Here is a 144,179-nt window from a genome sequence, read left to right as displayed (position 1 = left end):
CGACAGCAAAGTAATATTGAGTTTTCCAAGTGACAGACGAAATTTCGATTCTTACAAAAACGTTATTGGTATCAACATTCACACACAGTTGAAACTTTCCTAAATAATTATACAGATACAGAGAGAGGAGGAGCCTTAGACCTAGGCCTTACCTCAACCTCAGGACGAATCAAACCTTCTCTTCTAGGTTCACGCTCAACTTTAGTTTCACGCTCTGTACGTGATGTGTACCGATTTACTCAGAATATCCTTATCTTTCACCACATATTATGGTTATATTTACTCATGTCTACACATTCGAACAAATATTATTCCACACTTTGTATTCGACAGCGTTTGTAAACAAAATATAATACAATTCCAGCTGACCCAGACAACACAACAATAACAACAGAAAACATACATTTTCAGTCTAGCCAACACTTTAAAAATGTTTACGAAGAGTAACTATTCATAAGTGCATAAGTGCCATTCCAGGAGTAAATTTCGATCTCAGATTTCTGTGCAGACGTGTTTTTAAAAAAACTATTACACGTTCAATAAAAGGTTAAATACACATGCATGTCATATCATTACACTCGCAATTAAACCCACTATAAAAAATGTATAATTTGTTGACGAAAATGGGTGTATATCTCCCCTTAAAGAAAGCATGGAAATATACATATATACTATATTGTTTCTAGATTGTATATGTAGAGTACGCAAGGGTAGTATTACAAATTTATTTAAAAGTCAATATTGTATTCAAAGCCTTATAGCATTGAAAGTGGGGTTCAATTTAAAGTTTATCATGCTTTTATGTGTTTTACACTGATTTATGTCTTGATTGAATCATGCGTGATGGAAACCCTCGTGTTTTGTATTCTACGCTCTGCACTAGTACTCCTCATCTTTGGAGACGTTTTATTTATTTACTCAGTGGTCTTTTCGTGTCTCTTGCATTAGTATGTTTCTCTGTTTTTCAGAATACAGTATTTTCTATCATTTTCCTAATAACTATGAAAACTTCTTAAAACACCCATGTTTTAATAATATAACATAATATATTCAAAACCTTACTCCTCGAAGGGTTCGTTGCAAAGAACATAAATTCTATCTGTTTCGAGTACACTTTCAAATTTAGGATTTACCTATTAAATTACATTTTATTGTCGCAACGACACTTATAATCTAATTGTAACTCTAGGCTCAGTTCATGTTTTCGTGAAATTTCTCATGAAACACCTTTCATAAAAAATATTAACTTAAATAATTTAATATTACTCCAAATGACTTAAATTGTTAAATCCAAAATATTTTAGTTATATTGACTGTACGAAATATTAATATTAATAATCAGACCGGCTCTTAAATTGTAACGTGTTATTATATACGTGAACTTTGTACGCACACTTGTGGCTGTTCAATAATTTCATAAGTAGATAAAAACTGCACTGCCAGTCATTATTAATATCACAAGTAAGCAGAGTGTTGCGGTGAACCTCTTTGATATGGCCAGGGATTACTGCGACCGAAGACTGTCATTCATTAGCCTGATGGATCGGGAATACAACTTCTCGCGTATATGGAAATGGTAAGTACTGAAATTAAATCTTTTAGTTCCGTAAAAATAATTATGTATTATAATTTTCGGATATAAGTTATATGAAATAGGACTTTACTGTGCGTAAGATCGATGAAGAGAGGGTATTACCTCAAATTGGTTCCAAAATCAGGGCAAATTTTAGATTATGAGTAACTTTAAAAGTATTATGGCACTAATTTTTACATTTTACGTGAATAAAGAAGTTCAGTTTCTTAATCGTTCAATTGCTTCATTCTTCTATGTCTTTATATTGATCTGCTGCATCCTAGAACTAAGTGGAATTTTTTCATGTAAATTGAAAACTCATTTTAACCGCTGAAGCAATATTCATGCATACCCATAAATTCGATGTTTGTTTCAGAATCTTTAAAATGCTCTATTAAAAAAACTTCCTATAGGTTTAGAAAACGACCAAATTTAACACATCTCAGTACACTACGAGTGCACTTCTTTCGATGGTTTACGGCCATTCTTGAAATATTAGAAGATATAAAAAATGTGTAAAAATAACTACTATATATTAAGTAAGTTTCAATTTAAAGTCTCTTGGTTGAAATGGATCTTCACAGCCAGGCTGAAATATATAAAAATTGGGTAATTGTTAATAATAATGTATGCATTGTAAACGGGAAAATTTAGAAATATGAATTAGAATTACCTAAATTATGTAAATCTTCTAAAAAGAGTTATAACTCTGTAAACTTGTTTTAACAACTGAAATTTTTTGTTTTGAAACTTTCAATTAACTTGTCATTACAATTAATCTTGATTTGCTAATGAACTTATTGAAGACATTTGTAAGTATTATCTATTCTCAAAATACTTTGGAACCTCGGAATCGTTTTACAATGAGTTTTTATTTTTGCTATAACTAATGATCATTTCCCTATCTTTTTATGAAGAATGTAATATTAAATTCTTAATATTTTGAGTTCCGCCATTCTTAAAATAGAGATTGTATCATTTTCTCAGTGTGGAGTCATAGTAGAAAAGAAATTAAATTAAACTGCGGGATTATAATTATAAAAAACTTCAAACTAAATAAGATGGAAAAATATTGTAAAAGAAAACTCTATGTTTATTTAAACTTTTTAATATCTGTTTGTTTGTGTTTAGCCTGTACCTAAGTACAGGTACTTATATACCACGTTAGTGTTTCAAATAAACAGTTATGGTGGGATCAATGAATCTAATCTACATTATCCAAATAACAACCGGAACGTTGGCGAGGTGAACTATCTATTCCAGAACTACATCGTTAGCAACCGTGAGGTCCCTAGTAATTAGACCATCAATTTATATGGCTCTTGGGTAGATTTCACGCCATTAATGGCTAGGCTATAAAGATGACAGATAAGTTAGGATAAAATTTACATTTCCGCTTAAACATTAAGGTTATTAGAATTGTTTTAATGCATTTCCAACTTCACCGTCCTTATTCAGGGTTCTTACCATTGAAGATTAAATTTGACACAATTGTCTGAGAAATGTAAAATGCCTCAATACTAAAAATAGAGGTTGACATCACCAATGATTTGACCAACACCCTCCTAGAATGGAAACAACTATTGATACACAGTTATATAGCAGAAATTTGATCAGGCGCATGTTTATTATACAGGGTGTCCCGTAACTGTCTGGACAAAGGTTACTACGTTACTGATCAGGTTAAGGCAAACATATTTCACTATACAAAAATTGAATTACTATGCATAATCTTCCATCTGTATGTGTATTTTATGAAAAAAATAATAAATTAAACTATTCCAAATTTGGCTCACGATGACAAGACCATTTACTAAAAGAATATCAGGAAATTATCTTTAGTATTTTCAAAATGGCGGCCATTAAAACTTTTAATCTTTGAATATATTAACAACCAGTAATACTTTTTCTCAAGATTACAAGAAAAACAGTTTTTAGAAAATGTTATCACGAATCTAATGAAACCAAAATTATTGAAATCAAATAATAAATAGCTGATTTAGGGCCACATCTTGTTACAGTAAAACTGCACTTGTTATTATAAACATTTGAGCCAAATCTGATATAGTTTGGTTTAGAAATTTTGAAGATATTTTTTAAACACAGACACACAGGCAAACTTATGGGAAATTGAGAATCGGAGACCCATGTTCACATGGTGAAATATGTTTCCCTTGACCTGAGCAATAACGTGGTATACCTTTGTCCATAGAGTTACGGGACACCCTGTATATGAGTAAATTCATATAAAATGGTGAACTTATATTTTCTCACAAAAGCTATACTTTGCGATAGCACCTCTAACATGTTTTCTAATGTGAATGCTTTTGTAAAAAATGAAATTTGCTTATAATTTATTTTTTATCTGAAATTTGCATATTTATTCATTTAATTTTCTTTTAATGATGAGATAATACTAGACCAAAAGCTATGTGTAAGATGACGCAAACCTTGAATCATAGTAATTCTACAATTCTAAATCTTATAACATTCTAATCGTTATTCTAGTTTACTTAGGAAATAGAAAATAGAATTGTAGCATTATGCCGTATAAAATTTAGTTCAAATGTAATATCCTTATATACCATTAAAATACTGTCAGCTGTTTTCATAGCATGGCTAATTAAGGAGATGATCCATACTGTAAATTATATCTCTTACACAGCATATATCGTAAATAATTCTCAGGTTGGTAATGTTATTACTACTAGTTATATAGTAATTGAGTTATAATCCAAAAAACTATCACTTTCAACTTCCTACTTTATTGTTTCAAAGTTGTTCTTAGGTAAATAATGAGTTTAAATAAAAGCTTATTTGCCACTTCGAATGTGAAGCGCATTGGCTGTATTTACCTTTCACAGACACTTAATGAAAAACAATAAACTACGTTTGTAAGAGCACATGATAAATGGTTAAGACAGATCTCCATTCTCGTAAAGCGAGTTTAATCTTGTGCGATCTCACCCATCTTCCAGAGCTTATGTCAGCAATTAATCAAACAAGGTTTTGTGTTTCAGGTATTACTCTCTTGCCTTTTATGTGAGCAAATTTAAAAAGAAGGGTAATATAAACCTGTTTTAGACTTCGTTTTACCAGGTTAACATACATAATTTTGATTGAAATAGGTTGGAGCGAATATACTTGTATTCGTAATCTTAAATATTACGATTACAAAAAAAATTAGTTTTTGTATTTTTAAAAATGTGTTTCTAAATTATGACAGCCATTACATAGATAAAAATCGCAGTAAAAACTAAGTTTTGGCCTAATTTTTCCAATAACTCTTATAACTTATATATCATACAATACTTTTATATCGACTTTCAACAATTAAATCTAAATCCTCTGTGGATCAACATAAATGCTATTACACCTGGCAATACCTCAAAAACCGTTACCGGTATATCATAAAAAATCCAAATTCTGTAAAGTGTATGATCTTATTTATATTTTAATAATCTCTCATGGAATGAATCTGTTTATTAAAATATTATTGTTTAATGTTGAATTCCTATTTAATTGTTAAAAAATATGGTATTTTCCACGCAAACTTTCAACCAACACTATATCTCAAAAAACACTACAGGGTGCGTTTTATTTTCTTTATTTTTTTAATAACCGTATGATATATAATTTTACGAAGTTCCGTGTACCCAAATTATTTCATGTTCATTTAATCGATTCAGTAATCTTGTCATTTTAAGGATAAGCTTGCAGTGTGTAACTCATCAATGCAGCAGTGACGGTTAATTTATTGTTGATTTCCTCCACCAAACTTCCCTTAACCACATATTTTACAGGTTTTCTATAACTTTAGTAAGTTCTTACAAACCTCATATCCTTCTACCAACATTGACTACTCAAATCGTTCGAAGCCGATAGCCTTCACCTTACATTAATTATTTAAATGGCCTTACACATGGCGGTTAACAATTCCGTCAGTCCATTTATTCTGTTATTACACTTTAAAGTCATGGCGTACATTACCAATAAGTAGGCAAGTAACTCCTTCTTTATTTGGGAACCGCTGTTCAAAATAATTACCCACACTTATATTATGGAAATATGATTCATCACATTATGATGAATCTACACAGATAAATTGATTCTTTTCTTACTAAAGTTATATTATGTGATAGAACGTGCCATCCAACTCTATTTAAATCTCAATTTAGTAAGGTTTCCTTTATTCCTGGGATCTGAATAATAATTGATGTTATGTTTAAGAGAACGGAAAATCTTAAATCGTAGATATTCTAAAATTATATAAGTTGAAATCGTAATTTTCATTTTTTCATAAAATCTATATTAATAAAGTTTAACTTTTGGCTCATACATTTTTTGGTGGTAACAATAAAACTGAAAGAAATGCTGAGCCTATACCACAAATTTAGTCCCACTGCTGACATACCAAAGACTGCTAGGATCCGGTTAAGGGGCCATAAACATTTGGATGAGGCACAATGGGGCGAGGTGGTGATCTTTGGAGACAATTATTTTTGCAGATGTCTCGCCCGTTAGATACCCCAAATTTGTTGCAATTAGTACAAGAACATAGTATGCATTCAATTTTCTAAGGCCCTCTGCAATGCTTACGGATTGACAGATTATTTACGATGATTAATTATGGGGGTTGCGATATCCACAATAAGAAGGGATGGTGGACACAAATCAAAAAAATAAGCCTTTCTCTGTTACAGCCCTTCCAGGCAAAGTATATAAGGGAAGAGGCTCAATAAAATCCTAAAATAACTTTCTTATGTTACTCCTTTATGTTTATTGCCCCTGCGTTCAAGATTTTAAATTAGATTTAAGTGAATATAAGAAACTCAGGCACGTTTTCGTGCAAGGTTAAGGAATCTGCTGTCATGATATTGTCAGCGGTAGTGGCCCATTCAATGTTAAATTGGCTCCTTCAATGTTAAATTGGCTCCTTCAATGTTAAATTGCCTTACCAATAAGGCAATTTAAAAATGTTTGCTAACACTCACACAAATCCCATATAGTGACATGCACAATCAATGAACTCGATGAAGCCTACGAGGAAATTAAACTCCATGGAAAGTCTATAGGTCACTTCTTCCGAGATATCGACTGGCATACGTATGAAATAATTCCAGTTCCTTGACTCATTAGGCTTCGCTAAAACTTACCCAATAAAGAACTTTATTTTTAACTGCTAATTATAATTAGTTGCCAAATACTCTTGATACATAACATCTTCAAATGTATAATTCTGTTGATATTACTGGAAGAGAGAACTGTGAAATCTTCACTTATCGTCTTAAATTAAAGTCTATTTTAAACCTCCAATATATTTTCATAGTACCTTATATAAAACATGTTTTCTATATAACCACTAAAATAAACCTTATAGGTTTTGAAAATTTATGAAATAAAAATATGTATTGAGTGTTATCTTAGCTACATATCTCAGCCTATTGTGTTGCCACGTTTAAACCTCGACATGTAGGACACGCTGTTGAGCTACGCTTTTAAATTTCAGAGAATAAGTAATCAAGATCAATATAGAAATCAAAATTTTCTAAGTACTGCAATGAATAAGTTTTCTTTTTCTTTAGATGTATATAAACTTCTAATATATATATAAATATATTTCTGACTTGAAGTTATTAATAATTCTTTTTTGTATTGAAATGTTATCTTTTAATTAACGACATTAAGCTTTAAGAGTATAGATACTCGTGTTGCTTCCCAATCAAAAAATGACAGTCTCATTTTTATTTTAGTGGCCCATCCTTCACGTATCTCCAGGTGTAAGATAGCGGAAATGATAAGAAGAGAAAAGGTAGAAAAGACGAGGTTAACTCTGCTAAAGGAACATCTTGTTCTTTCATTCTCTGTGATGTAAGACTGGCAACAATCGCTCGGCAGCCTTTGTTAACTTGCTTATCCTATTTACACGCTTTTAAAGAAACCGAATAACATTAAATACAACTTTGATTCGAGCAAAACTATACTCATATCCACATGTTTGAAATGTGTCAACATCATATATTTATTTAATTATGTTACTTTAAGAAAATGTGTATATAATATACAAGTACTATTTTCACCTGAACGCCATAAAGTGAATTTGAAAAATGTTTATTGTATCTCTTGTCATACTTAACGGTAATATTTTGTATCGCATCTTCAATATTTTTCCTCTTAAATCTTCCTCTTCATTTTTAGAATCTACACAATGCTTTGTACATTGTACTATCTTTGCGGAAAGAACACTTATTGTTAGAATACTGTATTGTTATTAACAACAAATAAATTGTATTTATTTTTAATTTCTATTTATTTTTGTTAAGATTATTTTTATTTCTATGTATTCATACATAGAAATTGCAGTTAATTTACAATAGTGTTTTATATAACTGGTGCATTTCGACATGAGCTCCAAAACACCAAATGTCCTTCATACTTCAATCCCAATTATTCTAAAGTCAATCATTAGATCAGATCATTTTCCAATATTCCCTCATCTCAGAGATGCTTGGTATGCTATTTAAAATAATTGTATTCAGCAAGAAATTGCATTAAAAGGCACGGGTAACGACTAGCCAATGTTATAAAGTGTGAATTGCTAGTGCTTAATTTCTGTGTGGTGTCCATGTGGTGCTTGGCTGTAGAAAAGCAAAGTATTTATGCACGATCACCTCAATAGTGATAATACTAAAAATTTAAAAATATGAATATGTACCAGATATTAGAAAGAACGCATTAATGACGAGTTTCTGACATTCTACTGGGAGACCACCCAATGAGAAGACTGACTCCAGTGCTGGAGATGGGTTGAAATGGGAAGAGGATGACTGCAGACGGTGGTCGTCTCAGTAAAGCATGCATCTTAAACTTTTTAAATTAAAAACTTATGATTCCTATTCAATTTTGTTTACGAAAATTATTTAACAGAATATTGAATAACTCTTCTCTTCTATTCTCTTCTATTAGACATTAATACTTCGCTATTGAAATTAATTCTACTGCAAATTTTTTAAAGTACATATATATCTTCTATTTGATAGATAACAATAAAGATGTTTTAAAATACGCTTTGCAAATCTGTTGGAAATTTGCACAAATATTGCACAACACATTAATGCATATGCTTTTAATGACATATTTACTTTTTTAAATTTTGTTTGTCTCCTAAGTAAATGTAATAAATTTCATCTACTGGCGTTTAAATTTGTAAATCTCGATGAAATAAAGAAACTGGTGAGTAAAATATATTTTCCTCATCCAGTCTTGTAGAAACTTGTCGACAAAGTTTAGTAGAAACGTGTACGAGAAGTTAGTGTATTTGTACTGTAAAATATCAAAACGAAACTTAAAATTTATTTTGTATTCTTTGAGATAAAATAACTTATCTCATATTATATACATGATACTGAATAATATAATCAAATATTTCAGTTTTTATTGTATTTTTAATGAGAAGTTCAACTCCAGTTGGAATATTAAACATTTGTTGGCTATAACATTAATATACTCCATACAAAATCTTGAAAGCATTTAATGATGGTAAAGGTAAAATCAATTAGAATTTTTACCTTTTAAACCATATTTCCTTTCTAAATATGTTATATCTGTTAAATCTGGCTACAGAAGAGCTGTATTATCTGGTTATCAAAGTGTCCGACAAAATATTGATTTGGCTTCCTTTTAGTAATAATGTAATATTGTTAAGAAATATGTAGTTCTCAACTGCGATTATTTTATAAAGGATCAATTTGAAACAACAATTATATCTATGAAAATCAACTGTAATTTTAAAATGTAAGCTATTTTGATAATACAAGATATGATTAAACAATTTCTTTTATTTTAAAAGTACCAGAAGCTACGCGATGAATAATTAGTATAACAGTTTTTTACGTTATATAACATCATTCATACATTTTCTAATGTTTATAAATAATTTTGAATATTTTACGTCATATTAACCTTGCAGTTACGTTTGTAGCAGTACTGTTGTGCACCATTCGGTGCATAAACACGTGCCTACAGACTTTTAAGAAAGAAGGGTTATAGTGCTATAATTTATTTTAATAATTTGCAGAGTTAACTCTAAAAGTACAAAAATAGTAAGTCCAAAGTTGTAAAATGTACAAGACATATTTTCCATTTCATTGTTGTATTTTATATTAATGTTATATGACCTCATACCTTCTGAATAAACATGTAATAAGCATAAAGATGAAATATTAGATTACTAAGCCGAAAAGCTCCTTAAATCCCGAGTCAACAAGATCCATAAAAAGTTTACAAGCAATATAAACTTACAAACTTCAGTGAAAGAGATAACAAGTTGGATAAAGAAGTTGACAAATTGGTTTGAAAACTTAACTTTTGGCTTATTATTGAGGCAGTAGTTTTAAAAGAAACAGTTGTGTAATAAAATTTTCAATATCTACTTTAAAAATTTAAACTTTATTCAGTCATTGAATGAATTAGTGATGTAAATTTGGTCTTCCGATGCATATATTTTTCGCGTTTTTATTAGATTATGGTTCTTAAGTCAAGTTCTTAAAGTTATTTTCAATAATGAATTCGTCTAATAACGTTATAATTTCTAATAACGAGGTTATAACGTTGAATTCGGTACCAGCTAATATTGTAGATTTAAAACTGTTAAAAAAGCGTCATGACGCGTCAATGCAAATTTGGACAAAGAATGTAAAGCGACTTTTTGTAAATCTTAAGTAATGTATAATAGCCAGTCATTCTCATACATTTTCTTACATTTTTACAATTTTAAATGTCTAAAGATAAAATTCTATATCCTGATGGGTAAGCATTGCGGGACATTGTATTAAATAAAGAGCTGTTTTAACGCTCTTAGGTTAGGTGAGTTTCCTATGTAGATAACTGGTAAAAGTTAGAAAGCTTGGACTTCTAAATTCATTAGAAGCATGTCCGACATTCGGGAGAGGTCATGGATTTATTAACAGCAATTGTTATCCCTCCACAGTGCAAAGTTCAAAATATTTATCGTTTTTATCGTTTTGTTATTTTTTGATAAAAATCATTAATTATAATATAAAAATACTTTGGCAAGTTTATGAATTTTAAACTTACTTTGATTTAATAAAATAATGCTGCCTGGTCAAAACGTTGGAATTCATCACGGTTGTAGAGGTTATTTGTCCGGAACTACGTTTTACGGAATTACGAGTTACGTGTCCGGATACCATATGTATCGAGGGATACATCTACCAACACAATGCTGCTTTGAATTACTAAATTATTAGGTCGCTCCTATCAGATGTACACTGGCATCGAACCGGAACTAGACTAATCCCGGAAGTGAGGCTTAAACCATATGGCAGTGCAATTTAGTAATTATTTCACCGGTGTGCCGATATTTCTTGTAAGAACGTAACTATTATTTAATATAGCTAGTATTTAACTTTAATAACAATTAAACACAAATAAGCTCTCTCAGGTTATCTGTGTTTAATTGTTATTGAAGTTTTATATATATATATATATATATATATATATATATATATATATGGTATATAATTTTCTCATGTAAAAATGAAGTTTAATGTAAAATTTCAAGATCATAGGTAAATTTGGGATATCAAGTGGAACATACAGAACTTTAGTTTATCTAGCTAGCCTTTTCACACATACTCAGCCATTCAACAAAATAACAGAAACATATTTGGTGGATTAAGCTAGATAAAAAATTTTCCAATATAATGGGTTGAAATAATTTAATAATATATAGCACATTTAATAAATTATATATATATATATATATATATATATATATATATATATATATAGCATCCGATATAATCGTTTTCCCAAGTTTTAAACGATCTAAACATGTGCGCGTTAATTTATTTGAAAGACATATCTGTATACAAAGAAGATAAGCGAGTGTAGATGAAGAAGGTCTATTGTACTTCACCTGATTGTACATTGCAACCATCCATTAGTGTCAGATACACTCACTCCTGACAAAACTCCGAACAAATAAATGTCACATCCTGACGTCTCAAACTATCATTGATTATATTTGAGCAGATATAACTGGAAACAATGCTACGGTAAGTGCCAGAAACTCATGACTATCAGGAAGCCTTGCAATCTGTGAGCAGTAAACTAATCTGCTATTGAAGAAAGCTTTGTTTCAGACGCGTTAATTACTATTCAATATACAATAAACATAAGCCATTGTAAAGACGACGCCTATAATACTAAAAAATATTTAAAACGGACAAGAAAGTTAGAAATAATTTGAACAAGATATTATTTATTAATTTAAACAAACTCTCCAATAATATAAAGATTTTATTTTTGTGAGGCCTTTCGTACTCAATGAGTACATCTTCGAACTCACACAACTGAGTTGTGTGATATTCAGTTGTGTGAGTCCGAAGATGTACTCACTGAGTACGAAAGGCCTCACAAAAATAAAATCTTTATATTATTGGAGAGTTTGTTTAAATTAATAGATAATTTCCAATAAGACAAGAGCTTCAAGAATGTAAAGATATTATTGTCATCCTCATTTTGGTTGTAGAATTAAGGCAAATAAAACAATATTAAACAGGGTTAATACATGCCTAAATTGAGGTTAGCTTGTTCAACACTGCTACTCAGAAGTAGCCTCATACTTCTTACTACTTGATCGCTAGTTATTACTAATAGTATATTATTATAAAGAATACACTTTACTAGAAAAACTTCAATAAATTATTTAAGCTATATTTTTAAAAAACAGTTTTCATTGATCTTTTTAATCATAAATAAGGACGTAACATTTTCATAATTATAAATGTGTGCATTAAAATATATAAAAATTAGTAATTTTTACAATTCCAACAAGATAAACCTAAACTGAAAGGAATGAGTAAGAAAAACTATGAAAGAAATTGATATACATTTCACATAGCCTGTGTGTTATTTCGAGGACAACCACAATAGTTCATTTCCTCCGTTCGAGTCACTAATAAACGCTCTCTGTTCATTCTCTCAATCATTGTTCTTTTCGCTGAAGAGCGAATAGATTCTACAGAATATAATTACTCATAATGAGAATATTCTTATTATTCTGCATACATAGTACGTTCTATATTCCTAACAAAAAGTTGTGGGCGATAGTACACATTTTATTTCCTCGAACTGTCACTGAGATACTAGTAACAAAGTATAAAACACAAATATTGGATGTTCTTCTTTATTTTTGTTACAAATTGAGTTAAATATAATTATTAAACTAAAGTAAGGGAATGTGTGCTACTTAGGAGTAAAAGTTCAATAAATATAATCTGACAGCTTTTCTTGGTTGAGGAATCGTCGAATTCGAGAGGTGGGATTATAGTTGATCACATCGCCCATCTACAAGAATGCACACTTAGAAATTAGACCTAATTCTAGTAATTTTAACTTTAAAAAGTATTATGTCAAGTGAATTAATAACACAAATATTGAGAAAGAGTTATAAGTATTTTTTTTTTTTTTTTTTTTTTTTTTTTTTTTTTTTTTTTTTTTTTTAAGAAACTTCCGTCTAAAAGAATATGTCAATAGATTTCATATAAATCAAACATTTCTTCAATAAATCCTCAACAAAATATTCAACTTACTACCCATGTTCAATAAATCTCTTTGCCAAAGATTAAGATTCTTGTGTTTGGACTAGAACTTTTAAAGGATCTGTGAACCGTTGTTTAATAAAAATTTGTCTGTTTCAAAGACCAAATTCGTGTAATTTTTAACATAGTGGTTTATCTTTAGTTTCACTTAATTATGAGGAATTTAAAATAATACTTTTGCCTTCGCAATCTCCCATAGCTAGTGATGATCCATCCTGAAAGGCCGGACTATTTAAAATTACACGGAAAAATTCCCCCAACCCATTTCCACATCCTTACATTTTCATCCACACCCAGTCGTCAGTACCTTACGTAGGAGACTGGAATGCATATCAAGTGTTCGCATTAATGATGATCGATTAAATATATACATAAAGTTTTCAAATACCGTTTTAAACACTTGGGAAATAATTACAGAATAGAATAGCCTTCTCGCTCAAATACAAGGTAGTAACACGCCACATGTGTTTAATAGGCTTCGTTGAGACTGCATGAAAAATTTAAAGTCATTCCATACGTGAAATGATCTGCGGATAGACCCCACAGACATACAATCGTAGGGGAAAGAGATTTTCAAATCGCCCGGCAAACAAAAGAGATTGTGTCAGCTTATTGAGTGATAAGCTTCTACAACGCATAGCCGAACTCCATGATTAGACGTGCACCACTAGGATTCTTCATTCAAGATCCGTTGTTTCTTTGCCGTCTCGTCACATCAAAGCTTGACAGTCCAGATTTGCTTCAGAAGATCAAAACTTCAGGGTTCCACGCAGTGCCAGACCTCGTGGTTTCTTTGCCAAAACAGCCGCTACCATAAACTACTTCAGAAGTTTACCATATGGAGAAATCAAATTTCTTTAAACAAATTTAAGTCTAAATAAGTAAATTTCTCATATGAATCTTCCATACAAAATCTTCCTCACTTGAGAAAAATACTTTCAAATGTTTTCATCAAATTGGTTTCATATCAATGTCATACCAAATAATACCTTTCCACACACCGAGTCACTATAAAATGATGTTGCATGTGTTGGGATAGTTAGTCTACATATTTTAATATGTCACATGTTTGAGTGTCATATAAGTTTATAAATTTATTTGCTATACTATTTTTCGTTGGCATCATAATTATCAATAAGAAAAAGTAAAAATATAAGTTACGCTCATCTAAATCCCATGGAGTGACACGTACATAATCGAACTTAGTGTTTCTCATCATATAGAAATGAAGCTTCACGCACAGATTTATGTCTGTATGTCAGTTCGTTTTCATGATATTTGCGGATACAGACTGATAGACAAACGGACAGAAATTATTTTTTCTAGTCCCTCTAGTGATGGGTTTCGCCAACAAGTTACTCGAATATAGACTTACAAGACGGCTAAACAGATAACAGACAGAGAGACAGACAAACGTAAATTAAATATTTTTAACCCCAAATGTGGATCACTTCGCTAAAGCTCAGCCTATAAAGTTTTTAATAATAACAATATATACAAATAAATCATAGGAGTACGCTCAATGGTACGGTAACATGTTGTAACACATTACAAACAATAAATCTACAAAACCACATAATGCGCTGTGTGTGTTTTCCGTAAGCTGATTATAAAATGATAATTGTAATGACTTAACTGTTACTTAACGTACAAAATGTATTATTATCGTATGTATTGCCATTATCTTCATTCTACGATATTTACAATTTAACCTGCATTGTATAATTAATACTAAAAATTTAATTTTCATTTCGTTTAATTTCGTCCTTAAAATATATTCAGTTCTACTTTAGGGTGAACTAGGGCGCAAAACTATGATTTTGTACTACAAAAATACACCTGGGTAACTAAAAAAAAATACAAACGAGCAAACTTTGTTATGCCAGCGATCGAATGTGTCCATCGAAATGTCTCGTAGCATCACTGAAATAATTCACGTGTATTTGAAAAGTCATAAATTTTACGTTATGACTGGAGATGTAGCTAACATCTAAGTAAAGCAACATCTTATAAGAGGATCGTAGCACATTAGTGACGTATGTTTGCTCTTTTTGTGTTTGCCCAACTCTCGGGGATTCTGGAAACAACTTCCTTTCAAGTGGTACAACAAGGATAAAAGGAGTGAGCAGCAGATTTTCTCAGAACTGAGTAACTCTGATTGAACTGTATCTTGTTAAGGGTGTGACCCATGTTCTCGTCATTATTAATTTTACAATACCATAAAGACTTTATTCTCGAAAGTTCTGATAACAGGAATTTAATCGACGCCATTCAGTATGCATAAAGATCAGTAAAGTTGCTTAATTTTTTTCTTTTAGTTAAACCTATCAGAAGTTATGTTATTACAAGAGTTTCTTTATTTAAAGTTTTATGGTGATTTTATGAATCTAAAATTATTATTTAATATTTTCATTTGATTTCAATCGAAAGCTCTTATACATTCTAGATCTTAGCTTTTGTGAATTTGAAACATACACCGTCTATGAAGCTCTGCCCCACGGGATTCCAAATTTCCAATACTCATTTTGCGAGAATATTTTTGTTCGGTATAAACCAATTGATTACTACAACACACGTGTTAATCAGACACTTGTTCTTATCCCATCAACCAACTTAATATCAACCGATTGGCTGTAAAATTCAATAACCAATTTAAATCATCTTATTCTATATGATGGCCACTCTTATATTATTTAAATCAATACAAGGGGCTTATAATGACGCTTAATACAGAAAATGGAATTTTTAATAATAAACTATACGATTATACCAACAAATAACCTACCTCAATGTTCCATTGTTTTTTAAATATTTCATACTTCAATCAACATGTGCCCAAAATTTAAAGGCAACAAAATCCTTAACTGAAATGAAATAACATATATATATATATATATATATATATATATATATATATATATATATATACAGTATATATATATATATATATATATATATATATATATATATATATACACACACACACACACATATATATATATATATCGAATTAGTGAATTTATGTTCCACAAAAATCTATAAATTAATGACATTTATAATGAATTTAATAATTAATTGGTTAATTTAACAAAAGTATAAAAAAAATTACATAATTTATTGAGAGTCTAATATAAGACTAGAGAGAAGTCCTGGGATAATGAAACATTCCAGCGTAGCTAAGTATTATGTTTAATATTTTTTATCCTAAAACCTGTGTAGTGTATTTCATAGTACAATACAGATTTACAAATTGAAAATAGTCAAATCAACGTTTCAGTTTTTATTACACTCAAGTGCGCGCACACACACACACACACACACACACACACACACACACACACACACACACACACACACACACACACACACACACACACACACACACACACACACACACACACACACACACACACACACACACACACACACATGTTTATATTTATACAAGCTAAATGATTTGTTTGCTATATAATTAACAAAATATAACCAATAGTTAGAAATCTTCGTTAATTTTGTAACTACATAACATTATGGCTTCTGATCCAACAAAATTTCTAAAATACTTAAACTATACTTACATATTAAAGACAAAGGGATCACCCTTTCCTTTGCAACAAAAATTGCAATGAAAATACTCTTTAGTTTAGCCGTGTCATAAGAAAAAAAGTTTATAATAAGTGTAGAAATTGTATTTACACTCAAACATCAAGTATTAACTTGATGTTTGATTATCATTACTGATTATGATATGATTATTATATTATGATTATCATTACTAAAGAAATTATTCTTTAGTAATGTTATTGACAAAACTGAAAATTATTTAATCTGTGTCATTACATTTTTAAGAATGAATTAAATTTTACGAAACTTGAAAGCCCGTGTTTGTTAAAAGCGAATACCTTTTGTGGTCGTTGCTGGATCGATCGTGTCGTCAATAAACCTAGGAACAACACCTCACTAAATATTCAGCCCCAGAGATTAGTGGCGTGTAATATACAACCGATTATGTACGCTACTCCGCAGCCGCTCTACACCATCGCTCCTGGTTAATTCTCAGCTTTATCGACCCTTCCCCCAAGGAGACTGTGCTAGAACCCGTGGAACCGTTTCGGTATTTTATGTTTATTGTATATGGTTTTGTTCTAACTTTCTAATAATTTCAGGATGTTTACAAACTTGTTATATTTTTAGTCACTTCCATCCAAAAATGTTTGTTAAAACTCATTAAGTAACCCCTAAGCTTTTAAAACATTAACCACAGTAATTCACCATTCCAAACTTAATTATTCTTCGCCACTAGTATGAGAAACAAAGTTAATCCAATATCTCAATGAAACGCCCTATCTACGAGTATAATTTATGACAAACTAATAAAACTTTGTAATACAAACAATACAATTGGATATATTACCAGGGAAATCTCAAAGGCCAGTTAAGTCTACAAATGGAAACAAAGATTTATTTCATAGGTAATGGTATTGGCGTGTAAGGCAGGATGAGTATACATGTTTTACGTGGAAAGGAAATGTGCTTTCGTGTTTCCAAAAGATAACACTAAAGCTGAGAAGAAAGTGCGTACGTACTGTCAGTTATCTCCTCTTATTGTCATGACTTGAGTCAACGCCTCTACGATAACTCTGTATTCATCCATAATATCACATATTATAAGATTTCGCCAAGGATTTGACGAAAAACTATCAAAATAAGATGCTGCTGCTAATTTATGAATAAATCCCTTTCCTGTGCCCATGGTCCCTTTTGCTTTACCTTTACACGTACATATAGTAACTGGGAACAATTTATAATAAAATTAAAAACTGAAATACAAATTAATAGGACATTTTGGAAACTCACTTCTCTTTCTAGCTTACAGGAGGTGAAATATCTAGATGTTTAATAATTACATACAAGCTCTATATAGCTGAATAAATACTTTCAAAATTCTGTTGATAAATTATCTGTTCATGTTCTTGATATTTAAGAATTAAGAATGAATCAGAAAGCTTAAAGAGCATATTAAAGAGCTTCGTAACTTATAGACAAGTCTTTAAAATTTACTGATCATACAAACACAGAAACTGTGAAAGAAAATACCACTCGGCGTGTCTCTCGCATACACGTTGTCACTTAGGTGCTGAAGTGTAACAAAAACTTTATGAGGCTTTGCTCAAGCATTAATGATAAATGTCATTAAACTGCCTTCAAAGATAAATATAAACTACTAAACCACGAAATTTCTCAAAACTTACCTTATTGGTGTTCATTACAGCAACTAAATTCCACAATTCGGAATGATTTCCTTTTGAATATTCATTTAATATGGTAATTATAAGTTTGGTGAAATAAATTGAAGTTGTTAATACTATAAATTTATATTATTTTATTAATTAAGAATAAAATATGGGAAATTCCTCAATTATTGCTGTATTTTAAAATGTATCTAAGAATCGGGCTATTTTAATACTAAAATGTTGTGTTAGTAATATCTTCAATATATTTTAATAAACTGTCTCATTTATGGTTCATTAGATGAAAACTCGATATAAATTATAAAATAAAAATGTATTTTAAGATGGTAGAATTTAATTTTTTGTAATGGATATAATAGTTAAATTTTAATATATTATTACCAAAATTCTGGAGACCTACATATAAGTGCTCAAACTGTCAGTAAACCTTACATAAGAATATAAATACAAGTAAAGTATAGTCAACGCGACTTAAACACTAAACTACAAACACAAAATATTTTGTAATTCTTAAAAAAGTTGTTCCTATAGTATGAAATATTTTGATAAATTATAAGGAATATAACCTATTTACAATGTGTATGGATATACGAGATAACTTCAAAACTATAATCGTTTAACATTGAAAAATCCAACCGAAGTAAAAATTGTTTCACAAATTAATACAAACAGCAGCCATACTGAAACTTTTAATTGAATTTAGATGGCTTGCAAACTCGTTCCGAGTAATACAAATACAATCCTGCGTGATTTGTTTGAAATCAGTTAGAAATACAGGAGTTGTGTTCGTCCGTATTGTTATCTTACTGTGTACGTCTCAAATATGTGTACAGACTGGGACCCTTATCTTGAAACATTAAAAGACATCGACAACAATTCAAATACACGTTTTTTGCGCGGTCTGAGAATTGGAAAATTCTTAAGATTTATTCTACAATTCTTAGCAGCTAAGATGTAACTGTTTCTTTGAAAGTTTAAACACCCGCCATTTAAAAACCTTAGAAGTTAACAAAAAATATTAGGAATGAAAGTTGTTTTAAACTGCCTACGTTTAAAAATACGTTCCAATGCTTTATGTTGTACAGTAGCCGAGATGAAAACTTTGCACGGATACGAAGGGCTACCACCTTAAAAGTTTATATTGCATGATTTTATATTCAAGGCACATTTCCATTTCAAGTTTTGCTTCCGTCGCAATATTACGGTTGTTATCGTGTATTGCTGTTGTTTTATTTTATACATCTTTAATCTTTATACGTTCGTTGTCCTGAAGGTTTTCAAACAGGATGATTGAGGTCATGATTGGGGGATAAACGAAAATCACATTAACTCTGAAAATCCAAGTACGAGGGTAGCTGCAATAGGTAGGTTCCCACTAAATATAAATAAAATTAAAACGTTCTAATGAGGTTGATTCAAATTAAACAAAAGTGTATATTTTAATTACAATGAGATTATTCTGTATGTTTGATACATTACATGGGTGACAACTGTTGCACAAGAATTGTTATAGAAGTCAAATTAGTACTGTTAAGTAGCGTTTATAAATTAATGTTTTGAGTTATTTGTATATTTTGCGATTTATACAGCGACTACGCACATAAAACTTGTAAACCCCATTTCCTAAGTCAGGTAGATGATAATAATATTTTTTCTAAAAACATTAAATATTTATCTGCATCATCAATGCAAAAACCTAGATCTTGTAGTATTCAAACCTATTTGTTATGCAACGCGAGATAGGCTGCACACATTGCGTTAATACTTCTGAGCTATATCTTAAGATCTACAACGACAGGAAGGCCTTTCTACATTTAGTAGGAGGCCTACACCCCACCCTCGTCGGCAATGGTAACGAACATGTCGAAAATCTCATCCAAAATTCAGAAAAGCGGTCGAGGGTGTACTTTTGGATAAGAACTGCAATTTTTAGTAAAACCATTATGGGAGGGGGTTGTGGAAAAAGTTGCAAACGCCTTCGTGGTTATCCAGGAGGGGATTCTTCTTTTGCCGTTTGAACATGTGTGTGTGTGTGTGTGTGGGGGGGGGCGCGCGCGCAAACACACATATACATGTATTGTAAGGTGGCGCTGAACAAGCTCGCCACCTTAGATAGATTACTCCCGTGTGTCTGCTTCATCCTTCCTGAGTATGATGTACAGCTGATACTACCTAACGAATAATCAGCCGATATAATTCACTAAATCCGACGCTTTGGGCGCAGTAAAGGCGCGGCAAGAGCACCCTATGAATCAATTCTGGAACTCGAAATCTATCTGTTCACAGGGATTGTCCAAATAAAAATGCCTGCAGAAAAGATTGTAGGATGTAAAGACCATCACTAAGAACAAACTACGACAAAATGGTTGATTTAACAGGGCGGGTGTGTACGGGTGGGCACCGTCTGATTTACTGAGAGTTTGAAAAACAGATATCGGCCGTAACAAGGAAGGGTCAAGCATGTATGTGCATTATTTATGTCAAACTAGACGGAATGTATACAGATATCTAGACTGTAAGTCATCTCGAGCTCACATTACGTGATCAAATTCCATGCACTTAAAGAGGGAAATGTTTTGCCCATTCTTTCCCATTATGCATGATTGTGTATGGCTGGCGGGAATGATGATGATAACAAGATATGGTAGATCGATCAAGTAAATTTAAACGGTAGATCGATCAAAATTAAAGTTAAATGTGAATGGAACCAGAGTATAAGACTATGAAGCAGTTAAGTTATACCTTGCCTATCCAGTTCTTAACAGCTTATAGTAATTTACTAAGTTGGAAAGGTCCAGGAGGACTATGTTTTGGATCGGATCACGATCTTAATATACATTAATATTCTTACTTAGACCACGATGAATCAAACCATGCCTTCTTTGGCATGTTGTAGAAAGAAAGAAAATAAAGCGCCTAACCCGTACATTTTAAACATTTGTAAACATTGTATGTAGAGCACGTTATGCATTGTAAAGGTGTGTGTTAACAAACTCTTGAAATAACGTTTAAAGCATTCCAGAGAAGAACTCACAATTCTGGGACTGGATTGTTTTTAGTTGGTAAAATACTTACTAGCAGTTTTGTGAGAATTTGAATTAAGTAGGTTAACAAAGTCCATAGTTAACAAAGTCCAGTGATCTATTAAATTTCTACTTAAAGTTTTTTTACTTGACTGTCACTAATTACCTCCACTATGGCATTAACTTTCTCGTCATACTTCGTACATTCTTCATTCTACAGTCCTCAGCCTTCCCGGGATTGTCCCTGGCATATGAAATTCCTTAAACTCCTCCTATACTGTATATAAATTCCCTTGTTCTCTATTTTGATCCACACTCTTTCCCAATTTTCTATCAATGAAGGTTTTAGCACCTTGTGCTTTGTTTATCACCGATTGCGAAATCAGGTCCTGCATTGATTCATTCTCGACTCACATTGGGTTGTACAAGGAACATTGGTTGAATAAAAATATTCCTTAAAAATATAAAGAGAAAGTGATTATTTTGGCAGCTTCTCCGTAAAGTGACAGGTCCAGTTTGCATTAATTAAAATTCTTTGCTCCATGCCAGACGCAATTTGTTCCCATTATTTGACAGGTGTGCCGCTTCGGTGAGCACGAAAATGAGAAAATACCTTCGATTACATCATTTATATTCAACTATGCAAATATGCTTCTTGTTTGTCCAATAACCAGAAGATTAAATTTAGATATTTTTGTTTCGAAAGGAATGCTCTACTGGTTTTTAGAATGACATAATAATAAAACCTTTTGGAATAAAATGTATCTTTCGGTTCAACACAGTATTTTAGATAAAAAACACTAATATAAAATTATTTTGATAAGTCGTACTAGGCTACTTGACATGATAAATTCTTCTTAATTCCTTCATCGCAAATGGAAAACAAGCTAGCGCATCATTCAAATGATGAACCACACATTAATTTATTAGAAGTACAAGGATTTAGAATAGTCCAAAATAGAGAAAATTTATTTGAAGATAACTCAGCTGGTTTCATTTAGTTAAGCTTCCAGTCCAAAAACTTCTCCAGCTTTCAGCACGGCAGTGTCCCACATGCCTCTGGATGCTGGCTGTGACTCCTGAAACATATCATTTAGTTAATCTACGTCAAAGAATTCCTCAGTTTTAAGCACGGCAGTGTCTCACATGCCTCTGGATGCTGGCTGTAACTCCTGAAACATATCATTTAGTTAATCTACAAGTCAAAGAACTCCTCAGTTTTAAGCACGGCAGTGTATCACATGCCTCTGGATGCTGGCTGTGACTCCTGAAACATATCATTTAGTTAATCTACAAGTCAAAGAACTCCTCAGTTTTAAGCACGGCAGTGTATCACATGCCTCTGGATGCTGGCTGTGACTCCTGAAACATATCATTTAGTTAATCTACAGGTCAAAGAACTCCTCAGTTTTAAGCACGGCAGTGTATCACATGCCTCTGGATGCTGGCTGTGACTCCTGAAACATATCATTTAGTTAAGCTTCCAGTTCAAAAAACTTCTCCAGCTTTCAGCACTGCAGTGTCCCACATGCCTCTGGATGCTGGCTGTGACTCCTGAAACAAATCATTTAGTTACTCTACAAGTCAAAGAACTCCTCAGTTTTAAGCACGGCAGTGTATCACATGCCTCTGGATGCTGGCTGTGACTCCTGAAACATATCATTTAGTTAATCTACAAGTCAAAGAACTCCTCAGTTTGAAGCACGGCAGTGTATCACATGCCTCTGGATGCTGGCTGTGACTCCTGAAACATATCATTTAGTTAAGCTTCCAGTTCAAAAACTTCTCCAGCTTTCAGCACTGCAGTGTCCCACATGCCTCTGGATGCTGGCTGTGACTCCTGAAACAAATCATTTAGTTACTCTACAAGGTCAAAGAACTCCTCAGTTTTAAGCACGGCAGTGTATCACATGCCTCTGGATGCTGGCTGTGACTCCTGAAACATATCATTTAGTTAATCTACAAGTCAAAGAACTCCTCAGTTTTAAGCACGGCAGTGTATCACATGCCTCTGGATGCTGGCTGTGACTCCTGAAACATATCATTTAGTTAAGCTTCCAGTTCAAAAACTTCTCCAGCTTTCAGCACTGCAGTGTCCCACATGCCTCTGGATGCTGGCTGTGACTCCTGAAACAAATCATTTAGTTACTCTACAAGTCAAAGAACTCCTCAGTTTTAAGCACGGCAGTGTCTCACATGCCTTTGGATGCTGACTCATGAAACATTTAATTTTGTGTATGTTCCAATCTAAAATCTTCCCTAATTTTCAGTACGACGGTGTCCCCATGCAGAGGCTAGTAAGATTGCTTCTAGAGAGATAGTAGTTATGACTCCTGAAACATCACGCATTATGTTTTGATTGTAATGTTGTTTAACAAACTAAATTATGTATATAGTATATAAAACAGAGCAATAAAATTATCGGGTTGCCTGAATAATAAAACATTTATTTATAGCATTCAGCAGAGTAAATAAAAAGCATAGAAACGTCGAGTCCAGCTTAAAAACATTTAATTTCTTAAATTAGGATAGTACACATATAAAATTAACATACTGTATCGTACATTATCGCACTTCAAGAGATGGAATTTAGAGCACTTTATTGACTATTTAAAGTTCTGAGGTTTTCGTAATAAATTATGTATAAGTTTAAAGCTTTTAACCTTTGATGTCATATTTTCACATTAAGTATGTCGTTTGTAAGCAATAAATCTTACTTTTGTGACACAAATGGAGTCTCCAAATAAGAAATTTATAAACCTTTTCTTCTTTTTGGGAGCGCTTCTTAAGTGAGAATATTATGAGATTTACCATAGGGTACTTTTACATGATGTTTGGCTTTGAACACCATAAACATGAATGTCCAATATGTCTCAATATTAAGTTATGCTCAATTAAGTTGTGCTTTTTTCGTTGTTATGTTTTTGCTTTGTTTAAATTCTATATTCTCTGTTTTTATACATACATACATATGTGTAAGTAAAACTGATTTCCACAACGCTTTTGGCTGCTAATAATTTATTAATGTTGTGTTGCCATTAACTAATTGATATCAAAATAAATCGAAAAGTTAATTAGAAACTTGTTGTCAAGTCACGTTTGTTATGTAATATCCAGACAGACAGAATGTTATAGTAAAACTGAATTAATATAGTAAAACTTAACACTTGAAATACAATATTTGATTGCCATCTTCCAACATTTACGTTGATATTAAACTTATCTAGCCTAAATGTAAAAATGTATAATAGGTATTTACTTAATATTTCAAACCAGTAATTAAAATCCTAATTAATCAACAAACATGTATCGCAATTTAAGGTAACCCACCAGTTATATTTATATACTGGTAGAAATTCTAATGTACCGTAACAGTGAATTTAACATTATTCGCTTCTTATGCAGCAGCCGCATTGATGTTTATATAGGATGTGTTGTTAAAAATATTTGTATCTTTATCCATAAAATGACTAAAAGTTATATAAATATGGAGTTTGTAGCAAAAGTCCAACCCCTTGGGAGAAAATTTAAAGTTGAGCACTGTTCAATCCTCCCATCTCCACCCTACAACAAAATTAAAAAGCAAAGTACCCCGTGTAACGTATGGAATTGGATAGCTCGTGTTTTAGATGTTAGGAAGTCTTAATACGCGTTAATCAATACAACTGTTGTTTTACAAAAAGTTTCTCTTTTCATCGTCTTTAATTTGATACGTCATATGTGTTACTATGTTATTTCAATCGTTTTAGGTTTGGGGTTGGGAGAAAAGGGTGCTGAAAAGGGGATACTTTAACTTTTAAGGTAAACAATTTCAAGATAAAACTCCTGCATAATTCGATTTGATGTATAAACGAATTAGCGATGTTTACGTGTTCAGGAATGTAACAGTTCTCTTCCTATCATTACTTAGTATTACTGTATGTAGTAACAGGGACAAGTACAGAATACAAGAACATATCCGATGTGGAACACCTACTAGTAGCATACTAATATTCCTCAATGAATGTTCAATCCTCTCTCTGTTATCAGTTCAATAGCATTGTATACACAAGTGACCTAAGATAAGGACTCCCGTAACCGTGAACGGCACTCAGAGGACTGGCAAAAATTACAATTTTCTGGTTAACTGTTTTTCCCTAAAACAATCAAACTATAAACAAGTAATGAATTATTATTATAAAACTGCATTTCATCAGGCATTTTTTATGTAATGTGTATTATTCCTACTTTATTAAAACTCGTATAAAATATTAGTACTGTTTTCGAGGACTGTTATACCGGACTGTTAACTGTTATACCGGGCGTCCCAAAAGTCTTTATCCTCCACTTTTAAACGACTGTTTAAACTGGGACTGTTAACTGTTATATCGGGCGTCCCAAAAGTCTTTATCCCCCACTTTTAAACGACTGTTTAAACTGGGACTGTTAACTGTTATACCGGGCGTCCCAAAAGTCTTCATCCTCCACTTTTAAACGACTGTTTAAACTGGGACTGTTAACTGTTATACCGGGCGTCCCAAAAGTCTTTATCCCCCACTTTTAAACGACTGATAGTTTTCAAATATCATTTTGGAATATGTAGTAATATATCCCGACAACAGCAACGATTTAGGTTGATTTTAAAGCTACTTACCAAAACTGGGGAGTAAACGGCACTGCAAATAAATAAAGGGGGTGACCCATTAAGTGACACTTCACATAAAAGGGTATTGATTAGATAGCCAAAGTCACTATTCAGAACACGTCAATTGTAGATTTTGCATGGAGTCTACTTAGATATCTTTAATTTTTTTATTCTTCTTTTATCAAGACCTTCAAATTGAGTTCCTACAATAAGGTTACATTAACAGCTTGATTACTCTAAAAACATTATAGTAAACATGATGTAACTGTAACCATAGGGATATCTTGGTAACTCATAAGGAAGCTCTTAAACTATAGACTCACGCCTGTGGCATTTTAATCAGTTCTATTATTTTTTTCAGAATAAACTGTCCAAACCCACTTGAAAATTTGTATTACCCTCCTCGGAAATCGAAACGGTGGTTTCTCGATTAAACAGTCACGGTTTGGTTTTGTTTTGCCCCGTTCAGACCGTTTATAAGAGGTCTTATCTCTGATGGGTCATATCAAAGACGATTCCTCAGACCCTTAATGTGTCATCTCGTATAGATTGTTTTCATTGGACTCTACTCCCACCTCAATTAGAGGAAATTAACTTTAAAAATCACCTAAATCCTCCCCAGTGAATGTTATTGCTTATCTCCAAATAATATTTTTACATTATTTTTTAAACTTAAAGTGGGGGTGGGACTTTGGAACAACCAGTATGTACATAATCCTACCCACAAATAATTAAATTTGTGGTGTAGTTATTGTGAAATCAATAATCAAAATTAATGACACAATAATTTTTAATATGAACTCAACATTAATTTAAAAGTTTTAACGTACTTAACCCCGTTTCAAGTACAAAATACTACATATGAACTTCGGTTGGATCAAAGAATTTAGTTCAGCAGTGACAATACAATGTAACAGTCTCTCTGTGGCAATACAGATAAGCGACACACAATTTCTCTTGAGAAATCATCACACGTTGTGTAAACCTTTAGTGAGGCAATAAAGTATAAATTATCTTAACTACCGTTATGTAAAAATATAATTGAGTTTAAGTTTGTTATAGTCAAACTTGCTACTTTCTACAGTGTCTTCAGGAGCCAAGGATTTAAAATGATAAAAGGTATATTAAAAATTAAGATATTTAATGTTTAGTTTCTAGTTCATTGTATTTTGTTATTAAATTTACTTGATTTGTTCTAAAAGCTGTAAGGGACGGATTGTTTCTTTTGTCTAAACTCTATAGTATAAAATCACACAAAGCTAACGTGTTCAAAGATCATTGATCTCGTATATAGGAAATATTTGTACACATATTGTATATAATTAAAGTTTGTCAATAAAATTCAAACGAGGGACATAATACTCGTAGATGGGTACTTTTTTCGTCTTCATACTCACTGAATTTAATAACAAATTTCTATTGCGTTTTCTTGTTCTTTTGCAGTACAAGTACAATACTAAAACCATGTGCAATAAAATCTACTGGTTTTCTTAAGCTATGTAATATATCATTACAGTAATGTAATATACCATAAAAAATGTTATATATCAAAGTCATGAGTATAGTGATATGGTAAGAATGAAATTCAGACGGCTCCGTCATTGCTGTGTGTCATATTTTTTATGTTTATTTTAACAAAAAGAGTCAAACATTAATTTAGTACTAGTATTTAATAAATTTTTACTGTCACTTAAATTTTTGGTACTAGTATTAGAAACTTCCACCACTTAAAAAAGTGGTGTTTTTCTAAAACAAAAACAGTTTTTCTAAACTGTTAGAATCACTGCTTAGGAACTTCGATTTGTAAAATAATCAGTTTTTGGCCCTAAAAGTTTAAGTTCAGTTCGTATAAGTTTAAGTTATATAAGGTAATAAAGCTATATATAATGGACCGTAAATTCCATACTGTAATAATCTCCCTCATTACCCATTCAATCGTCCATCCATGCGGAGGTCAAAAATATCTGCATAAAATTCCACCGTCCGTATATACGGACGTTCATAAAAGATGGTTTAATTCAAAATAGAAAAACATAATTAAATTATTACTTATGTTACACCAAAATGATCACCAAGTATCATGTTTTCTAATACAATTGTGTTTTTTACTATCTATAGTATATTACCGGTGGTATGGACCGCATAATCAATAAGACGTAGTAACTTGTTACGTTTCTCTATGCTAGTCAGCTGTGACCGACCCACAGCGCAGTTTGTTGCTAAGTTCTTTAGCTGTGTTACTATGATTGTTCTTGATTTGCAGTGTAAATTCTTTACAAGTTTAGTATGTTTCAATATTTTTCTAGTGTAATGTCTTTATAAATTTATTATGTATTTATTTTTTCTACACAATTGTGTTTTTTACATACTTTTAGGTCTTAAAGGAAATGTGGTTTTTTTAATACAGTAACGTGAAAAAGGTTGTTTATTTTAAATCATTTTGTGTAATTAACTTATGAAAATTAGTGAAATTGGTTACTATTAAATTTACTTTCATACACAGTGGTTGGACTAGTGATATCTATTTTTTGTAATATCTTTTTTTCTGCACCTTTCAATAAGTCAAATCACAATTTTTATAAAACACAATTTTTAGATAAGTAATTTATATTATTATAAAAATGTATTGCATGTATACATACTTATACACTTATTGTACTGTAAATTTCATGCCAAATAATAAAATGTATTAAATTTGATTTAATAATAAGAGAAAAAGATATTTGAGTAAAACTGTCCCCAAAATTGCAAATTAATGCTGGGAGCTTTGCCAGATACTTTTAAAAATATCTGGAAAGGAAAGGAAAGGGAATTAACCTATAAACAGCCAGTTTTAAGGGAGGGTTACACATACTTAGCAGACGTTTTTACATGGTTAATTTGTTTTAAATGCCTTATAAAAGAAAAAGATGTATATACATTGAAATAATCTAACATTGCACACCTGTTTTAAAGCAGAATTTTATCTTTGTTCGAACGGTTTATTTTGTCTTACGGAAACCTGCACTTTAAAGTTTTAATCACTAGGTCACCCAATTTAAAATGTATTAACCCTTCCACCTACCATACTCAAGGAGATCAATTTGATGATATTTTAAAAGTTTCAACCATTAAAACGTTGAAGGTACGGGGTGTTTGTTGGATATTCCAATAGTTGAAGTATCTGTAATACTCGGTAAAATAAATACTCCGCTCTTTTCATTACAAAGGTCATTTAGAACTCCACTCGAATAAATTATGAACGGAAGTTTCATTTATATAAAAATATAACTTATTTTCTTCCTTCTCGGGTGTACCATTCATACACCTTTTGAAATAGTATAAAGTAACCAACCTGATATTTCGTCTAGTGATTTAGTAGTAGTGAGCAAACTGTACCGCGAAAATCCACTTGGTTGTATCATTTATCTCCAACTTGAATTATTTAAAAGATTGTTTAATTTGATTTTATATGCACTGAGAAAGTATGAAATCAGACAAACAAAACTCATGTAACTTAACTTGTTATTCTCAAGGAGGAGATTTCCAAGAAACTTTCCGAGTTCTATCAATGTCGTCGTCCGCATTCAATATATGTTTGCTCGGTTTGAATTGACAACATAGATCTGAAAGGATTTCTTAGAAATTATTATTAACTAATAAAATAATTCATAACACAGCTGCTCTGATATTCCTTTTTAAAGTTGTGATGAGTTTTGTTTAATCTAAAGTTTACAGAAATATGAAATCCTACCACCTGCGTAAATTCTCTCTACAGTTTAATTAACTTTTAAATTATTTCACTTTCATTTTTTAATAAACCTCGCCACTTTATTGAAATTCCTATTTGACTTCTTATTAAAAGAAATGCGTATCAGGAAGAGAGATAAAATTATATTAAAATTATCAGGTACAAACATTTAAATAACGTACTGTACTTGTGTTAATAAAAACAAGTACAAAAATACAAGATCTGTTGTAAACTTAATTCTTAAGCTTACGCGGCTGATGTCATGACTATACCTACGTTTTCTTATTCACACTGTGTCGAAATATTGAGAGTATACTGAATTAAAATGTTTGAATTTAGTACAAAACCATACCTGAATTAGCCAAATTACAATTGGTTCGGTTTAAAGTTTTCTCAGCATTAAGAGCATGTCACAAGATTTTTTTCAGCATTTTCGACGCAGTATAAACCTGAAAACTTTGATAGTAGAATTTCGTTGTGTTTTATTTGTTGCCTCTTATTGAATCATGTTACCTTTTTCTGGTCCTCCTTTTCCTTTTCCCCGATGATGCCCATCCTTTTGGCGAGCTCTTCCGTTTCCTCGCTGTCACCCCACAGCCCTTCGTCAACAGTGAACTTGACAACTCCGACGAAGAGACCTAGCTTAGACAAGAACCACAGTGCCTTGATGATCCTCTTGCCCATGGTGACCGTCGGGCTGGGAGGTGGGCAGGCGCAGGGTGGAGGCGGGCAGACAGGGTTGGGAGCACGGCACGGACCCATGGTGGGAACCCGAGGATGAACACCAGTGGGGCTGATCGTGGTCGCCTGAGTCATCTCCGTAGACTTGAGCAGCAAGAAAGGGTGATCGGCTGTTTTAGGAAGTAGATTACTTCCTGTAACTGCACCGGAGTTGTTGAATGTGGAATTTAGCAAAGGTAGCCTTTTGCATATGACTTGTTTGGAAGCCATTTTGAGTCATGCCAATGGAATTAACGTGTGGTTTTGAAAACAAAAAGGAAACAGATAGAATATGTTGCTATGAAACGCCTATATTTTCATTGTTCATATAAACCGTACTAAATAATAATATGTAGAACTAAATTATTAATAATAATGTTAACCTAAATATTAATAGCTTAGGGGTCTAAAACCATAGATTTTTAAAATATTAAAAATTAAAATATGTAATCAGCATATGTAATTTACAAGAAGTTGTTTACTGTATAATTCAATTTTTGTTTATAAATTTAAAGTTGCTTACAAGGTATGTAAATTACAATCGTAAATTCTTTTCGTACTTTATAAATTTATTAAATTCTAGTATACTTCCATTCTAAAACGGTATGAAAAGCAGGAGATTAATGTAAGAATATGATATTGATATCAGTTAATAAAGCACTTTTCTAGTATTGTTTTGAATACGCAGGTACTTTATAATCGTGTTTCAAATAAATAAATAACTTACTAGAACCCAAATTATCATTTTCATTTTTCATCGGTAGTAATATCAGTTTTTATTTCAATACCTTACCTCATTCTCACATTATACTCATCAGACGAACATTGGCATCAAACAAACTCTTAATTGTAATTACTACAAAACAACATGAGAGAGTTAATATTATTGTACATATTATGCTTTGAAAGACGTTATCGTCCAACCATTTTTTAGACTTCCAAACCATGAAAATGGGGTATTCAAGTTATGGTTGGAATGAAATATACAGTTAATACAGTTCTGGTCACAGCCCCCCAAGGAGTTACAGACAGTTGTAGTAGAATTCGGGGGAATCTTACAAGTATAATCAGAACCCAAAGAAAAACTGTCGAAGAAAAGATATGAACAAAACATTTCCCTTTATATACAAAAGATGATTGAAATGTATGATGTTTGTTAATATAAAGAATTAATTTCCTTAATAAAATGTTATTAAAAAGAAATTATTTTCTAAAAATATATCACTCATAAATATACTACATAAGGGTCAGAGAGACATTGTCCTATATTCTTACATGTGTGTGGTGTGAGGTTGTTCAGCCCTGTTTTTCTGATTTTGTGAGATGGTTTATGTTTATTCTAACCACTCTATACTCTCAGATATATGCTTGGTTCTTTTTACGTATAACTTTTTCTGTTGTTACCTTTGTCTTTGGTGAGATCATCACCATATATTGATTAGTTTATAATTTTTGTACACTTTTAACCTTAAGGTTGTTTTACACGTGAAGAAGTATAAGTAATACGTTTTAATAATTGACACGTAGTATTTTTTGTTACATATAAAAATAGAAAATGTCCGAAAATTTGTAATCCTTTTAAGCCTTCCATTCGTCAATAATACATTAATAATAATCCAACAAATTATGTTTTATTTTGTGGCTTTCAATTGCTTATTTGGATTTATAACTGTGCTCAGCGATGCGAGTCCGTTTCTCAAGATGAATGGAATGGGCGTAGTAGTTATCTCGTGATCGGTTGAAGTTACCATCAATCGATCTGTGAGCATACGTTCTTTAACACGCGCTACCAATTTTTCGATAATCTAATTCTATGGCTGATCTTTCTGTAATTTGATGTTTTGAGTGGTTACTGTAACGTTTCATAGATTCATGAACTCGAGCTTACTGATCATGACTTACGATTTCCACTTTAAATGATTGAATAGTATCGTGCCAGATTTAAAATTATAGTAATCTTTGTTTTCAGTAGTAATGCTGCTAATATAGCAAATACTTTCATTTCGTCTTTTCATTTGTACACGGGCTTCATCTTAAAATCATACAGTACAAAAACTGTTTAATACATTGGTATTCAAACCTGCTTTTCTGCCTGACTGCTAATGCTTAAGAGGTACAATGACTAGTCCTTTTTAATTTCAAACCTGTATAAACGATTTCCTGCGTTTCGAACAAAACTATATATATATATATATATATATATATATATATATAATAAATTATTTAGTAGTATAAACGCTTTAGTAGTAAAACGCGTTTTCTTTCTTACACGCACCATACAGAACTTGGTGGTTGATAAGAAAATATATTATGTTGATAAGATACAAATTACGTCCAACTCTTAATAATAATATACTACAGTATTACTATACATAATTATAGAAGTAAACATAAACTCTTAGGAAAGGAAAATAGCTGCAGCTTGGTAAGGGTTGGTGTTGTGTAAACATACACTTCAGGATATTGCGTGAGAGCTGTAGGGAGTTTACTTTGCTTCCAGGTCCGTTGCCAGAGTAACTGTTGACTTCTTAAACATGGGTTTTAACATTTACACGAATGTAATTTGTGCACCTCCTGAGAGGTAATAATATAAAGTGCATTTTCTTATTTACATTCATTTCCAAAAATACTATTATAAGCTTTAAACTTCTATTCACCTCTTCATATACAATAATTAATAAATAAAAACATTGTAAACCAAAATTCCGCTTCTGCTTCCTAGATCCCCATTTTGTAATTGCAACTCAAAATTTTAAATCTAAACCCCACACCAAGTGGCTCCTCCATTTAGAGATTTAATGACTGAGGGTAATGACCAGTAACAGTTATAGGTCTGTCTTATTTCATTAAACGGTCATTTGTAATTATTTAACTCTTGTTAACAAGCCATAACATTTGTGTATTCGGTTTCTAAAAAATTACACTTTTAAATTAAATTTATGATACCGAGTGCTGAAAACTATTTATCATAATAGGGAATACAAATTTCAAAATGTCTTATTTTTAAGAGAAAACATTTTGGAGAAAACTTATTTTTTAATATAGATTTAAGCTCTTAAAATCAACATTTCAATTTTTTATTCTCATCTTTTATTGGATAGATATACAGAAAAGTACATTAAGCTTTACTTCTTTACGGCCATAATCTGTGCCAAAGTTCTGTAAGTATTTATACAAACGACAATGTTCTCCTCAATCTAAATTTGTCATATTATTACGTACAGCTTCGACAACTGAAAAAAATAGTAGTATTGAATCTGACAATCTACAGTTTTGACTAATTTTTACTGCAATTAAATGTAATATAAAAGTCAGTATGTCTTTATACATTTATGTGCAAAATAACAATTATAGTATTGTTAAATAATATTGAATGCTAATTTTTTTGTAAATATTTTCTCTTTTTATAAGTATGTAATCAAATTTTATTTTCAGACAGCTGTCTAATTCTGAATATTTTACTTTCTTGAAATAAAACTACAGTGAAGTACCCTTTTGCTTCCAAAGTTACATTAAAAATTGCTAGATAGAGTATAAATTTATTGTTTTTAACTAACATGCAGCCAATTACACCATTAAAATATTAATATGGGTTATCCATTTTTTTAACTCTCACCGTATAAATAAGAAACTGATATTCCTGGTTGATATAAGTTCCCATGACAATAAACAGAGTGAAACGTTGTTTTGCGGTTGGAAGTTTATCTTGATCGAGAAAATAGAATCGTAACTTATTATGTGGCAGTCGGCTATGTCCTGGGAAATTCTTGTCCGGTTTCATAGAGATTTATAAATCAACATAAAACTTAATTATTTTTCATTGCTCAGGAATATGTATTCTCATTGCCTCATTAGATGCAATTGAATACAGTGAGAATACCTAGACAATCTGAATACCTTTAATATATGAATGTTATTTCAGATATAAAAAGTTCCACACAAAAACTGAAGCGAAATAAGAGTGACTAATAGTTTGCAACTTTAACCGATGGTTAAAACGAGGGCTCTAGTATTTTGTATGTCTGATGAAGGGTTATGTTTCATAAAATATCATGTTGCCATATTACTAATGATTGCATCTTAAGATTTTACTTCAAGTAATTTTCTCGGGAAAATTATAACAGGAAATTTGTATTTAAATTCTCAAAACTTTTAAAATTCATTACACGATAACATTGATGTGCTAGTAAGAAATAAAATAAAAGAGACTTCGATTTTTTGCTGGAGCCTACTAACTATGCAATTTCGAATTTGCAGGGTAGACTGCTCTCGTTTGGTTCCTTCACAAATTAGTTGATGAACCCGATTTTTCAAGGTATGTTCTCTTTACTGACAAAGCGTCATTTACCCGAGATGGCATATTTAATAGCCGAAACAGCCATTTATGGGCTGAAGAGAACCCTCATGAAATTGTGCAACGTAAGTTTCAGCACAAATTTTCTGTCAATATCTGGGCTGGAATAGTAGACGGATATTTGATTGGGCCACACATTATACCAAAGAGACTGAACGGACCTACTTATGAAGTTTTTTTGAGGGAAATCTTACCTGAGCTGTTGGAACATGTTCCTATTGAAACTAGACAAAGAATGTGGTTCCAACACGATGGAGCACCGGTCCATACACTGTTAAACTTTTCCCTGATTGCTAGACAACATTTGAATGAAGTGTATGGAGATCGTTGGATTGGACGTGGAGGTCCCGTCCCTTGGCCTCCACGGTCACCTGACCTCACACCCATTGATTTTTACTTGTGGGGACACATGAAGCAATTAGTGTATACCACTCCCATACAGAATGAAATGGATCTAGTAGCTAGAGTTGTTGAGGCTGCTGCAGTTATTCAAGACAGTAATCCTTTTGAAGGGGTGAGAGAATCGTGCTTACGACGCTTCAGAATCTGCAACGAGTTACAAGGACGCCACTTTGAGCAACGATTATGAAAGTTTTACAGTAATGTAATCATTGATTTCTTAATAAAAAATATCATGTTCAATAAAATTTTCAAACACATTGAATTAATTACGCTGTTTCACACAATTGCCATGTAAGAAAACCCTATACCCAACCATAACGTAGCCCTATTAACATTTTTTTTTAGATTTAAAAACCAGGATTCACAATTGGTTAAAAACTTTTTTAAATTTACCTTAAAACAAATTAAAAAAATAAATATTAAATTTCAGGTTATAATATTGTTCACTATTTTAATAAAGAACCTTAAAAAGTGTATTCGTAAAAATCCACTACATTGTTGTATGTACTTGCCATGCATGGATTTAACCTGTTTTTACGTTTGGTGCTGTAACTCAGTTATTTGTTATTCAATCTTTTTGAAACAAAAATTGATGAATTGGTAATAAAATATGCTAAAAAAAGTTATCCTGGTGAATTTGTTGTCAAAGTAGCCGTTTCAAAGCTAATACAATTTGAACATTTTGAATGGCCGCCATTTTGAAATGCAATGAGATATTTGTTTTATTTTTTCACTGAAAAGGACCAACACTAGGTAAACATAAATGTTAGGTTTGAATTCTGTATCTTAAGTGGTTTTTGAGTAGTAATTTTTTTCCCAAAAACACATACAGACAGACAGACGCTAAACGAAGTGAAATAGGGCACCTGTTATATTGCATTATTTGTTAGTTTTGGCCTGCTGAACAATGTGACAAAGTTTGTTCGAATGGTTGCTGGACACCCTGTATATTTGTACTGTCAAGGTGTCCACTTTAATCTGGGGCAAGGCTGATTTAGAAACCAAAGTAAAAAAATAAAAATCATATTCTGAAACAGAACAAAATTAAAATAAAACGAACTAAATTTGCAGGAGTAGCACGTAATAAGTCACAGAATGTGACAGCCATTATGAAGCAGTTACTAAATTATAACGCTTTTGTTCTTACGTGTTCAGCATTCTCCAGAGTAAATGCGCAAATATTTTTCCTTTATTGTTAAATTTGACGTTTCCTTATTTGAACGTACCACACATCTCTCCTTTTAACACAGACTATTCTCAGAATGCACTGTAAGTTATACCTTTGTCAACACCTTTAACCTTTATTTAATATATGTCTGACACATTTGTACTTAAGTTGTGTCTTCTTAAATTATGCTTCTACTAGATAAGATATACTATAAATAAATCACTTTTTCAGTCGTGTAGGAAAAATAATATCAACTGGAAAACGTGTAAAAAAATTCAATTTTTAAACTTGTATCGCGCAGTACCTATTCTTGATTTTATTGTCTTAAAAGCGTTGTTTTGTAGAAACTTTATTAAAATCTGCTCCCAATAGTGGCGCAATATATTTTTTCCTCCTTCCTCTTATATTAAAAAAAACTAAATCGAAAACAATTCGGCATCTTTTCTTGGCAGGGACAAATTGCAGTTATTTTGGGACTGTAGTTTGAAAAAGTTGTTTTAGCTTTTTGCAAATGTATAATATTTTAAAGTATAAGCCTATACTTCATCACGATACTGTAATAACACAACTAATGAAATAATTTTAGCTAATAATGTTGATCAGTTGCTACAAACTTCTTAATTTAAACTCAACAAAATATATTTAGTAACGTTTTATACTTGATTAAAAAATATAAATCGTACCGCATTAAAACTCACAGGGTTACACTTTTCCATTAGGAGGAAAATAGCAATCATCCTTAAAGTTTCGTCATACTTTAACTGTCTGGTGCAGTGGACTGTCTGTTATCCAATAAAAAAGAATTCTATTGTTAAATAATCACACTATTGATATTCCCGATTGATATCAGTTCCGGTGACAATAAACAGTGTGAAACGTTGTTTTGCGGTTGTAAGTTTATCTTGATCGAAAAATAGAAGCGTAACTTATGTTTTGGCAGTCGGCTATGTCCTGGGACATTCTTATCGGCTTGAAAGAGATTTATAACCAGGTGACATACCAGAAAAACAAGACAGGAACGAATATGTTTGTTTGTCTGTAACTCAGTTGAGATATTTATGTTCAAATCGTTTGTTTCATAAAAAAACTTGCAAACTTGTAAAAAAGACTTACATAAGCCAGATATTCTATTGTGTGCTTCATGAGTTTAGTTCCATCGTCCATCGATATGGGTTTTTTGGCTTCTAGAGGGTACAAAATATACAAAAATAAATATTATAATTTTCATATTATGTTATAAACAAATATAATATATTTTAGTCACAATATAAGTGTCGATTTGATTTTCATACACTATCGCTATAACACAACTAATGTTATAATTTTAGCTAATAAGAAAAGGCCTAGCTTGATTTTTTTTATAACAGTTACAAAAAAACTACGCTTAGACATAAAAATTCCACAAAACAACATAGAACAGCATAAAAAAGTATATCTTAAAAATAGTAAACAACTAGAAACAAATCAAAGGATTTTAAGTATATTCACACAACCAGAGCATCTAAACATGTTTTCCTCTCTACTGATACAAGGATAGATCAAATACATTCACAGAAAACCCCTATTTTTATTGCAAGAAAAAATTAACTGATTCGAAGGCAAAGTAAGTAGAAAAGGACAGGACTGGTAAGATGGGCGGTGGTGTCCACATAACTAGCCACCGTTTAAATCCTCACTTGTGGATTAAGGGGATAGACCATCTAGCCACACACAAACCCTGCTGTTACGGTTTCCATACTATTTTATTTATAGAACTTGATGTGGATCCACAAGAAATCCGCAATCAAGTCGATCCTATTCTACGATGAAAGCTATGTATGACATCAAAACCATTTTTCATCTTAGTTACAACATTGTACTTCTGAGACAACAGATCCAGCGCAAGCAAATTACTCTCTTCCCGACTACTAATAACACTTAATTTTGTTCATCTTAGTTTCAACATTGCACTTCTGAGACAGAGATCCAGCTCAAGCAGATTGCCAGCGCAAGCAGACTACTCTTTTCCTGTGTTTTGATAATACTTAATTGTGTTCGTCATAGTTTCGAACGATCTCTATCATGCAACAGTCACAAGAACTCGGATGAAACAATATACCGTGATTCGTATAAGCGTGATGGAATTTTATTCTAGTGCCATTAGTTCAGTGGCGATTTTGAATCCAATATTGTAAGACAAAATATATTCAATAGCAACAGTCTCCTATAGTGACCGACTGTAGTGAACATGGAATGAAGTCTTTCTCTGATCGCCATTCATTGTAAACGTACCATCCAAAGTAAGTAAGTCAGAAATCGAACATGATCTCGACCGAGACTTCCAAGGGATGCAGAGTTCGCCATTGTAGCCTTTGAGGCAGTGAAATTCGGACTTTCTTAGTTTAAAACCGTCTATTTAAAGTACGATAAGTGTTCTTCTCCCACAGAAAGTCAGTAGTAGCTGATTCGTATTCATACACTTTGGAGCATTCTGATCCCAACAAACCCGCCCATAGAAACGAAACATTGCTGGAAAGACCGTGGAGAATGATTTCTAGGAGGTGTCGTCTTACCTTCTTACTGATACGTCCTCACCAATACCCTTTCAAAGTGGTAACTTTTCAGATCGAGGCCAGAGCTAAGACACGACAACCAGCCAGTTTGTCTAGGCGATTCCTGTCCTTAGTATATAAAAACTGGGACTCATGTCCCTTGCCTTTGGTTACATCAAACACACAGACGATTATAATGTTCTTTTTTTTATTGAGATTCTTCTCAATAACAGTTCATTGTTTCTTTCTCCCATAAAACCAAAACAAATACAAACCTGAGATATGCAAGATCCGATTTAATTGGATGATCATTTCTGAGCTATTAATACCTTATTGCTTGAAATCAACGAATACCAATTGGGTCTCATCTAATTCAGTAATTACTGTTCTCCCATATTCATTCTTTAAGTAATTGATAGTCTGCTTACTGATCGAACAAAATGATTCATCGTCATCCATAATAATAGTTTATCAAGAAGGAACCCACAACCAACGTCGTAAGTTTCAGACTTTTTTCTTCATCCATATAAGCATGAAAAGCTTCTTAGTGTTTGGTTAACTTCTGTTATCCCTCTTTACTGAAAAAAGTAATGCGTAATGAGAACATTTCATAAACATGCATCGTCTCCAGCAGTGCAGAAGTAGGCCAATCTGCGTCAAACTTTTTTGTTCTACAAAGTTACTGAAAGAGAAACTATAGATGGCTCACGTAAACAGTTGCATATTAACCCAACTACTACACTGCTCATCAACGTAATATATCCTGTAGTAATGGGAGTTGTCATTTACCACCTAAAATCTTAAATACGGTAGTTTTGAATACGGTAGTATTTTTTATTTAACTTTAAAGATCAGAACATGGACAACTTTACTGTTTTTAAATAGGAATCAGTCGGTGTACTTAATAATACAGTTTTTCGCTCTTTCAATTGGGTCGTTTGCGCCCTTTCGCTAAGGTTTCGTCGTTAGTAGCTATTTTTTAAATCTTAAAATTTACCAAACAACAACAATGATAAAAAATTATGATCTCACACTACGTACTGGTCTATAAAAATTATATATTGTATAGAAATGAAATGTTATTAGTAGTAGACAGAAACAAATATATAGCAATCTGATCCAGGGTAAGGGCAAAGAAACTTGTAAAACAACTAAAATAAATTAACTATACAAACATAAGTTGTCTAAAAATAAACATTATCTGGAATCATTTTTTCATTGAAATACGTAATAGAATATTTTGATTATTAAATTCTGCTTCTATTTTCAAACTTTCTAAATCACCATATTCCGCGGAAGCTAACAACAAAACAATGACAGCTCCACTTCAGTAACAGTAACAAAGTTCATTTTGAGTTGTTGACATTGTCAGTTTAGTTCAGTAATCAATCAGTAAAGTTTAATGCTTACAAAGTTAATGACAGTAACCGAGAGGTGTAAAAGTGTAGCTGTATTAACTATTTTGTACAGTAACCATACTAGTATGTGGGGTTATATAGTTATAATTATTTAGATACCTTAAGGTAAATAAAAAATAACCCATTTGAGATATATCTACATAAGTTTTTGTCATGATTGAAATAATAAATATTGATCTTTGATTAGCTTTAACTCAATTTAATAATAAACCAAATTTCCAATACTGTACCACAGCTACTTATGCACAACAATTAGCTGGTTCACGAAAACTGTTTACTATTTAGCGGATAATATTTAATCTCAATTCACAATCAACTCTAACTTGAAACTTTTCTGTCATACATTTTTTTGTAATAGTTTATGCAAACATTTACAAAATGCTACATCATTTCTTTAGTTCCGAAGTTTGACAGTCTATTTTAGAAGACTATTAACGTGAATTCTAGCCCGAATAACCACACATTTAACAACACCGTTGGTATAATAATAATATATAGGCCTAAAGAAATGTATCGTTCTGGAAAAATGTTTAATACAATGTAATTTTTTTGAATTTAACAAAAACATAAGTTTGTAATAATCAGTCGTATAGATTATTTTTTCCATACTATGTTAGAATAAATATATAGCATTTGAACAAATTCTCAACTTTATAGTGTTAACGATTACTTACAAAAACAGTATAATGTAAACGTAAAACTATTTTATGACGTTTATTGAAACAAAAACTGTTCATTTATTTAGGGTGTTCCACTATTTTCTAAATTTTGACAGCCTATTCTGAAATAACCCTGTGCCCAATTCATGAAAGTTAGAAATTTAAATTTCTAACAAAATAGTTCTATAATCGAAAATAGAAATCTAGAAAATGGTTGTATAAAAATAATAAACAAGTATAAAACAATTATGATATATCAAAGTAGTCATATGAAGTATAACTTTGTGTATATTAGCTCATATTACAAATTTAACTCTTTGTTTGAAAAGTGGTTAACATGTATATCTAACGCATGGTGCTATGGAATGTCGTATTTTACTATATCACCCCTAAGTTAGTGACATGAAAGTAAAATAGGCTGTTAGTTAATGTTTTACTTCCATGCGCTTTTCTAATACATAAATTATAAATCTATTCTACAGTAAAGACAAAGATCTCTTTTGAGTATATAAAAGCTTGCGATAATTGACTAGCAAGGATGCCTGTTCAGGCTGATTCATTATGTCGACATAATCAGGTTCAGTTAACTTTGATAATTGTATCTGTATTTAGCAATTATAAATCTATTCTACAGTAAAGATCTCTGTTGATTATATAAAAGTTTACGATAATTGACAAGTAAGGATTCCCATTTAGGCTGTTTTATTCTGTCGATATCATCAGGTTCAGTTAACTTTGATAATTGTATCTGTATTTAGCAATTATAAATCTATTCTACAGTAAAGACAAAGATCTCTGTTTATTATATAAAAGTTTACGATAATTGACAAGCAAGGATTCCCATTTAGGCTGTTCCATTCTGTCGATATCATCAGGTTCAGTTAACTTTGATCCTTGCAAAGTTATAACAATGGCCGAGGAAGGTACGCTTTTGTTCAGTTTAATTCAACGTCAGAAGAACAAAACTGTTAAACATCACAGAATAACACCCACTCATTGATCACAACTTCACATTATATTCTTTAAAATAAATGCCATGAGATCAACTTTTATTTTGTTTAGTTTGATATTACTTAATATTGTTTTACAAAGTAAAATGTATACTCTTAAAATCAGAATATATTAATTAAATTACATTAAACAATTTAATAAAAATAACACATACAAAGAGAGACTTAAAACGCAATTAAAACAATTAATCAGTATAACGTACCGAGAAATAAGGATTTGGTAATCTATTTATACTAGTATATAACAATCAATTTTGTGTGTGTGTGTGTGTGTGTGTGTGTGTGTGTGTGTGTGTGTGTGTGTGTGTGTGTGTGTGTGTGTGTGTGTGTGTGTGTGTGTGTGTGTGTGTGTGTGTGTGTGTGTGTGTGTGTGTGTGTGTGTGTGTGTGTGTGTGTGTGTGTGTGTGTGTGTGTGTGTGTGTGTGTGTGTGTGTGTGTGTGTGTGTGTGTGTGTGTGTGTGTGTGTGTGTGTGTGTGTGTGTGTGTGTGTGTGTGTGTGTGTGTGTGTGTGTGTGTGTGTGTGTGTGTGTGTGTGTGTGTGTGTGTACTCAACCACGTAAAAACAACTGGACCGATTGTACTGACATTTTACATGAATATCGTTAAAGTACCTGGTTAACATACAGGCCTATCGTTATTTCGAAAATCTCTCAGGGTTTCGCCCCACATGTCTTCTATAATTACTATTACTATAATTAGCACAGAGGTTATTCATATAATAAAATTAGCCTTTTCTGGAACCGATGTTTAGCGTAGAGTAGGAGAATTCCCAAATAAGAAAACTGAACGTTTAATAAAAATATACTTTCTATTGTACATTTTAGCTGTACTAACCATTTGATACAAAAACCAGACTAGTATTTGGGGTTATATAGTTATAATTATTTAAATACATTAAGGGAAATAAAAAAATAAGCCATTTGAGATATATCTATATCAATTTTTGTGTTGATTCAAATAATAAATATTGATCTTTGCTTAGCTTTAACTCAATGTAATTCATAGTAATCCCAAAAATATAATTTCAATTGTACATTTTAGAAAATTTAAGGTATGTAATGTTTGATCAGTACTGCAATGTAGATGTAAAAGACAAAGTTACTATCTAACTTTTACTATACACATAAAAATATGTTGCTACTCGCTGATCTTGAAAACCAATTCGACTTTTTGTAAAATATACGAGATCTCGTTCATTGTGATCCTAGGAAGGTCTATATAAAGAGAAATAATATAAAAGTTACCTGAAATATTTTGGAATTTAAGAAAATGCAATATTTGTGATTTATAATCCTAATTCAACTTGCGCGAAACAGGTATTGACACGTTCAGCTAAAGTTTGAAAATTTGGCTGAAACATCTATTTATGTTTACGTTTTATATATTTTTTATAACAGTTTTGTGATAAATTATGGTAGATTTTATTAGTGAACTAATTAGAAAATATTCAGAAACTCTAAGACACGAATTCGAAGTTGAATGAAAATCTGGTGAGAATATTATGGATTAAACCTTATTGTCTTTAATACTGCTCGTATATACAGAGCGTGTACAATGTCTAGAAACATCTTAATATTTTTAAACCATAAAATATGTAATTTAAAAACTATATAGAATGTTATATGGTTATCTCAAACACTTTTCTGCTATATCCATCACATACCTACATAGGGAAGGACAGCCCGTGTTGTGTGTCATGGAAATCTTAATTGTAAGCCTAGGTCAATATGGATATTATTTTAAAAGTATTTAAACTCGTAATAATGCCGCAATTCACACTTCATACACTTTATTCGTTACTAAATGTCGAGTGTTGAAATAAGAGTACCTAATATTTATACTGAAACGGTCGCCGTTTTGTATAGGATAATCGTTTTAGAAATCACTCTATTAGAAACTAGTGCACTTTGGGTATGTATTCTAATGGCTCTATTATTTTTTAATAATATTCCAAAACCATTGTTGTTGTGTTGCCTGAGAAGGTTAGTTACTTAATAACAGTTTATCACAGGCAGAGAAGTTACTTTTATAACAAACTCACCGACAACTTAAAATACAAAATTAAACAAAACTTAGATTTTTTAATGTGTACAGCTTTGAATAGTCTTACTAAAATGCAAAGAAACACATTTTTACATAGCATTTATATGCATTTATGGAACAGTACGACGTGAAAGTATTTTGTAACACACTTTAAAACTCTAATTAATTATTTTTACAGATTCAGTGATGACTATACCGACGGTTAAAATACATTTGCGGAAGAAAATGTTTAGATATACGAGTAACTTAAATTATAACTTAAAATTTAATGATTTTATTAACATTACAATCAACTTCGGCTAATTTTCCTACAGGTCCCGAGAAAAACAAGCTAACGTTACAGTTACAACCTTTTGATCCACAAATTATTGACTCAATATTGTTTCAAAAACAAATAACAGTCCTAATATCAAAATTGGTAAACATAATTAGTCATTTAATTATTTGGTTTTTTTATAATGCTCGAAGAGCTTTAAATACAGATTCGCTCAGGGAATAATTACTATTTAAAACCCGATTACCAATGAATTTAGAGGCCATTGTTTCCCTACACGACTCTATGGATGTTTGCCAAAGCTATAATTTATCGACCCTATTATCGACAGCCAAGAATAGCCAACCTTCATTGAATAGATTAATAGAACTTAATATAATACAAAATTATACTCTATATGTTGTTGCTTAAATTGGATAATACGCAGAAATTAAACGTATCTCTTTCATTTAAAACCGCTTGTATAAACACAACCTGTATAATATTCTGTATTTATAATTTAATCATAAACATTAACCACTATATTTTCTTTATAAATATACAAACTAAACAATTCACTATCCATGTATTTTAGGCTATTTTATCAATATTATTGTACGATAGAAGTAACCCGAAAAACAGGGACACCATGAGCATATTCTTTTTAAATGGCATTAGTCACTGAAATAATATATTCTATCTCCCAGATCCATTTTAGATTTTAATTTAAAGAGCCATTTTTTGGAACTCTCAAGTTGGAGAATGAAACAGTTTTTAAAGTACCTTTAAAATAACTCGTATTTCTCTTCAATATTCTACGACTTTTATTGAATAACTCCAATAGTTTAGTAACAATTGAACTGTTTTAGCCCAGTGTGGAGGAATCCTGGTGTTCTTAGCTTTTCAGTTAACGTTTCACTTGTGTTATAATAAACGGTAGGGTTCTATGTAATTTTAAAATGGGAGTAGGCATATTCTAAGTCTATATTATTACAGTGCTCATGTTTAAAAGCTTAAGACGTTAAGCGAAATTCCGTATGGTTTTTTTTAGAATTTGCGCGTGAGTAGGCATTTCTGGTTCCGTAGGCATAATTAATTATATTTCCAATGCCGTAGTTGATTTTGCCTCGGTGTCCCGATCAAGAATATATAGATATATATACACACACATATACACACATACACAAGTCTTAAAGCCCACTTCGGTCATAAATGAGGAAAAGTGTACCTCTCCTAATCTCCAGAATATTGGTATTTGTAAGACGGTCTTTGTATGCGAGTGTAAGTTTCGTAACCCCAGTTATATAAATCGGTCTTTGGAAGAATTATGTACATTTAAATCAGTTTTTAATATTTACATAAATTCAATGAATTTTTTAACTATAGTAAGATATGGTTATGAAAATGTATTTAAATGTAATTCATTTTAATAAGTAGTATTTTAACTAATGAAAGTGAAAACGTATTCAATAATAACGCTTGGTTCTAACTCTGTGGAGACAAAAGCGGTTATTATTTCTGATAAGTACCAGCTTATCAAGTGAGGTATTAGAGTCGAGGTATTAATCATTTCAGATGTTATGATATTCGGTTCGTATTAATTAGCATTGATACTGAAACGAAATACAGAGAGTGAAATTCACATATTTTAACAGCTTCACAGGATGAAATCACTAACAACCTGTTATTAGTAGCGTCCTTTCATCAAATGATTCCGCTTATCCCTGATAATTTAGAATCTCAAATAGTAATTTAGTCCTCTCCCTTTTAATAATATTTTTTTGGTCCCGTCAAAAATCGTAAATCAATAGAGGCCGTTGACCGAAATGTCCTCTCAAAGCTTTGAATAGACCACAGCAGAACTTCAATTATAATGTATTGAATTGCTTTGAGCAGCACTTTATGAGAAGACATCGCCTTATAAACGTACTGCTTTCACTAAAACGCAATTTGGATTGTAATTTGTACTCCGTCAGATTGAATTCATTGTAAAAGTCATTAGAAGATCAATTCCAGTGTTTTGCAGGATTTACTGCAACCTTAGCATTGAATTTAAATAATACATTAGTGTGTGCATCACTCAACATATTTAACTAATGAGTATCAACCATAGATTACAATAAGACCAATAGATAGGACATCGGGTGCTCGCAGGTGAAGCCACTGCGGAGCGGCTAATACTCAACAATATGGCGGCGCGGGCATGAGTCACCCTACTGAGGAGCGTCGACTTGCACCCCCGCTCTTCACTTCGCCCTTGTCGAGCTTACTGTAGTGACCTGCTATACACTCTGCTTACTGACGCGTGTGCTTCCGGCGTGTTTGCTAAACATCTTGTTGTTTAGTCTTGTTTAACTTGTTTATGTTGTGGATGATGTTGTCTTCACAAACACACAATGCCTATGTCATGTGTTGCTTTTGGATGCTTCAATAAAAAGGAAAAATTAAACTTTCAACCAGAAGATTGTTCCTTCAGGATCAATTTCTCAGAATTCGGACTGTTTGATAAAGCGTCAATAAACGAAGGTCAATAAACTAACATTTATAATATATGACTTAAAACTTCCTCCTCTTCTCAACTGAGTATTACAGATTAGTTACAATTAATTAACTGAGTTGAAACTATATTTTTATTGTACATTTAAGTAATTTTCCATACTTTATTATAATTTATCTATAAATCTTACTTATTGCCTTACTAATTGTAAAACTATACAATAAACAATAAACAAACTATACAATTGTAAAAACTTTAGATATTGTATTTTGGGATATTTTAAGCTGAAGGATTATAAGGTTTAAAGTCATGTTTCCCTCATCTAATAATTTACCCGCATATACAAACTTTGCTCATATTATAGTATATATGCAAAAAATAAATAGCAAATAAACTCTTAGTTATTCTTAGTTTAGAGTATTGACTCAGATTGAATTCCTTCCTTAATTACATAACTTATGTGATTTTATTTGAAGTAATTACTGTAAACAAGTACAAATAAAGGGTATTCTACTCACTTTTTATAATATGCTATAATGTACGATACGAGGAAACAGATGGCCCGGCACGGAGCGTTGAGCTCCAAGCGGTCGCGGCACTCGTAAACTAACGGCTCACAAACAATAACTTTCTGGCCAAACCATAAGAGCTAATTAAAAAAGAAAATATGTTCTGAAAACTTCAACTATTCAACAACATTTTCCACCGTTTTTAAACTTGCCTGACCAAAAAAACGGCAAAAGTAGCAGCCGACTAACTTTTTTTATGTCAAGTTTTAAAATGTAAACATAATTCTCGACTTTATTTAATTATTTAAATTGCAAAACTAATTTTTTTGAACATTTGAATGATACCACAGGCATCCATAGCTTATTGACTTCACTCATACAAAGTTTCAAAGTATTTTCTTTATTCTAAGTAGGGTAAATCACGAGTTGATTGAAACGGGAGAACTGAAGTTTTACACTAATCGGAGCGTAGTTTTGAGTTTCTATCCCACGACAACATGGCGGACCTGGCTTCACCTGCCCCAATGTTGGCAAGATAGGCATAGCCCATCTATTTGGTCTTATTGTAATCTATGGTATCAACACACAACGATTGCTTCATTTTTAATTCTTCTTCCCTTTATCTCCTTATGATTGGTTTGTTTTTGATACATTAACTTGATCGTAATCAGTAGAAGCGAAATTATGAGCAACGATGCCAACATTTGGCACAAACTTTTTGGTTTCCTTAAGTTACCAGACATTTTAATATCGTCACTGAACCAAAAGGTTCTTAAAGAAAAAGGCTGTCTGGAAACATTATTCTGTGTTAAATAAACAGCAAAGTTACATAAGATCTCAATGTAAAAAATCTTCTTTTGGCAAAAAATTTGACCTTTTAGATATAATTACTGTTGGTTGAGTATAAAAATTATTTTTAAACGATTTTAAAGTGTAAATGTGAGCTTAAAATCTATCTGCCAAATTGCAGCACACTTTCCGATCATAAATCATGTTAGATTTATGATCATGTGTATATATATGATATACGCTAACAAAGTGAGCGTACTTACATACAGACCAAAATTCATTTGCATCTAGCTGTCAAAAAATGTATTTGTAAAAAAAAAATACTGAATAAAATATTCACACAAAAATATACGTAAAAATTATGTCTTTCTTGCCTATCTACTTTGTATATAACTCAATTATTATGACGCAAAAAAATATTCTAACTCGTCGAATATACTTTTAATATCCTTACGGCTGAGACAGCGATAGACGATCCAAGTGGTCGACGTAATGGGCGGTCCGGGTTGCGGTAACATAAAATTTTTTATATTCACCAGTATTTTTACTCTTTTCGTTATAGGATTTACTATGCATTTGAGGAAATATTTATGGCTTCTTTCTTAAAGGCCATACGTATTTACTGAACGGTAAATACATATAATCAGGTTATTTATTTAAGGTCAATTTAATGCAAATAATTCGAATACGAAACTATCCTTAGCTTCTATAGTGTTAGTTTTGTACATAGCCTCCGTCAAAAGTATTCAAAATCTGCAAAACAACTACGAATTGTACTGCTTGCTTCTAAAAATTTGAATGCAATGAACTATGCCTTTTCAGAAAAAGTAATTTTCACTCCTAAATGAATACGTTTTCCGCAATTCGATCACTCATTATTAAACGTAATTCTTATATTTCCTATATACTACAATAATACAAAAATCATAACTTCTGTTTTGATCAAAAATAATTTAACTTCGCGGATAATGCTAACTACTTATACTGCTTCAGCAATATGACCGTGAACCATGTTTGGAAGAAATATAAAGAACCAATGTTCAGCAAAAAACTCGACACAGAAAGACGTCTGCGTCCAAAATAGCTTCTAAGATAAATGCCTGTATAATATTTGTACAACTTGTTGCAAAGTGCATTAAATTTAAAATACATTACTATCGCAAGCTCGTGAACACAAGTGTATTTTTATTCGCACTGTACAATATTGTAAAGGTATCTAAAAATCTTTTCTGCACACATAATGGGTCTCAGACAGCCATTTTAAAAATGTGAAATTTATGTTCTCACCGGAAACGATTCATTGAAATGGATTTAGTTTAAAAATGTAGCATCATTCATAAAAACTGTAACTATCCATCCGTGAAATAATACATGTTTTATTTGCAAAATAATACATATACTATGTACAATCCACATATGAAGGACAATTTTCTTACAAATTGTGTTTATGGATAAATCTTTAAAACTCGTAATTTGTTAATTAAAGTTACGAATTGTACAATTTCGTAGAATTTTGCAAGTGTTTTGACATTTAAATTTTTGTCACAGATTTCAACCTTCACATCACTCAATTCATCTTTGAAAAATAAGCTTATAAATCTGTTCAAAATGCACAATATTACAGTTGTAACAGAAAAAAATAAAAAGTGCCAAAATTTACAAGCCCAGTCACACACATAGGTCAAACACTTTTACTTTCTTTCCACCTCTGTTTCAACACCAATCACATATTAAAAATTTAAAAACAGGTTGACATGAAGCAAGTTAAAAATGTCGGATTACTCTTCTAATAAAGATGAATTAATAATCACTTTTCCACTGTCTTTAACTACTAATAATAAGTGTTATCTATATTAGCAAATTAAGTTTTATTATTATCAATTTACTACTTTCACTACTCAACTGATTATAGTCATGTTTTGAATTGGAACATTTTCCAAAATGTAAATAGAATAACAGAATCTCTCAAAACCACTTAATCTTTTCTGAAGTATCGTTAACAAACATTGGAAACATTTTGCATGTAACAACTTTTAAACCTTTCATTTGATTAACCGAATATTGTAATAGGTATTACTGGAGAAGATGTTAAGTAGATTGAGAGCAAAATTATGATAAACGAAGCAATATTTGAATATAATCAATCACTTCATTTTTTCACAATGGCCCATTTATGAGGTTGAATAATAGAGAGGAATCTTTAGTCCCAACATTTGCCTCTGTAAAAAAGATTATTTTATTTTCATTTCAAAATATTTTATTTGTTATCGATTTATCTTCATTTGAGAACTTTGGTATAGTACTTTGTTCAAATGAATGATTAATAACTTTATCGACTTCATGTGAAGAATTCACACAGGATTCTTCATTTTGTAACAACGTCAACCAATAAGTCTAGTAAACTGAGAAAGTTTTTTAATTGGCAATGGTTTGGGAATTGAAGCTCATTAAAACTATTATTTGTGATACTATGCAATGATTGTTTTATGTTGTAAGTTGTAATTTTGAGTTTAGTTTTTAAGCATAGGCGTTGTAAGTTTAGTTGTAGAATATAAATGCAATGGATTTTAATTGTTTGTTTTTAAGGTTAGTAAACTTATCTCCACTTTGATTAGAGAAGAAAGCAATCTTTAAGTTTTACTATTTACCTATTTGTTTAAAGTTCGCTCTTTAACATGAGAGTCACTTGAAGGAGATTTACATTTAGAACCGTTTTGGAAAACTACACTCCTTTAATATAAAACATTATTGATAATTTTCCCTCATCTGTTGCATTTGTAGGTATAGTAAGTAGCTGATACATATAAAACCTTTATAATTTGTTAATAGTATACAGGTATAATTTGTATGTTTAAATACTTAAAATAATGGATGCCCACTTTTTATAAAATAGAATAACTGTGCAATCCTACAGTGGGGGCATCATGCTAAAGTGTATATTGCATCTTAGTTAGATAATTTTTTATTTTCATTTGTTTTCATAAATCACCTTAATAACCCATTCCCTGTAGTGAGTAACATAGCCTAGACATACGTGAAGTCTATCTATGTCAGTGTTTAGTCACTAACCAAATGTTAGTTTTCGTAATATTTCTAAAAACTAACTTTAAAACGTTTAAAATCAAAATATCAGGTTATGAACCTTAAGTGTGTTTATGTACTTTTCGACTTTCAGTTCAAGGACAGCTTTAATTATTTAAGAAGTATAAAAACACCTACATAGAGTTGATGGGTATTTAACATTTAGAACTTATACAAATCCTGTTCACTTCTATATTAAGAGTCGGCTGTAGTGAAACCTTAACTTTTCCCTCATAAGAACACTGTTAACTCCAACATTTCTGATGCCATGTATAGTAGATATGACTATACAACTCAAATTCATAATTTATCTCATTCAGATTTATAGATACAGATTATCAGAGTTACTAATAAAATTAGAGGTTGTATGCTAGTTTGTGAAATCTACTATTTCCTTTTTTTACTCTATGGTACTCTCAACACATCTAGGGATGCCGGATGAAGATTGGCTTCTCTCATAGTTACGTTTAACCGGCTTGCCCTCTCGATCAGCTATTTCTCATTATGGGATAGGAAAACCGTTTATTTTTATAGCATTGAGTTAGTTAGTTAGTAATATTGTTTCGATCAGTGTATATTGGGTGAGTATTAAATATCTCCCCCTCAACTTTTTTCTACATTTCTTCATATATTGACTCCGGACTACCACTAGCCATTGTTAGTAACAAGTAATTCATTTAGATTGTCTATATTTTGGTCGCTATCTTGTATACTCCATATTAGAATCAGATACAAATTTTCGATGTAAAGGTGCTGATAATACATGATTTTAATGTATTTATTGCATGGAACACGATGACGCAATCCGGTTTTAAATATATTTATTGGTTCTTTAGATACTGATATCTTTAGGAATAATATAACAGGTTTGGTCAGCACATGCTAAGTGACTAGTGACTATTTAAATAATTATAACTTATTAGCAAGTTACCTTTAGTTAAGTATGTATTTAAACTACTGGGAACCATCAACCTCTCGACAGCATTATATTCAAAATGATGTACTTGCAACTCAATAATTATCAGCGATGGTCTGGAGTAATATCTGAAGAAATGTATTAAAAGGTTTGAGGGGAGGATATTTAAAACTAACCCTGTATACTTGGCTGAGCTTTAACTCAGCAACAGACGAGCAAAACTTTTTTACGGTTGGTCTGTCTATCCACAAAGAACAAATTAAACTATACACTTTGAATTTTGCATAAAACTTCATTTCTACAATTATAACATCAAGTCACATAACAGTACATATCTCTTTACAGAATTTGGTTATGTCATCAAATCTATCGTTCATAAGGATATCTTGAGAACTGATTCAGCTTTAGGTTTGAACTATTGCATGAGAATTCATTGACCAAGCGTTAGAGAAGACCAACATTCAAGTAGCTGGCACAATTTCCCTTCTGTCTGTTTGTCTGCACACAAGGTCTAGTATAATCCTATACACTGTATATAGATGTCAAAGTCAAAGTCAAAAATCTGTATTAACAATTTCTTCAAAAAATGTAATAGAGTCACAGAATTTACAATCATGTTTACAAATAAAGTTAAAGGATTTAACAATAAGTCAAAAATTGGTTTATTTATTAATTGTGTGCAGTTCTTCCTAGGTGGTCCTGTAGTTCCTGCAGCGGTCAATAAATTCATTGAGGGTATAGATGGTTTCTTCAAGCAGCCAGTTTCGCAGTCTTCTTTTCAGAGTGTTGTTGTCTCCTCTCTTGATTTCAAAAGGAAGCAAGTTGAAGAGCTTTGCGCCGGCATATGATGGTTTCTTCGTAAAGAGTTCCATCCTGTGTAGTAGGAGGATGTAATCCTGTGCGTTTCTAGTTGATTTCTGTGCATTCTAAATGTAGGGTACAACACAATTTTCAGTACTAGCTACTGATATGTATGTAACGTATGCTGTAGATTCATTTAACTTCTCATGTATAGTAATTTAGTAAATGTCTTTCTCTCAGATTATTTATTCAATAACACAGACAAGGAAATCAAACAACAAAATAGTAAGGCCAAATAGAGCTAAAAATTTAAACTTAAATAAAGATTTAAAAAGCAGCATGAATTTACTAAAATAGCAGAACTGTCAAGCTCTCCAGTTGAACACTCACAAGCTCCCTTGAGAAATCACGCACCAACCTGGGAAACTTATGTTGTTTTTCTACCCTCGCAAAGTTCTGTTGGTTTTATTACTTACAGACGGTTAGCCTGCTTAATTAATTTTTATGTTAGATGTAGTTTATTACATTAATTAAGTACAACAGAATAATATCAATGCATGAACCTAAAAGAGCATACTGATTAATAAAGTACAGTATAATCAATCAATATACACTTGAAGTTTTTCATGATTTTTATTTAAAATTGTGTAAAACAAGTTTTACATTTTTTACCCTAAGTCGTTTATTTGTACTTGATGATTTTAAATCATTTAGGGAAATTTAAAAAGATAATAACTAATGTTATAGAAATAATCTGTAACAAGTAAAAATTATTATTTAAAATATTGTAAAACTGTACTAATAAGTTAGCTAATTTTGGAATTTTCAGAAATTTTAATAACCACTTTTTGGGAAAAAAATGCTCTTAAACTCAAAAAGTGGACAAAATATGAGTTCTTTGTAGTTTCAGCCCAAATCCACTTGTAGTGGTCAGAAATAAAAGTTAATCTCTTTCTGATCACCTGGGTGGCTGCAATGAGCATACATTGTAGCTTGTTGACTCTTTTGTCTCTTAGTCAGAGTAGTTGGATAACAGTACTCATTAGCAGTTATATTCCTTACAACCTTAACAGCAGAGTTGGGTATCCATTCTGGCTTAGATGATATTCTTCACATTTATCTCATTTGGTGACTGGATAACCCCCATCCAATGTTTCTACATCAGGCTTGGAACTCGGGGACACACAGTGTTCTCACCTAATTGGTGAAATGCCTCTAGATACTTGTATGTCTGCACTCATTAATGACTATTGAGTTAAATCACATTACCTATGTTTTACTTATAATCAGAGTTAAGTAAGAGTATAATTATGGTTATACTACAAGGGTTGAATTTTAGCCAAAGATTCACTTGTCATTCTGATTAGATGTTTAGAAGATTTGTACAGTGTATGTTTAACCTAGACTTACTTATCAACTAGTAATTAGTTGATAAGAAATTTGTGTGAGCTTTGACATTTAATATCGATTTCCTACAATGGGTAGAAAAATGAAAAGGAAATTCATTGACTACAAATTTACTTAAAATACAAATTTGATTTTATCAAACAAAAATTATTTAAAAACTAGTGACATAGCCATCCTGCTGAAGTTTTCAGAATATTTTTACCAGTTATCCTGATCCATAAAAATAAATTATCTATCCTTGTTGTGGCTGTCAATGAGATCTCAATACATTTTGTGTTTTCTTTTATTCAAGATCATTTGTAGAATAATACTTTAGAAGCATGATCAAAGTTTTTACTCTCCACATTTGTTCTATCTAAAGTGTATAATTGACCATGGATGATGTGAAAGTATAAAAGGTTTTTTTCATTTACATTTGTTACGGAAATAGAACGCTAAATAGTATTACAGTCTTAGGTAAAGTCTTTTGCAAACCAAACCAAAAGATTGTATACAGCACTCAAAAATCTATGTTCATAGTCAGTGTCCTGCAGTGGAAAAAATATTAGTGAAGCAGCACAGTTGATTGATGAATAGTTAGTTGCATAGTCAATCAAAATATAGGGGAAAAGTGCCAGGGAGTTTGGATATTAACCCTTTTGGTTACAGATAAAAATTTGTCTTTGAGTCTGAGAAATACTCTGGCAACTTTTAGCAAGCAATAACTGAATAATACTATGTAATAATTATAACAGACCCTTTTAAGGCTGCTATGCACTATTTGACATTTTTGCCTGTAACTCCTTTTTAGTAAAAACTGCTGATTTAAAAAATGTGTAAACAATAAATTTTGTAACGGTAAAGAGTATATTTTTATTTAAAAAAATGTAAATAATAAAATTAATAACAAATTTAATTATACTTATGAAAAATAAAAAGAATACTTTCCTTCTTAGAGTAGAAGGGATATTCTTTGCAAAAATTCCAGATGCAAAATGTTTTATTTCCCTAGAAATTATAGTAAAACGTTATTTTATTACACTGAAAAATTATTTATTTTTTATTTTCTACACACTTTTAAGTTGATAATTTATCAGAGTAAACCCATATTTAAAAGATATAGTATAGATTTAAAGATATTAGATATATACAGTAGATAAAATAAAATTTATAATACATTATACAATAAAATTTAAAACCTCATTATCGGACATTGGTACTTTTAACAGTAACAAGAATCCCATTCAGAAAGAAGGCACTTCCTCAGATTGTTTTTAAATTTTTACTTATGAAGTTGCTTTAAGCTCTACAAAATAAATGATCCACTAAAGTATAAGATGTATATTTACAATAATAAAATATCATGTAATAATATTTATATTATTATATAGATCAAATAATATAAATCCATTACTAAAGAGATAAAAAGTATATTTCCACAAATATAAAAACACTAAATATTTGTAAAATGAACTTAGTTTAAATGTAAATAGATGGAAAAATATTTTCTCACATATATAACAGATAAAAAACTCAATTTAGTAGTATTTATTCTAGTACTTTGCAATGTTTAATAAAACTTCAAGTCTGTTCTCCCATTCTTTGTTCCAGAATAGTCAACTATTTAATAAAAAAAATTGGTCTTCAATTTAATATAATGGTCAAGTGAGAGAGCCGATTTTTGTCCTGTGGTATTTCTTGAATACGTCTTTATTTTTTCATTGCTGAACAAGATCATTCTACTGATAAAACTTCCTCCTTTATAATAAATTTCCGGATACACTTAGATTGTAAGAACTTAAGCTTTTAAGAAACTGATCTCAAAATGGCTCATCAAACATGCCATTACTCAGTGAGTTCATTTTTGAGCTCTGATAAAAATATAGTTATCCATACTTTAGGATTAGATCAATACTAATATGACAAATCAGTAATTGAGTATGACTGGTGGGTTAATCAGTCACCTGAGGAAGAGATCACATTGCAGATCTTAAAACAGTGTTACGGATTGTATTGTATCCCTGAGCGATGGTAAATTTTTGGAAAATTCCCCTTTCCTTCACAGTCCTATCATCAAAAAAAACTTCAAACAAAACCATTTTCGTTATATTTTGATTGATGTTTTGTTATCATTGTTATTTTTTACTAATTTTATTACCTAGTTTTTAAGTTTTATTTAGGTGATTTTAACTATTTTTCTTGTTATATATTATAACTTTATATATAGTTCAGATACTATAAGAAACAATAGGTTTAATCAAACTGTAGCAGCTGCAACGTATTATTACATTCCAAGCAGCGGTGACTTTATGCCTGTTTGGATGACATTGTGACATGTTAGATTTTTATTGATTTAAATATTGCACCATTCGTGTGCTAGCTACAGGACAAGAACAAAGCAGTTCCATATGCCTTAAAAATGCTGCTACCTATCAGTTAGAGAAAAAAAGATGGTGGTTACATTGTCTCCATCATGGAGCGATGAAAAAAAAAAATTAGAAATGGCCATCAAAATCGGATGCCACTTTTTTATAACAAAGAAGAAGTTTTGTACATCATACAACCCCCAAAACAGATTAGTAGATTAGTAGCAGAGGAATTTATCAAATTAATGGAGTGGATTGTTACCCATGTTGATAATAATACTTCAACATAATAATAATATGGTTCGTTTGCAAAAACATTTTTATGATTCATTACACATTGTTTATCACTCATTTTGTGCTCGTTATTTACTGTACAATAAAGATTTAAGGGGTTAAATTGTTACAAACTTTTTTCCGTATATTTTAAAAGGAAATACAATCTGTCACAAAGTTACCCCACAATTCGGAGTTAAATTATAATTTAATGTTACTTTAAGACTTGATTGCTAGCCATATTTTAATATGTAGCCAAAAAGTGTAGCTACATATAATGATTAATATGAGTGAAATAAAATCGTAATAATTCAATTTACTATAAAAAAACAAAAATCATCACAAGTTACTCCCACTTACGATATATTGTATAGTACTCTTTCAAGACGGTATTAATTTATCTATACAGTGTTAGCCTAATTATCTATATTGACGATATCCATTGCATATGTTGTATGATTAAAGACAAATAAACTATCTTGAATCTTGATGCTGAAATTGTGTGGATTAAGGAAACTAGTTGAATGATTTGAGGAAAAGTGGACTTAAGCATGAGGTTTGAGTCAAATAGTGCTGACAGATCTTTAAGCTTTCTCCCTTTAAATTTTTCATTTGAGAAAAATTTTACTTAAAATGTAAGACAGGTTCAGTAATGCCAACAGTCAACAGAAGCTAGCATGTGCATTTCTCTGAATGGTTTGCCTGTGAGGGCTCTCACCCCTGTGTCCAGAGTATTGTGTGCATACAACTCGCAAACGACGTTGTCACATCATCTCTTTACTAAATGTCAGCCAGGATTTTTGAAGCATATAGAGAATAGTAACATATTTTTACCATAAATTCTATCATGTTTCATTTAAGTTCCACATGTAAAAACTATTTATAATTATTTTAGAGTTATTTATTTATTTGACATACTGTTACATATTTATAAATAAATTCCTGCCTGCACTTTTTGATTTACTTAAGTACTGCTTCACCCCACCACTCACCAATGTTTTCTATACACTTATTAATAAGTTCTAGTGATTGGAAACACATATCGTGAAAGAAACAATATGTCCACTAAAAGCGAGAGATAAAGAACATACCTGTAAAGACAATAAGACAAAAGGGGTTTATGAAAATGTCTAAAACAGGTTCAACATTACTGATATAAAAATCATCACATGAAGTAAGATGAAGCCAACATAATACACCGTGAAGAGAATTTTTCATGTGTAATCAACTTGAGGTTACATAAAATTAGCAGTCAAACTAGTGTTGAGTTAGAACATTTTGGCTAACAGTATTAAAAAAAGAAATCATCAGGAACATCCAAAGTAATCTTACCCAAAGAAAGTTGAACAAAAAGTTAGACTTTGAGATTGAGAAAATTGGAAAATTGGAAAATTGGAAAATTGGAAAATTGAAAAATTGAGAAAACCATTGCCATCTGTTCCTTTTTGTTTCAGATGACATACTATATTGGCAGAGGAAATGCTTCTATTGATTTTTCTTCAGTCTCTCAACTTCTCCAGTGTGTATTGTATGTTTAGTTCAGTGCACCTGTTATATGCATCGACATAGTTTGTGCCATTCTAACCACTCTGACTCTTAGGTATGCACTTGATTTTTTGACATATTTTGTTGACAACTTTGACTTTAACAAGTTCATTGGCATTCATTGATAAGTTTATTATTTGGTATATGATTAGTCTTATGATTTAGTTTTCTGACATCTGAAGAAGAGGATAGATTTCAATCTTTGATATTGTTGCCTGTTTATACCAATGCTGAGATATAAAATAAAGTTTTTATCAAACTGTTCAAACCCAAAGTTTACTTTTAATTCATTCCAAACGCTCTCAGATTAGCCACTTGACTTCATAGGAGCAGGGTTGTTCGTTTAAAATGTTAATAGGAATCTTTATAAGGAAATTACTGAGCAAACAAAACTGTACTGAAAATAAATTATTATAATATATTTAACGGTTTCTTAACCTATTATACAATGAGTTCTCCAATATATTACAACAGGAACGTTACAAATATACAAAATACACAAATACATAACACTCAGACAGATCTGAAGATTATAAAACAAATTATGTGAACGATTGTGAGTGTTCATGCTTAGACTTCTGTCTCTTGATGAACTCTCGAGCTAGCTTCTCGCCTTGTCGATGATCTAAAGCTTTCATTGCATCACAGTCTGAAAATGAAAATCACTGAATTAGACTGTGTAATAATTCACTGTATAATTCTGTGATAAACTGTCAATTATAAGAATTTATTGAATACAATAGATTACAGTAATATAATAGTAAAATAATATATTTGAATTACAATAAATAATGTAAAATTTTGAATTTTTTTAACTTGCTGACTAAGTTTGACTGACACAACAGTTGAGTGCCGTTCACCAACCCAGTAGCTCGGTGAAGAATTTGTGGTAGTTAGTATGATACTTTTGGAACTTCTCTGACAGTATTGATCTTTTAAAGAAAATTATGGTCAAATTATTATTATATATTAAATAAATTATTTTTCAACAGTATCTTATATCAGATGCGGGCTATCACATTAATTCTGAGAATGTAAATGAGCAACTTTATTTTATATTAAGTTTGTAATTTTTTTTAAAGAATATTAGCAATAAAAAACTAAAATTAAATGTCGACATATATTGCATATTTTAAGGATAAAGTCTATATAACTAAGATTCTATGTGGCATATGTTTAATGTCTGTGTTACTATCTCTAATCAATACTTTCGAGATGTAGGAAATGTCACAACACAGGGTGTATTTGTTAAGTTTTGAAACATGTTTTACAATATTGGATTAGTAATGTGTTTATAAAAGAGTTCTTAAATAGTTACAAACTATGTACAAAAAGCATTTTAATTTAATTTTTATTACTTATTGCCATACAAACTATTTTGTGTAAATAACAAATACAAAAGGAAAGCAATGATAAAGGAATACGCAAGGAAAATAGGATCAGAAGAAGAAAAGATAGGCTGAATAGTATATTTGGTCCTATTTTTATGAAATATCTTCATAAAAAACAAGAATTACATCTACTGAGACTGGATTTATTACCTACCAATCAATCATAGTAACTTCACAGTGAGAAAAAGATTACTCACCAAAATCAGTTGGTTTGCTCAGTTTCAAATGAATCTGTTGCATTTCCTGTATGTTGGTCTCCATAGTAGTAGCTGGAATCTCCAGGAAGGGATAGTACGCCTCTCCCAGGAACTGACTGCTCATACCGAAGTAGTCTTGATCCTTCACCATGAACAGCAACATCGCATCCTTTGACTGCCGCTGCTCTCGAGACAATTGGCTGTAGAGCATATACAACATGAGAGCAATACTGGTAGTACAAACAAAGTGAAACATTTTCTAAGTCATTAAAAATTTCACTAATTATAATTACGTGTTTTGCCCTCTAAACACTGAAGACACATATGTATAAAATTCAAACTGGTCATGAGTTTGAGAAAACTTTTTAACTTTACCTTTAAGGCCAAAAACATCTTTAAACTGTGTTATGTTGTACTGTATTACAGCCATACCAAGTGGATATAAGAAACTTGAGAGTAAAGGCATGCCAACTAATAACTTTACTCTTAAATGCAATTAAAATAGAGAAACATTGTTACTAGATATCACTACCATACACAGCTAGTATTTGCACAATATAACACTATCAGGATAACTTAAAGTTCAAAAAACCTCTCACTAAATGTCACAAGGAAAGTTATTCTTAGTGCTTGCTTAAGATAAACGCTGTATTCCAAATACAGAACCAAAAGGTTCCTTTATTGGGTTCAATACAGGGGCAACTTCCCCATATAGGACACAATTTTGGGAAAAGTGTCAAATCAAAAGAAATATTAAAATTTACACTGTAGAAATGAATTTCTCTTTACAGTTACATCTCTAACAAAAGCTGATATAGTATTACTAATGGATTCACAAGGACAACTTTCCAACCCAACTATTTTTTTTTATATTTTTATAGTAGAACACTACTAAGAATTAAAACATAAGACACGCATGGTTATTCTGCACGACTATCTTGCTCTCTCCCCACTACCACACTCTCCACGGGTTTCAAAGTAAAGTGAATTCAAATTTGACAATGAAATCAAACCATCTATTGCTGTTTAATTGTAACATATTCGGGGTGACTCAAGAGTCCTGTACCTCCTCAAACTGGAATTATTTGTTAAATGATTGGTTGATATAACTTGTATGTGTTGTGCTTTCATTACAGCTAGAAACCGATTCTGATGTATTTCTGGAGCCGGCTGTCACTCCATTACTAGAGTAAATATATCTGTAAGTTCACATTTTAAATCGCTTCATAGAAGATTGGGACGTAGCTTCATGCACTGCATTAATTAAGGGTTGATAGTTAAACTGTACTGTAATAGTTAAAGAATTATAGTTTGTTTTTATACACTTTGTGGGTAATAAAATCCACTTAACTATTTCTAGAAATTTTGGTCAACAATTTTCAAACATCCTACCTATATCTTTAATATATAGTATCTAAAAACTCAAAAATCTAACCCTTTATCAAATACACGTTAATGGGTTTACTGCTCCAAACTAAAATGTGTAATTACATAAGATATATAATACTCTCTTCATTTTTCACTCATAACAAATACTTGTACGGAAACTATGAACAGCCATTACACAGGAAGTTTGGTGTTGTGGTCACATGTTTAAAGTTAAAAATGTAAAGGTCGCCGATAATACTATTAAATTACACTTACAAATATTTTACATAAATTAGAGAAAAATTAAAATTCTAATCTTGATAACTATCAAACAAGAATTTTCAGAAGAATGAGGTTGGTGTCATTTTGTTAAAAACCAATTTACATTTATGACAACAACTTACAAATAACAACATTTTTATAACATTACTGGAATAGTTATTTACAACTAATACATGTTTTTTTTTAGGTTAAAAATCTTGAATTTAAAAATTTAACCTAAATTTTTTGTTCATTTCGACACAGCTAATGTATACATAACCATAGAAATGAGGATTTTCAAAAAACACTTATTACTCAGAGAGTCTCAAATAACAAATTATGCACAAATTTGGTTTTTTTACAATAGTTTTGTCTCATATTATGGGGAAAAAGTAAAAAAGGTAGTCAGATTTTACTGACTGAATTATTTTTTAAACAAACTATAAGCAGTCTTCACCCACAAGTCAAGTCAAGTCAAGTCAAAAATCTTTATTAACAATTTCTTCAAGAAATGTAATAGAGTCACAGAATTTACAATCTTACAGAATACAAATAAAGTTAAAGGATTTAACAATAAGTCAAAAATTGGTTTATTTATTAATTGTGTGCAGTTCTTCCTAGGTGGTCCTGTAGTTCCTGCAGCGGTCAATAAATTCATTGAGGGTATAGATGGTTTCTTCAAGCAGCCAGTTTCGCAGTCTTCTTTTCAGAGTGTTGTTGTCTCCTCTCTTGATTTCAAAAGGAAGCAAGTTGAAGAGCTTTGCGCCGGCATATGATGATTTCTTCGTAAAGAGTTCCATCCTGTGTAGTGGGAGGATGTAATCCTGTGCGTTTCTAGTTGCATGCCCTCGAAAGTCTCCAAGCTTCTTCAAGTTTTTCTTTGTGGCGTGAAGAATTACCTCCAGAATATAGATAGCTGTTACTGTCAGGATTCCGCGATCCTTGAACACCTGTCTGCAGCTTTCATGCGGCAATAGACCCACCATAGTCCTTAGGGCACGCTTTTGCAGGACAAGAACTTTTTGAATATTTGTACTAGATGTACTGCCCCACAGTACCACACCATATCGTAGGTGACTCTCAAACAGAGCATGGTAAGCGGTGGTCATAGCTTCATCTGTACTGGTGGCCTTTACCCTTTTCAGAACAAATGTTGCCGTGCTTAGTTTTTGGCACAAGTAGTCAACATGCAGAGTCCATGAAAGACAGCTATCCAGAATCATTCCCAGGTGTTTTAGTGAGTCAGTCATTATTATATTAGGAGGTCCTGATACCCTATCTTTTAGTCGTCCCAGGTTCATCTGCTTTATTTTTGTTTCATTGAACACAAGGTCATTCTTTTCACAATAGTCTTGTACCATACTTAGAGATATGTATGCATTTATTTCCAGTTCTTCTGCAGACCTGCTGGTAGTGAGTAAGGCCGTGTCATCAGCATACATGATGGGATAGCAGTAAGCTTCTAAGTACTTTGGTAAGTCTGAAACAAATAAGATGAATAGAACGGGTCCCAGGACGGATCCCTGGGGCACGCCCCGTGATACACCCCTAGGTTCTGAAGCCACTCTCCTCACTGACCCTTCAATAACATGTTTGATTTCAACAATCTGTCTTCTGTTACACAAATAGCTTGTGAACCATTTGAGAGGTGTTCCCCATATTCCCAGAGAATCAAGCTTCTTCAGTATTAGGCTGTGGTCAAGACAATCGAAAGCCTTGCTTAAGTCTAGAAAGATACTAACAACAGAGTTTCCAGACTCAAAGCTATCGATAACAAACTCAATCAGGTCAACAAGCCCAGTTGTAGTGGATTTTCCAGAGATGAAGCCGTGTTGTCTCTAGTCTAAAATTTAATGAAGTGAATAATCCACAATACAAGCCCTACATATAATTATACTAAGAGAATTTTATTACTTACATTGAGAATGTCTCATCAAAAAGAGGGAACAAGTTCCTCTTCTGCGTTTTTGTGCGTGGCCTTGGAATGTCTACAAACATGTCCTCAGGCAACAGGTGGATTTTTATATAGGGATCACAAGAACCTACAAAGAGAGAGATATATGTAATGGATTTGACCATTTAAACCATTTCAAACTTACAAAAATACTTTAATTTAGTTCAAGTGTTCTTAAAGTGTGAACTGTATTGTCCAAACAAAATAAAATACAAAAAAATTATTTTGTAAAAGAATATTTTAATAACTCATTTTTAATTGTGCTTACAAGTCAACTTTTAATACAGTAACTTTAACTTACGTAAAAATTGTATTAATATAGTTCATTTTGTAAATTTTTGAGTAATGAGTGTATGAGTAATAGCATCCAAATGCTTTTTAATTTTTTTCTTGTAAAGTGTACACACTTCTTGAATATTTAAACGGTACTAAAATGTTTAGGATTATTGTTTTGAATAACTAATAAAAAAATATCAAAAAGAGTAATAGCATTTGGATAAGTATTAATTATCATACCTTGAAGATAGACATCTCCTATAATTCTATAACCAAAAGTAAGGTAGAGAAAATGTTTTAATCTTAACATTGCCCTCGTGGAACTAAAATCAAGATGGCTGTCTATATAACCAACTCTTAAGTGTCCTAACAAATATAACTCTAACCACATGAAAAGTTTGGGAAACTCTTCTTTAGTCTAAAGAAATCAATTAACATAATGATAAAATTTATTTTTAATAAATTGTATTCTACTTTCGGATATATTTTAATTTTAGTTTCTTTAACTAGCTAAAGGTAATAAATGTAAATTTTACAGATGTTGTACAAGTCATGATTGCTTAGGTTTTTAATCTCCACAAAATGTATAGTTTACATTAGTGAAAATTGAAAGTTTTAAATATATACATGGCATCAGTTTAGTAATAATTCATGATTTGTTTTTTTGTTTAATGATTTTATAAGATATGGCTAAATTTATTTTTTTACATTTAGAACTATAGTTATGTTGTGATTTAGAATGTGAATATAACTCATTTGACTTGAAAAGTATTCATTCCATATCAATATGTAAAAACTTTCATATATGTTGGAAACTTTCCTACCAATTGAGCTAGTCCAGGAAACAATTAAATGAATATTCATTATTTTTGTTTAGTATTTCTTTATCTTATCTCATACAATACTAGGAACACATTAAAACAACAGATATGTTGAATGTATTCTGGCTAACACTTCACAGGAAGGTCAGTAGGCATAACACCTAGAGAAGTCATATATTAAAACTACATGATGCCACTATAACTAGACCATTCACTAACACGATTGACTGAGGCAAAAGTTAGAAACAAGCTAAGTTTTTTACATTGGCAACAACATAAATAAATGGATCAAACCGGATAGGAGAGGAGAAATAACTACGGTGTAGAAAAACAGATGTCTCATCACCAAATCTAATTATTTTAGTTTAGTGAAGTTAGTTTAGTTAAGTGTAGTTTAGTTTTTTAATTTAGTTTGAAGTAAAGGAACATCGGTTCCTTCTGATCATCCATAAAGATGTATAAATAAACACAAGATAAATCAGCATTTTTAGTGTATAATAGTTCTCAGAATTGTGTCATCCACATTATATTAAATCAATTGTTATTAAATATTAGTGGAATTTTCCAAGAATAAGTGTTATTGGTAACACGTCAATTGTTTTAAGATGAAAAGAAATTGTGGGTGGCAGTTTCTGGAAATGGGAGAAGCTCTCATCATGCAAGGTGACAACTGTGCTCAAGCTGAGGTTTTTTAAACCAAACGTTGTTTGTTTAGGATAAAAATTTACTAATTGTTCAAAAACAGTGCACTAGCAACTGATATCTCATGCATGAAATGATAAAAGTTAAAACAATAAATATAAATTTTGTAATCTTAAAAATAACTAATATGGCAAAATGATTACAATATAATACAAAACTAAGAGTTTCAGATTTTTAAAATTGCTATTCAAATATATTGTAACTTGAAGTATTGGAAAATGAAAATTTCATAATTTAATGGTTTTGTAATATTTGGCACTAAAATAGCATTTGGTTTTTAAAATTATACTGCTCACATACATATTTAAAAAAATAATCTGCAGTTAAGAGAGATGCAAGCTTTTGCCATTTCCAGAAAAATTATTGTCTGTAGCTGTTATGATTTTAAATTTAAATTGGTAACTTACATACCTATTTTACATATTTATATTTCTTGTGTTTTAATCCTAAATATACTTAAACAGGACCGTAACATTTAAACTCCTATAAACATATGCACTTACATACTACATACTAATACAAACAGACATACTATGTACTAACATACATACTGTAAACTAACACATGCACACATACATACATAAACATACGAAAGAAGTGAAGAGTTTTGTAACATGAGTCAAAAAGATCTGAAAAAACACATACGTTCTTAATCTAAATACAAGGAAATCTTTTTTTGCACTCATCACTTATGCAACATTCACAGATTCTTATAATCCATGTCACAAAATTCTTTCATACAAATGATTAATATGTAGCATTCCCATATGATTTTTTCATGTAACTTCAAAAATAAAATTATACGAACAGTACAATTTAAAAATGTATACTGTTTAAAAACGTGCTCATTTCATTTGGTATTCCAATTCATTATTCAGTTGAGATAAGTAACTTTGAGATAATAATGTTAACTTACTGTTCTAAAATCTTATATATAGAGTGGATAGATTCCCGGACAAGTATTGTGACTACTATATAGAATGATTTGAAAGACCTAAAATTATTATAAAGACTTGTAGGCCTAGGTCAGAAGAATACATGAATGCTCACAGGGCTCAGTTCTCTTTGAAAATACTCAATGAAGATGGATTTAAAACAAACCAGCCAAAATTCATCAAAATTAGTCATTCTCTTTGGCTCTCGTTGCCCTTTGCTGATATAATTATTGTTTTGGTAGTGTAACACCTTCACTGCTGATCTGTACTGAGTAATCTTGATTAGTCTCATCATAGATCAAGCCCTAAAGCATCTGCCTCATTCCGTGTGTTAATCCTCGCATTATGTGGTTATGATTTAGAATTAGATTCTTCATTTGCAAAAATATGTAAATGCCAAACCATAGGTAAATAGTCAGTGTAAATTAATATGGCATACATCAATAATGTTAAAATCAACCAGACTAGCGAACATGTCATTATTATCTAATCTCTGCAATCGTTTAAAAAGTCCAGAATAAAACAGTATTTCCCATGTAGCAGTGAGAATGTCAACAACCATCTTGACTTAGCCATGTCAGTCTCCAAAACATGAGATGATGTCAGGGTCATATGGGGCTTGTTACTATTGTAAGTAACATGTTATTGAAAAAACAGTTTAGTGGCATGGAATACCCAAATGGTTACTTCCAGTGTTCCATAATGGACAGAAGAAAGAATTATGATTTTTTTAAGTATAAGAATTTGTTTCAAGGCTGAGGCTTCTATATTACGTATTAAAGGAAAATTCTTATTGAGCCATAAGAAGTTTCTGCAGGAGTTCTTGAGTAATAGGACACAAATAATTCTGATTGCCTTATTTTTGTTTGTTTACAAATGTGCATATTTCTCAAACCCAGTGCTTCTCAGATCGCCACAAACATAAGGCTTATGAGGAAGTACACATCCATGCTAGAAGCAGGACCTGCCTGTCCGCATAGCCCATCAATCTATGAAGAATAAACAGACCACTAGTGATTCTCCTCGCAATCAAATCAACATAACTTGCATAAGAGAGTTTGTCATCAATAGTTAAACCAAGGAAGATAATTGTTGAGCTCTAAGGTTCTGAGTCTCCCAGGTTTGGTTAAATGTTCTGCTATTAGTGTGAAAAGATGCCTAGGGCTTAAGATGTTGAGATTGAGCCCAAATGTGATCAGGGAACATGAACTCACAAATCTCATGTTTTAAAGAAGCCTCACATAAGTTACAGATGTGTTAGGTTGAAGTATAAGATCAGTAACCTATAATTCAGATGAAACAACTGACAGTGTAAACATTCAGAATATAACAAAAAGAGTGTATAAAGAAATGTTCAATATTGAAATTGTCATTATACCTGGTTCAAACTTGAACCAACATTAATAAGCTCTCTAACTGCTCACCATTTGAGTCCATGGGCTTGAGGTTGCGGGCGTTCATGACCTCAATGCGCAAAGTATCATGAACAAACTGTAGCCTCACTGTCAGTAGACCATTTGCTGCGCTCACCATATCTCGCTGCTCCTGCAGTCTGGCATGGTGCACCTGCAACAGATTCCTACTGTCAATATTTTGTTGTAATTTGACCCAAGTCAAAATATTCCAGAAGACAAGAGAATAGGAAATTAAACTTATCTCAGCGTCAACCAACGGGATAACAAGATTTAAAATATTTGAGAGTGGTAACTTTCAGTATCGTTATCTCATTGGCCAACGCTCACATAGCTATTTTTTATGTATATTACAATGTGTCAAGATAAAAAATGACCTGAAGCTAAATTTATCATTTGGGATTTTAAACCATTCCACTACCAAACACGTTTCAAACCCTACCAAAATTAGCATGACTGACAGACTTAATCCTAATATTACATCACTATCACCAGTAAAAGGAAAAAAAGGATTTGATTATTATGATTTACAAACACTTTTACTCTCTGAGAGTGAAGAACCTCATCTAGTCCCGACCTGATTGTATTATAGAACCAAATGTTATCAAATGCATTTTTGGATTGTAAGACCACCATTACTGAACTAGGCTCTTCTAATAATAATTTATTGCCTTCTGTAAATTATAAAAAGCTAAATATAGAAAAACTTCTATTAAAAAATACCAAACAAATATTAGTGCAGCCACACAAAAATTGGCAAATCACCTAAAGTAACAAATTCAAAATAATCCATTTTCAACTGGCAAAAAGTTCGTAATATAGTGCTTTCTCAGAAATTTGGATCATACTAATCTGAACTCCGTACTGATTATCTAATAAAAAATTCTTTTTGAAAAGTAAAATTTGTAATATGTGGGCTATAACACAATTTTAACGTAACTTCATATTTTTGGGTGCTTGCTGTTCAGTACAATGGTTTCCTTAGTGTACGTTATGGTAGAAATTTCCATGTGGCTGTGGAGGGGGATCTTCGCCTGTTGTGTGAGGCGGCCTGCAGTAGTATCAGTTCAGTTCCTTTCTGTTCTTTTTGCTTTATTTATGTGTCGCAGTGAAATAAGAGTGAAAAACATAAAAAGGTGTTTGTGTCAGTGGAAGAAAAGTTTCGTGCCATAAAGCACATTGATGCTGAGGAATCAGCAAAAAAAAAAGATTGTGTAGAGTTAAGTGTTGGAACAACTATGGTTTCAGATTTGGAGAAGAAACCATGACCAAATTGAAAAGTGGTGTTTCTCTCAATCTAGTGGAAGTGCATTAAAAGTGAGAAAAATAATGCACAAAGGAAAACATGCCGAAGTTAAAGAGGCGTTATTTTTATGGCTTCGAGATTGGAGATTATGGGTGTTCCAATTAATGGTTCCATGCTTCAAGAAAAGGATTTAAAATTTAAACTTGAATTTGAAGGAGAAGGTGGTAAAGTTACAGCTAGTGACAATTGGTTGGACCGATGGAAAAATCGGTATAGCATTCTCCAACTCTCAATAAGTGGGGAGACCTTGTTGGCCAACAAAGACGATTCCAGAATTTAAAACATTTCTTTTTAAACTCTTGACGAAGAAAGAGTTTCCGGTGACCAGTTATACAACTGTGATGACTAGCTTGAACTACAAAATGCTGCCCATGACGATGCTTGCTTCGAAAAATGAAGCTTCAGCCCCGGGCTACAAAAAAAGTAAGGAACGAGTTCGGGTTTTACCCTGTAGCAATATAAGCTTAGACTAACATTCATTGGAACATCAAAACAGTCTAGTGCCTTTAAAAACTAAAAGAAAGGTGATGTGATCCCAGTTTGATACACAAACCAACAAAAAGCTTGGATGAATTCTACAATTTTTAAGACTTTAAGGTTTTTTAATGAATTTGTACTATCAGTAGAAAATTATACAGCTAAGAACAATTTGCCAAGGAAATCTATTAATTTGTTGAATAATACCTCAACACATCCAATGACTAGCGAATTAAAAGACAATGATATCAAAACTGTATTTTTACCTTCAAATGTGACAGCCATCTGCCAGCCTATGGATCAAGTCATACTTTTGGCATTAAAGTTGAAATAACACTGCCAGTTATTTAATTTCGGATATAGATAATAATGAGTATTAAATCAGTACATTGAAAAAAAGACATATTGGATGTAATTAGGTGGGTAGCTGAACTGTGGGAAGAAATCACTCCTTTGTCCATTGGTTTCATCATGGAAAGTTCTCTTGGAACATGATGGCAACAAGTTCAAATAAATCGATGGAGGGAAGTTTAAAGAAAATGTTATTTCAATGTAATAAAAACTTCCCGCATATGACAAATTAAATGAAAACGACTGGATGAGTGGATGAAAAATGACAATGAAGACAAAATAACAGACGCCAATATTGTTCAAATGGTGACAAATAACGCAACTTTTGAAGATGAAATACCTGAGAGCCAGGAAAATTGAATCGCACTTTCTAAAGGGTTTAAGATGCTAGGCAGGACACTAGAATACATCACTCAACAAAAAAGAATATATGCAGCTGACATAATGTGTTTGTGAAAGTTGAGAGACTTTGCGGCAAGAAAACGAGCCAAAACAGTGAAGAAGACTTCCATATTGACTTCTTTAAGAAATAAGTTCCATTCCTTTATTTAATTTTAGACCAGTGAGTATTTAATACATTTCATCTTAATTAGATAATATTTATCCCTTGTATTTTTACTTAATTTAGTTGTAAATTCCTACGTTAATTTGATTTAACTGTATTTAGATTACAGTGTAATACATTGTGTATTTACATAATCCTATGTTTTATTAAGTGTTTACTATTTAAACAAGCTCATTGTTGTCTTTACATATTACAGCAAACACTTTATGTTGTTATTTTTCACTGCATATCGTCATATTTATCAACAATTACAATGGAAATAATGAGTCATACCAATCTACGATAAGTCCGGATCGGCTGTCCACCACATTAGTTTGAATTCCTGAGAGTGTACTGTACTACCAAAATATATATAAACATATTTTATAATGTCACATTGGGGCTTGCCATTCTGTGCTGTCTGTCGTTGCAAATAACTTTAGTTACATGTTATCACACACTACAGATATTCACCCCCCACAATAGGTTAGAACTTCAATATTTATGACAAAAGTAGACACTAGTACTTTTTATTTGCCATCCCAACAAGAACCATGCTGGCGATAAAATAATTCCAAAGTATACAATATAGTTTGTGATGCCCAATGTTTCTAATTCCTCCTTCAAAAATATATAATTAGTCTAATCATTATTCAGGGACAACATGTGAAATTAATTTCAAAATTCTTCTTTTATGTACAAATGAATCTACTGACCTGCATGATTAAGTCTGTAGTGTCCATCCCGTGGAGAGTCAACAATCGTTCTATCCGTGGCAACATCTCTCCCTGAGTCTGCAAGTGTTGGGAACCTTCTTTCTCTCCTTGATGAAAGAATCCCATCAGTACATGCAGTGTTTTGTGCAGGTTTGCAAAGAAGTTTGGAGGTTTCCTTTTCTGTAATGTTGAAAAATGTAAAAAATATAATGTGAACATAAAAATAAAACATGTGTAGTAAACTATTCAATGCTGAGTTGTCAAAGCTAACAGCTGACTGTTCCAGATTGGGACATTGAAGCAGTAGGAGAGTATTTATTTTATAGCATATCTTGAATATCATATACTTATGATGAGTGTTTAGTGGTGTGTAACAGTTTTACACATTACTTATGATCAATTATAAATGTATTCCAGAAGCATTAAACATCAGTTTCAAGTTTAATACATAATGGAGTCTATTATCTAGGTGGAAAAATTTTCATTGTTTTTAATTGACTGGAATGAATATTACTATTCAAATATAAGCACTTTTGTCTTCTAGTATTTAAACTGTATATTAAAATTTAAGTAATACTTAAGAGTAATACTTAATACTTAAATACGCCAAGAGTGAATAAAGCATTTGGTTACCTATATTGTATATGCAAACTTGTAGTTGCTGTTTGTGTTAAACCGTTGTCATCAGTTTTTCCATTAACCAGTGAGTACGGTACCTTCACTCACCCATTCAAATTAGTGGTTGGATGGATTTAAAAAATGAAAAATGTTTTAACTAAGCAACTACCAATTAACTCATACTATTAATACAGTAAAGAATCAATTAAATGTACTCTCATTTTCATAACTTACCTCAAGTCCATTTTCAACAAGATCAAACATGATACGTGAGAGCTTGTCAAAGATGATGGTAAGAGTACGGTCAAAGTTGTCGGGGTTGAGCTGAGAGCTAAGGATGGTTAGGTTCTCGTCCAGGTACTGCATCAACCGGTCTACATAGTTGTTCTCTTGGTCCGCCAACTCCGCCCCCTCCATCAGGAACCTCCTCACAGACGGACTCATCTGTTTAAAACATATTAGCTGTTAATAAATAGTGTTAAGCTTTTCTCCCATATGCCAACATTATATATAGGTTTCAGAAATCTTGCTCTATCCCAGTAGGCCGTTTTTAATGCTGTCTATACACTGCAATTTTTAAATTCAAAAGATAGTGTATTCTTGTTTAAAAAACCAATAACCTAAATAAAATAATGTAGAATGTACAACAAAACTCAAAGAACAAAAATACTAGAAAAAGGGCTCTACAATTTGTTTTTGTTCTCACTTGTTATATAGCACTATTACTAGGGTGGAGGGGAAAGAAAAAGGAAAGTATACCAATTTTTCTTTAAATCTCAATTTGGTATAGAAATAATAAATTATAAAACAATAATAATGGAAACAGGTAAAAAGAACTCACATGACAGTTATTCATAGATGGTATTTCTAGAAAAGGTATCTTCACCTTTATTCATATAAAATATGATACTCATAATATTAGTTTTGTAGTGTAAGAAATTTCACTGCAATAACTTGTACTTGACATTGATATTAGTCATTATTTGCACTGGATTTATTTAGAATAGATAATGGAGATCAAATTAAATATAGCAAAACCAACAGACAATGGGTATTACATTTTTAACTTCAGCCTAAAACTCTTAACATGTTAAATAATAAACTACTAGCAATATAAATTACATACTTAATTCAGTTAACGTGTAGTTTTAGAAATTAGCTACCACAAATTAATTATAGATAAGTTGTGTATCTTCACAGTACTGTGAAAGTTACCAATAATAATGAACAGTAATAAGTCTTTCCCTGGACAATTTACTGAATTAAATTGTATCCATAACATTATATTGTGTTGGGCTATAGTTGATGTGAGGGAATGATGGGTCACTCTGATGTTATAGTCCTAAAAATTTGGAATAAATAGTTACCAATACCACTCCATTATTACCAATACTTGCAGTAAACCATACCACATTTATTAAATTCAATTCTTGCTCAACCAGGTCAGATATTTCATATATTTCACAAGCATTACGCCTACATATCAGAACAAATTTTGTTGGGGATTACAAAAGATACAAAACACAACAGATACAAAACAATTAATTACTTTAATGCTTAATCAAAATAAACGTACAAAATGGTAGTATTATGTAAGACTTTATCAGCAGTGCCATGCCGTGCAACACAGAAATACAGCTATTTCCGAGTATAGACAACTTTTCGCTTAACGGTAAGCAGTGATGAAACATCTTTTAAACTTGAACAGTCTTATTTCACCCTCGACTTTGTACTTAATAAATTAATATCAAACTAGAAAACAGATGGATATAAACTGCATAATCAACAATGAATTATTTATTTAAAAGATTTTAAAACAAATTACTCATAAAGAATTTTTACAATTTCTCTAGGGTTTGGGGGGTCAGGACCTCCCTTATCTACTTTAATGGAATTTAATAGCTAAGTAGCATCTACCACTGAGTACTATAGAATGCACCCACCTTATCTGCCACAGTCTCCAGGAGATCAAGGATCTTGTTCTTGACAGTTTCGACTGCGTTGTCCATGACCAGTTGCAGAGTGTCCCTACAGTGTTCCGCAGCAGATGGGCTCCTGAAGTCTGCCAATCGTTTGATAATGTCTTCCATCCCGAGCTCCTTCACAAAAGGTTGTATAGACTGCCTCACATAGTCTATGTTGTTGATTGCCAAGCACCACTGGAATAGAAATTATACTTTCCTTAATAAGTACAGAAATAATAAGGTATATGTTAATTTTTATTTTTAGAAACCTTATATTTCACACAAACAAAACCAGATTGGAATTGTAACAATTATACTAGAACATACACAAAATAAATGGTCATATTGATAATCATATTTCTTTGAACTGGGTAGGTTTTTAGGAATATTTAAATCAAAACTAACCTAAGAAAGAAATTTCAAACACTACATAAATACAAAAATGGAAAATTTTGGAATAATATCTTTTAAGTTTTAAAATGAGCAACATTTACATATATTACAGCATTAAGTAATTGCACATGAGTATGCAAAATTTCTATTTATTAATATTAACATCAAACTATTTCAAAGTGAATACATTTGGTTCACAGATGTAGACTCAATTACGTTCATCAACACAAAATCTAGTAGGTATTAATCATACAAATTCACACTATAACGTTACTTTCATATAAATGTGAATTAACCACTAACATTAATTTAAGTGCTATAATTATTATTGATTTTTACAACATTTTTCCATTGCCAATATTATTAGTAAAATTTTTGACACAAGATCTCACCTCATTGGTCACTTCAAACTTCTTCTCATAGACTGTCTCTGTGTCACCCATTTTGTCCACCTTGAGGGCCATGATATCTGCGTAATGCACAGAACACCTGCAGATGTCCTGAAATTGTTCAATAATTTTCAATTTTTATAATTGAAAAAGAAATTTATAGGTACAATTTAAGTTTGTTTAGTCAGAAAATATTTGTGTTGTTTTCAAATAACACCTAAAATGAAGTTTTAAAATTGTAATAATGGTGAGATGTACATCATTATGTACTTTGACAACCAAAACTTTTAGTTTAATCTGTAAACATTTTGCACAGTTACCTAAATTTGATTTCGTTTTACATTTTAAGCAGATGTTTACAAAAAAAAAATTGCAACTAATAAATATGTTATAAATTTTGTAATAGAACAAAATACTATAACTAATAATCATGTAAAACTAGTTATCTTATAAAATATAATTTATGCAAGTGTATAAAAATTTTAATTGTTTACAACAATTGTAGACTGTTTCTCAGTGTAAAAGCTTTGAGTGTGTGGAGTGGTCGGTAGATCATACCAACAGCCTATACTATCACTCTATCCATTGACTTCCATTGACTCGATTGACAGTGACTCCATTGACCACTCACTAATTGACATGCCCACGACAACTCATTTATATGAGTACAATTTATAGAACTTCTTTGAAAAAAGTTTGAAGTGTTCATTATTATTGATTATTAAGTAAAAATTATTAAGGATCACAACTGTAACAATGACCACGAGTTATGGACGAAAACAACAATTGAATTTAACGTTCCATTTTAATATTTGAACACATTCTTTCTATTCTTATTTCCCTCTGTGGCATAATTTAAGCCTCCAAGAATGAGTCTGTAACCAGTTACTTTGGATTTTACTTTCCCATACATACCATAATAATATTACTAATTTGTAATTACAATAAAATGAATACCACATGTTATTATGTGTGTAAAATATACATTTAAAGTATAGAAATATAACCAATTTTTTGTGTACATATTTCAATCCTCTCCTATATATTATATCAATAAGCCATACTGAACTTACATCCATGATTTTTGCGACAAACGTATAAGATCCTTCCACGTCTGGCCAGGATAGCTGCTGCCAAAAGGTTTTGATCTGTGAAAAAAATTCTCAATACAAAATGTGTATTGCTTCTCCAGAATCAAAGCTTTGTATTAAAACAAATTTATATTACATCCATCAATAAGAAGTTTAATAAAGTATAATATTATATATTAATTAATAAGACATACCACGGAAGACATATAAGCCGGAAATTCATAAACTCTCTTACCTAGTAAAATAAGGTAATATATAAATAATGCAATTCCATCTTATCATATGATCATATAACAATGATCCAAAATTAAAAACCACTCTAAATGTCTTATAATTAGTGTTTTTTAGCTCATACTAATGCATTCTGTTTAATTTTACAAAGTGTTACAAAGTACAGTAGTATAAAGAACAAAATTTAAAACTATTATTAAATACTTAAAGAGCATTATTTTTAACTTGTCTGTTGATAAAGAATGATTTCATAGAGACACATAATTATTATGCCAATGTCTTTTTTGCCGCACTTTAGTAAAATAGCAATCGGAAGAGCTCTTACAATTATGTTATCTTCTTAAACGGTACCTTTAAACACTTGTATGATTCTTTAAGTACTACTGGAATGACAGTCCGCATAAAACTGCAGCTAAACAGACTTTACTACTGTGTTTACCTAGTGGTACCTTTAATGAAACCATATCGTTAAATTGTGATTTGTTTTCTTTACCATAACACTAATGAAGTGTCAGTATAACACATGTGGGTCTGCCTGCTCTTTATCTCATTATATAGTAAGAGTATATGGATTAAGATTAGCTTTATTAGTACTGCAAATTTAAATTAAACATGAGAGAGAATTAAAACAAAACTGTATGTTCATAATTATGCTCACTAACAAACCCTCAGAATAGCAATTACGGTAGTATCAAGTGTCATGCTAATGTTTTCTATGCAGTCTACCTGATAGTAGATATGTAGAGTATCCACTGCAGAAGAGGAGTATTTGACAGTGGAATCGATGGGAATGAGTTCATCCAGCTCTACAGCACGCTCTATCCGATGCATGGCCTTGTACACTGCAATGTCCAACCAGTGGGCCACACCGCGGTGGAACCAACTGTGAAACTGGGTGATATGGAAGTTGTCTGCTTCAGTCGGGCAGACAGCAGTTCCTAGTCTATAAACAAATATTCTGTTAGCTCTACAGCACGCTCTATCCGATGCATGGCCTTGTACACTGCAATGTCCAACCAGTGGGCCACACCGCGGTGGAACCAACTGTGAAACTGGGTGATATGGAAGTTGTCTGCTTCAGTCGGGCAGACAGCAGTTCCTAGTCTATAAACAAATATTCTGTCACACTTCTGACACGGTAGGACACTTTTTTTACACAATATAACCAACATTTCTGCCTTTACTTTCAGCATTGTTAGTCTATCTATCCAATCAAACATTCCTTGTAAGCTCAGTGACTGAATTATCAACACAATAAGAGTCAACTCTGTAAACTGTCAGTAAAATCTTTTTACAAACATTTATCACACTGGAAAGCAAAGTAATAATTTGTATTAAAAAAATTGATTCTACTTTTTTACACAGTTTGTTTTATACTTATAAATAGTGACTATTTATAAGTATAAAACAAACTGTGAATATTTATAAGTATAAAACAAACTGTGTTTTAAGTTGTTGCAATAGTGAATTGAGGAATTGAATCGAAATACTCACATGGCAAACCTCTGCAAGGCGAGGTAGAGTTCGAAAAGGCTGGTACCAAGGGCCAAGGGATCATCTTCTAGGTTTGCAGCATTAGGCCTTGGCCGTCCACTATACCGTAACGGCTTGAGAGTGGCACATATGTCATTGACTAGGGGTTCAGTCATCTCACAAACCTGACAAATTTGAACAGAATAAATAATACAACACCATAGATTAGTAATATTACAGAACAGAGCATAATTCTATTTGGAAGTACCAAATACAGTATATAAATTTTTCTCAAACAGTGTAGTAAAGTAACCTTATTCAATGGAATATGAAAATGTATCAATATCATACAATAAGACCTAAATTCTTAAGGAAAACTCATAAATTGTTTAGTACTCAATAATTATAATGGTACTCACTTTGCATTCATACATTGTGTACAATGTTTTTGCATAAGGAACCTGCAGCAGTCTGTAAAAGAAAAAAAAAACTCTAAGAATAGTGTAAGATTTCTAACATCTCATTAGTTTGAATAATTTGTTAAGAAGTTGTGGCATTTTGTGATATTTGAACAAATTTACTGTACTTGAAATTACGATAGTAAGAACAATTTTCTTTATGCAACATACCAAACCCAAGAAATAAATCTAATCAAATAGTGGGCTCTCAATTATTTGGTCATAAAGTAATTGAACCAAAATTAAGCCCTAAGGCACTTCATAACACAAGCGTACAATGAAGTGTTCAGCTTCATATTTGTCAAACTATACGGCTACTTGCTTATTGTCCTTACATAAGAACATAATCAACACAAAACCTTGCCACAAATACTGTATTAATCTATTTTTCTAGAAAGGCAACTGAGGCATGGCTTGATACATCTCACTGTTGTTAGTTTTAAAAATCAAGATTATAACTTACGTGATAAATAGTTTATCATGGAACTCTATGGCTTTTTGGAGATCAGTTCTGACAAGCTGAATGATTTTGATTTGTTGCTTCAGAACAGCCTTTTCTGAATTGTCTTCAGGTTTATTGTGATCAGTGATGTGGATGAACCTGAAAAATCAACACTCAATATACCTCACATGGACAGGCACAAACAATTAAGTTGAGCTTTATCTGAGTTATTGGGGTTTTAAGAGTAATTATTCTAAAAACATTACATACAGTAAATTTCAGTGCAACTTAACTTTATATGAATTAGGAAAATACGAATACAGCCATAAAGTGGAGTAGTTTTCTATTATTTTGTAATAATAAAGTAAAATTAACCTGAATATAGGACTCAATAGACTGCGTTTCATATAGTTTAGATTTCCACTACATTAATAAAATGTTAACTTTAACTAAATTCTCTGTTATTTTACATGAAGGACTGTTATAAACTAACCAGTCGATTGCAGCTTGCGTGATGGCATCCTCTACAGCTGTGCTGATATTGCAGTTATGTGTTCGTGTGAGCCAGCCATATACTGAAGTGGGAAAAAGGTCTGTACCTGCCGGAGGCTGCAGTTTGACCAATGTCGACAGTATACTGCCAAAGTTACAGACAAATTAGTCCACTACTGTTTTACAGATTTAGAAGAAAAAGAAAATGTCCTTAAATAATGTCTCTAAAAATATATTGAAACAAAATAGCTTAATATACGTTTTCTAGTTTATTTTAATACTACTCTATAGTTTCACAAATAAAGTTACTTAGCATTTAATAATATAAAACTAAACAGTAGATTTTAGTCAACAACTTTTAAATTACATATCAACCAAAATTGATATTTTTACATAAGAACAATAAAGAAAATTATTACTAAACACAATACTGAAAATTACTAGGAACACACCTTAATGTATTTGTTAGTAAAGCTCCTGTACTCTTTTCAGCAGGTGGCAATTTTCGAAGTTTTTTTATTACATTGAAACATGATGGTAAAATTTTCTTAGCTGCATCCCAGAATGATTTGATCTGGAACAAACATTTCAAAAATTATATTTATTTTTATTACACTTAAAAATTGAGAATCAAGCCTTTGTTGTAAACGTGTTATAGCTTTGTGGTTAATATAACTCAAATATTCTTACTGTTGGCCTGATGACTTTGATGCAACTACAGTTAATATTTAGTCACTTAGATGTAGTTTAGGTTTTCCATATTTTGTTGTTACTATAGCTTGTTTAATTCCAAATTGTTAGTAATATTTGGATTATAGTCATTCTTTTGAAGAATACATTTAATGAATGTATTTCAAGTTATGTTGAAAAGTACACTACCTCCTCATCAGTGAACAGTCCGTTGGCCAAGGGTCGAGTCAATTTCTGCAAAACGGTGTGGAAGGTCTCCATGCTGACCGCATGTGTCTGGCCTACTGCTGCGTACTCCGTCCACTGTGCGAGAGCCTCGTCTACAGATGTCATCCCACTCTGTGCCACGTGTTGTTGTAGGACATTCTCCGCAGCTGGTGAGAACTCTCCCTTCCACTCACTTGGCTCTTCTGACTGCTAAATACAATTTTATTTAGCTTCAATAATATTTATTGCTGATTTTATAAAACTTCACAGTACTTATCTTCCACAAAGAAAATTACTGTAATAGTTTTAACCATCTTACAATTAATTGTAATTTAAAACTGACTACCAATACATATAGTGTTGAGTACTGAAAAGAGCAATTTATTTTTATAATGTGATGGATAAGGCATATTGATTTTTTGAATAGATTGTTATAACTTAATAACAATCTTTGCTATTAAGATGTAAGAATTTTTAAGAATTACTTTCCATATTTTACATTTTTCTAGGTTGAAAATTATAAACACAAAGCAAAGCAATTTGAATCTTGTGATTCTTAGTAATACAAACTAAACAAATTATTGGTTTGAATAAAAATACAGTAATAATGATAAAGAATCAAAGATCTACACGATTTGTACTCATTGGTTTCATTATTTATTACCTTACATTATATACATGTAAATATATTTATTTTCAAACAAAATTTTTTATTAACAAACTTTTTTCTGAATTTTATTTCCAAAACAAAATAAAAGCAAGAATAACAAAAAAGGGATATATATTTGCTTAATAATATAGTAATAAATCTTATTCATTATCGTAAAAATATGTTCTCAAATTATATGTCCAACGATGAATTATTTGTAATTTGTTGGGACACCTTTCTGTAAATTTAAATAAAAATGTTTTGATTGATTGATTTAAAGTGTTCTCACCTTGAATATTAGTGTAGGCATTTGATGATTTTGAGCAAGTAATATGAGTTTCAGAAATTCTATATGTATTAATTACCTGTGCTGATTCAATTTCGTGTAACGCAAATATCCTCAGGAGATGTCGATGTTCTTGAGTTGCTACCTGAGAATTCTTTTCTGAACTAAAACTAATTTTTAATTTGACAATCCCTTGTCGACGGACTTTAGTCTTCTTCTCCAGGTTTACCCACATGATTTGTCCAGTGGCTGGAATGTTCTGAAAAAAAATATCAAAGAATGTATTTAATATTGTTACTGGAAATAAAATTAAGTAGTTATTTCATTCATTGTAATCAAGCTTGCTGAATACCATAATTATGTAAAATGCTGATAATAAAAATTGAGTTGTTATGAAGAAAATCTAAAAGCGTTTGTAATATAACATACAATTTTACACTTCTCAAACTCAAATATTTCACAGAAAAAACAAGGTATGAAAATTATTTGTTAGTATAAAAATATTTATCAATGAATTGGTAACTTTTCCCTTCCAAAGAAGAGTATCTTAATTACTGTATTTTTTAACAGTTTTTGTAGTTATTCCAATGATGAACTAATTTACCTTACCACAGGCCCGTTTTACACCCTGCCAGCGCCCTAGGCACTACGAAGAGTTGCGCTCCTTTTTATACCCCTGCCAGCTGACTACGCCCCCCCCCCCCCTACAGCCCTACCATAACGCCTATACCTCGTAAATTTAGATTTAGTCTGAAATGCCAGTTTTGGTTCGGGAGGGACTTTAGACTTAATGTCCCTTAACTTTCCTTTACAAATATCCTGATTCTTTTCGAGAGCCTTCCCATTATCCACCACTTATGGACCCGCCGTGTCCCGGACTGGCAACCGGTAGCCGTGAGGTTTCTACTGGCCTCTGGTAGGAATGCATGTAACATACCTGTTACACCCATTCTCCCTTCTTTACATTTGAAGTATTTACAGTACATTATTTATAGTATTCGTTTAATCACACTTTCTTTGGATTATTTTTGGTTTGTTGGCTTACCACTAGACTAACTAGACATTCATGCAATAGCTTTTTTCTGGTTTTCCGTATTGCAAAGTCGTCAATAATGTTTGTTATTCTAATGTAAAGTCGTCAATAATGTTTGTTAGTCTAATGTATTCGTAAATAATGTTTGTTAGTCTAATTTTAAAGTAATGACGTTTTGGGCGCATAGCAACAATAAGCCATTAATCTTTTCATCAACCATTGATGATCTAATTTCTGACTTCACTCTTTTCAAAGCTGAAAAGCTACGTTCAGCTGTGCAGTTCGTCACAGATAAGGTTAGAAATATCCTGAGAGCGACCTCCAAATTGGGGAACGTGTTCTCCAATCCGTTTGATTTTATGTAGGCGTACATATATTTGATCTTAGAAAGGTTCTCCAAGACCATGCCTTGTTTGAAATGATTACATTCCTGAGCAAAGTTTTGTCCATCAATATCGTTCTTGTATACTTCTCCTAACAGTTTAGCTTTACAAGCCAACTCTTTGGAATTTTTCCCTTCTAGAATTTATAAGATCTTAAATCTTGTGTCGAGATTTTACTGACCTCCCTTCTTTTGTTGAGCTGCGAACCTATGTTGTCAACAATGGCAATAAACACCCCAGTTCGATCTTTCTCAAGGAGATGTTTCTTACATGCTTCTGTCCTTCTTTTCATCGGACAATAGCTTTCTTTTTCTTACTTTGTCATATACAGCTTCTTATTTTTCTGCAAGTTTCAATGCTTTGGACTCGATATCACCAAATAAATCTCTCTTTTCCCTCAAAAACGAGGATAGTGTTTCAAGTTCCTTTGTAGAACCAAATAGGTCTAAATCTTGATTTTGAAGAGTCAAACTTGTTACTTGTTTTATCAACTGTCTCGAGAATTTCGTCCCAGATCACAGTTGTTAATAACGTGGTTTGGAAATTTCCAAGTGATTTTAGAAACTCAGTGGCTGTGCATGTGTTTATAGTGTCTGAGTAACAGCTTTATTTAGCCCTTCATGAGCATCTATTAATTCATGTCGACTTATTGTTAAAGCTCGAAGAGCGTCTACTTTAGCAGATCTTGTGTCACTCAGAGGTTTTACCATTAGCTTTCTCTAATCTTTCTTTGATTTTCCTTCGTAACTCTTTTCAATTTGACTTTTTAAGATGTTCCACCTGTAAGTGGATACCGAGAAAAAAAGCATACAGCCCTTGTACGAATGTAAAAAATATTGTGTGTTATCTGGACACGCCTTATCGGCAGCAAAACACCCAGCAAGGTTTAGTGAATGAGCTGCACATGGTACATAGTCAGCAAGATCATTTTTGCTGTTATTCCTTGCCCGAAGACCTGAGTATATGACCAACATGTCTGATGCATTGTCGTAAGTTTGTCCACGACAGTTATCGACATCCAGCTCAAGTTTCTCAAATAAACTGAGGGTTGCTTATTCCAAACTTCCAGATTTGTGGCATACACTCGGTAAGAGTTGTATCAGGGGTTCGTTGGCTCAAGCATTGGGCAATGAAACATACCGCAGTACTACAGCCAATTGGTCTGTGTGCGACTCGTCAGGTGTGAAGTCTATGAATAGCAAGATTGCTTGATTTCATTTAAGATTTGTTTCAGTACTTCTTTGCTTATAATCTCAATAAATTCACTGCAAATGTCAGACGAAATGTAGATTACACTACCTTTGCCTTTGTTACCATGTGTTGTTATGTGTTTCGCGAGAAATAGATCAAATTCACTTATCAGCTCAAGACAGCCTAGAAAAAGTCCGTTTGATGATTATACGTGCAGATACAACCACGGCAATGTGTTTTTCCATTTCTTGCGCCCCCCCCAAAAATGCCAATTGCCTAGCGCCCTAGGCACGTGTCTATCGTGCCTATTCGGTAAAACGGGCCTGCCTTACCAAGAACACAATGAAAAATACACATTATAGTCTCAGCCAAATAAATTATCTTTAACCCTTTCTAAGTTTATAAAATAAAGTGAAAAGGTTTTAAAATATCAGGATGAAAGGAGAATATGGCAAGACATTTATAAGAATTAGATTAAAATATTACTGGACATAATCTTAAAAAACACACTTTTAGCTGAATTAAGGCATTGCCGATGAGTTCGTTGTCATGCTTCCCTGTAGAGGCTGTGACAGCAATCTCCTTCATTAGCTTCCGGAGGCCTTTTACCCCCTTGACATCCGTGATCTTGGTCATCTTCTCTCTGATTGTCTCTGCAGGGTCAAAATCCCTAGAACAAAAGTTTACACAATTGCAATGATATATTCTCATTTAATAAAATTGCCAAACCTGAATATTTTCGGGTCATAATCTAGCTGTTGAAACGACTTTCAAAGAGCATTGTGACAATTAATATATATATATATATATATATAAAACACTGTCAAAACGTTTGGCAAAGTGTCAGCCCACTCTTGGCTAACAGACAAGTATGGAGTACAACCATTCACTGTCTAGTGATAAGATTATCACGGACAGAAATACTTCACAGAATTGAAGTTCAATACCATTACCTATTTAAGACTTTGAATTGTACATCAAAATCTGTTTTAAAAGTATTTCATATTTTTACAGCTCATGCAAAATCAGATACTATTACAAAAACTGTGTACATTTTTGTCCTGTATTTATTCTAGAACTATCATTCAAATGTTTAAAATTGAAATTTCAGATTGAATTTTTGTAAGCGTGTGTTTTGCTCTTGCCTCAGCTCAGAAAAATAAAGCCATTGTTCAATATTACCGAACATTTTCTGTACATTTGCAAAATTGTTATAAACAATACAATCTTGAATGCTGAAGATTTGAATGATTATAAATTTATTTATATCTAAGTGTTTATATTCATAAAGTATTCCTAAAAATCTTTATTTCCCTTTTAGAAGTAGGTTAGAATTTGTATACATGAGTGAATTACACATCCTTCTGTATTAGATTCTCTAAACTTTTAATGCAAACAAACGTCCCCTCCTTGGGAAATTTCAGCTGAAAGTGTAAATAGCTGTTTAGTGTCAGTTCATTTAGATTATGTTTCATAAATATTATCATTATTTTCTCAAATTCAAAAATTTTCCACAAAACTTTTCCAAATTGTCTCTCCATAAGAACCTTCCGAACTTTGATTGTTATCATTTGTATATCTATTAGCTGAGTTCCTGAGCCTCTAACTACACAAACAGCAGTCCGTTTGTTCACTTTTTCACCCTTAATTTTATAGCATTGGATGAGTTATCTCCAGTGTAACTAATACAATCAAAGGCTTTACTCACCAAACTTCTAGACAGAGAATGTCTTCACCGGGGCTGTCAACTGGCCTGTAAAATATTCGATTCATTGTGAATTGATTTTCATTGAGAAGTATATAATTAAAATTATTGGATCTAAAACTTAGATCAGTAACTATGTGTCACTGGTAAATGATTTACAGACAATTGAGATCGGTGCTGTCTACACACATATTACGTGGTATTCCACATTTCACCCCAGGTCATGATTACAACAGAACTGTGTTGAGATTAAAGTACCAGAAAATTAATGTTTTGGGGTGAGAGATTGGAAATTAATAGCCCCATGTAAAGAAGAGGTAAATTAGACTTTTTCTAAATATTTATAAATCTATAGCTAAATGGTAAGATCATTGACAGCTTGACTGAGTTCTTTGATAGAATTCAAAGAAGGTTATTTTTTACAAAAGTTTTAAGATGGGTAGTCTCTGATTCATTCCCAAGACTGCATCTGCAAATTCTTTGACAAGTCATCACAACCATGAAGAATATGCTGTGATTGTTAAATGATGGTCCAGTTAGATTCTATTCTTGTCATGATATTTTGCAAAGAAAGAGAGAGAGAGAGAGAGAGAGACTCACAGTGAGAAGTGCTCCTCCCAGATGGGACTGAGTGTCTGCTCCTTCACAGAAGTATTATAGCGATGGGTGGGAGCTGATGTCAGGTACAGTGTGCAGAATGGATCACTTAGACCTGTAACAGACACATGCATTACATACCATTTATATACATGTCATATAACTATCACATTTATGGCCTTCGTCTATGGTGAGAATTGTATCAAAGTTGAAAACATCATTTGGCCCAGGAGATTTTACCTCCTAAAAATATGTTGTTGAAACAACCAATTTCTATTGTGATGGTAGTTTACAATGGAAGTTATTAAACATCTGTTTATTAATCCACCATTTTACACTTGGTTTCTATATCCAGCCTACTCTATCTACAATCTGCAGTATTCTTGCTGTTCAACAATCAGCTACTGTATAGAGTTTGGGTTTGACATTCTTGAGCATTACCCATTAGGAACAATTATAAATCTGTTTTAACATTATTTACCACTTTTACATTGTTATTATTGGTGGTAAAGTTAAGGGGAATTTTTCATTTTAGAGCTATAATTAATATGCATGAAATGAAATGAAAAATGTCTTTATTGAACACTCAGAGAAACATTCAATTGTTCAATTGGTGAGGTTAGGGCTATTAAGTCCTCTCTTACACCTAACCATAAACATTTAGAAGAATTTATTTAATGTGAACCAATAATGTTTGGACTGTGCAGGTCTACCAACCTGTCTTCGTTTGTTTCATTTTCTATGTTTTGAGTATACAATGTTTTTAACTTTTTGTAACATGAAACCAAATATATACTACGGACTATACAACAAGTTATTTTTCAGCCTGTATTGTTATCTCATAGTACTTTCTAATTCCTAATGTTCACAAAATTTTTTTTGCTAATACTATAAACTCATAGTGTATAAAAGCGTATTGAATTATCAGCTAACTAGAAAATAAAATCTCTAAACATACCATTTGCATCTTTCGGTCTGAGTTCTTTGGCCTCCACAATCTGAACGTTTAACAGAATATTTGGTGGCTGAAAATCACAAGATACAAATTAATTATAAAACGAAGTATAGACATAAGAGTCAAACTTAATAATGGTTACACACCTAACACCAATAAACAGTCCAACACATGGATTTCCTGAATAAAGTGGACCTATAGAGACAAATGTGGGTCTTCAGCAAAAAAATGTTTGAAGACATCAAACTACTTGGAAAAGAGTAAACAGCTACAGTTGTATATTACTGATTAAAGAAAGTCCAAGGATTTATAAAATAATACAAAATTAAAATAGTTAGGTTTCTAGTATAATCCACATCTCCCTTACTATTCCAATGAGAGTTTATTGGATTATTCATATGTTAAAAAATAGCTGGCTATAAAGATATTTTATTCCAGCTAGAATGAAATTGTGTAATTAAACGACAATTATGTAAACGTTGGTTTATACTATTATGTGACAGAATTAAAAAATTTAGAGTACTATTAAAAATGTGTATAATCCTTAGAAGAAATTATGTTAAAAATTAATATGGTTTATACAATACGATTATACATATCCATTTTCCATTGAATTTTTAAATTATGTTGGAAAGTAATTAATATTTTTTTTTAATCTCAGTGTTTTAAAATCTTTAATATCTGAATTGGTAGAAGGCGACTAACTATTATTCAAAAATGTACTTCTAAATAATTTCTAATTTTTTAAGTGCAATTAATTATATGGTTTACAATAATACTGAAAAGATAAAAATATGTTTAGGTAGGTGAGCTTATTTTAATTGAGTAACTATATAAAGTGAACATCTAGATCTATTTCAACGATGTTTGACTAGAAACTGGAAATATCTCCTTTGGTTTACAGCATGGTATTAAAGTTGGGATTTCATCACCTAACATTTGTAAGTAGTAGGTAAAATTTGGAACTCCTTTTTGGCAGACTATCACAGTCTATTAAAAACACTATGATAACTAATCCGACAAAGGAAGTTTAAACATAAAATATATAAACTAACCAAATGGTAATGGCCATGGATTTCTGTAACGTCCATATAGATTCTTTACTTAATTTATCCATGATGACTTACAAAAATGACAAATTTAAGCACTAAGTCATTCTATATGTTGTATAGTTTTATGACATTTGAAAGTGTAAAAACTGCATCAAATTCCAAAACAGCGAAAACATACCTCTTTACCCTTGGCTTGCTGTAGTAGTTGCTCATGCTTCTCGGGGTCCAGACGAAATGCTTTCTGCAAGTAATGGAAGAGAACATCATGCTCCTCTGCCTCTGCCATGCAGCCTACTGTGTGTATAACCTCGTACAGAACCTCCGAGTACAGCTCCTCAATCTAGACATAAAGAGAAATACATAAGTGTACTTTTGTGATAAGTCAGCAGTTCTAGAAACTGCTTTTAAAAACTGTTAAGAAAGAAAACTGTTTCCATTTTTACTCTTGTATAAACAAGTAAATAGATGCACACTCAATATTGGGTCACCAAGTTTTGTGCCATAGAGTAACGTACCTGTATGTGTTACTTTATGGTTCTGCACTCAGATAACAGAGTTCTGATCGTTATATACCCACATCTCTAATGCTGCACCACTTCCTACTTTGTGAATTGTTGTCAAGAAGCCGGTTGCGTGCTGAACCTTTGTTTCATCAGCCCTACTAACTTTGATATTGTAGTATTATTGAGCACAACCTCATGTCTTTACTAGCAACCTTTCAGCCTCTGGCTTCTTTATTTGCACTTTTTATCTCACTGTTATATTAGGAAAGTTATATGTCCGTATGGAATCCTTTTAACACCATAATGGAATATGTTTGTCAGTCTTCACAGTGACCACACATTCCTATCCACAGTTATTACTAAAATTGTAATTTTACAAAAACATACCATTGCTGCCATGCCATATCCAGGTACAACATTTAATACTTTGCCACCACATACTGATAAATTAAAGCTGGTGTGTTCTCCTTCAAGCTAATGTTACGAAAATCCACTGGCATCTTCCTTGCGTCAAGATAAACATTTGTACAAATTTTTAAGGTCACAGCTCAACCTTTCTGCTGTTATCATGTTGACAATATGACAAATAACAGAATGGCTTTGTAACCAACCAGCGAGGGAGATCAACCAAACTTTCAGGATTAATTAATATCCTGTTACACGTTTCAGATACGCATGTATTGTTTATAAAAGTAATTACAATAACTATATTAATAAACAAACTCTTTTAAAATTGATTTTTACAATTCTAGTCTATATTTCATAGAATTCATATGAGTAGGTAACACAAGTATTTCGACACACCACATATAGTGTAGCATAGTGGAATGTAAGATGTTGTGGTATTTGCCAACAATTTTCCACGAAATATTTCGAAGGAGTGGCAAGTGTTTCAATGAAATGAACTTAACTACAACAACAACATTTCTTATTAAAACCCATTTTTTTCTGTTTTGTCAATGGAGTTATCAAGTTCTAGGAACTAAGTGTTTAATAGTTCTAATATAATATAGCAACCACCTATTCAAAAAGAGCTATATTTAAAACAGTTATGGCCCTGTTATAACTAATTTTTAAAATTCAATGATTTTAATTTTAATCTGAAAGTGCGAAACAAATGTGAATATGAACTTTATTAGGAAGTAAATCCCCAATTAAAAAGATTTTTTGAAAAATAAACCGTAGGAGGATAGTTTTAACATCCCTACACATTTTAATTTATGTATAAACTGAAAGGTTCTTGCTTATCATCTTTTTACACTTATTTAACTTTTAATGTGGCAAAATTTCGAGGAAATCCAAAGTTCCTGTATTTTTTCTAAAACTACTACAATAGTAAAGCCACTGATGTGGTTTTCCTTTGCACAGAGTCGCTGCCATTGTAATTTATTCCCAGCAATGTTCTATTTTAGGCTAAACAAAATGCAAAGACATGGAATGGTCGGTAATGTTGGTACGTGGTTCGTGCCGTGGTATCGAGCCATTTGCATTAACGCAGAACTAAAATTAGAAATTACAGCCCATACGAAGTTTACCCTTGTGCCTTATTTACGATGTCTGCTCTTGGATTGAAATCAAATGTCTTTGTGATCGTGATGTATTACACAGTCAATTATTTTTCAGGATTTGTCAAGAATAGAAAGTACTTTACCACCTTTTGTATAGGCTATATTTAAATACAGTTTATTTGTAAATTGCACACATATACTAATTAAGTGCAATTGTAAGAATAACAATATGTGTAGAAATGATAAACCTAATTTACTGTTGTGAAAATCGATCCAGTTTTTGTTGCTTTCTGAAAAATTAAAAGTCATGATTTACATTCAACTGACGTAAATGAGTAAACTTTGTATAAATTAAAAGGCATAAAAAAACTATTTACAAGAAGCTAGATTTAGGTTTAAAAAAGACACAAGCGAACTGGTATTTTACAAATTAGCCATACCCCGGTTAAAAATATTTGGCACCAGGTCAGTGAACCAAATAGAGTTGGTGAAATATGACACGCGATGGTATTTCCCCAGCATCTGGCCAGATGCTGCAATGTTAGACAGGTAGTATAAGCTGTAAACATCAATACAGCATTTATAAATAGGTATATCCCGGTTTGTTTAATGCTGGCCTCAATCTGAATCTGGTTTCACAATTTGTAAACAAACCTCTTGGTGTGTATTTAGAAGACGAGCCTCTTAACTCTCACACTTCCACGTCTTCGTCAAAGCATCTCCTATTTTGAGCTAGAGACTTAGTTAATGTAATTAGTTTAATAGTAGGATTCCATTTACTGCTTAGAAAATATTTTAAAATGGAGATTTATATTATAAAACTACTAAGAAATCCAAACCAAAACTTCTAGTTTCAATCCAGAAATTTATAACTACAAATGAAAGATTTTGTCATTAATGTCATTATTATTTTTATGCGAACCACATTAGAGTTATGTTCATTTCCTTTATTTTAGTGATCCCTACGTGATTAATATGTGGATTACATAATATATAACGTAACTGTGCGTAACATAACCCGAGTTTGGCTACAAGCTACGGAGCTACGGGAGGATAGTATGTGGTGTGTTAGTTATATAATTATTATTATTATTATAGTAGTAGCCGCCTACTGAACAGTAACTATATATACATTACTTAGCAATGTTTGGAGGTTTGTTTTAAAAATAATAGATACTAATGTAAAATTAGTTCATTGTTTAAACTTCTGATTTAATTAATGGCCAATTGTTTTAGTTCATTTTACCATTGTGATAGCTATACCGCATTGTATCACTTGGCTTGGTAAAAAATCTCTACTCTGTACACCTCACTATTACCTAAGAAACTGCCGATGAACAATAATAATAATTGCAACAGCTCTCTAACCTTAAACTTTCTGAAATACCGCGAATGTATTTTTTTTTAGTAAATAAACATGTTGATCTTGTTCATTCAAAGAGGCGATAAATCGTTCAGTAATGACAAGAGCGTTTGTTGCAACATTTTCGCCGATAGATATGTATAAATGTTACGACATTGTAATCAAATAAAAGGAGATGTCAGTATCTTATTAGTTTTATTCTGTGCGTATTTTTGGGCCACATGCCTGTGTGAGGAACACAATAAAGGGGAAAGTCGGATCAGCACGAAGTAAGTAATACAAAGGTGTTCATAATTTTTTGGCAAGGTATCATCCTTAACCAGGGGAAGTTAATCATAAGAACGCTTTGGGCACACTCTTCTTAACAAATCCTTAAAGCAATGGTAATTTTGAGAATACTAAATTGTTACGTGTTGATTGTTGATTTACAGAACGTACCAAGAATGTAAGTTCAACGTTTTTATACAACCTCTATACAAATGCAATATATATATCAGTTATACACACTAAGGTGTTTTAGAAAATAGTTTATATTTTTTAAGAAATTGAAAGATATCAACAAACTATGACTGTTAACTATATTGTTATACTGAATTAACAATGTCGTCTTAAATCTACATTTTAAATTAAAGTTACATTTTTTTCTTAATATTATTCATACATTTTCCGGATTATCATAATACAGATTTGACTTATTAATTATCTCCGCTAAGGCAACAAGTTAGTACTAAGCTACTGGCGGTCAGGACACTTCGATGGCTACTTTGGACAAAAGTAGTAGGTAATGAACGTATACAGTTCAAAGAGCTGTTCTATGTTCACCATTTCCTGGCAAGGAAACGCAGTTTACGCACCATTAAAATAATTGTGTAGGAGTCAGTCCAGTGATTTAAACCCTCGTTTCCGTCAAGCCGCTGGAACTCCTCCTAAGATTCATTGTTGTTCCTTCGGATTTCAAGTTGTATACATAACATAATGACAATTTACAACAACTTTTCCTGCAGACTAAGTAACAAAGCCAATTCTTGTAAAGTAAGTTGTCTGTATACATACTTATCAAAACAATAAAGGTGAACATAATGCTGTACATTTCAGTGTAATTCCATGCGCGACGATCCTCGTAAGCTCTTATACTATGACCAACAACAAGTCATATTAGTTCCGTTAGTATTATAAGTTTTTTTTTTGTTATTCATTCTAGTTTAGTACTGGTTTATACCCACCTTTTAAATTTAATTCGCCTTTTACACTCAACAACTCAAACTTTATTATTAATACCGGTCAAAACCTTTTTATTCTCATAACAAGCCGGACATTGCGCTGTTTGGTTACTAGTTTTTGGCGTACTAGTTCTTATTGGGAATTGTTGAGGATGTCAAGTTGGTTATGGGATTGAATATATTGTTTTTACAATAATAATAATTAATTCCTCACATAAAATTACTTCAGGGTTATTACTTAAAAGTGATCACAATCTCAAATCTCAACATTTGAATGCCTACTTTCTTTCCATGAGAGTAATAATGTTTTTGGAGTAAAATAAAGGTTCTAATAATGAACTATAAAATCCATTTCAAAGTAAAACATCTCGCATGATAAATATTACTGTGTTTCAAAGAGTAGTAAAACATAACTGGAGCAGAATTAACCACGTAGGCTAATAGTTATTGGACCTTGAACACATTTTGTTACTTGTCCAATGAATAATCATAACAATAAAGGTACCAGTTTTTTTTCAATGCAGTGTTATATATAAAACGTAAATAGTGAAATTTGTATTGTGAAGTATTCAAATTGTTTATAAATGCCTAATCCTCATATTGGCGTTATAACAAAATAAGATGTATGGTGATTTTACGGAAATATAAAACCTAGAGAGGTGAATATCATACTTAATAAATTAATGAATTTCACAGATTACATCGCCAATATATATTTTATCAGTCCCGACTTACTGTCATGTTCTGAATGGCCATACTCGTCTGTCTCTGAACCTCCTCGGTTTTCAGACCTCGGAACTGGTTGTGGGACTTCGCTGCCGCCTTCATCTTCATACCGGTAAGCAATAGTTCCTATCACACTACTCAAATTCAAAATTCTGCACTCCCTACCGCTGTTCCGCTTTGGCTCAAACAGTCATTTGCATCTTCCACGATAATTTTAAAACAATAATTAACTAGGCTATCAATAAAAAATATGAAAAACGTCGAACAAGATTAACTATAATTCTTAGAAAATCAAACATTATATAAATATATCCATGATGGATATATTAATATATAAAACAACCATGTTAAGGTTTCAACAAAATCCACTACATTAACAAATTAAAACCCAAAAACATTATTTGTAATTGCAAAAAACTCTTAAAATTTATTTACTTGATTATTTAAAACTACCGAAAAATCGAAAATATAAACCACTCGAATGAAAAATTCAATGTCACCACCCGAGAAACACATACGAACACACACACAAACGTTAGAAGCTGACCGCCTAAACTAATATTCTGAGAAAGTATCGAGAGCATTTGGCACTGGTGGCGGGCATGCGCTCCTAGGCTAACAATAGTCGCCTAGAGGGCAAGGTCCACGGGGCGTCAGTGCAATTTTCAGATACACCTGCCTTAATTTTATTTTTGATCTCCGGTATAAAATAGTGCGGTATCGACGGGAGAATACTCGTAAATAAAAGAGAGGTTCGCAAACATTCAATTTTTGTGTTTTGCTGAAAAACGGATTAAATTATTGGAATCGTTTTGGTGGCATTCAATTGTAATGTATATATTTGTCAAAAAAGTGAAATCTGACTTTGAACGCAATCAAGTCAACTAGTCTCACATTAATACTACATGTTCAGAATTACACAAATGCGGGCGAATCCGTCGAGGCTACACGGATTTCCACAATATCCGTGTTACAATCAGGGCCGCATTCAGGATTTTTGCACCACTAGGTATTAAGGCCATGCGCGCCCCCTCATAATCTTTCCACCCAGGCAAAAATATCTTAGCGGTTATCTGGCTCCGTCAGTTAAATGTCAAGCAACCAATAGAATGTATGATTTCGCTTAATCTATATAAAAGACAAAACACAATCAAGAATCACGTAGTTTGACTAGACCAAATTCCTAGCCATAGGACTTTAGCTAAACAGCCACTTTTAGACTTTCCTGAACTCCTTAGGAATCCTTCACCGAACCGTAGCACAGCATCATACATAGTGAAGCTACTAAACACACTTTTAGTCGAAAACCGCCCTTAAAATTACTCGTTAGACTATTAATATGTGTTACTTGTCCGGAAAGTACAGACCTCCTCACGTCTGGAACTATTCACAGCTTAACCTACAAAGTGATAAATTTATTATAGACTTTTCATTTTTTTATTTCATCTGGTTTATTGAATCACGCTTCATCAGTCGTTTTAGACTGAAGAGTGATAACCTACTCCACAGCCATCCACAAAATACAACAGCTAATGTACTAGTGGACTAACTCTGAACATCACTTGGACATTCAACTTGTAAATAACGTTATTAACATTGGAAATAAACTAGTACCAAATAAATAACCTACAGACCTGTACAATATTCCATGCATACATTAATCATATAATTATCATTTATTTGCCGTTATACCATACTATACCCCGGATATGGATTCTGAAGAATACAGTTTCATTGTATTTAAAATGTTGCTAACAATTTATTGTTAAGGGATGGTACTAACGTGTTCATATTCAAATCCTGCGGCAAGGCCCTTTTTTAGTATCTTTTATGTTATTAATCTAGCACTCCGTTTCTTTGGGCACTAATTTTTTTATTACTAAATAATATTAGTTGCGATTTACAACACAACGGTCTATAAAAATCTGTTATTCATGCAAATATTTCACAGCCAATAATGCTCTTTTACAACTGTATATAAAGGAAGGGCAGAACACCAAGAAACATATGCGAAGTTGTCCAAACATGTTTCTAAACTACAGCTTGAGCATGCTGAGTAACAAAAACAGGGCAAGAAACTTTTTCTTTATTTTATTGTTTGATTTGACAAAACAATTTATTCAGGTTCATATTTTAATAAGAAAATCAATTGAACTTTCCCAAAAACTAACGGTTTAAATTTCCTCATCGAAGGATCAAATAGATGCGATATATAAAAGCTGCATGATATTATAACAGCTACTCATTAGATGGATAATATTGCTACATACCCCTGTAACCACCCTCATGACAGGTCTAGACGTGAGGAAGATGAGTGACCACACTATACACGGACACTACCAGTACGTGTAACCGGCGCGGCGTTACACCGTACACAAACTGAGGACTGCTCTCACTTTACCGACAGTACAGTTGACCGTTGTGGGGATTTCCCTGCAAAGTCCTACTCCATGGGGAAGCACTAATCAGTGTCTACGTCAGGGATTCCCGCGAGGATCAATGTTTCGTACAATATCAATTTTACAATTGTTCAAGGTAGAAAATTTCATACCGTCACAATTTTTTACACTAAAGCAAAACATTGAAAATAATTGGCTTTAATGTCTACAACTTTTAAAAATTATGTTGACTTGTTATGGAATTAGCAAAACATTATAAAAAATAATACTTAAACATAAAGGAATTGTATTTGTAGACTAAACTTTAGCTCAAGATAATTTGCAGGTAAAATATGTTGTGGTAGAGGTTCAGGTTGTAATATCCCACCCTGATCCCATTCAATTTCACAATTTTCAGCTTTCCTCGCGTTATTGCCCTAAGCAAGGCATAAACCTGTATTGCATGAACTATGGATCTCTTAACGTAGAACGATGCTAAATTATGGTATAACAAGAGTGTGAGAAACTTAAATGAGTCCTGCAGTGTACGTGTACGTGTTCGTGCGATTGTGTGACAGCCAGTATTCCAAGAGTACCATGGGATAACAAATAGTTTTTATCGTACAGCACAAATAACAGCTGTTTTTTATACTTAAGTTGGTGATTAATTTTCGTTACCTTATAACAGAGATCTGTAAAACCAACTTGCGCACAGTTAGCCTACATCTTTATAGTACACTAAAATTAAACTTTGCTATTGTTTAATTAGAAGTAAATGCAAAAACAGCAGTTTGTATACGTTAACCTGACAATATTACTATGTTGCGTTGTTAAGCAATGAAAATTTTAATATTACTTAATTTTATTTTCAGTTAAATTAAGTAATAATTAAATTACTCGGCTTCGCCTCATTCGTAAAACACGACTGCGCACCGAAAACAACCACGGTGTTAATACTTCCCCCACGGCTCCATAGTGAGTGCTGCGAACTAAACTATGTAAGCCTGATACATAAAGGCGCCTGTCGCAGTCATCGGTCTATTCTTTTTCTTCTGAATTAATTAAAATGTTCAACTGACATTTGGGGATCAAAAATGTATTTTTTATCAATCACCAGTGAATGTTTAATAATGTCAAATTATCTCCTGACCTAAATCGTGCTAAATTTTACCGATATAGTCATGGCAACATTCTCTTCAGCGGTATACATGTCTGACAGTCAAATTTAGAAATAGGATGTGGTTTGAGATGTGTTGAGATCCTTAATGTAGTATATAACATGAGAAGCCAACAGAATGCTTTGAGCTTCTTCTACCCCTTCCTTACCTTTCCTATGGAAATCAAGACGTATGTCATCTTGGATAGTATAATAGTTAGTGTTGTCAGTTATTATTACATTTAGCTTATATGTTGTCTCTGCAGGGGGATGTGGTTATTGGAAAGTTATATGGAATGATCATATGGAAAGTCTGTATAAACCAGCGTTAAGTGATTTTAATATTTCTAAAATTTATTTGGAAAATTAAAATGTTACGAGGAAAAAAAGTGTTACTATCATTATGTAAAAATATTGTTTACTTGGATTTATAATTTTTACGTCATAATATTGAAGCTATCTTCATTTATTTATATTTATAATTAAAAAGCTTGTCTATTACCCGTAGGAAATAAGGAATATATACGTTCTTCAGATATGAAATCTCTTCGCTTGAGTTGCTTTAAATGTGTATCACTCAGTACAAGTAAAATATAAAAGTACAAGCTCTCAAGAACGTCTCGGGTGTTCGAAACAGTTCGGGAGAATTAGAAAAATGGGTTTCCAGTTTGGCTTTACCAGTGATGGTGTATTATAATTGGGTTGAATTAACGCTCTGGCGATCAGGCGTCCTGGGTAATTCAGGGCGCTCAGTTACATAATTATAACTATTATTCAGTGTTACACTTAATAACTATGATGTTCTGAATAAAATTACCAACCACATTTTCCTTAATTAAGGTGAAAACAAATTATTTAATACAGTACGTTATAGTTAAAACATATAGGTCTTATGTGCATACAAACACTATTCAACATTCAGTAGAGAAAAATTCTTCTCTTATTTAAATAATTTATTTATTTCAAATACAATGTTCGTGGTAAGATTACTTTACCAATGGGAAAGTTATTTCCAAAAATATTTGTAAAATTTTGTTATTCAACATGTTCATATCATCTCTATTGTTTTCCATAACTCTCCAAAGCTCTGAGTAGACCTTTCTAAAATAAAACATACTGAAATACTACTAATGTATTCTACATGTTTTAATGGTTACACCTCACCAACCACACATTATTATCGCATAATTATTTTACTTTCGCATAATATTTTCCAATATATTTATTTCACTAAAATATTTATCATTACAAAAAATTATATAATTTTATAAAAATCAACCTAAAGATATCAAAGTTTAGCGTAATGAACCAGTAAGGCAGACAAGTCCAATGAACATCGTATGCGGTTTATCAGCCTAAGTGACGGTTCACACATAGACCAGGTACTAGTGCAATGATCTCGGCAAAAGACCTTGTTTAACATGACGTCATATCACTCGTAATACCACAGCACGGGTGTATTGGAGGGGGTTGGTTCCTGCCAGATATCGCCGATGCCCCAACTAGTGTGCCGCGCGCTATTTGCAGCGATGACGTCATGTGTTGGCTAACAACCCACTAATTGATGTATTTACAGTATGCCGTTAGGCGGCAACTAGCCCACTGTGAGATATCGAATCGTTATAGTCGCGATTAACTAGTTTCTAGCAATCGGTAGTTTTAGACAATTACGGCGGTGTAGCGCCTTTAGGTCTAATTATTCCATTATGCTGAAATAACAAGTACTTTATTTATTAATACAATAAAACTGAATTTGAGTCATTTTGTACAAGGAATGATAATACAGTTAATTAGTCCTATATTTGCCTTCATTATTGGTTTAAAATAGAAACTAATTACGAATTTGTTTCTATAATTCGTGTGAAATTAGTGCATGCGTAATATGTCATTACAATACCAATATTCCTTGTAATATTTTAGCAAATATATCGACAAAATTATATACTTATTATTCCACTCTTACGACTTAACAATATGTTAAGCTTAAAGCACAAATTAAAAATAGCAACTGTTTCAAACAAGTTAACAGCTGTGGTGTTAATATTTAAATTCAGGACAAAATCAAATATACCATTAAGTTACGCAATTTCAAATGAGAAAGTTTTACTGAAATTGTTTTCTTTTACCGAACAGAAACTAATTGAAAACTGTATAGAAAAGTTTTCTACGTAAGCAATTACAAGTTTGTGTAACCGGGTAAAATGACTAGTGAGTCAAACAGTAGGTAGGCCCATTAGAGGTTGTTAACTCGGACAGCGGACGGAAAGTCCGCGTACTTCTGTGAGTCACGCATGCTTCCACTACCATGATTGTACCCAAAAGCCGACCTATCCATGATAGTTCAATGCCTTGAAAACATAAGGTTCACTTCATTATCTATATACCACAGGTTTTACATTTCGACGAATTCTTGGCAGTTTGGAAGGTTTTTATACTTTGTAATTTAGAGTTATTAAGGTTGAAATTTAAGCTTTATACGCCAGTAAGAAATACTTAATTGCCACAAATACTTTTGTGATACATTTCTATAGGACTGGCTTGTATATTTTTCAGTCGTCTTTGATTCTTAAAAAAAATTGTATTCGTCTTCTGTATTATATAATAGTCACATTCACATTTAACTTTAGTTCCAAAAATAATTGTAATAATATGTTCTATCAATTGAAAAAATTACGAAAGATTGAGGGAATTTAATAAAGGAAGTTTAATCAACAATACGTTAATAGAAATTAATCTTGTCCTCCTACCTCATTGTTGCATGAAATAATGAAAATGTATAAATGTAGCCTCCTATTTAAGTTACTGTGTAATCTGATTAGTATAAAAATAGTATTCAAAAACTATCCGGCAAACGATTTTTAGTTATGTTAATATATTGTATTTCTCATGTGTCACCGTTCTGGTTTCTACGAGACCTTTAAAACGACATGTAATTTTATATTCTTTTACGAGTTTCTACTGACTCTTCTTGGAAGGTATCTCCGATGTTCAAAAGTAGCATTTCATGTCTTACATCGACATTATATAATTACTCAATGGTTTCAATATTGCGTTGAACCATAAAACATTAATAAACCATCTTGACATATCTTGGCAATACTGTATCCCTCTATAGCTACTAAATTAAACACCAAATCCTATAAATTGAACATAATGATATTTTGTGTTGGGCAGAATAGATTTTTATGCTGCGTGAAAATGTTCGAATCACACATAAAAATATGCTTTTAACAAAAAGCTTATGAGGAGTTTGTATTGGAAATTATCAGAAAGATACAATTTCAGTAATTTATGTTATCTGTGCTATTATATTTGGCCTAATTCTAGTAGATAGTTAGTATATTGGTTAAAAAAAATCTAATATATATAAATAAAAGTAAATCTGAAACAGCTAGATCAAATAATCTTATTCTCAAGAATAAAAGAAAATTAAACAACTCGATATTTGCAATGGCCTCTCTCTACTGATAATTTGCTTTATGTGTCCTGAAAGACATTATACTAACTGATAAGGAGGATTTTGTCATCTCAAAATTACTCACATTCAGTCCCACGGCCTCAGCCAGTAAGTTGGCGGGCGTCTCCTTCTTGATCTCCTCTTCGACGACTTCATCTTCGACGTCGTCCTCGGCAACATCTGCGGCCTCGGCATTCGTCTGCTGCTCCTTCAGCAACGAACCAAACCGCTCGAAGAACCCACCGTCTAGCTCCTGGATCCTGCAACAGATTACACTACGATCAGCCGACATGTTAGGCATGTTGGGACTGCTGTATGACTGGTTGTGTTGACGTGAGGTCGAATGAACAGGAAGGTGGTTCAGATTAAATTTTTAAATAACAGAAACTCCCTTAAGGGTTTTCAGATATACCCGGGTCAAATTGGTGGTGGTTAGGTGAGGTGATTGAATCTTCAAAGGTGTAAGATGATATAATAAGATTGAAAATTTTATTTCCAACACAAAACGCGACAAGGCGTCTGAACAGTTGGTACCAATCGCAAAGATAAAAATGGTTATGTTAACTGTGAGAAAAAATTAACTCCTAATGAACAGGAAGAATTTATTTTTTTGAAAACATGAAGTTCCAAAAATATAATCTAGAGGGTAAACTAGACTAATAACGTGTCAAATAAATCACAAGTGAAATTTCATTGAAGTGCCATACGTACAGTTCCAAATTGAATTTAAATACTGGAAGCATTGTCTATTAGCAAATACAATGTACACACAAAAACACAAGTCAAATTTAATTACGTAAGTGGTTATAAAATCGGCTAAATCATGCAATTAAAATAGCTAAAACCTTAATGAATATATATATATATATAATAAATAGTTATACAAGTATAAATGTATAAATAATGCAATTGGCGATATAACAAACTTGATAAAATACAATTAAATATTTATGACGCAGTTTCTACGTTTGTTCGGTAAAGTAAGAATGCAACAGAAACATGAATGGATACATTTCCAACCACTAATTTCTGTACCTTCATTGATAAGTATTTTTAGTGTTACTGGCAACCGAGTGGGCCATTCCAGAGGTCATTCCAGAGAGTAAGCATCTGTGAAGGCAAGGCGTGAAATGGCGAGTTGCTCGGTGGACTGTGGGTGACTGTGTGTGTGTCTGTGGTGAATGTGTGGGCTACACGCACACAGCCCGAGGCCTAGCTGTGGGCCGAGGAGAAGTGAACAGACGCTGTTTGTTCCTTGTTTAAAGGACACTGGTCTGCAAACACTTATCATTATTTAATCATTTTTAAAGACCACTCCTGTTCGTGGAGTGACGTCACTGCATTTGAGAATGCTGACAGACGAGAAAGAAGCTCCAAAGACATTCGTATTTACTTACTACTGAAATTTGTTGGTCTACGAAGAATTAATACTGATATTGCAGAGTATGTTTGCCCGTAACGTCTTCTATTAATTATTTTAATTCAATTTAATGTAATTCCTTACTTGAAAGGTATTGTAATATACAATCCAATGACTTGTCGACAGTGTTCAAATTTTTCATATAAACCAAGTTAAGGCCGAGAGCCTCTATACCATAACGACAGTCTTACAAACAAATTCTACTGTTAAACACACAACCAGTTTTTTATTTATTTTTTTTTTAATCGGTAGTGGAGGGATCGAAATGGGAGGGAATCGAAGCTATAACTATTTTAAGTTGTATATTTTTCAATCCTGATACGTGTAAATAATAAATGTGCCTGTCAGACACATAAATAATAGTTTTATTGCCTTCACACAACTACATAGCGATACTGAAAGTCGCCAATTTATGGGTCGACATGGTTATATCATGCTGATTTAACAATGATTTTATCTGTCCGGCGGATGGTGTAAGTGCGTCACGCTAAAAAAATATGTTTAACCCTTTTAATACCATTTCGTCCTCCGCCAAAATTGGAGCGGCTGACGATTGATTTCTTTCATAGAAGAAATTTCTATACATATTTCAAGAAAAAATTAAGTTGTCTGCTTTTAAATAAGATCTCGGTTCCTGGAATATTATGTTCTTCGGTTGCTTCGAGACTCCGCTGTATCGGTTTATTAAATCTCATCTTATTATTAATAATGCTTATTCAGTACCGTACGATATCCATTGGTGATTCGAGTAGACTTTTTTTAAGACTCACAGTTAATTTCATTTCAAGAAGTACAAGTGATATTGTTATTACTGTAATCAAAAATTTGCCTTAACTCGTATAAACAAAGTTCGTTTCAACGGATGATTAAAGCCAAATTGTGTAAAAATTCCCATGATAAAATTTGGTATTTTCTCAGTTTCACATTTAGTGTCAAAACATTCTTCAAACTACTACAACCACTTTTTTATATTAGCGCTTAAAAGCATGATCTTATAGCTCTATAAAGTAATTAAATGCAATATCCAAAAAATAAAATCATAAGCCCATGATTAGTAAACGATGGCATTACTAAGTTTTCTGAGAATAAATAATGTGAAGCGACTATAGGTGTGAAGCGAATATTTACTCCGTTAGATTATCTGAATGACAACTCATCTATACAGTATCTATCTCTTTATCAGCGGAGGCTTGTCAGATGTATGGCGGAACCAATTAGAAAAGACGGGTGTCAGTCATTCGCCAGCCTTCATTCTTATCAGTAGATGCCCTTACAAAATGCGAATGCCCTGCTTCTTAGTGTTTTAGACAACTAATGAGCTTCTATACGGCTTATAAATACTCAGTGGAGTAATTGAGAAATGAATGAACGTGTTTTACAAATACAATAAATTAGCTTCATCGAATTTGAAGAATAGACAGAAAAGAACATTTTAGGTGCTTTTATGTACAAATAGAATCAGTTTTGTTATACAGTTTGTTTTATAGTAAGCAGTATACACATAGACAAATTAGAAAAAGGGGTATAAATAGGTTGGAATGGTACTAATGTTGGTTGTTTATTGCTTAACTACTCACATAAGGTGGGTGCAACCTCTGTAGCTCTGGCTGTATTGAGAGTGTCGTTTGGAGTTCACTGAGGAATATTTTTCTATCTATTGAAGTTCAGATATCAGCTTCGGAGAGGGTAAAGACTATCAGGTTGATACGATAGATTTGTGATTCTGTTATTTTATTTTACTTCAGAATCACAATGCATTGAAATAATTTTCCTGAAGACGGGGGAAATAGACAAAAATGATTTATAATACCATAAGGAATTACACTGATTTAAAATAATAATTTTTGGTATTTTTGTAACGGGGCTCTAGCAAAAAGGACAAAGGATATTATTAAAGCATGTATATGAATCATGAGTTAAAGGATTATGAAATATTACGTACGGAAATTATTTTCATATAAATACAAAGCATGTAACTCCCTACAATCATATATAAGATAAGAGAAAATTCTATAAAAATTCAAATCCTTATCCATTTCTGGTGGACCTAATACAAAATCGCCCAAAGTTTCACTTTAAATTCCTATAATTCCTTGTGGAATATTTATACTCTCTCCAGGATATGTAGTTTAAAGAGATGCCATTATGAAATTATTTCAAATAATCAAATCTAAAACCAAAGTCGTCTAATGTAACGGAAATACGATATTAGTAGAGTCTGTTCTGTACTTTCAGGACAGAAGTATCCGCAATGAATGGTGATTTTTGACTATTTTCGTGCCGTTTTAACACTACACAAGTACTCAGACCAGATCGGACTTACTATTAATGCCACTGACTTGAATATTAGCCAAACTGAGCTGTAGACATAGTTTTGTCGAGACACAGTAAGGCAGGTAAACAAACAACACACACCCACTCTGTACACTTCAGATATACTGATAATGGAGCAGCTGATTGCAGTTTATTCACTACGTCATGCATATCTTTTTGTAAATTTCATTTTTATTTTGGCTTTGGTTATTGAATACAGCTAATTTCGATAATTATTATCATCCCTCATCGCGATATTTCAGACAAAGGGACAGTTGCAATGCATAGAAAAACATTTTATTGTTAGTCAGTGTTAAAAACAATTCCCTTTGTTTTATCTATCTAAAGTTATATAAAAGAAACTAATGTCTGCGTGCGTGTTAATCACGTAAAACTAGTGGACCTATTGTATTGAAATTTTACATTGATGCTCTGGTAACATAGCCTACAGGTTTATTCCTATTTTGAAAATCCGTCCAGGCTAAACTCCACCGATCTTGAAAAATCCCTTAATACTACATTATCAATTATATTTATGGTCTTGGCTCAGCAGATAATAATGTGTTTTAATAACATGTCATAGTCAAAAATAATAATAATGTATACACATCTAAACAGGTGATAGTAAGTGTTAGCTGTTATTTATCTGTCAAAGTCAGTTACTCCGTACAAATGTTGTGTTACCTGAAGAAGCTTTTCTCTGTCTGGGTTTGTTTTTATTGGAATTAATCAAGTACACTAAAATTCCATAATTTATTACATCTTAAGTTTGTTAACTGAAAAGCTAAGGAATTCGATTTTACACTCCGGATTTCTCCACACTGGCCTAAAATACTTTTTTGTTACTGAAATCGTAGGATCTACCGAACAAATTGTCATTAAAATATTGGAGAGAAGTTCAAGGAATTTCAGAGACACTTATAAAAACAGTTTTACTCACCGACTTCCAGGTCTCATCTTTAAACTTAAATCTAAAATGGATAGAGAGATTGGAATATCTTTTAGTAACTATCACTTCTCAGGATTGTTTGGAGTGCCATTTAAAAAGAATATGCTCATGGTGTCAATGTTTTTTTCAAAACGTAATTGCATGCTAAACCGCGGTCCTTTATAAACTTTAGACCACAAAGTTGCTCTTCTACGAAGTTAGACACTTGGAAATTTAAGAAAAACTTTTACGACTCACTTCCAGTGGGGCAGGTAGTTCCTCATGTGGTCGACGGGACTCCAGACCGCCCTGAGAGTCTTGCCCGGGAGTCGACCTACCCAGTGGGCGTACTCCATGGCGCTGCTGAGTAGTTAGCGACACAAGCCGGCCGAAGACTACCGATTGACTGAACGAGCGAGCAGTGTCTGACGGCCGTGGCCTTGTCTGCAGTGATACCGGGAACATCCTACTTATTCACGGTTATACGCCAATGACTAGTCGCGAATAACTTATGATAAAAATACGGAATTACCTTACTTTGTTTACAACTATAGGTTTTCTTAATACTGTTCATAATTACTCAGATTTCACTCGAAGTTTATTTTAAACTCAGAATCAATACATTGGGCATTTCTTTGGAAGACTGCATTCCTCAAAAACAGTTCAAGATCCTTGAGGGAAGATATATAATTCAAGCTCAATATCAACATTTAGAATCCAACTATACTGGCGGTAATTTTTATTGTACCGCCGTTAAAACAATCTTCACTTATTTTCGTCGCAGTATTATGAAATATGTCTCAGTTTGATAAGTTTATAGCTTATTCTGAAAAATAAAACGTTTTATACTTCATCGTTTTAAATATTCAAAAAGCATAAACTTTATAGAAAACCCCCAAAAGCGTTCGGATGCTTATTAATGTGATGCGTATTTAAAATGAGACATCTTCCATGACGCTGCGACCAAAATTATGGAAGTTAAAGTACATGAGGATTAATGTTGTTCTTATGGGAAAAACTAGGTCGTCTCACCTCAGCCGGATCTTAGAACGAATGTGTTACTAATGTACTTAAAACGCGTTTATTTTAAAATGTTACTTCCACGTAAAATATTAAGTAGTTGATATTTAGGGTGGAAAACTTCTCTCGTTCTTATTGTATAGCGTTCAGGCCTTTAGTCTTTAAGAAAGGGTCTTTTGTTAACCACAAGAGGACTCAGGACTGCAGAGTGTGGCCTTGGACGAAGACAGACCTTTACACGTGCAATACTCATCAAAACTGTGCACGCAAAACACAAAAATCACTATCTTAGAGAAATTACTGAAGGTCAAAAATTGATTACACATTCTATATTTATCGTCTTTAAAAAGTTGTATATATTAATTGTCTAGCCAGTGACGAATTAAAGAGGCCCTGAACTATTATGGCATATATGGATTTTTCACTTCGAATTTCAAGGGAAAGAGGGAGGCAAATTTTAATACCGCCTAATAGATGAAGAAATTATTTTTAGAAATTATAAGTTAAGCTTCTTTTGAATTGTTTTGTATTATGTTGATTTTGGATTGCATTTAAACAGAAAAGGTGAATCTTTAATGAATTCCCAGAAGTAAAAAGATCTATAAATAATTAATTTGTTTAATTTGAAATATTCATTTATTTTGCTCTCAAAATTATGATTTTTTAACTTAACTTATATACATCGCAACTACTTGGAATCGTTTATCATACAATATTAAAAAAAATATTTCAGACTTATAATCTCGGTTGTAATTAATTACACAGGTTCTACATTCATGTTTTAGTTCATGTTTACAGATTGTAATTTTGAAATTAAACATTAAAAAATATATTTGAAATCCATCTTTCTTAAAAATGTATATTCTTTCCAAAAATCTTTTGACGAATTTTATAGTAATTTTGTAGCTACTTTAACTGTTATTTGTTCTTTATCACCCAACTAGGACAAATGAGCCATTAATAGGATGTAACAGGAAAACTGAATCAACTACTGCGACTTTTAACGCCGACTGTGAAGGTTACACTCCTGACATTTGTGAAGGAAGTGTAAACGATAACATTGACTAGCTCAAGGTCAGTGAAGAGTACTTAGTAATTTATTACTCACATAGTTATTATATCTGATGTACACGTTACGCATTACAAAAATAGAGACACAACACTTCCAGAATTAATAATCTGACCACTTATTTTAGTTGTCAAATCCTACCACATCAGATAAGTTTAATAAGTTAATTATTTGCTTTGTATTTGCAATACTGTTGGGGGGGGGGGGGGGTGGGGGGGGGGGGGGGTGGGGGGGGGGGGGGGTGGGGGGGGGGGGGGGTGGGGGGGGGGGGGGGTGGGGGGGGGGGGGGGTGGGGCACTGCAGCAGAACTGGGCCGAGGGCCCAGGGAGGGCGATTGTTAAGCCCGTGGTTGCCAAAAATAACAGGGTCAAGTATTGTAGGTCGGGCTGGAACAATGACCCGCATCAACCAACCGTAAAGTAACATTTTCTTCGAGTGGCAGGGTCGGAAAATCTTGTGAGCGATATGTAAAGGCACATTTTGTTTTTAAGGAAGTTCACTTAGGAAACGCCTGGTATTCGACTGTTTCAATTGTTTATCTTGCTAAACCCTAGAATTATAGGAGGTCCTTGTAAAGCTATCCAAGCCATTTGTTGGGCAAGAAGAAGAGTTTAAAACTTAGCGTAGGGAACTGATAATCAACAGCACGTATGCAGGTTTAAGCACGTAAAAAGTAAGCAATACAAAATTTGGATGTGAACCATTACCAAAGATGAAAACAAAACAGTCTTTAATTACAAGTACATACTTTAAATTCAGCGCTTATTTTAAATCCTTTACTTTGGTTAGGAGAAAAAACAAAGTAGTCGCTACGAAATACAGATGTAACCAACATGACTTTAAAGTGTCCCAACATATCGTTTTTTATATCCTAATTTTGGGTACTGGGTTAATGTGTTTAACATGCAACTATTGTAATGTATTATTCCTTCACTTTGGTATTTCATCGCCTATGCTTTGTTCTATTTTACTTTTTTGCACACTCGACACCCTTACATTTTAGAATTCTACATCTAAAAAAGTACGCTGGTACCTATTCTCGAAAACCGCGTTTAATTTAATCTAACACAAAAAAAATAGCGAATTATCATATGCTGGTGACATATATATGGGATGGAAAATTTCTGACAATCTTGCTATCCCATAAAAAATTAACTTGGTGTTTTATAAATCGGCCTCGGGAGGTAAAAACGTGATTCAGTTCTTTAAACCAGTCATTACATGTTTTCTAGAACATACGCATCGACCATAGGCTGGCTTAGTCCTTCCTCCGTAGACTAATGGTTATAGTCTCGGCATCCTCTAACCGAGGAAGATCACGGTGTTCAAATCCCGGGGAGGTTCCAATCATTGTACTTTGTACTTTAATAAAAAAAAACTAGTGCTCTTCCCGAAGCTGGCATAGCTTGGACCGCCGATGCTTAAATGAGATAAAAAAAATCATAGGCCACAGTGGCACATGAAATAGTGATTTTTTGACCCAGCAGATATGATTCAAAACTCAGTGGGAAAGAAAACATTGTACAAGCACAATGACGGAGGCAAAGTTTATTTTTGCGCTAATGCACGAATTTTAGTACGAGGTGTTTATTTTTATTTACTATCTAAAACATAGATACCTGTGTTTTCCTGAATTACTTCATTATTACAACACAACACAGTTTCGCATTATTGGTTTCTTATTCTCACATGTGTATGTCTATGCATAGGTTATTAGGCAATTAAATTATGATTTTATACGTAACTTCGAAAGTTGTGGTGGGCAGAAAAATCAAATAACCTGCCGTTCTAATAGAAGGTATTTATCTTTTCCAAACCAACTCCAAAACATGTGGTGAGACGAAAAAGTAGATTTCACAACAGCTTTTTTTGAAGACTAGCAGGAATTAATGTAGTAACGATATTGAATTCCTCCCTGATCATTGTATTCTATGTTCTAAAATACATCATCATGTGGTATAACTTGCCACCAGCTTAAAACAGTTTTCAACTTGACTCAAGATTGAAAAGGATTTCAGCGAAGTTCGTGTATCTCAAGACAGTAATGTGTTGGGCAGTGTCTCACGTGGTGTGTCCTGGAAAACTTACAATTAAGGGATAAAACTCGTTTAAGGAAACATTATATGTGTTTTGTAAAAGAGATTTGAATTAAATTTTTTACATTTTGCAGCCCGCGAGGATTTGGAACCATATCTACTCATCTTTATTTTGTAGGGTTGCGGATAGGTAGAGGGGAGAAGCTAGAATACGTGACCTTAGATCGTTCGTCTTCCAGTAATACAGCCATATTATGAAATATGTTGGAGGAAAAGTGGAATAATTGGAGTTTACTTATGTCCAAAAAAGTCTAGCTAAAATAAGCGTCCATGTACCTTTACATGCCATTCTTATAGTTAGCGTATGTAAAACCAATTCACTCTCTATTGTTACAACGATAGATGAACGTGAACAAGCATTATTTACTTTTCTTAATCTTATACGTGTATTCCTTTGTTCTCCTGGGTGTAGCTCATGAATCAGCTCCCTAAACTTAAAGCATGCGAGGCATGTGACCAAGGAGGCAATGGTTTAGTGCTAAGTTAAAGTTAATTTTTTAATTTTCTACAAATGTTTGTATATATTTGTAGACCATGTTTGCGAAATATTTGCTGTAACCAAATGAATTAAATGGTGCATAGTCTACATTACAATCAACCTGATATCTATTACCAAAAAAATAAGTATTGGAAATTGTATCCACAATCCCTGCTCGCCTCAAAGCTCAGCCCATTGGGCGTCGTCCAACATTCTCTGGGCTTAGGGTTGAGGCAACTTAATACAGATCTCATCAATCCTAAATACGAAATTGTATTAATTTATCCTTGAGTTTTTTTTAAACTAACCTTTGAAAGTTTAACATATTTTATCAAGTATCAAAGTTATTAATAAATTGGCAGTATTATTTGCCGTTAGAGGTATTTTATTAATTATCTCATAAGGTTTAGGGTCCCACCTTCCCACCCCTCCTTCCTGTTGAGAGTACACTTGGGGAAGTCCAATGTCCCCTCAAAGAAACCTATACCTTCCTAACCTGCTAATTAGTATATTTTACTGTATTGGCCACAGTTTTAGTAGTAAATTGCGCTACGATTAAATGTACTTATATCGTACAATCTCATAAATGGTAGACGTTCTTGCCTTGAGGTCTAAGTATTCTTTGATTTGACCAGAAAACGGTACCTTTATCAGAACGAGGCAATAGTAAAGTTTAATGAATTTAAGCTTCTTGCAGATACAATTACTCGTAACTTTTCCCCAAATGGAGTTTGGAGAATAAACAAAAAACCTTTTTTATTTTTTTTTTCATGGAGGAAACAATGCGTAAATCAAATGTGGCCAAAAACAAAATTTCGGCCTATCCGCGCTCAAGTGGAGATGCCCTTAGCAGTAAAGCCTGATCTGTTTAGGAATTTGGGCGTTTCTAGCACACCAAGAACGTTGTCTAGCCAGTATAGTTGCAAATAATTTTAATATAGTTACTTACCTTGTTTTAGTAATAATTATATTTATTGAAATACCGAATGTCTAAGGTATGTCATACTGCAGGTTTAAGGGGAAATTTTCTTAATTCATCTCCTCACATTTTAATGTTTTTAATTTTGTTTCTTAATTGCGGGAATATCTAAAAGTATGAAGGGTGAGGCCAATTGAATTAATGACTGACAAAAGGCATCATTGTTTACTTCTGTATGCCTAGTTTTGAGGTTAAAGATTGAAGGTTGAGAGAATAAGATAAGGACAAAACCAGTGTCGTTTTTCTTCTTACGACCCTTCCCAAGCCTTTCGATCAATGCATAATATGTTTGTAACTTAGACAAGTGTAGGTCATATTTCATATCGATGTTATGAGTTTAACTAAACCAGTTAAAGTTTTTTATTGAACGTGGAAAGTTTTAAAAGGATAATAAGATTTCGAACATTTGCCTTAAGTTTTTACAAAATGTTTCACACTACGTTAGTACATGTTTTATTTATTAATTATTTCACCTGACGATGGGGTGGTATTCAACTCACGAACCATAGTGTTTGTTAATTTTTGTAATATAGTAACGGTGGTAAATGTATGAAATCCAATTATCCTTTAAAACAATTATTAAGTGTAGATTGGTCAAACCAGTTTGATGGCTAAAAACTTCTGAGAACTTCCATGAATGCTGATGCACACCAATGAGGATCATCGCTGATCTCGGCACTAAACCAATGAAAGGTGTGTAGTGGGGAGGGGAGTGGGAGCGAAGGAGGGTGTCTGGTCGCCAGTGTGTCTCTGGCTGTGTATTGTGTTTCTATCGAACCGCGCCATGGATGGAACAAATGGGTGCGACAGTTTTACGACAAACTGCAGGAAAAGGAAACCAAGGTAGAAGAGAAGACCGAGCCGGAAATACGGTATGAATTGTTTTAAAATTAACCGTTTAAAATTAAATTTGATAAATGTCAGTTTATTGCATTCCCATGACTGAGATCCATTTATAGGTTAGGTTTTCATATTTTTGACGTTTGTGGTAACTGAATACTTTTTAAGACAGTGTTTAATACTATTAATTATAATTAATTTATTTTATCTAAACTATTAGATATCAGACAAAAGAATATCAAGGCTGCATTATCAATAATGAATTGTTTATTGAGACCAGTTACTGTGGTTTACTACCTGTCTCCTATCACTACAAAACTAGCTAAGACAGGGTCTACATTTGGTTTTTAAGCGTAGCGTACAATATTAAGCTCACCTTCGGTAATTTGACTACTTGCAATTTAGTTTTAGACAGTTATGAATCCACATACTCGAGCACTGTCTCTCGTATTACGATTTTAACGCTTGCTATAATCACTGATGTACTACCGGAGGTAATGAATCCAGTAATAATGACGTGTCCCTTAATATTAGTGTATGGAATTTTTTTAAACATTTGTATTAAATTGTCTATTCATATTTCATTTACATACTACTATGTTCGGAAAAAAAATTGAAACTTGCCCATGGAATAACGTTATAGTAATAAATAAACATTCTTATTAAAACGTAGGAGTACGCCATACCCATTGTGTCGCCTAAACAGTCTTCGCACAATGTGTCGTTGCAAAATTTCACATGTATTATAGCTCAATATCATTCTCAGATGTACTGTGGGATAGAATCTGTTTACATCCCCTCGGCAAATAAAAGAGAAATAAATTGTGTTAGCCTAACTGAGTACCTGAGTGATATGCTTTAATAGCCGGCTCAGCCAAATACCATGGTTGGACATGCGCTTCCCATCATATGATTCATTCTTGGTCGATTTTGAAATGAAGGTTTATCATGAGAAATTTATTACCCTGCATAAGAATTCTTTCTCAAGATATCTTTTGGACACAACCAGTTTAATTTTTACATTGAGCTAGGCTCCATAGCAGCGTTGAAATAATAAAAATTCCTGTGAGGTAGGGAGCGTTTCACAACAAAGAGTGCCCTGAAATTCAAACATTGTCTCTAATTTTTCAACATTGGATTTTCCACCATATTATATTTTCTTCTTACTCTATGAAATAAAAATACCAATTGTAATATTGTTAAAATGCCGTATTATTGTACACAGATTGTTTACAAATTAATTTATTTTGATATTTTATGGTTATATGGATATGTAAAAATTTCGCTAACGGGGGAGGCAATTCCCATGGTGTGACAGGTACCATTATCGAACTCACTGTCGGCTTTTATAGAAAAGTGGTATAATGTAAAATTTAAAAATCTATAGGTTCAATTAGTTTACGATAGTGATGGAACAGATATCGAAGTAAATATAAAAAAAATTTCTTCAGCCGTTCCGAGTGCGGACTTGTCTTACGCTCAGAAATTATGAACATTTTATTATAGTATACACTTAAAACGTATACAAATAGTATAGAAAGACAGCAAAATAAAATGTCCTATTGCTTAATACATGAACCGAAAAGTAACGCCTATTTTTGTTTGTCTTCATCTTAAATCTAATTTCTCTTTAGAAAATCTGACAATCAATCGTTTATAGTAATATACCCTTCTTTCAATTTGTATGTTACGTTTTTTTTTATTCTTAGTTTTAAATTTTTTTTCTAATTCCAAAAAAGAATCTAGGGACATCTTGGGGGTGTATCTAGGGTATCTTATTTTAATGTGTTACTTAAGTAGGCGTTGATAACGCAAGCGTGAATTGAAAAAAAAAACCGCCGGTTTCTATGGGTGGAGTTAGGTAAAACCTAATTTCAATGTTTGTCTTAGACCCTTATTTTACACCTTTTTTAACCGTCGTTTTCAAATCAAAGATAACATTATCTTATTCACTCATTTTACCATCTGAAAAAATGCAAGACCAATATCAGTTCTGCTACACAGATTTGTTGACCAGTATGTGTTATTGAGGGAAGGGAAATCAAATCACAAAGTACGGAACAGACCTACTTGAGTAGACCTTACCTTTCAGACACAGAGTTGAGGCAAGGGTGTGACTTGTACTGACGACTCGGTGTATACTCAGATCAATACAGTACCTACTTTATTATTGTCGAGGAAATTAGCGCTACTGGCTTCTGCATAGCCATTCCAATAGTGGAGATGAACTGTTTGTTTCAACGAGGTTGGTGGGGGGGGGGGGGGGTGGGGGGGGGGGGGGGTGGGGGGGGGGGGGGGTGGGGGGGGGGGGGGGTGGGGGGGGGGGGGGGTGGGGGGGGGGGGGGGTGCCGGAGCTAGAATCGGCAAGCAGTCTTTTTTGCCGAGTGCTTGTCCTTGGTGGACTCTGGCGGCCAACCCCGCAAGCGGTGTGTCTTATCCTGGACCATTTGTTTATACTTTGATAAGCGGCTGACTTGCTTATACCACAACTCGGTTCCTGGACCGGTGTAATGGCATGCTTGCCCTCCGCTTTTTGGCAAGCCTGTCGGCGCATTCGTTGCCAACCTATGCCTGTGTGGGCCCTGGTACCCCAAACCAAGACGCAACACAGTTAGCGTGATCCAAGGCTTGCAGAGAGTGTTTAAAGCACTCCCACCACAAGCTTGGTATGAAATGCTGTTGGAGTCAAGAGCTTTTAAGAGCTGCCTGACTGTCTGACATTATACAGGATGTTTCATTTCCTGGTACCCCTTCTGGTGAGGCCTAGGTTTGGCACAGGCTAGGATACCAATAGATTTCGGCTTGAATATGGAGCAGTTTCCGACCCAAACTGCCGCTAAGGGCAGTTCTTCTAGGGGAATTGACTAAACAACTCCATAATTCCAGTTCTACCCTTAATAAGCGAGCCATCCGTGTACCAGACAAAGCTCTTTCTTATTAGTTGGGATGTTATCATTGCGATTTCCACTCATCTCTGGAGTAGAAGTCAACAGAGAATGGCTTATTGAATACGAACTACGCGTTCTCATTGTTGTACGGAGACCATTTCCGAGAATAGCGCTTGGGTTTACAGCTTCAGTGATGGCGCCATGGCTCGCGGTTAGACGCGGCCATTCCTCCACAAGCCAGCAACCGAATCAGCCCGATTAAGCTGACTTACCCGCGCTTCAGCTTATATATGAACATCCAAGAGGTAGAAAAGTCCCCTAAAGCCACCTCGAGGGTCGCTGAGGGACCATGCTCACCTGAATGATCGCTTTCCGGTTACAAAGATTGTGCCAAGCCTTTGTAAGCTTTTCAAGGTTTTTACTTTGGCTTTAGGCAGTTACCTGATATCACCTTTGTCCACCAGACCTAATGAAACCATAAATGATTTGAGGCCTTACCAACTGCTTTGTAAAGCCATAGTTTGCCTTATATGGGTTTTACGCCCCATGAGGATTCCCTGCAAGTCTCCTGGACGTCATGAAGCGCCCACTTTGCTTTGTGCAGGATATTATTAAGAATGATCATTCCACGTAAGGCTTATGGTCTAGAGTCAGTCCTAAATATTTTGACTGTCTTTTGACCACTGCCAGCTGAGTGGATGCGAGTTTCAGCCTAAATGAAAGAGACTCTAGGTTCTTTATTTCTAGTGAATGGTACAACACTGTCCTTAGAGGGATTTACTTATCAGTCCCTCTCTCCTGACACCAGTTGTGTACATGTTTGAAGGGGTTGGTATTCATGATATCAACAACAAACATTTGTGTGTATTTCTTTCCCTGTACCATAAGGACTATGTCGTCTGCATATCCTTGGACATAAGATTTCCGTTGTTAGTAAGGTCCTCGAAGTAGACCATCTACTACTAGATTCCACAGTAGAGGTGACAAAGGATTGCCTCCTTGAGGACATCCCCTTGTGGGGTGCATCACAAGCGATACTCTCATTGTAGATCGGCCCTGATCCCGTTCTGGAGCACTAGCATGGCCCTAAGCCCACCGGCACAAGGAGCTGGCTCGACGGCCACGTCGCATAGTAGCTTCCACTTAACGAACCATTGCAGTGAATTTGTGCATTTGGTCGAAAGCTCCTTTCACAATGTCTAATGAAGGTGCACAATGCCAATTTCCTTGGCGGACAAGGACTATCCTCAATCCTACTGACTAAGATTGGTTGGCAGATTGCTGATTCACAAGGATTTGCCTTGCTGGTATGCGATGTTGGGTTGCGATGAAGGGGAGCCATGTCCTTGAGAAGGAACTCCCTTTCTCAGGTGCCTCCTCCACCAGTCTTTCTAATGTTTTCAGTAGAAACAGAAGATAAACTGATGGGACGAAAAGATTTAGGGACAGAGTAGTCCCGCTCATCTATAATTCCTTTTTTAGGGATGAAGAACCACCCTGTTGAGACGCCAGACTTGTGGTATGACTAACCCCATAGGCTAAAGGCTCGCCACTGAATAGTTCACCATAGACAAGGGTAAGGAGATTCTCCGGCCCTTGTTGAAGCAGGGGCCGGAAAGATTCCATCCCCCTCCTGCTAGATTTGAAAGAGGGGGCAAATTTAGAAAATTTTTGCCCATTTGGCTTTAGAGAGAGTGACCAATCCCTTTCTGGCAATGGCCCAGCTAACTACGACAGAGTCTCTTGGCCCGTGAGCGCCTGCCTCGGTGATTACCAGACTGTTTCCAGTGTCGTCATTCTCAAAAAAGATACAATCAAGTGGAAACGTGGAGTCTCAATGGAGAAATGTTTGAGGCTATCACTAGACCCGGAAGTGTGTTGACCTCCCTGGGACCTTAAAGATCCCAAGTGACGTGGTGTGGTGTACTCCTAATCAACCCTTATTTCTAGAAAAACAAGAAACTAAAACATTGTATTGTGACTGTTAATGTCTTACAACACTCAGAAAGTAATGTTGATTGCAGGAGAACAGAGATCCCCAATCGTCACCATTGGTTCCTGGAATTCCTCATGGAAGACCCGCTCAGAGAAGAGGCATCCTTCATTGACTGTGGGTCAGTTTATATACAGATATTATTTAGTGTCTTATACTTTCCAAGAGTATAGTGAGAGAGCAAAAATAAATAAAGATTAATAAGTAGGATAAGTTGTGACAAATACAAAGCCATTATGGAGGGGACAGCTAAGCTCTTGTAAAAATGTAAAAGTAAACACTGCATTTGGCTTTGTGACACATGGGATCTGTTGCATGAAATATACTACATCCCAATACACAATTTGGCTTGTAGAATTCTGGGAATCTTGTAATAGTTTAACTCATTAAAAACCTAATTGTCCAAAAGTTTGAATTTTTATATTATATATATATATATATATATATATATATATATATACACTTACTGTACGAGCAGTATATACAGGGTGTTCACAAAAGGGTGTCTCACAAACTTCTATGGGTGATAGTACTTCATCATCTGAAACAAACAATATCATATAAACATAGGTCAAGAAATGTGTTTATGTGACTTTTTTTTAAAAAGATGAGTACTAACATTGATATAAGTTTGTGACATCCTTTTGTGAACACCCTGTTTTATATATATATATATATATATATATATATATATATATATAATATATATTTATTTATATATATATATTTATTTATTTATATATATATATTTCAATTTTGAGAATTTTTATCTACAAATAATGTTTTTTTTTTTTAATTATCATCCCAGCAATTTTCTTTTTAATTTTCTTATAAGAAAAAAAATAATTGTTTGTTTTTTTCACAATCATCAATATTTTTGTTTAGAAAAATCCATCAAATTACAGACTGAGTCTGTGGTGTAATCTAAAAACTGCAACAATACAAACCTACGATGCACATGCACAAATAATATTATACTACAATTCTACGTTTTGACATTTATTTAAATTATATATTTATTGCTATTTTGATTACTATTTAAAGTTATATCAATGTTGTTGTTATTGTTGTTACGAGGCGTCGTCCACAAAGTAACCTCCGTTTGAAATAAACAAATAAAACCAGTTAAAATACAAAAAGTTTATTGTATAAATGTTAAAACTACAGCTTTTCTCTACTTTTTTTACATTATTCACCATACAAATTCAAGCACTTATCATATCTTTTAACAATTTTTGAAATTCCGTCTTTATAAAAATCTGCCACCTGAGAATGTAGCCAACCTGTCACAGCGTTTTGAAGCTCTTTATCACTCGCAAACCTCTGAGATGCAAGCCACCCGGCTTCATGTACGGGAAAAGATGGAAATCACTGGGAGCCAAGTCCGGGCTGTAGGGGGGGGGTGGTCAAAAACTTCTCATTTGAACTTTTCCAAAAGGTTCTGTTGTTTCTTTGAGCTGTATGAGGGCGGGCGTTGTCATGGACAAACACAACACCAGATGTCAGAAGACCACGACGCTTGTTTTGAATTGCTCGTCGTAGCCCGTTTTTAAGGTTTCACAGTAAGCTGCAGCTGTAATGGTCGTACCACGCTCCATAAATTCAACGCGCAAGATGCCCTTAGCATTCCAAAAACTGTAGCCATCAATTTTCTCGCTGAAAAAGATTGGCAATCTTTCTTTGGCTTGCTTGGCGAAGCGGTATGACCCCCATTGCATTGACTGTTGTTTTGTTTTGGCATTCACACAGGCTACCCAAGTCTCATCTCCTGTAACGATCCTGTTCAAAAATGTTTCTCCTTCAACGTTATTACCGAGTAAGAAAGTCTATGGCAGAACTCATTCTTTTCCATTTTGTGATCATCGGTGAGCACTTTTTGGAATCCAACGAGCACAAAACTTGTGATAACCTAGTTTTTCTGTCACTATCTCATGCACAAGACTTCGAGAAATTTCAGGAAAATGATCTGAAAGTTCCTGAGATTGTGAAGCGACGGTTCTCCGCGAATTTTTCTCATCCACTTTTGTTCACCAAGTCATCACTAACGAGAGATGGCCTACCACTCCGGTCTTAATCGTGAACATTCGTTCTTATTTTTCCATTTTTTAAAAAACGAACCCATTGAACGGAGTATACCTTCGCTCATAATGTTTGGGCCTTATACCGCACTCAATTCGTGATGAATTTTCAGCTGCTGTGTAACTTTTCGACCACAGAAATCTTATTACACCACACACTTCACACTTGGCGGGATTTTCTGTCAAGGCGCTCATGTTTTTACGTTTGTAACAAAAGAACGCGTGATCGCACGATGCTCTCCCTTGCACAGCTAGTAGAACCATACTGAACGGCTGCGCACGCCGATGTGAGAATGGCGGCGCTACCCCCACTACTTATCGCCGCCACACGCCTAAACGGCGGTTACTTTTATGGACGACCCTCGTAATAATATATTTGTTTGTTATTATAGTTTATATTGTTGTTAAGTTTATCATTGTTGGTGATTAATTATTGTTGCTATTCACAGAATATTGTTTTATAAGTTAGTGTTTATTCAAATAAAATGGCAATTATGAATTTATATGTACATAGTAATGTTTTTTGTCATTTTTTTCTGTGTGATTGGCATTTACTATTGTGCTGAGTTGAAAAAAAAAAAAAAAATGAAAAAAAATAAATAAATAATTCAAAGTTGTAGGTATTGTCATCCTTTCTAACTTAAACTACTCTAAAAAAATTAAAATTAGATTTTCAACTTAAATTTCAATTAAAAACCATTGTAAGGTTTTAGTTATAAATAACATTTTTAGTGTGGTTTTAAAAATTTTAGTGACTAAGATTTAACCCTTATATTTAAACATGTTACTCAAGAGCGTGTCTTATGCCACAGGTAAACCCAATTGCTCTGAAGGATCTTTTACATCACTAAACAATATTTCTTGTATTGTTTAGAGAGTAAGAAATGTTTGTCTGAACATATTATGCAATCTAACATAGAATGGTGAAAACATAGTTTGTGCCTAATAGGATGCAGTGGCTTGTTTTATCCATTTCTTTTCAGTTATAAATTTCCCACTGATCACACAATGTGTAATGGGAATTGTTGCAGTCGGCTATGTGCTCTGCAAGGGGCGATCAACCAACAGGAGTCAAGAGTAGCGGAACTGTTTTCACAGACTGCTGGATTACCTCACTCCTAAGTTTATCTCACCCCTACCAACTTCTCCGGGAAAGGATCGGCAGGTACCTATATCTGCTAGTAGTAATAATATTCATATTCAGAATCTTTACTTACCAAAAAAAGTTTTGCTCACAGGCAATTCTGAAAGAAATACACTAATAATTTTAAAATAAAATAAACTAACACACATTTCATTATTAAACTCATCTCTGCAGTAATTTAAAAAGTCCTGGATAAAATAGTATTCCCCATGCAGTAGTGAAGAGTCAATAAGTATCTAAAACTTAGCCATGCCAGTCTCTGACTAAAGATATTGCATCAACATTGAAGAGCTTGATACTATTAAAGTTACATTTTTAAGGAAGTTTTTGTGGCGTGGTATAATGTGATGGTCAGCATTTCGTGTAATAATTTTATACAATCTTTCTCTTATTTTTCAAGGAATTAATGTAGTTCAAAGCTCTTTGGGCCCTTTCTTCAGATTATGTGGGGAGTTAAGATTCTTGTACAAAAAATAGGCCACTACCCAAATTCAGTTGATCCAGAAGTTATTTGACAAATCAATATTGAAGTCAACCATCACAATCACCAGAGTATTTATTCCAATGACTGTTCTGAGGCAGCTTATCACAGACCTAAGAAAAACTACCAATTTATCAACTGGTATCATGGGTATCCTGTTGATGACAAGAATCAACAATCTCACACCATCTATGGTCACCCTAGTAGCAGATACCTCAAATAGTTCCTTCCTGTAGTATTGCTCGACCTCAACCACTCTGAAATGAAAGAGAGTTTTTAATTAGAATGTATACTCCTCCTTTCTCCTTGTAGGTCTGACAGAAACTTTCAGCAAAAGTATAGTATGGAATCCAAAAGGCACTGGTTTAAAAAGTGCTCTGACAATTGAAACTGGTTTAAAAAGTGTTCTGACAAGCAAAGAAGTAGCTTCAATCAGCACCTTAATGTCAGAGTTTAGCCATAACATTTTGGTGAATCCTAGTAGGCCTCAAAAGTGGATTCTCATTCACTGTGGATGTTCAATTGTGAAACAGAACACAGATGCAAGGAAGCTAGAATTACTAGATGTAAGGCACTGAAAGGGCAGTCTGTTTCTAAAAAAAACTTTCAGCAGCTAAAGATTGTGGCAGACGAGTGTAGAGTTTTTTGAAGTATTGGTTGAGGAAACTTGAGAGATAAGGATTAGTTGGATTGGTTTAAAGATAAGTTGGACAATCCTTCTCTTACCAAACATATTGAAGTGAAATGCTAAATTTGATATAATTTGAAAACCTGTTGATGGAGAGGAAACACAGAAATGTTACAGATTCAGAAGAGGATATAAGGTTCTGGATCTGGATGTTGAGAGATGAAATTCAATGATATATAGAGATTTATTATCATATCTCTATGGTAATCCAACCAATATTACATTAATTTTCTCTGTCACCCTCAAAATACAGTCCATAAAGTTAAAAGTCCATTGCTACTCAATTCATCATTGTTAGTTGAGGCAAATATGATGAGAAAGTATTTGAAATTCATGCACCAATCATCCCATCCAACCTTTCCAATACATCCCAGCGCTAGGCTTGTCATAACAAGCATGTCCACTACATTGTACTATATGTTATATACCATTACAGTCAATGAGTGACTGTGGCTGTCAGCAAGGACTCGAATTATCTGTTGCACACATTGAATGAGTTGGTAGCTCAAGATAAGAAGGTGTATCATGAAAGGGCTTGTTAGCCCAATTTCTACAAATACGTGGCATAGAGACAATAGCACCAAAGAGTTGGGGAGTTGCTTTTTGATGAGGACTTCATTCTTGAAGTTGAGTGGATCGTAGATATTTAAAAATTCTATGGTTATTGATTATTATTACCTTTGTTTATCTCGATCTGAGGTTTTGAATGTTTCACCCATTTGCGAGAAGGGTTTGTGAGAATACTCAAATGTGCAAGGCTAACACCAGAGGCCAACACACTAACTATTTGAGGTTTCTGTGCTATATATAAAAATACAAGTTTTACAGTTATTCTTCCTTATTCTCCTCCCACTGTTCCTTACAAACCATTTAGAAAAAGGGTTTGAGTTATGTTTAGACATGTCCGACAGGTATGAGATATTTTAAAAATTAGAAGTCTTAACACTACATCTGGGTCTTGCAGGAAGAGAGAGGTTTTGGCATGGGCTTTTTGTAATAGAAAATCATAGGTCCAATCCATGAGAGGTCTATCTATCATCCACATGATTTTTCACAGCAACCTTCGGTAATGAGTTTGGTGTTTGTCAGGGCATCCATAACACACTCAAAGTTGTTCAGTTTTTTGTCAAATTTCAGCTTGATTAAAAATATCTCAGCATGTTTGAAATTCATCTTACTTATGAAATAAAACTGAAGAGTAGAATGATGAGTCTTATCAAGAAGTAGAAGGCTCCAATGATAGTCAGAGTCATTATAGCTAGTATCTATACTATCACTTATACAACAGAACACATAACTATGGCCAAGAAACTGAGCATTCTCCAATTCAGTATCCACATCCTTCTGATCTGCCTGCTTAATGAGTTGGGTTGCAGATGGCCTAAGGAAGGAGTATTATGTTCTTGAAACAGGGTCTACACTGAAAGAGTTTATGTACCCTTAAGGAGTACTTTATCTATTATCCATTAAATGAGAGAATGGCATTACTGGTGTACTTGGTCCCTGAGTTGCTGGGCGTCACTATCTAACCCGTAGAGGCGGATGAACTAAACCTATGAAAGAGTAGATCGTCTAGATGGCTCTCTTAAATCTGACTCTGCTAAACTTTTAAAGTTAAGTTAGGAGGAATTTTTGTGTATAAAAAACTGTTTATGAAAAACAAGTAAAATATAAATATGTGCTTTAAATTACGATTTATTTCTGGAGTGGTCACAAACTGATTTTACTTTTTACTCTCACTGATACCTGTCCTGAGTTGTTGAGTTAATGGTTTCAATGTAGATTTTAACTAAGTACTGGTAATATATAATTTATTGATTTTATAAGTACGTGGAACATTTTCAATAGAAGTAACGTACATACTGAGTTGTGCATTGAAATGTTTCAGTGTGTTGACAAACATCTTCGCTTTGGATCTGCCTACTTCTGGTCCCAGAAGGACAAGAGGTCCTCTGATCAGCCAGTTTGTGGCAAGTATCATGCCCCAACTGTTCTGCCTCTACTCCCTGTCAGATGTCACCAACAGTCAACTGCAGCTGACATCAGGTCAGATCAGTTTTTACTTTTATTTAGATAGTACACAAAGTAAAGATATAAAACTATGGTTAATTAGTTCAAAAACATTCCTTTCTATGAATTAGAATAATCACAGAAAATTTTAACTCCCGTATTTTGTAACATATAACAACGGCAAATGTCCAAAATCCTACTATTTTTTCAAAAGTGCCCATTGTTTTCAATATAAAACTTATAAAAAAAGATATTTAAACTAATCTGATTAAAAGTAAAATATAAATTAAGATCAAGTCCTAATGTCCAGGGATAGATAGTTTTTATTATGAAAACAAATTTTTTATGTGTCCTCAAGTCCAACACTATTTTTAACATTTTCTTAACTATTTTAACCTCAATAAATCTTACAATGCTGAAATAATTTGGAATGACAGTGGGATTTTAGTGAGAATACTATCGCAAAAATTTATAAAATCAATATTGTCGCTGTCAAACAACACAGAGAACTATTATGTTACATTTTGTGTAGTAGAATTTTATATTTTTACACTAAAGATATAAATCTCTATGTAGATTGTTGGATTGTATTGTAAGATTAATGTATTAACAATAATTTGTATTGTCTCAGGCCAACAATAAGATATTTTAGAACAGACAAAATATTTTTGCATCAAAGTGGTATCATAAGTACAGGGCATTGTTTTTATTATACAGGTATGCATATAATAGATTTATTTATGTTGTTTCAGTTAATGTTGAATCCAATACAGACAGCCAGATGGAAGTTGGCATCCCAAATAAATTCGATGTTGATATTAATGAGAATGGGAAGAACACTGCCATTTGTTTATTTAAAACCAGTAGGTATATATATTTATAGTTTATGTTTGTTTTCCTGTAACATATTTGAATTAAGAATGTATAAGGAAATGTAGTAGTATAAACTGTATCCAGTATGAACCCACTGATTTATCTGGATCCTTTTACAACACTTACAGCTTGTTGAGAGTAATGTTTATCAATACAATTTGATGGGAATTAATTGATATCCTTAAAAACTCTGATTACTCCCATATACAATTTTTCTGTGCTCTTAACCTTAGGCTGTTTTTGCAACGATATATCGTTATGCATCTTTTTTTCAGAATATAAATTTTTCAATGATATTTAATTGTTGCATGATTATTTTTCTGTAATGTATTTTTTGTTAAACTAGCATATCTATATACCTATGTTTAAAGAATTAAATTATCTCCTCAATAACAATAATGATTTGTACTTTTCTTTAAGTTTCCATACAGTATTGACTGTAAAAAGCATCCCAGTAATTTGGATGGCCATGACACATGATCAGTTGTTATAGCAGTGGAGTGACTTTATTGTTTCTCGAAATTACTTGAAATTTTCAGGATCTGTTCATAATTATATTTACATTTTATATGTTCAAATATTAGTATAAAAAAATGTTTTATAACTACAAACTAAAAATTATATAAATATAAATAAACGTATAAATAAATGTATGTCTTTTTGTACACTTGAACACTTTTTCTCTAAAAGGCAATTCTATTAGATAAAACACAAAACAAATTTCAATAATGAATGGGGATGTTTGGTGCAGTGGTGAAGTGGATGACCAACAGCATTATGCGAGCTGACTACAGCTCCATCCCAGAGTTCTTTGCTTTTCTGCCACTTGTGTGCTTGATGGAGAACTATGAGGCTGATGATGAAGTCAACAAAGTGTGTACCGCAATGTTGGCAGTCATGGCACAGTGCCTCACTCTGCCAGAGTTCCTGCCAACTGCACTCACAGCCATCAACGAGGTAGTTAATTATTGTCAGGACCTTTAGTACATTGTAGATACCAAGTCAGTTTACGAAAATCTTGCATAGTAAAATGAATTGGTGCTATGTTTGTTTGTATAAGTAATACACAGTGGAGATTAAAAAAACCTCTTAAGCTAGAACAAGAACATTCAACAAATCGGAAGATTAAAAGTTTTAGGTCATAAAGTCACCTTAGTGTGATCTACTGATATAGTGGTACATAAATAATTCAAACTCTCAAACTGTTATATAAAACTTTATTTGTAATATTAAAAATTATCCAATTATTTTTTTGGATAGTTCAAAATTGTTATGCCTACATAATACATAATTTCCAAGGTAGAAATCCTAAAACTAAAAGAGGCAACATTTCAATTCATTGTGTCTAACATTGGAGCTAAACAACAGTAGACACTTTAGAAAAGGAAGGAAGGGCATGTCAAAGGAACAGCGGATTATCAATAAAGTCCAGTTTCCAAAATCTAAAAATTCAACAAAATTTTGACAGTAGTTTTAAATATGTTTGACTTTGTAAATACTAAAATGTTTTAAACTAAATATATTAATGAAATAAATATTATATGTTGGCCTACATATATATATATAGCCAACATATTTTATATTAATATATATATATATATATATATATATATATATATATACACACATATAACAGTAGATAAGTTTGAATTTGGTCACCTTGGTCTATGATGAGATGTATTGAATGGAATCTGTCAGTGCGTACCTCCGCAGTGTGAATGATTAAGTTTTTTATATTGGAATAATTTAAAATGTAATGTATGATATAGATTTTTAAAAAGGTGAAAAGATTTGTAAAAAGATTTCAGGAAAGTTGTGAAAAATTGTATGAAATTAAATTTAAATCAGATCAACCGGTCTTTTCGTGTAAATAAAATAATATTAATCTTCAGATTCAATATTATAAGGATAATATTGATGGAATTATAACAGGTCAATTTCAGTTCGGTTACAAGTGACACTTAGTATCAAAGTGCTGTTACTGTTCTAACACAACCAGCTGACTTGCAAAAATTAAATGACTAAATTATTTTAATTTGCAGGTGGCAGAAATGAGTTCATGGTCTGCACGGGCCACCTGCTTGGATTTCCTACAAGTATTTGTGTTCCATAACATGCCCACCATATCCAGCCAGGAGCCGTGGGTGTCTCAGGTATAGTTATTTTTTTACTTAGGACAAGAAGCTAGTTTTTCCTTTTATTGTCCTTAGTTCTAAAAGGTAAAGAAGCAAGGCAAGGAGCAGGTCCCTGAATATTCAGGATTGATAAGGTTAAGGGTAGGGGCCACCTCTTGTCGAGATTCAATGTGGAGGTGTAGTGAGGACTCTCTCAGATGTGTTCCTCTGGAAGAAGAGGAAGCTATGTACCAATATCTTCATATTAATCCATTTGCCTAGTTGATTTTTTCCAGCAGTGTGTGAGCCAAAATTAGCTTAAGCTTATTGTCTGATATAATGTAAATACATTTTCCATACGTTGTGATTTTAAGTATTGTTTTATTTGAGTTTTGTTTGGAAGGTTGAACATTTATAAAGTACTTGACGTGATTTTGACTATACTTAAAGCTCCATTAACACGTTGACTAAGACAGACACCTTATGAAGCAGTAGTCTCGTGACACTAGTCAAGAACGCTCATTTTACAGCAGGTGTTATAGAATATAGAGAAGGTGTAAGGGGGCTATGTTTACCAAAATTTATAAATAAAAGAATTAGTAGATATGGCTTTCGAGTTTTATTTACTAAAAATAATTAACATGTGCTTTTCAATAACATGTAAGAGTTTAACTAAAATATTTTCTTTTCACACATAACAATTATTTTAATATTCTTCAACATCTTTATTAAAAATCTTTTGAAGGCATTTTTATAGGATTACATTTAGGGTAGTTGTGTGAAATTTTTCCTCCAGTTGAGAACCAAAAAAATTGGAATCTTTTACTTGTCAAATAAAAGAAACAACATGACTTTTACTAAACCTTTCTAAAATTGCAAAAATTTGTCTGGCACTTTTTGATACATCTAAAATTAGGTAACATACATATAAAATAGGTAACACTTTTGAGTACATCAAGTTACACAATGGTTGGCATTCATAGTGTTAAAGTATTTGTTATAAAGTATGGCTCAATTATAAAAGTTTTTTTATAAGAAATTTGTATGATATGTCATATAAGGCTCTATCTGGAAGTGTTTACCTACCAGTATACGTTTATCTTATCTTTATTAGAGCATAAAAAAAAAAAAAACTGAAACACACTTAGTTTCAAAATGTCTAATAGTAAATTTATATTTATTTTTCTCCTAAACCCTTACTGTTCTGTAATGGGAATTTCAACTGACAATGGCCCTAACAGATTTCTGCTTAAAAAGAAAAGGCAAATTAAAGAACTTAATTATTAATAACTGAATTGGTTTTTAATGGAATTCTAAACATAATAAAATACTGTTACATAATCGTTGTAAAAAACAAAAACACAAAAGCCAAAACATATCAATCATGTGTTTTACATTTTAACAAACAATTTCAGAACTTTTGAACATGTGTTTTTTTCTTTAACCATTAGTTTTGAATATAAATAAAATTATTGAGAGTAGGCCACTTGCCAAAATGAAACAATCAAGTCAACTTTCAAAACATAGTATTTACAACATCCTCTCGCTTAAACCTTGAACAGACTTGACTATACCAACTCTTCCAGATCTTGCATGAGTCGATGTATTCACTGTTTCTTTGTAGTACATTCAGATTTCATAGTCTACAAGGGTTGTCTTCCGTTTGCCATCTTTTCTTCAATTTGCCATCAAAAACTTCAAGTGGATAGATACATTGAATCAGTCAGTTGAGTATTTTGCTTGCAGTATTTAGACGCACAACTCTTGAGATTCCGTCTCTACCAGGAATGATATTTTCTATTACTCCAAGTGACCAATTTGTCTTTTTATGTTGTCTAAGCCAATAAGAACAACTTCTTCTACCTTCACACTTGAGTTTCTGTCAGCCGACAGTTTTAGTTGGTCTATATATTCCACTCAAAATCTCTTTCTTAGATCTTCTCTTCATTGTCAAGTTTTATTTATAAAACTGGCCATTCTGATGAGGGTTATTTATTTTAGGATGGCCCCTCCCTCCATTTATATCCAACAAGTTGTTTTTCAGAGTACAACCTCGACTAGGTAAGTCCGCAGGATTGTGCTCTCCGCAGAAGTTACAATCTTCCTTCTTCGTGAGTTCCCTAATTTCTCTGACTCGATTATTTACAAACACTCCACATTGCTCTTCTGGTTTGATCCAAGTTTTGCAGTAGTAGAATCATTTCCATAAAAATATCTGTTGAATTTATTCAAGAATAAAATGTGTGAGCTAATCAATGTTGCTAAAAGTTCTCGACAAAATATAATATCCAGTTTCATAGGCGAAACTCAAAATTTTTCTTGAATTAATCAAACAAAAAAACTTAATTTTCTATCTCAAATCGAGGAAATACAGCAAACACTTAGGCTAAGTGACTGGCATCACAGAAAGTGTGTAGTCTCAAAACAGAAGTTTGTCCAGTCATAAACCCATCGTGAAACTACAACTTCTTCCAAAAGATAGGTTGACTTAAATTACAATAAAAATGTTTTCTTTATATCTCTTGACTTACTTCTTTATCTCATTCTCCTTTTTTGATCCAGATTTGTTTTTAGTAAAAGTTTAAGATACAAAGACACAGTGGCTGTAAAAACCAATCATATCAAATATATCCAATTAACAGAATAATCCGTGTAGTTACTAAGATTAAGTTGGCTTTGTCCCTACTATCCAAATTTATTTTCAAGGTACCATGCCTAGGACATTCATATTAACATTTTTTTTAACGTCTAATTGAGTAAACTGCCACCCTCTCAGATTAAAACGGACTTGAATAAATACTAAAAGTTACACCATTGATGAACGTCTTTATCTCTTCCTTACTTACCTCACTTTTTACATAATTGTTGACAAAGAAACTTCTTAAAATGATTGAAATGATTTATTAGCCCAATAGAACATTACAATGTTATAAGGCTCGTCAAGAAATAATAACACTAAATACTAAAATAACAATTTAAAAAAATACTAACTACAACACAAGTAACATATAGCTAATACTAGGTGGTATGATATTTCACATCTTAATTATTTTCTGGTGAATTCGGACGAAAATCGTCAAAGGTATAAATTTCAGTTTGAAGCATGTATTCTTTAATAGTTTTTTTGAAAGCCTTTAATGTAGGAATCTCTCTCCATGCTAAAGGTAATTTGTTAAAAAAAATGCTGACTATTGTAAGAGAAAGATGTTTTTAAAATGGGTTGGTTCTGTGTATAGGGGAACAGGTAGAGAATAACTATTACGTGTTGTGTAGTTATGATGGGAGATAAAGGGATTGGACTGTATTCTTTTATATGTTTGAGTTAAAACTTCCATTATGTAAATACTTCTTACTGTTAAAATTTGAAGATTAAAAAAATGTCCCTCTACATGATTGATTAAATTTCAAATTTCGTAGAATTCGGATTGCTCTCTTTTGAGTTTTGAAAACCTGTTCAATAAATGGTGAACTTCCCCAGGAAACAATTCCATATCTCAACACAGATTCGAAATAGCCAAAATAAATAGTTTTTTGCTGTTCTTAAGTCAGTCAAGTCTCTAATTTTACGAATAGCATAACATGCTGAATTTAGTTTTCCCCATTTAACTGACTGATGTGATTTTCCCATCTAAGATTGTCATCTAAAGTAACACCAAGAAATTTACAATTTTTTGTAGAAGTAAGTTTACTTTTGGTAAAAAGTTATTTCCAAGTTGTTCTCTAAAGTTTCTAATAAAGTGAAAATTAAGTATGGATGTTTTTGGAAATATTTAAGGATAGTTTGTTTAGCTTTAAGCCAGTTAAAAATCAAACTAATGTTATCATATAATTTTTGAGATAGTTCAGTTTTATTGTCAGATTTTAATCAAACTAGTGGTGTCATCAGCAAAGAGAATTTAATTTGTCACATAAATTGAACTGCTTGGGTAAGTCGTTTATAAAAAATTAAAAATAATATTGGACCTAAAACTGACCCTTGGGGTACGCCTGCCTCCAAATAGCGGGCAGGAGATAGATATTTATGGACAAACCAGCACAGTTTTTGAACTATCTCTACTACCTTGGCTGCGATCCCTCAGAAAGCTACTAAACCAATTGAGAGCAACTCCTCTGATGCCATAATACTCCAATTTATTTAACAAAATTTCATGGTCTACACAATCAAAAGCCTTCTGGAGGTCACAGAACAGGCCACAGGTCGTCGACTGTCCCTGGTCCAAGGCAGTTAGCACATAATCAGTTAAACTTATGATAGCATCTGAAGTTGACAAATTAGATTGAAAACCAAATTGATTTTTATTTATTATTGAGAATGATTTTAAAAAATTTTCAAGCCGTAATTTTACAATAGTTTCTAATAAATTTTTGAAAAAACTGAAAGAACTGAAATAGGTCTGTAATTTTCTGCAAGATTTTGAATTATTGATTTTAATAATATTGGAGTTACTACTCTGGCTACCTTGAGGCATTCAGGGAAGACTCCGTGAGTGTTTAGTTAATAATTAGAAGTTTGTTAATAATTAACTCAGAAAATGCATAAGACTCTTTAGTGCAAAGCTCTTTACATTTTCTAAGGTGGTAGTCAATCACTAGAAAATTGAATGGGCTATTCGAAATCTCATAAACGACTCTTACATATTAATACATTTTCAAATTATAGGCCTCATCAACCCATATGAACTTCAAATAGTCACGGTCTATCTCACTGATGTCTGTTTGTAAAAAGGCTTTTCCAAGGTCTGAAACTACTCTCTATTTTATCAGTCTAAAGTGAAGAAGCATATGAGGAATTTCCTTCTTATAAATTCAATCTCCTTTCCACACATTGATTGAGAGATGGATATCCTTTTTCATAAGCCAATTCATCAAAAACAGGTTGAATCTTTTGTTGTAACCCTTATCCTTGAAAACAGGTCTATGTCAGATAATCCTTTCAATCCCTTTTCTTGTTTAATGGTTGGCCTTCTTCTATTATTCCACTGTGCCGTCAATCATAAATGCTTTATCATTTACCTTTTTCAAGGTTTGAAATCAGTCTTCGACTAGCACTTATAAAATTGTTTAGTAAATTTGTATGATTTGGCAATCCACGATAATTCATCTTCGTAACATCCGTCTGTTCTATTTTCAAGACCTCAAGAAATCTGTCTTGTACAGCTACAGAGATTTCTTTCTTACTTCCAACTTCAATAGGATCTTTGATACCTAATGTATCAAGTTTCCAAAGCTTACTTACTGAAACCTTTTTAACCATTCAACTGAAAGCATACTTCATGCAAAATATTAGATTTTTTGGCATATTCATAGTCAGGTTTTTCATTTGATCCGTTAGTGTCCCACCCGAGAGATGGTTCGACAGCAAGTAAGCCACATTTCAGATCCTTTTTAAGTTAACTAAAAAATAATTCTGCAGCAGTAGGTATAGACTAAAGCTTTTGTACAACCTTTTCATTTTAACTCACACAATTTTTCAGGGCTACTTTTTATTATTACCTATAAGATTAGTCTTAACCCAGCAGGGATCACTTCTGGCTGGTTTATACCTACCAGTTAAACCCACCACTGGGCACAGCAAAAACCGATGTGCCACTTCAATCTGGGCAACCTTATAGATGTCCAGTAGCGGCACATCACTAATCGCAAATGTTGAGATTCTGGGATTCATGGGCAATTCGATAGGTCTAGCCTACTGTGGAGGATGGCTGTTGGAGTTGGTGGGGTTTGTTTCCCTTACCTCAGAGGCTCTTGTTAACCTCAACAAGGGTGTGCCACCCCCTGCCTACTTTGACTGGAGAGGGTGGGTCACAGCTGGCCTCCCTTCTTCCGGGATGACTTTGAGATGTAGTGCCCTAATTCTTCCTCATGGATCTCGATAGGAGGTGGCCCCTACTCCCTAACCTTACCCATCCTGAATATCCTATCACTCCGGAAGCAGCACAAAGGTCCTTACAGGACTAAGTGCAATTTATAAGCTTCTTGTCCTAAGAAAAAAAAAAAAGATTAGTCTTACTTGTAAGAAAATGTACTATAAGCTAATGATAAACTTTCATCTGCTTTTACCTCAAGCCTCAAAAATGCTAAAAGCTCTTCTAATTTGTGTTTTTGCAACTGTGGGTTATCTTTCTGACTATCTAGAACTAAGCTTAAGCGAGAAGATTGTTATCAATGCCATTCTCTTTAGGTGAGCGCTGGCAAACCATACAGGCATACATATCACTTGTGGACTCCTAATGTTTCTAAATAACGTAACTGAGATTCTAATTGATGACATAAATATCTGAGAGTGAGCGTTTTTACCAGTAGATTAAGACAAAATTAGCAATTCTCTGGAGAACCTCAAGTAATTGCTGGAGAATTTCCATCTGTAGATGGTATTAAATACTGACATTTTGTTTCATTATCAATAGGCTCTTCTCGTGTATCTTTTGAATTCAACCCAAAAGCTGGTATAGTTGTCTAAACTGCGTCAATTTTACTCAGGTTTAATGTGGGCAAATGGTCCTGTTGTATAGAACAAGAAGAAGAAAGGTTCGAATTAACAAATTATTCATAGTCGGAATCTTGGCCAAGCCGTACTTCCAAGTTAAGCGTGTCATATTTACTTTTTATTGCTATCTACCTCTCTACTTCATCATACTCAGCTTGAAGGACTTGTTCATCATTTTCTGTAGAAATCACTAGCTCAGTCACCTGAGCTTTAATAACGAATAGCCTATCTTTATCCGATAACTTTCCATAAAATTCTGAGACATCTTGAGATAATTCTGCCTTAAACTGCTCATATAATTTATTGTAACAGCTTGTGGACCCTCTTGTCAATTATATTATCTGTTTCTTCAGTCTATCTAGATTCTGTTTTTCCATTGTTGTTCTCCATGGGAACAAATAATAAGTAATGGGAATTTCAGCTGACAATGGTCCTAACAAATATCTTCTTAAAAAGAAAAAGTCAATTAAAACAACTTAATTATCAATAACTGAACATGTTTTTAACCCTAGAACTGGCAGTGGTATTACTCTGTACTGCAGGCTCTATTTCAACAGCCACGCAGATATATTTTTAAAAATGTATCCCATTTCGTAATTGTCAGTCGAAATGTAAACAATTATATGTCAATTTATTCACAAATATTTGGAAAATATTATAATAACAATAAACCTATTGTTAGTTTTCCATGTAAATAATGTTTTTTTTAATAAAATTTATAAAAATGTGTTTTTTGTAATATTATTTTTCTGAATATTTTGTTGTGCAACTGCTTAGCAATAATTTTTACATTAATACTGTAAATGTATAAGTTATTCCTCAAAACTTATTTTGTTTACATGGCGTTGTATAGAAAAACACGCAGTATCTGTTTTTTTTTTTTTTTAGGTTGATTTCTAGAGATGTAGTTCTGAGATTAGGAGTTCATGTTGTTGTGTCATTTGAGGTAGTTCAAATATTAGGTTACAGTGTATTGTCCAAAGTTGGTGGTACCATACAATGAAGTTCTAAATGTGATGTTGATTCCTTATGTGGTGATAATTAAAATGGATGTCCAATGTAGGTGTTGAATTATGTTATATTACGTTTTTCTGGTTCAAAGTGAGGTTGTGTTAACAAGCACACATGGTCACTGCACATGTTTAAAAAAACCAATGTCACTGAGTTTAATTAATAATTAAACTATGTTTAACTATGTATGTTGTTGTTGTTGTATGTTGACTGCATATATTTATTGAACATTTTGCAAAATTTTAATGTGTTGGATAACTTGATTTCAAAGTAATAACAGTGAGGTCCTCTCAATAAAAACACTGTACTCATCAATTAGCTGATCTCAAGGATAATAATAAGTTCTCTCATGTTTTCACTCATATAAATTTATATTTTGTATTTCAATATATTTCCACACACCAATCTGATTTACTTCAACATGTGACTGAAGATGGTTATAACACTATCAAGTATATTTGGATATCAATACAATATTGCACTATACTGTCTAAATTCCAATAAGCACTTTTACAAATTTTATAAAAAGACATGTGCTTTCTAGCATGAGGACCTCCAACACACATCCTCTCTCATTAACAGATCAGGAAGAAGAAGACTGAGAAATCTGCTACAACTGCCTGGTCTACAGACCGGAAACTAACTGTGAGCTGTTTTTAGCCTCCGATCCAAACTAATACGTTTTACTTTGATGTTAGTTAATATCGCCAATAGATTTTTAATTTCTTCATTGATCATCGCAATTTGGGGGGGGGGGGGGGTGGGGGGGGGGGGGGGTGGGGGGGGGGGGGGGTGGGGGGGGGGGGGGGTGGGGGGGGGGGGGGGTGGGGGGGGGGGGGGGTGGGACCATTACTGCCTATGAGGCGGTTACAGCACATGATATTATCTTCTAGAGTCACAAAAAGTAAGAAGATCTGTAATGGAAGGTTTTATGTTATTATTAACTATCACTACTAACCAATTCTACTACAATGCATGGCTTGAAAACACATTTGAATTTTCTCTCAACAGGTTAGGAGTACACCACACCACATGCCGCGTAATAGGCTTCTGTCAGGTTTCTCGCAACATGTCATGTCTAAAGCTCATTTCATTCTCAGAATTTAGGATTTCCGGTGGACAGATAGGACTGTCAGATATCAGAAAAGAAATTTTACATTCTGCCGTCAGAAAAAATGAAATCGTGCCAGTCTTCTAAGTGATAGGCTTCAATGACAATCAGTTGTTAATCTCCATGGCTGGATATGCACATTCATAGAACTCATTCATTTATACGTAGAAATAAAGTATTGTGGATAATTCATATTTTCATCGAGTTACATGTCATATCAGTGTTTGAATAATAAAAATTCTGGAGATGTAAGGTAAAAGTAGTAAAACGCAAGAGAGCACTGAAGTCAAATCTCGTAAGTTAATTTTAACATTGACAAGCTACATGTGTTAACATGTCACACGTTTAAATGCCTTATGGGTTGCGTTGCTTGTTTACAATATAATTTATTGTGTAATTTTCTGGTTGCTATTATGGTTACCTACGAGAAAAAAGTATTTGTTAACGGTCACTCAACACCCCAGGGAGACGCATGTACCGCCATCTATCTCCTATCTGCTTGTATGGAAATGAAGCTACGTGCAAAAAGTCTATAGGGTAGTTCCTTTTTTATATATCGTGTGGATGTACACACGGGCAGACGGAAATTGAATTTTTTCCATCCCCACTAGTGATAGGCTAATCATTGCCCAATGTGTTAATATTTTTAAATATTAAGTTTTTAAGTATTTTTAACTAATTTTCAAAGGAATGCAGTAAAATAAATTTAAAAAAATCATGAGCTAGCCGTCTTTAGGCAACCTATACCAATTATGGCTCGTAACACGTAGATTTGTTGAATTCTATAGTATCCCTTATGGCTAGTGCGTACAATGGTGAAAACGAGCGTGAGATATGTTAAAAAAGATCTTATTGGTTTTCAAATATATTTGTCTGTCCAGTCAAGGTACATATGATTAGATTTCATTCTTAATGTTAAAGATAGGAGTTTTAATATTAATTTGGTAACTGCAAATAATCTGCTTTAGTGTCGACAACGAAAGAAGTTGAAATTTAAAGTAGGGACATATTTGTTTAATGAACCGTACTGAATGAACGGTTTATTGTAATTTCTTCATTGCCACTGTAAGAAAGCCTCTAATAATACTTACACGTTCTAAAAGTGTTTCAAATAATGTAAGAGCACATATTTGTAAAAGGATATTTATGAACACTACAACATGTGAAGTATTGCTACACCTATCATTTAACAATATGTATTATCCGTCGTGTATAATAAATTTTGATTACTTTGTATTTAAAGACGGATTCGCTAGTATCTTGAAAACTCGGCTATTAAACTATTAAAACATTTAAGTACCACTCAAACCTGTACGGTAGGAAGATTACACATTGCATTCAAACTCATTACACAATTATTGTTTCTATCGCTTGCCATAAGCTTCTTAGAGAGAATATATACATTTAGTATAAACATTAGGAAAACAACAACAACAGGCGTTGATAAGCTGGGTTCCACGCGAGGAGAACACGAAAGTCCTTAAGCCACTTATTGAATACTGATTTGACCCACAAAATGTTTGACAACGTTTTAAAGAGATTTTTATATTTTAGTAGAAATAACGTTTTAGATGGACTTCTAATTTAAACAAAAGTCATTATAATGATTTTAAAGTAAGCATGATGTTTTAAAAACTCCTTAATATAATAATTATAATGTGGTATCCAAACCACGAACGAGTAAAGCAGTTTTAGGTTTTGGGACTAATGCATGGAACTGAACTAGGTATAAACCAATGAACAGTTCTTAAGGTGTGGTTACTACATTAAAATATTTTTTCTTTACATGTTTAAGTTGCTCTTAACACACACACACACACATAAACATTAAAATATTAGTTTCATAAATTTCCATCCTGATCAGATATATCCAGGGCAAGCCTTCAAGCCTTCAGTATCAGTGGCAGTTGAATCAAAGCTAAGAACTATGCTGATATATTTATCCAATATTTGAAAGTAATTTTACTGTATCTGTTACCGAATTTTGTAGTGAAGAGGATTTTTAAATAAAATGAAAACATGCTGTAGTGTGTTTTGTTAACCACCACTCTTCAATTTCTTGTAACTGGAGACAATACTGTGGATTGATTATTCTGTATCTAATAATAGATATGGAGCAAAAGTGTTATCATACAGATATGACAGTTTAACAACATTACAAAAGTTTCGAAACATTATTTTCTTCTTATCTATAATGGCGCCTTTGTACTTATCATTACACGCCATGTTGTACATCACTACAGCTGCCAACACCTGAGTGTAATGATGTGGGCGCGGACGCGGGACGGCGCGGTAGGAAGCCAAGGCTAATGGCCTCTGTATTATTGATGATTGCCGTCCAGAGTGGCTTCTCGCAGATTACAAATACTTCTCTGATAGTTATTTCTTATTTAACCATCAAACATTATTTAAATATTAAAAAAGATTTAACTTTACATGTATCTCACTATTTATGTACAACATCATACAGATATCTTGTTATAAAACTTTTCATTTAACTTCTTTGAAAACCTTAAATCAAAAGAAGATTTTGAGCGATTATATTTGATCCCAAAAATTTTATTTCTTAAATCATAGGCAGTATTTGTGGATAGACTTACTACACATACAGTTTCCATAATTTAAATATACAATCCTGCGTTGTGTGCATTTTTATTATATATTAGACGGGTTTATTCATAACAGAATAGGCTTAATAAGAATTCCTGTATGGTTGATCTCAATTAACTTAACCAAAAATAAGTTTTGGCCAAAAGTTTTGTTTCATAAATATAACGAAATTTTATTACATATGGTAAGGTTACTTTAAAATGGATGTTTTAAATATATAATTAATTGAAGTAAATGAAAAAGAACCGGATAGTAGTAGTAGGTCAAATTTAATTCATCTGCGGTGAATTTACACGGATGAAACATACTTTTCTGAAAAAAAAAAATAGCATGAAGAAAAACTAGAATAAGCCTTATTTATGTATATTACTTTAAGCTGAAAGTTCGAATCGTTTTCCGATCATAGTTCTGGAAATATAAGAATAATTTAGACTGCACTATGTTATTATATCAAATAGAAAAATATAATTTTCAAACATGATTTTCCTATTAAATATCAATATGAACATTTAATGAAAGCGTAAATTATGTAGAGTGCGCATGCATAATTAAAGAACCTGAGTCACAACGCAACAGAATTATACAAGAGGAGTGTTGCGTTGTAACGACCATCACTAGTTTGTACTACATAATGGAGAATTATATATAAGTGAAAGAATATCATTGTTCACTTAAACACAAAGAGTTATTTCATAAAGTTTCTCTTTAGACATTCATACATTATGAACACCTAAATGCCGATCTTTTTAAAATTCATGTAGTTTTAAAATTTGTAGTTTCTATTTGACTTAACTTCAACTTCAATACCACAAGATATATACTAGACAGTTCAAATAAAGATTAAATATCACGTTGTGACGTGTCTTTTCTCAACACAACCATTTACTGTTAAGAATGACACGTATCGCATACCCTAGATGAGCCCAATCAAGCGGGGATTCGATCCAGGGGTCTAAATTTTATTCTTATGGATTATGTATGTCAGTTGGGTTCAGATATATTGCTATCACCTAAGGTGGTGGTAACGTTCGAGCATTTAGTAAATCATCATTACCCAACTGGCCTTGAAAAAATTAAGAATTTGAAATAAAATGACGTCGTTAAATAAGATATTTACTATCATCAATTAAAGAAAAGACAAAAGTGTAACTTCCTAGATCTCTATCTAAATCAAAGCTACCTCAAATCGCAACACACTGTATGCTATGTAAAATAGTATGAGCAAAAGTAATATCAACAGTAAGAACAATATATAATGTTTGGTCAGTATCGTATTTACAAATATTAAGTAAGAAAAGTGTAAGAGAAATAATAATAGACCCAGAGCAATAATCTATTTGTTAGGTCCGTATTGCACGAACATAGGTTAAGTAAGATAGTAAGTAAAGTAAAGAACCAATAACCAATTTAAAGGTTAGGTCCGTATCGCACGAACATAGATTAAGTAAGATAGCAAGTAAAGTAAAGAACCACTAATCCTAAATTTAAGGGTTAGGTCCGTATTACACGAACATAGATTAAGTAAGATAGTAAGTAAAGTAAAGAACCACTAATCCTAAATTTAAAGGTTAGGTCCGTATTGCACGAACATAGATTAAGTAAGATAGTAAGTAAAGTAAAGAACCAATAATACCAATAAACAATTTAAAGGTTAGGTCCGTATCGCACGAACATAGATTAAGTAAGATAGTAAGTAAAATAAAGAACCACTAATACCAAATGTAAAGGTTAGGTCCGTATTACACGAACATAGGTTAATTAAGATAGCAAGTAAAGTAAAGAACCAATAATACCAATAAACAATTTAAAGGTTAGGTCCGTATCGCACGAACATAGATTAAGTAAGATAGTAAGTAAAATAAAGAACCACTAATACCAAATGTAAAGGTTAGGTCCGTATTACACGAACATAGGTTAATTAAGATAGCAAGTAAAGTAAAGAACCACTAATCCTAAATTTAAGGGTTAGGTCCGTGTTACACGAACATAGATTAAATAAGATAGTAAGTAAAGTAAAGAGCCAATAATACCAATAACCAATTTAAAGGTTAGGTCCGTATTGCACGAACATAGATTAAGTAAGATAGTAAGTAAAGTAAAGAGCCAATAATACCAATAACCAATTTAAAGGTTAGGTCCGTATTGCACGAACATAGATTAAGTAAGATAGTAAGTAAAGTAAAGAGCCAATAATACCAATAACCAATTTAAAGGTTAGGTCCGTATTGCACGAACATAGATTAAGTAAGATAGTAAGTAAAGTAAAGAGCCAATAATACCAATAACCAATTTAAAGGTTAGGTCCGTATTGCACGAACATAGATTAAGTAAGATAGTAAGTAAAGTAAAGCGCCAATAATACCAATAACCAATTTAAAGGTTAGGTCCGTATTGCACGAACATAGATTAAGTAAGATAGTAAGTAAAGTAAAGAGCCAATAATACCAATAAACAATTTAAATGTTAGGTCCGTATTGCACGAACATAGATTAAGTAAGATAGTAAGTAAAGTAAAGAACCAATAATACCAATAAACAATTTAAAGGTTAGGTCCGTATTACACGAACATAGATTAAATAAGATAGTAAGTAAAGTAAAGAGCCAATAATACCAATAACCAATAACCAATTTAAAGGTTAGGTCCGTATTGCACGAACATAGATTAAGTAAGATAGTAAGTAAAGTAAAGAGCCAATAATACCAATAACCAATTTAAAGGTTAGGTCCGTATTGCACGAACATAGATTAAGAAAGATAGTAAGTAAAGTAAAGAACCACTAATCTTAAATTTAAAGGTTAGTTCCGTATTTCACGAACATAGATTAAGTAAGAAAGTAAGTAAAGGAAAAGAATACCAAGAATAATACGTTATAAGTAAATTTCGTGTGGCACAACATATAAAAACGATACAGAATATTAATGAAAGGTTAATTATGTATAGTATAGTAATTGAAGTAATATATTACCAATAGCAAGAAGAAATCGATACGTCCGTATCTCACGAACAAGTCGGCAGGAGTGAGGTTAAGATCGCAGCGCAGTGTACGTCTTATCGTCGTGATAGGATGGTGTAGAATGACCTCTCGCTCCTCTGCTGGCCGGTCCGTCTGACGAGTTTGCGTTGTAGCGCATGCGCGACTTATCGTTCATGCCGCAACCCGTCAAGCGGCGAACATGTCGTGGCACGATAGCTGAGGCGAACTTGTTTCATCTCGATCCCGTTAATCTTTGTTGACGGGAAAACTAATCCCACAATAAATCTTGAATGGACGACCCAAGATAATAAAAAAAATGCACTGTACTTTTTAGTACCTCACACCCCCCTCTTTCTTTCGGGAAGAGAACAAAGCGAACAAAATTAAACATCTTAGTTAAATTCTACAAATTTTCTATTTTAAAGTGTAAAACTATAGTAGTAAGATGTAGAAACTAAATTTAACAAAGGAATTATTTACTTAAAAATATAAACAAATTAACATTCTTTTCTTCTGAACACAACAAAATTGTGTACGGTACTAAATTGTAATAAACATGATATAAAACAATAAAAAGAACACTCAAAAGAACACCATATGTTGATAAATGTATATAAATGTAGTAATAAATTTGAAATGAAAACATGAAAACGAAACTTAAAATGGCTAACCTTTTATAATAATCTTGTTAAAACTAAAAAAAAATAAACTGTTTTCAAATTGATAAAGAGACACACTTCACTGCAGAAAGTTTAGTTGCCTTGAACGAAATAAAACAAAATATTAATCTTCGGTTATAAAAAAATAAAAACATTTCCTTCTTGGTGGCTAAATATATGCTAATGGAATAACCAATTCAGCGTAATTCAGGTGGCAACTTTCGCACATCTATTCGGACAAAAGTGCCGTCCGGATTGAATATCCGAATCCTTTTTGGACGATATCTTTTTTGTTTGTTTGAAGCAGCCTGCACGTTTCTGACGTTCAACGAGCAATCCAGGACGTGCTTTATTTCTTCTGGGGCTTCAGTTTTCTCCGGTGGTGGTGGTTGGATTGGTTGTGGAGTGTCTCGTATTGTGGTAATGCAATTGGTGCTGGAATCCATTGCTAGTTCGTTGTCTACCCATTCCGAATCTTCCATGATCGAAAGGCATGGAGAAGATGCTCTCGACAACGTCACATCGCATTCATTAACCATCTCAAAGTCATCCTCGGCGGCGGCTTCTTTTTGAATGTTAACATCTTGATGCGATGTGTCTGGCGTTGGACCACTTTCCTTCCTCAGTTCATCCATTTCATGGCCTGAAAGACACTCGGTTCTATTGCAGGTAGATATTGCGTTTTTAACTTCCCTATCAGGCGGATTTGGAAAGGTAATCGAGGATTCGTTTCCCTCATAATTATTGTCGATGGCTTCCTTGAGGGCTTCCAGCATCGGGTCCCATGCCGTCACTACAGTCTGACGACCTTCGGGGAAACATACTGTGAGTTCTGAAGTTTCAGGCTGAGCAGAGGGAAGTCTACAATCTCTTGGGTTTGTAATTACAGCAGAGAAATCCTTGTCTGATTCCTTACCTGTAAAATCAGTTTTCCCTAATAGGCTAGATTTTCTTAAAGTCGAAGCCACGGATCGACGGTAGAGATAGGGGTCAAAAGGTACCCCTAGCACTGCCTGGTTCTGGGAAATTTGATCTGCAAACATGCAAACATATACACCACAATCTGTGTTATTATTCTGCTGGGCACAAGGGGCATTATTTTGAAACAACCAAATGTCTTCCTCGATGGGAAAATTCATATTTTTAGCAAACTCTTTGATGTAGCTGAAGACAACTTCAACCAATTTTGGTCGGGGTTTATTCAGTGAGTCAAATACTTGAATTACATTAAGTTTTGGTCTGGCCACAACCAAAACCCAATGTTGTTCCTCGGGGATGTGAACTGGAAAGAAAAACAATGTCTCTTTGGAGAATATTAATTCCCTTTGTCCAGCGTTTAACTCGGGGGTATCCACCTTGGATCCATGCTACAAAAAAGAATGTATCGAAAGACCAAACCTTGGGCAGATTTGGTTGTAAGAGGCTTCTCCGCTCTATTAACCTTAAGAATCCCGACACGATCAAATCGTTTACCATAGCACCCTTCCTAAGCAATGAAGCATACGCACTTTCCGGAACATTAAGTGGACCTCTTATTACATCCATGATTCAAGCACAGTTTCATGCACAAGCGCAAAGCAACAATGTCTATCTACAAGTCTAGAAGACCAGCACATGCAACCAAGCAGCAAGCAGAAGACTACTTGAATTTTCACCCTGTAAAACACACACCTTATTAGTATGAAAGAAAACCACAGTAAGCAAATTAATACTATTTTACTACTAAGCATAAAATGATTTTAAATCTTTAGCGTGTACTGTTCCAGATGATTTTCCTCTATCATCCTTTATTTCGTACATGTTAGCACCAATTTTCTTTGAAATTACAAATGGCCCATCAAACTTTGCTGACAACTTGCTGGTTATTGCATTCGCTGCTGAAGATAAAGTGTGTTGCCGTTTCAACACCGCTTGACCTATTTCAAACTTACTCTCCCGCCTGCGAAGGTTGTAATACTTTGCTTGTTGTTTGAATGCTAACGACATATTTCTCTTCACCCTTTCGATTAGATCAGACCTCGTTTGGGTCCGTTGCGAATAAACATCCTCCAGTGGTCTGTCCTGCGGATGATGCTTGGTGGTGATTAAACTTCCATGGATGGCATTTGGCATTTTAATTTCGCGTCCAAGAGTAAGCATTGCTGGTGAGAACTTGGTGGTGTCATGAACCGCTGAATTCATTGCAAAGCGAAATTCAGATAAATGCTCATCCCAAGTTCGATGATCATAATTCGCAAATTGTGCAATCATAGTTTTCAACACACGATTATAACGCTCAGTTGAATTCGATTGAGGACTATACGGAGCAGTGAATTCCTGTTTAATGTTCCACTCAAGAGCCAAATCCCTAAAGAGTTTCGACACGAATTGGGTCCCATTATCACACCTGATAGTTTCCGGAGCACCATATCTCAATAACACCAGGTCCTTGATGTTCTGGGTGACTTGTTTGGCCGTCGCCATTTTCAATGGTGCAATTTCAACCCATTTTGAAAAGTAGTCCTGAATGACTAAGGCAAAACGATTTCCTCTTTTAGAACGAGGAAGTGGTCCTATTATGTCGACTGTGATCATTACCCAAGGACCTTCAGGTTTTTTTAAATACATTTTTCCGTATGGTTTATTCTGTTCGACTTTAAATTTTTGACATACAGGACATTTTCTTACATATTTCTTAACGTAATTTTGCCATCCAGGCCAGTAGTATCTACTAGAGAGCCTGAGCATAGTTTTACGTATTCCAAAGTGGCCCGCTTCTGGTCTATCATGATTTTCTTGTAGGACTTTAAGTCGAAGTTCTGGGGGTACACATAGTTTCCACTCAGTTGTGAAATCTCCTTTTATATTTCCTTTAATATTTATTTTCTTTAAAAGTCTACCGTCTTCTAAAATTGTATAGTTGTTGTATTTATTAGGGTGTTTACTGACTTGGGCTAACATTCTCTGATACCATCTCCGATGCCGATCGTTTCCTTGAAGTACGGGTTCACTCAACTGTTCTTCTATTAACATGTTATCAACGATATTTACAGCTACTTCAGGAAGTTTGTTTTCCTCCAAAGTTGTATTTCTAATTGGAACATTTGGTACTGGGTAACGAGACAGGGCATCGGCTACTTTATTGAAAGCACCCTTTCTATAACGAATCTCAAAATCATGTTGTTGCAGTTCTAATACCCACCGTCCGAGGCGACCAGAAGGTTCCGGGAGTTTCATGAGCCATTTTAATGCTTGATGGTCGGTCACCGCTATGAAGTGATAGCCTTCTAAATACGGTCTGAATTTTTGTACTGCCCATACCAATGCTAAACATTCCTTCTCAGTTGTCGAAAATTTTCTTTCACTATCTGAAAGAAGTCGACTGGCGTAGGCAATGACTACCTCTTTATCGTTCTGAATTTGAATCAACGAAGCACCCAGTCCCTCATTTGATGCATCAACATGTACTTCAAAAGGGATTGAGAAGTCTGGACACACAAGTGTAGGAGGAGAAGTTAATCGCTGTTTAATTAACAAAAAAGCCGTAGTCTGTTTTTCTGTCCAGTCCCATCTAGAGTTTTTCTTTAATAACTTTGTTAGAGGGGCCGATAGTTTGGCAAAATCAGGTACAAATCGCCTATACCACGATGCTAACCCTAGAAAACTTCTAAGGCCTTTCACAGATGTAGGTGTAGGGAATTCAAGAATGGCTCTCAGTTTATCTGGATCAGTATGAATTCCTTGGTTATTAACCACATGGCCTAAGTATTTAAGCTCCGTTTTGCAAATGTGACACTTATCAGGGTTTATTTTTAGACCGGCTGCTCTCAAACGTTTGAATACGGTTTCTAATAGGTTCAAATGGTCGTCAAACGTTTTTGTAACTAAAACAAGATCATCTAGGTAGGCGAAGGCCATTGGTTCTAAGTCGGGTCCAATCACTCGATCTAGTAGTCGCTGAAATGTGGCTGGTGCTGAATGAAGTCCAAACGGCATTACCTTAAATTGGAATAATCCCCTACCTGGAACCGTGAATGCGGTAATAGGACGGCTGTCTGTGGATA

The 144,179-nt window shown here is 32.8% G+C and overlaps 3 protein-coding genes across 4 annotated transcripts; 1 reads left to right on the top strand and 2 right to left on the bottom strand.

The window, feature by feature from the left end:
- Positions 1–22,373: 22,373 nt before the first annotated feature.
- On the bottom strand, positions 22,374–30,828 carry LOC124355587. 2 transcript variants are annotated; one of them, XM_046806759.1, is made up of 2 exons: positions 30,343–30,828; positions 22,374–22,554 (listed from the first exon to the last, which is right to left on the bottom strand). In XM_046806759.1, exons 1-2 carry the CDS (start codon positions 30,778–30,780, stop codon positions 22,477–22,479), a joined length of 516 nt encoding a protein of 171 aa, XP_046662715.1. In that variant the 5' UTR covers positions 30,781–30,828; the 3' UTR covers positions 22,374–22,476. The 2 variants fall into 2 exon arrangements, with proteins under 2 accessions (XP_046662715.1, XP_046662707.1); XM_046806751.1 differs by lacking the exon at positions 22,374–22,554 and adding an exon at positions 23,497–23,602.
- A 28,117-nt stretch (positions 30,829–58,945) lies between these two features.
- LOC124374404 (protein unc-13 homolog 4B) lies at positions 58,946–104,926 on the bottom strand. Its single transcript, XM_046832624.1, has 24 exons — positions 104,791–104,926; positions 99,957–100,131; positions 87,739–87,900; positions 86,512–86,578; positions 85,557–85,668; positions 84,960–85,004; positions 83,762–83,921; positions 80,724–80,903; positions 79,692–79,916; positions 79,265–79,386; positions 78,814–78,957; positions 78,342–78,479; positions 77,840–77,891; positions 77,442–77,605; positions 76,674–76,890; positions 75,699–75,773; positions 74,629–74,736; positions 73,823–74,038; positions 72,114–72,323; positions 71,262–71,441; positions 67,880–68,021; positions 63,686–63,809; positions 60,139–60,338; positions 58,946–59,199 (listed from the first exon to the last, which is right to left on the bottom strand). Exons 1-24 carry the CDS (start codon positions 104,886–104,888, stop codon positions 59,093–59,095), a joined length of 3,423 nt encoding a protein of 1,140 aa, XP_046688580.1. The 5' UTR covers positions 104,889–104,926; the 3' UTR covers positions 58,946–59,092.
- Positions 104,927–115,859: 10,933 nt separating this feature from the next.
- LOC124374394 (proteasome activator complex subunit 4A-like) lies at positions 115,860–133,526 on the top strand. Its single transcript, XM_046832617.1, has 7 exons — positions 115,860–116,016; positions 119,005–119,138; positions 122,175–122,332; positions 123,049–123,159; positions 123,921–124,126; positions 125,212–125,322; positions 133,326–133,526. The coding sequence occupies exons 2-7, from the start codon at positions 119,011–119,013 to the stop codon at positions 133,422–133,424; spliced, it is 813 nt and encodes a 270-aa protein (XP_046688573.1). The 5' UTR covers positions 115,860–116,016; positions 119,005–119,010; the 3' UTR covers positions 133,425–133,526.
- Positions 133,527–144,179: the final 10,653 nt, after the last annotated feature.

Source organism: Homalodisca vitripennis, chromosome 1 (genome assembly GCF_021130785.1).
Source record: "Homalodisca vitripennis isolate AUS2020 chromosome 1, UT_GWSS_2.1, whole genome shotgun sequence".
NCBI classification, from domain to species: domain Eukaryota; kingdom Metazoa; phylum Arthropoda; class Insecta; order Hemiptera; family Cicadellidae; genus Homalodisca; species Homalodisca vitripennis.
This window is presented reverse-complemented; position numbering and strand designations above follow the sequence as displayed.

Excerpts from the sequence above, each read along its gene's own strand:
- LOC124355587 (XM_046806759.1), bottom strand. The coding sequence starts at position 30,780 with ATGGCTTCCAAACAAGTCATATGCAAAAGGCTACCTTTGCTAAATTCC. Across the intron at positions 22,555-30,342 it reads AAAAGGAGGACCAGAAAAAG|GAGTCACAGCCAGCATCCAG; the intron begins GTAACATGATTC and ends GATATGTTTCAG.
- LOC124374404 (XM_046832624.1), bottom strand. The coding sequence starts at position 104,888 with ATGGAGTACGCCCACTGGGTAGGTCGACTCCCGGGCAAGACTCTCAGG. Across the intron at positions 79,387-79,691 it reads GACTGTTCACTGATGAGGAG|ATCAAATCATTCTGGGATGC; the intron begins GTAGTGTACTTT and ends TGTTTGTTCCAG. Across the intron at positions 63,810-67,879 it reads CAAGCCCATGGACTCAAATG|GTTCTTGTGATCCCTATATA; the intron begins GTGAGCAGTTAG and ends CTCTCTTTGTAG.
- LOC124374394 (XM_046832617.1), top strand. The coding sequence starts at position 119,011 with ATGTGCTCTGCAAGGGGCGATCAACCAACAGGAGTCAAGAGTAGCGGA. Across the intron at positions 119,139-122,174 it reads CTCCGGGAAAGGATCGGCAG|TGTGTTGACAAACATCTTCG; the intron begins GTACCTATATCT and ends GAAATGTTTCAG. Across the intron at positions 124,127-125,211 it reads CACTCACAGCCATCAACGAG|GTGGCAGAAATGAGTTCATG; the intron begins GTAGTTAATTAT and ends TTTAATTTGCAG.